The 144179-nt window shown below is 40.9% G+C and overlaps 1 protein-coding gene and 2 long non-coding RNA genes across 6 annotated transcripts; 2 read left to right on the top strand and 1 right to left on the bottom strand.

The window, feature by feature from the left end:
- Window positions 1-52390: 52390 nt before the first annotated feature.
- Window positions 52391-75529, bottom strand: LOC147357008 (uncharacterized). Of its 4 annotated transcripts, XM_086345426.1 has the most exons (16): window positions 73044-75529; window positions 72593-72617; window positions 70867-70937; window positions 70388-70412; window positions 68452-68522; window positions 68001-68025; window positions 66275-66345; window positions 65797-65821; window positions 63861-63931; window positions 63407-63431; window positions 60941-61008; window positions 60445-60469; window positions 59110-59166; window positions 54798-54880; window positions 54268-54378; window positions 52391-52663 (listed from the first exon to the last, which is right to left on the bottom strand). In XM_086345426.1, the coding sequence occupies exons 1-15, from the start codon at window positions 73134-73136 to the stop codon at window positions 54289-54291; spliced, it is 825 nt and encodes a 274-aa protein (XP_086201552.1). In that variant the 5' UTR covers window positions 73137-75529; the 3' UTR covers window positions 52391-52663; window positions 54268-54288. The 4 variants fall into 4 exon arrangements, with proteins under 4 accessions (XP_086201552.1, XP_086201553.1, XP_086201555.1 ...); XM_086345427.1 differs by lacking the exon at window positions 59110-59166; XM_086345429.1 differs by lacking the exons at window positions 63861-63931; window positions 65797-65821; window positions 66275-66345; window positions 68001-68025.
- Window positions 75530-125309: 49780 nt separating this feature from the next.
- On the top strand, window positions 125310-137612 carry LOC147357007 (uncharacterized). Its single transcript, XR_015143712.1, has 2 exons — window positions 125310-125437; window positions 137296-137612. It is a non-coding gene; the product is annotated as an uncharacterized LOC147357007 (long non-coding RNA).
- Window positions 137613-137728: 116 nt separating this feature from the next.
- LOC147357006 (uncharacterized) lies at window positions 137729-143890 on the top strand. Its single transcript, XR_015143711.1, has 3 exons — window positions 137729-137864; window positions 140879-140999; window positions 143753-143890. It is a non-coding gene; the product is annotated as an uncharacterized LOC147357006 (long non-coding RNA).
- Window positions 143891-144179: the final 289 nt, after the last annotated feature.

Here is a 144179-nt window from a genome sequence, read left to right as displayed (position 1 = left end):
AGATTAAGAAAAATTACCAATAACTTTTTGATTATTTTCTTTTTTAAAATGATAAATGGTATTTTATTGTTTTTAACAAATTGTGTACAATTTAGAAATACTTGCCAAGTACACCATTCTTGAACCTTTTCTTATAATTGTAAATATTTAGATCACTTCACTATATTCCATAATGGCATTTTAAAGTTTATTTTCCATAAAGGAACAACTGTGAAAAAGATCAAACAGTATCAGTTTTCTGTTTTATTGCCTTCCAAAGCAATTTGTGGAATTATATAACTAAAATTTTCACTTCTATTGCAAATGATCAATCACCTGAGACATATTAGAAACTCTTAATATGACAGACAAAAGAAGACACAATTGGCCAATGAAATGACCAAAGATTTATTGATCTTATTTTTTAACATCTTTATTTGCACAACAACAGATATAAATATTTGACTCTTTCATTAACTTTATACAATAAAGAATTATGGTCTTCCTAGTGGTCATGTACAGTTGTGAGAGCTGGACTGTAACAAAGGCAGAGGAAGCAGAGGTCAAATTGCCAACATCCATTTGATCTTTGATAAAGCAAGAGAGTTCCAGAAAAACATCTAGTTCTGCTTTATTGTCTATGTCAAAGCTTTTGACTTTGTGGATCACAATAAGCTGTGGAAAATTCTGAAAGACATGGGAACACCAGACCACCTGACTGGGCTCCAGAGAAATCTGTATGCAGGTCAAGAAGCAACAATTAGAGCCAGACTGGGAAGAACAGACTGGTTCCAAACTGGGAAAGGAGTACATCAAGGCTGTATATAGTCACTCTACTTATTTAACTTCTATGCAGAGTACATCATGTGACATGTTGGGATGGATGAAATGCAAGCTGGAATCAAGATTGCCGGGAGAAATATCAACAAGCTCAGATAAACAGATAACACCACCCTTATGGCAGAAAGCAAAGAACTAAAGAGTCTCTTGATGAAAGTGAAAGAGAAGAGTGGAAAAGCTGGCTTAAAGCTCACCATTCAGAAAATGAAGATCATGGCATCCAGTCCCATCACTTCATGGCAAATAGCTGGGGAAACAATGGAAACAGTGACAGACTTTATTTTCTTGGGCTCCAAAATCACTGCAGATGGTGATTGAAGCCATGAAATTAAAAGATGCTTGCTCCTTCAAAGAAAAGCTATGAGAAACCTAGACAGCATTTTAAAAAGCAGACATTACTTTGCCAACACAGGTCCATCTAGTCAAAGCTATGCTTTTTCCAGTAGTCATGTATGGATGTGAGAGCAGGACCATAAAGAAAACTGAGCGCCAAAAGACTAATGCTTTTGAACTGTGGTGTTGGAGAAGACTCTTGAGAATTCCTTGGACTGCAAGGAGATCCAACCAGGCCATCCTAAAATAAATCAGTCCTGAATATTCATTGGATGGAGTGATGCTGAAGCTGAAATTCTCATACTTTGGCCACCTGATACAAAGAAATGACTCATTTGAAAATACCCTGATGCTGGGAAACACTGAAAGCATGAGAAGAAGGGGACCACAGAGGATGAGACGGTTGGATGGCATCACTGACTCAACAGACATGAGTTTGAGCAAGCTCTGGGAGTTAGTGATGGACAGGGAAGCCTGGAGTGCTACAGTCCATGGGGTTGCAAACAGTCAGACATGACTGAGTGACTGAACTGAACTGAATGAGAAAGAGGGTAAGAGAAGTAGCAAGGTGTGTATCTGTGTGTGTGTGTTCTTAGTCTTTCCTAGTAATGGTGCTAACTTCTTTATCTGGGTTCTTTGATTTAATTAAAGAACTCTCCATGTTAGAAATGTTTATTTCTACTTTAATATGAAGATATAGTCTTCAAATTCTGCTTTGTTCTGCTTCCTAAACACGTCCTCTTACTACCTGCCAGAATGGTCATTCCGGAATACCAGTGAGGCCAGTGAGAAGTGCTAAAGAATGTCTTCAAGGCAGCATGTGGTAGATGGGGTGTGGGAATTAGCCTCAGAGTTATCTGGGTTTGAATCCCAGTGCTGCTACTAGTTAGCTAGATTAACACTTGTTCAGAGTTATACAAATACTCCAGATGCTCATTGGTTTCATTGTCTGTTAAATGAATGTAATAATTTCATGTACGTAAAGATGGGCTTCCCAGGGGATGCAGAGGTAAAGAATCTGCCTTTCATTGTAGAAGAGGCAAGAGACTCGGGTTCAGTCCCTGGGCTAGGAAGATCCCCTAGAGAAGGAAATAGAAGCCCACTCCAGTATTCTTTCCTGGAGAAATCCATGGACACAGGACCCTTGTGGGCTACACTCCAGGGGATCGCAAAGAGGTGGACACGACTGAGTGCATGTGTGCATGGGCACCCACACAAGTAAAAACTTAACTAGTCTAGAATCGCCAGATGTATTTAATATCAGTTCCTTTCTTCTGCCTACCTTTAATTAGAGACAATGGTGATCAAGTGCGGATTCAGCCGGCTTTGGGGAAATTGATGGAAGAAAAGAGCATGTGTGGGACTGTCCTGAGAGGTAAAGCTCCCTTGCTGGAGGAGAGTTGAGGTGTGTGGCCTGATCCTTTGCAGGGTTCCTGGCTCAAGGACTGAAAAGAACATAATGTAAGGAAGGAGTGAGAAAGAGGGAAAGGTCAGTAACAGACGTGTATCTATTAAAATAGATAAGTTAATGTAATTAAAATAATTCAGGGGAGATTTGAATCAGAACTGGTGGAGATGGAGGTGGGGAGGGTGGTCAGATTCTGAATGTTGATCTGCTGCTGCTGCTGCTAACTCGCCTCAGTCGTGTCCGACTCTGTGCGACCCCATAGACGGCAGCCCACCAGGTTCCCCCGTCGCTGGGATTCTCCAGGCAAGAACACTGGAGTGGGTTGCCATTTCCTTCTCCAATGCATCAAAGTGAAAAGTGAAAGTGAAGTCGCTCAGTCGTGTCCGATTCTTCGAGACCCCATGGACTGCCGCAGATGTTAAATGGGAAGGGGAAGAAAGTGAGGGATTAATCATGATTATCAGCTTTTTGTCAAGAAAAAACTGTAAGGAGTCTATGGGGTTATGAAGTGAGGCAAATTGGGGCAGAGAAAGATCTCTTCTCCTGAGTTGTTGGCACACTTCAATGTTACTTACAAGTTCCAGGCAGAATATTTGGGAGACCCAACAAAGTGATGTTTAAATATGAGACCAAAAATCCATTAATTGCTTATAAAAGATGAAGTCATTTTCATTTTTTATTTACTTACATTGTAATACTGTAAGAATTTCTAAGGGTGTTATTCATTTCAAAAATTTTCATTTAAAGATAAAATTAATATTCTAACAGACATATTCTTGAAAAATACTATTATCAGAACTAGAGGAAAGTAAAAATAAAATGATATTATTTGAATAATATTTTGTAAATGTTATGCAAATGAAATTTCTGTAGATGCCTTTGATTATTAACTTTTTCTCTTCTCATTTTCTGCCCTTATATTTATAACATGAACCACTGATGGGATTGAGTTTGTTGTTGCTTAGTTGCTAAGTTGTACCTGACTCTTTGCAACCCCATGGACTAGAGCCTCCAGGCTCCTCTGTCTGTGGGATTTCCCAGGCAAGAATACTGGGGCGGGTTGCCTTTTCCTTCTTCAGGAGGTCTTCCTGACCCAGAGATAAAACCCACATCTCCTGAATTGGCATGTTTCTTTACCTCTGAGTCACCAGGGAAGCCCTGGGAATGAGTTCAATGGAACTGGAAGTCCCAGGAAAAACATACTGAGAGAAAATAAGATTTATGGGTATGTACATCATTGTTTCTAGTTTATTTCACATGTTAGTCAATACAATCTGTTGTCATTATAAGGTATATAAATAGTTAAAGTAATTTAGATTCAAAGATGTTTTAGGATCTTGTCTTAGTTTACTAGGGCTGCCATCACAAAATACCACAGACAGAACATTATTCTCTCATGTTCTGGAGGCTAGGAGTTAAGATCAAGTTGGTTTTTCTTGAGAAGTCCGTCCTTGGCTTTGAGATGACTACCTTCTCACTGTGCTCTCTCATGGCTTTCTTTCTGTGTAGATACAGAATTAAGACTCCAACAGAAAAATGTAGGAGGACAAAATTAAGTTCATAACACTCCAATGGCTATTAAACAATAAAACTGGGATTTTCCTTCTCCCAGATCCACAATGCAAGTTGTGCACATGTAGTGTTTGACGTCAGACTGAGGCCTGAGACTAGAGATAGAGGTAGGAGCATACAGTGGGAAGGGAACAGGGGTCACTTGAAGAGTCTTATGTAATGGAGATATATAAATGCTGATACTTAAATTATTGCTTACTTTTCTTGGAGTCAAATTACTTGTAGGCCATTTAAAAATTTGTTTTTTGAATTAATATTTCATTTTTATTGAAGTATAGTTGATTTACAATGTTGTGTTAATTTCAGGTGTACAGCAAAGTTTATATATATATATATATGTATATATATATATATATCTCCATATGTATCTCTGGGCTTCCCTGGTGGCTCCGCAGTAAAGAATCTGTCTGCCAATGCAGGAGGTGAGGGTTCAAGCCCTGGGTGGGGAAAGTGCTCTGGAGATGGAAATGGCAAACTGATCCAATATTCTTGCCTGGGAAATCCCATGGACAGAGGAGCTTGGAGGACTGCAGTCCATGGGTTTATAAAGAATCGGACATGACTTAGCAACTAAACACACACACACACACACACACACCTCTATTTTTTTCAGATTCTTTTCTCTTAGAGGATATTGCAAAATATTGAGTATAATTCCTGGTGCTATACTGTAGGTCTTTGTCAGTTTTATATTTTATATATAGTATTGTGTACATTTTAATCCCAAACTCCTAATTTATTCCCCTTGCTTTTCCCCTTTGATAACCATAAATTTGTTTTCCATGTTTTTTGGTTTGTTTTGTTTTGTATGTAAATTTGTTTGTATCTCTTTTTATTTTTAAGAATCAACATATACACAATACCATACGATGTTTGTCTTTCTCTGTCTTACTTCACTTAGTATGATAATGTCTAGGTCCATCTATGTTGCTGCAAGTGGCATTATTTCATCCTTTTTTATGACTGAATAATATACCCTTGTATACATGTCCTACCTCTTCTTTATCCATTCCTCTTTTGATGGACATTTAGGTTGCTTCCATGTCTCAGTTGTTGTAAAAGTGTTGCACTGAACATCGTGGTGCCTGTATCTTTGTAAATTATGGTTTCCTCTGGATGTATGCCCAGGAGAGGTATTGCTGGGTCATATGGTTGCTCTATTTTTAGTTTTTTAAGAACCTCCTTACTGTTCTCCATGCTGGTTGTAGCAGTTTACATTCCCACCAACAGTTTAGAAGAGTTCTCTTTTCTCCACACCCTTTCCAGCCTTTATTATTTGTACATTTTTGGATAATGATTGGACTGGTGTGAAGTGGTATCTCACTATAGTTTTGATTTTCATTTCTCTAATAATTAGAAATGTTGGGCATCTTTTCATGTGTCTGTTGGCCATCTGTATGTCTGCTTCAGAGAAATGTGCATTTAGATCTTCTGCCCATTTTTGGATTGGGTTGTTGTTTTTATTTTTATTTTTTATATTAAACTTCATAAGCTGTTTTTATATTTTAGAGATTAATCCCTGGAGGTTAATCACATCATTCACAAATATTTTCCCCTGTTCTGTAGGTTGTCATTTCTTTGTTTTTGGTTTCCTTTGCTGAGCAGAACTTTTTAAGTTTAACTAGGTCCCATTTGTTTATTTCTATTACTCTAGGAGTCAAATTCATAAAGATATTGCCGTGATTTATATCAGAGGTTCTATGTATGTTTTCCTCTAGTTTTGTAGTATCCAGTCTTACATTTAGGCCTTTAATTCCTTTTGAGTTTATTTGTATGTGTGTGTGTTGTTATAAAATGTTTTAATTTCATTCTTTTACATGTAGTTATCTAGCTTCCCAGCATCATTTATTGAGGAGACTGTTTTTCTTCATTGTATATTCTTAACTCCTTTGTTGTAGATTAATTAACTGAATGTGCATGTGTTTATTTCTGGGCTCTCTATCTTGTTCCATTGGTCTGTATTTTCATGTTTGTACCTGTGTGTCATTTTTAAATTAAAATATAAATGCTTCTTGCAAAATCCCGAGTTAGTCTTCTGGGAAAAGGCAAAATATAGCAGTAGTGTAAAAGACTGCAAAATTGACCATCATCATCAAGCTATAGCAATGTTGTACTTCTCTTCAGTCATAAATATAAATCTTAAATATTTAGAGCAAACTTAAAAATTTGTAAGAGAATAAATGTTTACAAAAAATGCAAACTGTGCCTTGGAACCTCTGATATTCCAAACTTTCTTTTCTTTTTACATATTCATGATCCTATTTCTTATATCTATGAACACTGGATTCATTTTTCTGCTTTAACTTTTAAATAAAATGTGAAACTATTGACACTAAAGAGTATGAGATAAACACTGGCCTAAAAAAAAAAAAAAAAAAGCTGTTTGTGCATGTATGTGCATGTGTGTATTTCTGTGTTGAGTTAAACGATGCTTTCATTAGATGAAATGAGATCCAAAGAAAAAATTTGGTTTTATCCAGTAGATAAAATTAGGTACTTTGAGAGACAGGAGGCCTTTACTAAGTTGCTGATAGTATGGCAAGTGAACAATAACTTTTAATGCCTGCATTCAGTGGTCTTTTCCTCTTCAGGCGATATAAACACAGATTTAGATGTAGATATAGAAATGGTGAGATATACATGAATATTCTGACCTATCATAAGATGTACAAACCCACAGCAAACATTATCCTCAATGGTGAAAAATTGAAAGTGTTTCCTCTCAAGTCAGGAAAAAGACAAGGGTGCCCACTTTCACCATTACTATTCAACATAGTTTTGGAAGTTTTGGCCACAGCAATCAGAGCACACAAAAAAATAAAAGGAATCCAAATTGGAAAAGAAGAAGTAAAACTCTCACTATTTGCAGATAACATGATTCTCTACATAGAAAACGCTAAAGACTCCACCAGAAAATTACTAGAACTAATAAGTGACTATAGTAAAGTTGCAGGATATAAAATCAACACACAGAAATCCCTTGCATTCCTATACACTAATAATGAGAAAATAGAAAGAGAAATTAAGGAAACAATTCCATTCACCATTGCAACGAAAAGAATGAAATACTTAGGAATATATCTACCTAAAGAAACTAAAGACCTATATATAGAAAACTATAAAACACTGTTGGAAGAAATCAAAGAGGACACTAATAGATGGAGAAATATACCATGTTCCTGGATTGGAAGAATCAACATAGTGAAAATGAGTATACTACCCAAAGCAATTTATAGATTCAATGCAATCCCTATCAAGCTACCAACAGTATTCTTCACAGAGCTAGAACAAATAATTTCACAATTTGTATGGAAATACAAAAAAACCTCGAATAGCCAAAGTTATCTTGAGAAAGAAGAATGGAACTGGAGGAATCAACCTACCTGACTTCAGGCTCTACTACAGAGCCACAGTTATCAAGACAGTATGGTACTGGCACAAAGACAGAAATATAGATCAATGGAACAAAATAGAAAGCACAGAAATAAATCCACACACCTATGGACACCTTATTTTTGACAAAGGAGGCAAGAATATACAATGGATTAAAGACAATCTCTTTAACAAGTGGTGCTGGGAAATCTGGTCAACCACTTGTAAACGAATGAAACGAGAACACTTTCTAACACCATACACAAAAATAAACTCAAAATGGATTAAAGATCTCAACGTAAGACCAGAAACTATAAAACTCCTAGAGGAGAACATAGGCAAAGCACTCTCTGACATACATCACAGCAGGATCCTCTATGACCCACCTCCCAGAATACTGGAAATAAAAGCAAAAATAAACAAATGGGACCTAATTAACCTTAAAAGCTTCTGCACATCAATGGAAACTATAAGCAAGTTGAAAAGACAGGCTTCAGAATGGGAGAAAATAATAGCAAAAGAAGCAACAGACAAACAACTAATCTTAAAAATATACAAGCAACTCCTAGAGCTCAACTCCAGAAAAATAAATGACCCAATCAAAAAATGGGCCAAAGAACTCAACAGACATTTCTCCAAAGAAGACATACAGATGGCTAACAAACACATGAAAAGATGCTCAACATCACTCATTATCAGAGAAATGCAAATCAAAACCACTATGAGGTACCATTTCATGCCAGTCAGAATGCCTGTGATCCAAAAGTCTACAAGCAATAAATGCTGGAGTGGGTGTGGAGAAAAGGGAACCTTCTTACACTGTTGGTGGGAATGCAAACTAGTACAGCCACTATGGAGAACAGTGTGGAGATTCCTTAAAATACTGGAAATAGAACTGCCTTATGATCCAGCAATCCCACTGCTGGGCATACACACTGAGGAAACCAGAAGGGAAAGAGACACGTGTACCCCAGTGTGAACGTTGACATTCTAGGAATCAGTGAACTAAAATGGACTGGAATGGGTGAGTTTAACTCAGATGACCATTATATCTACTACTGTGGGCAGGAATCCCTTAGAAGAAATGGAGTAGCCATCATGGGCAACAAAAGAGTTCGAAATGCAGTACTTGGATGCAATCTCAAGAACACCAGAATGACCTCTGTTCGTTTCCAAGGCAAACCATTCAATATGACAGTAATCCAAGTCTATGCCCCGGAGAAGGCAATGGCAACCCACACCAGTACTCTTGCCTGGAAAATCCCATGGACGGAGGAGCCTGGTAGGCTGCCGTTTATGGGGTTGCACAGAGTCGGACATGACTGAGCGACTTAACAGCAGCAGCATGTATGTCTATGCCCCAACCAATAATGCTGAAGAAGCTGAAGTTGAATGGTTCTATGAAGACCTACAAGACCTTTTAGAACTAACACCCCAAAAGATGTCTTTTTCATTATAGGTGACTGGAATGCAAAAGTAGGAAGTCAAGAACACCTGGAGTAACAGGCAAATTTGGCCTTGGAATACAGAATGAAGCAGGGCAAAGGCTAATAGAGTTTTGCCAAGAGAAAGCACCAGTCATAGCAAACACCCTCTTCCAACAGCATGAGAAGACTCTACACATGGACATCACCATATGGTCAACACTGAAATCAGATTGATTATATTCTTTGGAGCCAAAGATGGAGAAGTTCTATACAGTCAGCAAAAACAAGACTAGGAGCTGACTGTGGCTCAGATCATGAACACCTTATTGCCAAATTCGACTGAAATTGAAGAAAGTAGGGAAAACTACTAGACCATTCAGGTATGACCTAAATCAAATCCCTGATGATTATACAGTGGAAGTGAGAAATAGATTTAACGGACTAGATCTGATAGATAGAGTGCCTGATGAACTATGGACGGAGGTTTGTGACATTGTACAGGAGACAGGGATCAAGACCATCCCCATGGAAAAGAAATGCAAAAAAGCAAAAATGGCTATCTGGGGAGGACTTACAAACAGCTGTGAAAAGAAGAGAAATGAAAAGCAAAAGAGAAAAGAAAAGATATAAGCAGCTGAATGCAGAGTTCCAAAGAATATCAAGGAGAGGTAAGAAAGCCTTCTTCAGCGATCAATGCAAAAAAATAGAGGAAAACAACAGAATGGGAAAGACTAGAGATCTCTTCAAGAAAATTAGAGATACCAAGGAAACATTTCATGCAAAGATGGGCCCGATAAAGGACAGAAATGGTATGGACCTAACAGAAGCAGAAGATATTAAGAAGAGTTGGCAAGAATACACAGAAGAACTATACAAAAAATATCTTCACGACCAAGATAATCACGATGGTGTGATCACTCACCTAGAGCCAGACATCCTGGAATGTAAAGTCAAGAGGGCCTTAGAAAGCATCACTACGAACAAAGCTAGTGGAGGTGATGGAATTCCAGTTGAGCTATTTCAAATCCTGAAAGATGATGCTGTGAAAGTGCTGCACTCAGTATGCCAGTGAATTTGGAAAACTCAGCAGTGGCCACAGGACTGGAAAAGGTCAGTTTTCATTCCAATCCCAAAGAAACGCAATGCCAAAGAATGCTCAAGCAACCACACAATGGCACTCATCTCACACAGTAGTAAAGTATGCTCAAAATTCTCCAAGCCAGGCTTCAGCAATATGTGAACCGTGAACTTCTAGATGTTCAACCTGGTTTTGCAAAAGGCAGAAGAACCACCAGAGATCAAATTGCCAACATGTGCTGGATCATGGAAAAAGCAAGAGAGTTCCAGAAATACATCTATTTCTGCATTATTGACCATGCAAAGCCTTTCACTGTGTGGATCACAATAAACTGTGGAAAATTCTGAAAGACATGGGAATACCAGACCACCTCAGCTGCCTCTTGAGAAACCTATATGCAGGTCAGGAAGCAACAGTTAGAACTGGACATGGAACAACAGACTGTTTCCAAATAGGAAAAGGAGTACGTCAAGGCTGTATATTGTCACCCTGTTTATTTAACTTCTATGCAGAGTACATCATGAGAAATGCTAGGCTGAAAGAAGCACAAGCTGGAATCAAGATTCCCGGGAGAAATATCAATAACCTCAGATATGCAGATGACACCACCCTTATGGTAGAAAGTGAAGAGGAACTAAAAAGCCTCTTGATGAAAGTGAAAGAGGAGAGTGAAAAAGTTGGCTTAAAGCTCCACATTCAGAAAACTTAAGAACATGGCATCTGGTCCCATCACTTCATGTGGGATAGCTGGGGAAACAGTGGAAACAGTGTCAGGCTTTATTTTATTGGGCTCCAAAATCACCGCAGATGGTGACTGCAGCCTTGAAATTAAAAAAGGCTTACTCCTGGGAAGGAAAGTTATGACCAACCTAGACAGCGTATTCAAAAGCAGAGACATTAGTTTGCCAACGAAGGCCTGTCTACTCAAATCTATGGTTTTTCCAGTGATCATGTATGGATGTAAGAGTGGGACAGTGAAGAAAGCTGAGTGCTGAAGAATTGATGCTTTTGAACTGTGGTGTTGGAGAAGACTCTTGAGAGTCCCTTGGACTGCAAGGAGATCCAACCAGTCCATTCTAAAGGAGATCAGCCCTGGGTGTTCTTTGGAAGGAATGATGCTAAATCTGAAAAAAACTCCAGTACTTTGGCTACCTCATAGGAAGAGTTGACTCATTGGAAAAGACTCTGATGCTGGGAGGGATTGGGGCAGGAGGAGAAGGGGATGACACTGGAAGAGATGGCTGTATGGCATCACCGACTCAATGGACGTGAGTTTGAGTGAACTCCGGGAATTGGTTGATGGACAAGGAGGCCTGGCATGCTGCCATTCATGGAGTTGCAAAGAGTCGGACATGAATGAGCAACTGAACTGAACTGAATTTAGATCTCCTGGACAAGGAAATGCAACCCACTCCACTAATTTTGCCTGGAGAGTCCCATGGATAGAGGAATCTGGAGGGCTAGAGTCCATAGGTTGGCAACGGGTTGGACACAAGTAAAGTGACTTAGCACAAACATGTTACCAGTTTGTTTACTATAATGATCGACTCTGAGAGTGGAACAAAATAATGGTTTCAGTGTGAAACCATCTTTAGAAGTGAAGGGAAATTTGTGTCAAAAATATTGAGCACCCTCTGGCTAAAACAATGGATCTAGAAGGTGTTCAGTTCAGTCACTAAGTCCTGTCTGTCTCTTTGTGACCCCATGGACTGCATCAGGCCAGGCCTCCCTGTCCATTACCAACTCCCAGAGTTTACTCAAACTCATGTCCATTGAGTCAGTGATGCCATCCACCATTCTCATCCTTTGTGGTCCTCTTCTTCTCCCACCTTCAGGGTCTCCCTTCCAGCATCAGGGTGTTTTCAAATATGTCAGTTCTTCCCATCAGGTGGCCAAAGTATTGGAGTTTCATCTTCAACATCAGTCCTTCCAATGAATATTCAGGACTGATTCCATTTAGGATGGACTGGTTGGATCTCCTTTCAGTCCAAGGGACTCTCAAGAGTCTTCTCCAACACCACAGTTCAAAAGCATTGATTCTTTGGCACTCAGCTTTCTTTATAGTCCAACTCTCATATCCATACATGACTACTGGAAAAACCATAGCCTTGACTAGGCGGACCTTTGTTGGCAAAGTAATGTCTTTGCTTTTTAATATGCTATCTAGTTTGCTCATAACTTTTCTTCCAAGGAATAAGTGTCTTTTAATTTCATGGCTGCAATCACCATCTGCAGTGATTTGGGAGCCGCCAAAAAATAAAGTCTGCCACGGTTTCCCCATTTATTTGCCATGAAGTGATGGGACCACAGATTCCATAATCTTCATTTTCTGAATGCTGAGTTTGAAGACAACTTTTTCACTCTCCTCTTTCACTTTTATCAAGAGGCTCTTTAGTTCTTCTTGGCTTTCTGCCATAAGGGTGATGTCATCTGCATATCTGAGGTTATTGAAATTTCTCCCACCAATCTTGATTCCAGCTTGTGCTTCATTCTGCCCAGCATTTTTCATGATGTACTCTGTGTATAAGTTAAATAAACAAGGTGACAACATAAAGCTGTGACGTACTCCTTTTCCTATTTGGAACCAATCTTTAGTTCCATGTCCAGTTCTAACTGTTCCTTCCTGACCTGCATACAGATTTCTCAAGAGGCAATCAGGTGGTCTGGTATCCCCATGTCTTTCAGAATTTTCCACAGTTTATGGTGATCCACAGAGTCAAAGGCATCAGTATAGTCAATAAAGCAGAAATATAATTTTTTCTGGAACTCTCTTGCTTTTTTGATGATCCAACAGATGTTGGCAATTTGATCTCTGGTTCCTCTGCCGTTTCTAAAACCAGTGATTTACATATAAAATTCCACGATTTGCATGTTAAAAGAGGGAGGATTTGGTGGAAACTATTAGGTAAGAAATTGATCTTCCTGAGTTTAGCGTTTTATCAGTTGATGCAATTAACTAACTTCTTTGTCTGCTGCTGCTGCTGCTGCTGCATTGCTTCAGTCGTGTCTGACTCTGTATGACCCCATAGACAGCAGCCCACCAGGCTCCCCCGTCCCTGGGATTCTCCCGGCAAGAACACTGGAATGGGTTACCATTTCCTTCTCCAAGGCATGAAAGTGAAAAGGGAAAGTGAATTCGCTCAGTGGTGGCAGACTCTTAGCGACCCCATGGACTGCAGCCTACCAGGCTCCTCCATCCATGGGATTTTCCAGGCAAGAGTACTGGAGTGTGTCACCATTGCCTTCTCCAGTTCCTAGTCTATGTGTGTATAAATATATACATACATCTCATAAGAATATATAAATACACGTTTTAAAATATATAATCAATATATGTAAGAAAATATACCATTTTTATATTGAAAAGGGGGAAATTAGTAAAGAACAATTATTGTTTAATTAAACTTATATAAAAGTATACCCTAAAAATGGTAAAGAACCTTCCTGCCAATTCTAGACTCATAAGAGACACAGGTTCAGTCCCTGGGTTGGGAAGATCACCTAGAGAAGGAAATGGCAACTCACTCCAGTATTGTTGCCTGGAAAGTCCCATGGACAGAGGAGCCTGGCAGGCTACAGTCCATGGGGTGATAAAGGGTGAGACACAACTGAGCCCATGATGGATGTTTACCCTAGGAAAAAGATAAATTTATATTTGTTTGGACATGTATATAAGAAAGAGAAATGTATCACTGGTAATGTAAGCACATAAGCATTTTTATTGTAAATTAATGTTTTAAACCCAATTTTGCATAAAACAATGCATTACTGCACACTGAGAGAGAATTCCAGATGATGAGAGAAGACCCCCTTAAGCATTTGGCTGAATACTGACCAGTATATGTGCCTGAGGTCAGGGAAAACCACTTGAAGGATTGGGTGTAACAGGGCAGAGCCTCAACACAAGGACAGTCATGTGTGTGTTCCCATCCCCCAGATTGGAAAATCTCAAAGTTTACAGGGTATTGTACATGGAGGGTTTTGCCACAGTAGTAGGAAATAATTAGTCTAAAGCAAAACACTTCAAAAGTTCCAAATAACAAGTCCTATTAACTAGATCCAGAGGATCAAAAGGAATTTCTTATAAACTAGATCCAGAGGATCGAAAGTTTCAAAGGAATTTTAATAAGTCTCAAAATTAAGTATGAGGATATTTGTAGAAGTCAGTATATATACTATCCACTATGTAAAATTTACAGTGTCAGAGAACCAGTGAAAAATTACCAAGCAAGTATTAGAAATAGTAAGCACTGACATTAAAAGAATTATTATATTGTTATTGCCTCTGTCCAAAAAGTAGATACAAAGAAGATTAAAAGTAATGCAAATCAGAGTCTCAGACTTCTAGAGATGAAAATTAAATGTCCAAGTTGAAAATAAATTGGATGTAACTAAAAATAAACTAAATATTGTAAGAAAAAATTAATGAAAGACATTACTTTGCCAACAAAGGTCCGTCTAGTCAAGGCTATGGTTTTTCCTGTGGTCTTGTATAGATGTGAGAGTTGGCCTGTGAAGAAGGCTGAGCACCGAGATGCTTTTGAACTGTGGTGTTGGAGAAGACTCTTGAGAGTCCCTTGCACTGCAAGGAGATCCAACCAGTCCATTCTGAAGGAGATCAGCCCTGGGATTTCTTTGGAAGGAATGATGCTAAAGCTGAAACTCCAGTACTTTGGCCACCTCATGTGAAGAGTTGACTCATTGGGAAAGACTCTGATGCTGGGAGGGATTGGGGGCAGGAGGAGAAGGGGACGCCAGAGGATGAGATGGGTGGATGGCATCACTGACTCAATGGATGTGAGTCTGAGTGAACTCCGGGAGTTGGTGATGGACAGGGAGGCCTGGTGTGCTGCGATTCACGGGGTCACAAAGAGTCGGACATGAGTGAGCGACTGAACTGAACTGATCTGAATTAAACTAAATATTGTAAGAAAAATTTAATAAACAATAGTGCATCCATGTGTGTTCTCACTCATGGCTGACTTTTTGGACCCCATGAATTGTAGCCTGCCAGGCTTCCTTGTCCTGGGATTCTCCAGGCAAGAATACTGGAGTGGGTTGTCATTTCCTCCTCCATAAGCAAAGGGGTACATAAACTTTACTATTTTCATACTAAGTAATAGAAGAGTACAAAGAATGAATGATTAACATATGCAACATGAACAAACCTCAAATATGCCTAAAGAAAGAAGATAGACAAAAAGGATATTTATGCGTAGTTGAACATATACAAAATTACAGAAAAATGCAAAATAATTCATGGTGACAACAGATCAGTTGTTGCCTGGCATTAGTGGAGTAGGTAAATATGTAAAGCATACATTAAAAAAGATCATGAGGAAACTTTTTGTCATAGAAAGTATAAATACTTACATGAGGAAAGTTTTTGTCAATAGAAAGTATAAATACTTTCATATATATAAATTCATAGGCTTTTCCTATGAATTACGTTAGGATTTTTCCTATTTCTTCAAACTTGTTTTCTAAAGACTTGAAATTACTGGTGTAATGTTCAAAGGAGCATTTTTACAGTTTACCACTTTAAAGACTTATATAACCTCATTTTTTATATAATGGCATTGATTTAATGGCAAGACTTGGAGTTCATCATTATTATCTATAACATTGCAGCCATATATGATTGAAAAAAATTTTTTCTTTGGGTCACTTACATATTTTCTGATCTTTAGAGCAGGGATTATAACTTCTGTTCATCCAGATTATCTCTTCAAAGACTCAGCACTCAGTCTAAGAACTGAATATGATGCTTACCTTCAGGTCACTTGCTTGACTCTGGTGACCATTCCTCTTTGCTGATCCTTTCAGGGGTAACCACTATCTTGAATTTTGCATTGAAAATTCATTTACCATTAATTTAAGCTTTTCCAAATGAACTGAGAAATTTTATATGATTTTTCTGTTTTTTTACATATCTCCTAGTGTTATATGTGTATGCTAAGTCACTTCAGTTGTATCTAACTCTTTGAAACCCTGTGGACTGTTGCCTGCCAGGCTCCTCTGTCCATGAGATTCTCCAAGCAAGAACACTGGTGTGGGTTGCTGTGCCCTCCTCCAGGGTATCTTCCCAACCCAGGTATTGAACCCATGTCTCATATCTCTTGCTTTGGCAGGTGGGTTCTGTACCACAAGCACCACCTGGGAAGCCCTGTTGTTACATGTGTAAAAACAACTTGGCAAATAACTAATAACTTAATATCTGCATTGTAGGGTGATGTTTTCAGTTTTATAAAATTGGATTGGGCCAAACTATCTTTCTAATCACTTGGACCTCCATCCATACCCAACAGAAAACGAATGAGTGTAACATTAGTAACTCTATTTCTCTGCTGTGTCTTAGTGTTGTCTGACTTGATTTGTTCCACCAATTTGCTAAGTGTAAAATGATAGCTCTCTGTATTTTCAGCCTGTACTTTCCTTATCACTAGTGATGCTAATCACTTTTTCATAAGGTCATGACCTTTTCAAATTTTCTTCTCTAAATCCTGGATCAAGTTTTCCCCCACATTTTTCTAATTTTAACGTTTAAAACCTTTGTTCCTGTAGGCTGGTACTAAGCCTTTGTCAGGTCTTCATTGGTGGCTCAGTGGTAAAGAATCTACCTTCAGTGCAGGAGACATGGGTTTGATCCTTGTGTTCAGAAGATCCCCCAGAGAAGGGAATGGAAACCCACTCCAGTATTATTGCCTGGGACATAGACAGATGAGCCTGGTGGGCTACAGTCCATGGGATTGCAAAAGAGTTAGACATGACTTAGTGACTAAACAACAACAAAAGCCTTTGTCAGTTTAGTGAATTCCAAATACATTCTCCCACTTAAGAGGTTCTCTTCCTCTTTTATTATAAAAAGGAAGACAACTGCTGCATGGCAAGAGGGCGCCAGAGATCTGCATGAGGTCACCTCCAGCCCCAAGCAAGGTATTGATTTAGGCTGAGGAAATAACCACCTCAATGGTGAGAGGAAATGGTACTTGGTCACATAAGGTTGGCAATAGTGTCTATCCCCAAGAGCCACGCTGGGAATCTTGTAATTCATTTGTCTTTGGGTAAACCCTGGAGAAGGAAATGGCTACCCATTCCAGTATCCTTGCCTGGAGAACTCCATGGCCTGGCAGGCTACAGTCCATGGGGGTGCAAAGAATCTGACATGACTGAATGACTAATAATTATACTACTTAGTGTAAGTAAGACATAGTGACTAAACAACAAAACAGGGTACTCAGAAGAGTCTGGTTTCAGCACTAGGGCATCCTTTTAGCTTTAAACTAAATCCTGCCTATAGTTCTGTGTGTGTGTTAGTTGCTGTCATGTCCAGCTCTTTGTAATCCCATGGACTGTAGCCTGCCAGGCTCCTCTGTCCATGGAATTTCCCAAGCAAGAATACTGCAGTAGATTGCCATTTCCTTCCCCAGGTGATCTTCCTTACCCAGGGATCGAACCCAGCTCTCCTGTATTGCAAGTAGATGCTTCACTGTGGAGTCACCAGGGAAGCCCATGATTCTGCAAAACCAATGTTAAAAGCAAAAACTGAAAGGTGAACACATCACATTTCCAAGAAAACCAACTACATTCCCATTAAAAAGCAAACAAACAAACAAAAAACCTTCCATTGGCATTTATGGGACACAGACAGATACAGTCTACAATACAGTGAAATTCACAAGGTCTGATGAAATAAAAACTCTTTTACATGTATAAAAGCTTAAGGAATTTGTAACCAGCAGACCTGCACTTCATGAAATCTTAAATAAATTGGTTCAGATGTAAAGTTAATATTAATTCTGTGGGTAAATACATAATACTATTTCTTCATTAAAAACCTTTTAACAAATATTAACTATTTGAATAACAGTGGTAACAATAAAATGTGAGGTTTCTAACCAAAGTAGGACTAAATGTGTGAAAGTAATGGCAAAATGACCAGGAAAAGAGACAGGGAGGTACATTATGGGAAGTTCCTTTTACTATATGTGAAGAGTAATATTACTTGAAGGCAAACAGTTATATGTTGAATATACATATTATTAAAGCAAAGCAACCACTAAGATAGCAAAACCCAAACTGACAGCTAATAAGCAAAAAAAAAAAAAAAAGGAAGATGAAGACAAAGTGGAATTGTAAAAAAGAAAAAACAAACTTTAATTCTAAAGGAGGCAGGAAAGGAGAAATGCACAGAGCAAAACAAAAAAAATAAATATAAAAACACAAAAATGAATGTATCCTATTTATTTTATTCATACAAACTTCTGGAAAATGCAAACCAACTGACAGTGATGAAAGCAGATCATTGATGTCCTGGGCAGGAAGGGAAAGGCAAGAATGAGGATTACCAAGGAGCACAGGAAACTTTGGAGGGTGATGGTATGGTCATATCTTGACTGTGATGTTGGTGTTTTATTTCTGTAGATGACCAACCTTGGCAGTGGTTATAATCACTTTAAGACAACGTTGTTGTTCAGTTGCTAAGTAGTGGCTGAATCTTTCACAACCACATGGACTGTAGCCCTTCAGGCTCCTCTGCCCATGGGATTTCCCAGGCAAGAATACTGGAGTGGGTTGCCATTTCCTTCTCCACAGGATCTTCCTGACCCAGGGATCAAACACACATCTCTTAGGTCTCCTGTGTTGGCAGGTCGATTCTTTACCACTAAGCCACTTAGGGATGCCCTTAAGCTTGTATAAAATACTGGAAAAGACAGTATCATGCATTAATCCTGAATAGTTATAGATCAGAATTTCCCTTTATAAAATCATTAATTATGCAGTATATTTAAATCACACTTTTTATTTTTATAATATATCCTAGTTATTGAACAAATGCCATGTTGTAATGAGCTTGTTGTATGATTAATACATATTTCTTGACCTAATAGCACACTTCATGGGAAATAGATGGGGAAACAGTGTCAGACTTTATGTTTTGAGGCTCCAAAATCACTGCAGATGGTGACTGCAGCCATGAAATTAAAAGATGCTTACTCCTTGGAAGGAAAGTTATGACCAACCTAGATAGCATATTCAAAAGCAGAGGCATTACTTTGCAACAAAGATCCATCTAGTAAAGGCTATGGTTTTTCCAGTGGTCATGGATTGATGTGAGAGTTGGACTGTGAAGAAGGCTGAGCGCCAAAGAATTAATGCTTTCGAACTATGGTGTTGGAGAAGACTCTTGAGAGTCCCTTGGACTGCAAGGAGATCCAACCAGTCCATTGTGAAGGAGATCAGCCTGGGATTTCTTTGGAAGGAATGATGCTAAAGCTGAAACTCCAGTACTTTGGCCACCTCATGTTAAGAGTTGACTCATTGGAAAAGACTCTGATGCTGGGAGGGATTGGGGGCAGGAGGAGAAGGGGACGCCAGAGGATGAGATGGCTGGATGGCATCACTGACTCGATGAATGTGAGTCTGAGTGAACTCGGGGAGTTGGTGATGGACAGGGAGGCCTGGCGTGCTGTGATTCATGGAGTTGCAAAGAGTTGGACACGACTGATTGTGCATAGCACACTTGCAAATAATGTATTATTTTTCTAATATTAAAAAATATAATTTGTATCTTATGTAATGAGTTTACACTATCTTCATTTATTACTTATATCATATTTTTTTAATTTAGTGCTAGACATAGAATTTTTAATAATTAAATAATCCTTTGATAAAAGAGGAATAAACATGTTTATTTATCATTAGATACTAGGTGTACATGACTTTAGATTAAAAAAAGAAGTGTAGTAAGAAAGACTTCAAGAAACTTGCTTTGTTTTCAGTGTTCCATACACATCAGGGACTCATGACTGCCTACGTTTTATCTCACTCTCTTTAGTGTGTGTCTTATATTTCTAGTGATACCAGAATGCCTGCTGAAGCTCCAGCCATCAATTTCAAATCCCAGGTGGCAGAAATAAGGAATAGGAAAGATATCTGCTTTTAAGGAGCATAAGCTATCTGTGTTTTATTTCATTGGTCAGAATAAACCCGTAGGGTGAAATGAGAGACTGGAAAATGTAATGCTTTATTGGGCATTTTATTGCCTCCCATAAGATCGGGATCTATTACTAAGAATAGGAAAATCAGTGTGTAAACCTACTGGTCTCTATCTCATTACACAGTTAAAATTATTTTTTTCCAGATATCATCTTTAAAGGCAACTTGTAATTTTTAGACCTGAGGTTAAGGTTATTAATTTGAGTTTTTTTTAATGTTATTTCATTGTGGTAGTAACTTTTAGTATTAGATCTGCCTTCTTAACAAATCTTTAAGTCTATCATACAACACTGTTGACAATAGGTACAGTGTTGTACAGAAGATCTCTAGAGCTTAAAGGTTTTAATAGCAAAGATAGAATAGATGTGCAGATAAAAGGTTACCAGATTTTAAACTAGAAGACAAAAGTCAGAGGCTCAAACTTAAGGAAAATGGAAGATAATTTTAACTTTATAATTTTAATGTTATTACTATTAGCATTAACCATATCCTTCGGTTGCATTATGTTGACTGGTTTACCAGTCTATAAATATTTATCTTCTTTTTAAAGTAATTTTAAAACACGTTGATGAAAATTTAATTTTCTATTGACTCAAAAATTTTCAAAGCCTTCGTGAAGGATCAGAAGCTAGTGGGTTTCTGCAGGGTGGAAATCATTTCTCATTTTTCTTGACATATCTAGAACCTATGAGTGCCTGAGTGCCTGATCCGTAATTTAGATGCCCATTAAATTCAAGTTGAAGAGACAATGTTTGAAAAAAGTGGTCTTACCAAAAATGCACATGGGCAAAATTATTTTTTGTTTTTCCTGAGAAAAGTGAATACTGTAAAAGTGACAAGTATAAGGAGGATAGAAAGGACAGTCATTACAGGTGTTAGTGCCTTTTTTATATAAGTATAAAACTGTGTATGCTTAAGATATAGAGATTGATGATTTGATAGATGTACACATTGTAAAAAGATCAATCAAGCCACATGTTTATCATCTCTACATAGTTACTTTTTAAAATGTGTGTATGTGTGTGTGTATGTGGAAAAGATTTAAGATCCTTTTAGAAAATGTCATATTTACAATTTAGTATGAACATTGGGCAGCATACCCTTAAGGTAGATCCCCAGAACTCATTGATCCTGTGTAAGTGAATCTCTGTACCTGCAAGGAGCATCTCCCCATTTCCTGCCAGCAAACACATTATGCTCTCAGTTTCAGTGAGTCTCTTTTAGATCCCATGTGTAAGTGAGCTGGCATCGTCTTTATCCTCTGGGGCTTATTTCACTTACCATAGTGAGTTCTGGGTTTCTCCATCTTGTTCCAAATGACAGGATTTCCCTCTTTCTAAGCTGGAAAAATGAAGTGCAGATACATCTTTGAGATTCGACTTTAATTTCATTTAGACATACACTTGATCTTTGAATAATGCAAATCTTAGGGACATCCACCCTCCCTCTAGTCAAAAATCCACATGAAATTCAAAATCTGGATCTCCTAATAAGCAGGTGATTCCCCCCAATTATTCAGGTTCCCCATGTGTGGATGCAACTGACCACAGACCTGATAGCCCTGGAGTATTTACTACTGAAAACATAATCCATGTGTAAGTTCAGTTCAGTTCAGTCACTCAGTTGTCTCTGATTCTTTGCAACCACATGGACTGCAGCATGCCAGGCCTCCCTGTCCATCATCAACTTCCTGAGTTTACTCAAACTCATGTCCATTGAATCGGTGATGCCATCCAACCATCTCATGCTCTGTCAGCCCCTTCTCTTCCTGCCTTCAATCTTTCCCAGCATCAGGGTCTTTTCAAAAGAGTCAGTTCTTCACATCACGTGGTCAAAGTATTGAAGACTCAGCTTCATCATTGATTCTTCCAATGAATATTCAGGACTGATTTCCTTTAGGATGGACTGGTTGAATCCCCTTGCAGTTCAAGGGACTCTCAAGAGTCTTCTCCAACACCACAGTTCAAAAGCATCAATTCTTCAGCACTCAGCTTTCTTCATAGTCCAACTCTGGAAAAAACTATAGCTTTGACTAGACGGACGTTTGTTGGCAAAGTAATATCTCTGCTTTTTAATATGCTGGCTAGGTTGGTCGTAACTTTTCTTCCAAGTAGTAAACATCTTTTAATTTCATGGTTGCAGTCACCATCTGCAGTGATTTTGGAGCCCCCCCCCACCCCCGAAAAATAATCTGCCACCATTTCCACTGTTTCCCCATCTATTTGCCATGAAGTGATGGGACCAAATGTCATGATCTTAGTTTTCTGAATGTCTTTAAAGTAACACATAACTCAACAAGCACATTTTTATACATTTTTGAGTTACAGTTGTCAAAATACAAACATATTGGACAAATACTGTGTATGTCAATATTTTGAGTTTTAATGTGACAAATAGGCTTGTTTAATGTTTGCACATAAGTAGTCAAGATGAGAAATCACTGTTTTATTTCTTTCTACAGTGTTACATTTAACACACTGTAGGAGGCAAACAATCAATTGTAAAAGCAATTATCCAAATTAATGCCCTTGCATAGTTTCCATAAAAATGCATAAAATGTTTGTACTTTGTTCCTATCATATTTATCTTGAATATATTTACTGTAATGTGGTTTTCTTTCTTGTTTCTAATAAAAATAGATTTTGCATTTTATATGTCTTCATTGCTTATATTTTTGTAGTGCTTTATACCTGTTGCATTTTACAAAATTAGTTTTCCACATTAAATTGTGCAGGAGGTGATGACGGATTCTAGATAGTTTGGGAAGTACTGAGCTTCATGAAAATTTCAGAAGACAAATAGAAAATCTTTTCAAATATAGTAAGGTATTTGGAGTGGTATTAGTATGTAGAAACTTAACCAGTGACTTAATCAATATTTGACTAACAAAAGAAAAAAGTATGAAGTTCAAGTTTTGAACTACTGTTGTTGAGTGAGACACTCAATTTTCTGGGAAATTCAGAAGACACAAGTTTGGAAAAGTCACGAGGAGCTAGCAAGATAGTTTATAAGTATTTTAAATGTTTGATAGGTCTTTTCTGTATTTACATCATAGTTAAAATTTTCAGCAATAACTGAAAAATCATGGCACCCTTTCCTTCCCCTGAGTTTGCACGACATGGGATCATAAAATGTCACTTAGCCTCAGGTGTTTCACTAGTTATCAAAAGAGAATTTCTTTCTGTTTCTCATACTCCACTGCCTCCCAGGAGTCCTGTGTATACTTTTAAAGATTTAGCCTGAAGATACATTTGAATGACATTGCATTTAAAATCATTATTATCTTGAAAAATACAAAATGCTTTTTTGGAGATCAAAATGTATTTTATGAACATAGGTGTCTACCAAGATGACAGTTTGCATGTCTCTCACATGTCTGAACTCCATCAGTGAAGTGTATCTCTAGCATGATATTTCAGATCATCTTCATTTCTCAGATGTACTTGGAGTGATGAATAACCAACAAATTAACAGGCAAATAAACATAGCTATTAACATATTTAAGAAATGAAACATACTAAGCTATCAGATTTTACAGGGATAGTTCTGACACCTTTGACTAAGTAAATCAATATATCTTATTGCTTATTTGTTCAATTTTCATGACGGCTTATGACTGTCATCTGTCACACTGTTCAGATATTTTGCATTTATTTGTATAATTATTTATATATATCTGTCTTCTCACTATACTGTATATACCTTATTTATTCCTTATTAGTAACTAGCATTCAGCCTGACAAAGATTAGGGGCTAAATAAATATGAGTAAATGAAAGATGGACTTTATTCAACATACAGTCTGACCAGAACAAAATGCTTGTTAATTACCGAGTTCCATTTGCTTGCCAGTAGCCTTCTGCCTGCTGCTACTGCTACTGCTAAGTCGCTTCAGTTGTGTCTGACTCTGTGCGACCCCATAGAGGGCAGCGCACCAGGCTCCCCGGTCTCTGAGATTGTCCAGGCAAGAATACTGGAGTGGATTGCCATTTCCTCCTCCAATGCATGAAAGTGAAAAGTGAAAGTGAAGTTGCTCAGTCCTGTCTGACTCGTAGCGACCCCATGGACTGCAGCCCACCAGGCTCCTCCGTCCATGGGATTTTCCAGGCAAGAGTACTGGAGTGGGGTGCCATTGCCTTCTCTGAGCCTTCTGCTTAGGGACACTAAAAAGATTTGAAATGCTGGTTGTTATTATTTTTAGGCATGGCTATTCAGTGATTCTATTATTAAAAGAAAATTAATTTTCTTCTCGTGCAAAAATGAAGTAACTAGCCCATTCTTAGAATGCATTTTGAATTTCCTAGAAGAAAATGCACTTTGAAATGCTCGTTTCTTCTTTCTACAGTTATTTGAAATATGGCAGAGAGGGTTTCTCTTTCAGAGAAGCCTCTTAACCATTCTACTCCAATCATTCTAGTAACCCAGGTCTCTAAAAGAATCTTCTCTGAGAGGCTCATTCCGTGCCACTAACCTGTGAACATCTGCTTTCCAGCAAATATCTGTGTTTTAGAGAACAGTGGAGCTTATCACTGTGATTTGTTTTCCTCCTTATGAAACTGATCAAAAGCATTTTTCATTCAAAATGTTATAAATAATCTTGTCTACCAGGGCTTCCCCTGGTGGTTCAGACAGTAAAGAATCCGCCCGCATTGCAGGAGACCTGGGTTCCATCCCTGGGTTGGGAAGATCCGCTGGAGAAGGGAAAGGCTCCATTGCTCTGACCTGGAGAATTCCATCAACTGTATAGTCCATGGGGTAGCAAAGAGTCGGACACGAGTGTGCGACTTTCACTTTTATATTGTTTTAACACTTTCATGCAAAATTATATCTGAGAGCATTTAACAGTTCTTGAAGACGAGCTCTGTCGCCCTGGCGGGCCGCCCTCCTGTCCCACGCGGCGGGGCAGCGCCGGCCTCAACCCAGGAGAGCGTTCGGGGAGCGCGCGGGCGGCTGGCCCCTGCCGCGCGGGCCGGCGGGCGACGGCGACGGGCGGCTCCGCGGTGTGGGGACCACACACCGCCCGCCCGTGCCCGGCCCCTTGTCCTCGCGCGGCGAAGGTCCCGCGCGGCGGCGCTGGCGGCGGGACACGGTGGGCCCTGCGCGAATTATAGGCGTTCCTTCTGAGGCTCCATGTTAAGCCTCTCCCGGACGCGCCCTCCCGGCTCCCCGTCCCCGAAAGCCGCACCCCGGGGCCCCAAGGAGCCGCGCTACCGGCCCGCACCCCGCGCTCCCGGCCCCGGGCCTCAGGCTGCGGCATCTCCAGCCCCCAGCCGCCGCCGGGACCGCGCGCCCGCGCCGCGGTCTGGTTCCGGAGCGGGGGCAGCCTCGGAAGGGTGAGGAAAGGGGCGCCGGCGGCGTCGGGGGGCTGCGGTGTCCGTGCTGGACTCCGGCCTCGGCTGAGTTTGGGGGAGAGCGAGCCTGCGCCCCGGGGGGCGGCGGGGTGGGGACCGGTGCATTTTGGTTACTAATTTTCTCTCAGGTTGAGGAGTCAAGAACTGAAAAGTAGATGGTTTTTTGGATTTGAGGATGTGGAAGATCCTATGATTCCTCATGTGAGTTAACTATTTGGACCTTAGTGTCCGACGACGAGTCTCTCAGCGTTTAACTTTGTTAATTATGGCTTTCTCTGTATAAATTTAGATTTTTTTCTCTCTGTAGGCAGATCTGTCAATGTTATTTTTAAAGTTCCTGGCCGGGATGTCATTCTGAGAAAACGCCTGTTCGCCTCAGCTGAACATAGATAGTTTCCCATCCTTTCCTCTGGTCTGAGTTTTGATTTGCTTCGGTGCTGGTTCTGACCTTTTGTCCCGCCTGTGAGAGCAGGGCTCCCAGCTCTTCGCGATTTCCATCTCCGGCTCTCTATTGAGATCCCTGCTCTGTTCCTGCTAGGTGGAGGTAGTGTCTGGGCTCTCCAAGCAGTCTCTGTTGACAGACCATGGTGGGAGGGACCCCTCCTTACCGTGGTGGGAGTGGGAGTTTCAGCTCCCCATTTTCTTATTAATAAGGTTTGAGAAATGTTCATTCATCCATAATATCTTTGGCCACCCACCAGGGGATACACCTTCAGTTGGCAAATTTAAAAAAGACATACTCTTTGCTCTCAAGCAGTTAAAAGGGTGTAACATCAGAAGTGGAAATGTGCATTTTTATAAACATTTATAAATGGTTGAAATGTGTACTAAAATTGTATGCATGATTATACTGCAAAACTACAAATATGTTCCTTAATGTTTAGTTAAAAATCAGCTGGGGAGCTTATATCACAAAAGAATAAAGGTAAATAAATCTGATAGGGTATAATTTAAAATTATATAATGCAATGTTGATTTTAGCGTTATTCATTTTAGTCTATTCATATTAAAAATTTTCATAAAGTATATATAAGTTTAACACATACTAAAAACCTATAATGATATTAAAAATTTGATTCATTATTCAACATTTTATTTTTGGAACACATTAATATAAAATTTGATGATTTAAGAAAATATAATCTTTATAAGGATTATAAAGAACAATTTACTAATAAAATGAAAATAAACATAACAATCAAGGGTCAGAATTAGAAATGATTTTATTGAAGTACAGATATGTTTGTTGAAAAAACGTCTTTCCGATTTCTTAGTTTAAACTTGTAAGAAGTAGACACTGTCACTAAAATCCATTAAAATAGTTTAGCTCCTTAGCCAGGATCTGTATTTCACTATATATTAGTTGCTGCTGCTGCTACTGCTGCTAAGTAGCTTCTGTCGCGTCCAACTCTGTGTGACCCCACAGACGGTAGCCCACCAGGCTCCCCCTTCCCTGGGATTCTCCAGGCAAGAACACTGAAGTGGGTTGCCATTTCCTCCTCCAATGCATGAAAGTGAAAAGTGAAAGTGAAGTTGCTCAGTCATGTCTGACTCTTAGCGACCCCATGGACTGCAGCCCACCAGGCTCCCCCATCCATGGGATTTAACAGGCAAGAGTACTGGAGTGGGGTGCCACTGCCTTCTCTGGTTATGATCATGAAAAACACATTTTCTAATTCAATAATTTTAAAGCTATTTGTCTCTTTACCACAAATGTGATGGCTAGTGGAAATTTTGGCTGAAAGTACCAATATGTTGCTCTTAAGTCTGCACTTAAACAAGAGCTGGAAACAGTTCAACCTCGCTTCAATTTATGCCATCTCCCTTCCTTCCCATTCCTATCACAAAGCAGTTTCACAGTTAAAGGGAGGATTAATATTGGTGTAAGTAGATAAATAGTTTGGATATAAGAAATCATGAACTGATGTGGTCCACTTATATATTTCCCCACCTCAAATTATGTTTCATTCAACCCCTGGCTTCAAATACACTGGTTGTTCATGGCCAAGGATTTTGAAGAAACAAAATGTGATGGCTTTAAAGGACTAAGCTTGCAAAGTACAAATAGTAATTTTTCCTCTATAAGAATCTTCAGTTAATTAAGGCCTAGATAAGAGATTGGAGTGAAAAAAAAAAAAAACTCATCATAAGGGAAATTATGTCACATTGTAACCCAAAGAAGATGGAAAACAGGATTAAAAAGTATAGCCATTCAACTTCTTAATCTTAGATTGGGCTTCCCTAGTGGCTCAGACTGTAAAGAATCTGCCTGCAATGTGGGAGACCCATGTTCCATCCCTGGGTTGGATCCCCTGGAAAAAGGAATGGTTACCCACTCCAGTATTCTTCCCTGGAGAAGTCCATGGATGGAGGAGCCTGATGGGCTAAAGTCCATGGGGTTGCAAAGAGTTGGACACCACGGAGTGATTATGAATAAATGTAAAAAGTCTAAGCTGTATTGGACAAGACTAGAGTTCAGTTGCTCAGCGGTGTCCAACTCTTTGAGACCCCATGGACTGCAGTGCACAAGGCTTTCCTATCCATCACCAACTCTCAGAGATTGCTCAAACCCATGTCCATCACCTTGGTGATGCCATCCAACCACCTCATCCTCTGTCCACCCTTTCTGTCTTCAATCTGTCACAGCATCAGGGTATTGTTCAGTGAGTCAGTTCTTCACATGGGGTGGCCAAAGTATTGGAGCTAAAGCTTCAGCATCAGTTCTTCCAATAAATATGCAAGATTCATTTGCTTTAGCATTGACTGGTCTGATCTCCTCGCAGTCCAAGGGACTCTCAAGAGTTTTCTCAAACACCACAGTTCAAAAGCATCAATTATTTGGCACTCAGCTATCTTTATGGTCCCAATTCTCACATCCATGCATGCCTACTAGAAAAACAATAGCATTGACTAGACTGACGTTTGTCGGCAAACTAATGTCTCTGCCTTTGAATACGCTGTCTAGGTTGAATCATAGCTTTTCTTCCAAGGAACAAGCTTCTTTTAATTTCATGGCTGCAGTTACCATCTGCAGTGATTTTGGAGCCCAAGAAAATAGTTTGTCACTGTTTTCATTCCTTCCCCAACTATTTGCCATGAAGTGATGGGACCAGATATGATGATCTTCGTTTTTTGAATGTTACACTTTAAGCCAGGTTTTTTACTCTCTTCTTTCACTTTCATCAAGAGGCTGTTTAGTTCCTTTTCACTTTCTGCCATAAGGGTGATGTCATCTGCATATCTGAGCTTATTGATATCTCTCCTGGCAATCTTGATTCCAGCTTTTGCTTCAGCAAGCTTGGCATTTTGCATGATGTACTCTGCATCAGTTCAGTTCAGTTCACTCGCTCAGTCATATCAGACTCTTTGGGACCCCATGGACTGCAGCATGCCAGGCCTCCCTGTCCATCACCAACTCCTACAGTTTACTCAAACTCAGGTCCATTGAGTCTATGATGCCATACAGCCATCTCATCCTCTGTCGTCCCCTTCTCCTGGCTTCAGTCTTTCCAAGCATCAGGGTCTTTTCAAATGAGTCAGTTCTTTGCATCAGTTGGCCAAAGTTTTGGAGTTTTAGCTTCAGCATCAGTCCGTGCAATTAATATTCAGGACTGATTTCCTTTAGTTAATTAAGCAGAGGGACAATAGGCAGCCTTGATGTACTCCTTTCCCAGTATCGAACCAGCCTGTTGTTCAATGTCTGGTTCTAAATGTTGTTTTTCCTGCATACAAATTTCTCTGGAGGCAGGTAAGGTGGTCTGGTAATCCCATGTCTTTTAAGAATTTTCCACAGTTTTTTGTGATCCACAGAGTCAAAGGGTTTGGTGTAGTCAATAAAGCAGAAGTAAATGTTTTCCTGGAACTCTCTTGCTTTTTCTATGATCCAGCAGATGTTGGCAATTTGCTCTCTAGTTCCTCTGCCTTTTCTAAATCCAGCTTGAACATCTGGAAGTTCACAGTTCACGTTCTGTTGAAGCCTTCTTGGAGAATTTTGAGTATTACTTTGCTAGCATGTGAAATGAGTGCAATTGTGTGGTAGTATGAACATTTTTGGCATTGCCTTTCTTTGGGAATTGGAAGGAAAACTGACATTTCCCAGTCCTTTGGCCACTGCTGAGTTTCCAATTTTGCTTACGTATTGAGTGCAGCACTTTCACAGCATCATCTTTTAGCATTTGGAATAGCTCAGCTGGAATCCCATTATCTCCACTAGCTTTGTTCCTAGTGATGCTTCCTAAGGCCCACTTGACTTCACACTCCAAGATGTCTGGCTCTAGGTGAGTGCTCACACCATTGTAGTTATCTGGGTCATGAAGATCTTTTTGTGTAGTTCTTTTGTGTATTCTTGCCACCTCTTCTTAATATCTTCTGCTTCTGTTAGGTCCATACCATTTCTGTCCTTTATTTTGCCCATCTTTGCCTGAAATGATCCCTTGGTATCTCTAATGTTATTGAAGAGTTCTCTAGTTCTTTCCCATTCTATTATCTCCTCTATTTCTTTGCATTGCTCACTGAGGAATGCTTTCTTATCTCTCCTTTCTATTCCTTGGAACTCTGCATTCAAATGGGCATTGCTTTCCTTTTCTCCTTTGCCTTTTGTTTCTCTTCTTTTCTCAGCTATTTCTAAGGCCTCCTCAGAGGCATTTCTGCATTTTTAAAAATGCCTTTTTTTTTTTTTTTTTTTTTTGCCTTTTTGCAACCATTTTGCCTTTTGCATTTCTTTTTCACAGGGATGGTCTTGATCACTGCCTCCTGTACAATGTCCCAAACCTCTATCCATATTTCTTCAGTCACTCTCAGATCTGGTCTCTTGAATCTATTTGTCACTTCCACTGTATACTTGTGAGGGATTTGATTTAGGTCGTAACTGAATGGCCTAGTGGTTTTCCCTCCCTTCAATTTATGTCTGCATTTTGTGAAAAAAGAGTTCATGAGCTGATCCACATTTAGCTCCTTTTCCTGTTTTTGCTAACAGTATAGAGCTTCTCCATCTTTGGCTGCAAAGACTAAAATCAGTCTGATTTTGGTATTGACGTTCTGGTGATGTCCATATGTAGAGTCATCTCTTGTGTTGTTAGAAGAGGGTGTTTGCTATGACCAGTGCATTCTTTTTGCAAAACTCTGTTACCTTTGCCCTGCTTCATTTTGTACTCCATGGCTATGTTTGCCTGTTACTCTAGGTATCTCTTGACTTTCTACTTTTGCATTCCAGTCTCCAATGATGAAAAGGACCACTTTTTTGGGTGTTAGTTCTAGAAGGTCTTGTAGATCTTCATAGAACTGTTCAATTTCAGCTTTCTCAGCATTACTGATTGGGGCATAGACTTGGATAACTGTGATATTGAGTGGCTTGCCTTGGAAAGGAACAGAGATCATTCTGTCATTTTTGAGATTGCACCTCAGTACTGCATTTTGGACTCTTGTTGACTATGAAGGCTACTCCATTTCTTCTGAGGGATTCTTGCCCACAGTAGTAGATATAATGGTCATCTGAATTAAATTCGCCCATTCCAGTTCATTTTAGTTCACTGATTCCTAAAATGTCGATGTTCACTCTTTCCATTTCCTGTTTGACCACTTCCAATTTACCTTGATTCATGGGACAAATATTCCAGGTTCCTTTGCAATGTTGTTCTTTGCAGTATCTGACTTTACTTCCATCATCAGTCACCTCCACAGCTGGGCTTTTTTTTTTTTTTTTTTTTTCTCTCTTTGACTGTTTCTCTTCATTCTTTCTGGAGTTATTACTCCACTCATCTCCAGTAGCATATTGTGTACCTACTGTCCTTGGAAGTTCATCTTTCAATGCCATGTCTTTTTGCCTTTCCATATTGTTCATGGGGTTCTCAAGGCAAGAATACTGGTTTGCCATTCCTTTCTCCAGCGAACCACATTTTGATGAACTCTCCACTATGACCCGTCCATCTTGGGTGGCTCTACATGGCTCATAGTTTCATTGAGTTAGACAAGGCTGTGGTCCATGTGATCAGTTTGGTTAGTTTTCTGTGACTGTGGTTTTCATTCTGTTTGCCCTCTGAGGGATAAGGATAAGAGGCTTGTGGAAGCTTCCCGATGGAAGAGACTGATTTTGGGGGAAACTGGGTCTTGTTCTTACGGGCGGGATCATGTTTAATCAGTCTTTAATCCAATTTTCTCTTGATTTGGGCTTCTTTGTTCTTTCCACGTTGCTTGGCCTGAGGCCAAACTATAGTAAGAGTAATGAAGATAATGGTGATTTCTTTCAAAAGGAGTTGTGCATGCACTGTTGTATTCAGTGCCCCTGACACTGCAGCAGGCCACTGTCGACCCATGCCTCCACCAGAGATTTTTGGTTACTCACAGGCAAGTCTGGCACAATCTCTTGTGGGGACGCTGTTCTTTTCTTCTGGCTTCTGGTGTGCACAAGATTTCCTTTGTGCTGTGCAAGAGTCTGTTTCCCCAGTCCAGTAGAAGTTCTGGAATCAAATCCCACTGGCCTCCAAAGTCAAATTCTCTGGGGTTCTCAGTACCTTTCCCAGACCCCAGGTTGGAAAATCTGATGTGGGTCCTAGAACTTTCTTAACAGTTCTAGAACACTTAGAGTGTTAATGTATTTGTTAAAATATAAGATTAACCCATATAAAATTTAAATATAATAAAACACATAGCATGTGTCTCTGGGAAGGAAGATGGTAATATTTATGTGTATATAATACTCTGTTCCAGCTTGTAACTCAGCCCACCCAGCATTTCTGTGATGTCTTCAGCATGTAGGTTGAACAGACAGGGTGACCACAGACAGCCGTGTGGTACTCCTTTCTCAGTCTTGAACCAGTCAGTTTCCCACACAGGGTTCTCACTGCTGTTTCTTGAACCACATTCAGGTTTCTCAGGAGACAGGTAAGATGGTCTGATATTCCCATCTCTCTAAGCACTTTACACAGTTTGTAATGATCCACACAGTCAAAGGCTTTAGTATAGTTGATGAAAAAGAGATTGATGTTTTTCTGACATCTGATTATAGAGAAAGATGTTTTACTTTCTCTATAATCCAGTGAATGCTGGCAGTTTGATCTCTAGTTCCTCTTCCTTTTCTAAACCCAGCTTGGACATCTGGAAGTTCTTGGTTCATATAATGCTGAAGCCTTGCATGCAGGATTTTAAGCTTGACCTTACTAGCATGGGAGATGAGAGCAACTGTCTGATGGCTGGCACATTCTTTGGTACTATCCTTCTTGGCAATTGTGATGAAGATTGACCTTTTCCAGTCCTGTGGCCACTGCTGGATCTTTCATATCTGCTGACATAAGGAATGTAAAACCTTGTTGGCATCATCCTTTAGGGGTTTGAATTGTTCTTCTGGAAGTTCATTACATCTACTAGCTTTGTTAACAGCAGTGCTTCTGAAGGCCCACTTGAACTCCAGAATGTCTGGCTCTAGGTCACTAACCACACCATCATAGTAATCTGGTTCATTAAGATCTTTTTAATACAGTTTTTCCATGTAATTTTTCCATCTTTATCTCTTCAGTGTCTACTAGGTTTTTATCCTTCATTGTGCCCATCTTTGGATATAATGGTCCCTTGATGTTTCCAATTTTCCTGAAGAGATCTCTAGTCTTTCCCCTTTTGTTGTTTCTTTTATTATTAAAACCTGTTCATTGAAGAAGGCCTTCTTGTCTCTGCTAGCTATTCTTTGAAACTCTGCATTTAATTGGATTTACCTTTCCCTCTTTCACTTGCTTTTCACTTCTCCATTCTTCTGATGTTTGTAAAGCCTCCTCAGATCACCACTTTGCCTTCTTGCTTTTCTTTTTCCTTGGGATAGTTTTGTTTTCTGCCTCCTGTACAGTATTACAAACCTCTGTCCATAGTTCTTCAGACACACAGTTAAGTAGATCTAATCCCTTGAATCTATTTATTACCTCTGTTGCGAATTCATACAGGATTTGATTTAAGTCATGCCTGACTAACCTAGTATTGTCCCCAGTTTTCTTTAGTTTAAGCCTGAATTTTTCTATGAACAGCTGATCTTCTGAGCCACAGTCAGCTCCGGCCCTTGTTTGTGCTCACTGTACAGTTTCTCCATCTTCAGCTACAAAGAATGTATCAGTTTGATTTTGGTATTGATCATTTGGTGATATCAATGTGTAAAGTCATCTCTTGTGTTGTTCAAAAAGGGTATTTGCTATGTCTAGTGCATTCTCTTGACAGAATTCAAGAGCTTCTTGATGAGCGTGACAGAGAGGAGTAGACGAGCCAGCTTAAGACTAAGTATTTAAGAAACTAAGATCATCGCATCTGGGCCCATTACTGCACAGCAAATAGAAGGGGAAAAGGTGGAAGTAGTGATAGATTTCCTCTTCCTGTGCTCTAAAATCACTGCAGATTGTGACTGCAGCCATGACATCATAAGATGATTGCTTCTTGGCAGGAAAGCAATGACAAACCTAGATTCTGTGTTGAATAGCAGACATTACTCTGCTGACACAGTCTGTATAGTCCAGGCTATGGTCTTCCCAGTGGTCACGTACAGTTGTGAGAGCTGGACCTTACGGAAGCCAGAACATCAACAAATTGATGCCTTTGAATTGTCGTGCTGGAAAACACCGGAAAGTCCCTTGAACAGCAAGATCAAACCAATCAATCTTATGGGAGATCAACCCTGAGTATTCACTCGAAGAACTGATGCTGAAGCTGAAGCTCCGGTGATTTGGTCATCTAATGCAAACATGACTTGTTGTAAAAGTCCTGGATGCTGCGGAAGATTGTGGGTAGAAGGAGAATAGGGCATCAGAGGATGAAATGCCTGGACGGCATCACGGATGCAATGAACATGAACTTGGGCAAACTCTGGGAGATGGTGAGGGACAGGGAGGCCTGTTGTGTTGCAGCCCATGGGGTTGCAAAGAGTTGGACACAGGTGGAAACAAATTCTATGCTAGTATATATATGTTTGTTTAAACATACATACATTTTCAGACATATTTAGATATATCTATTTACATATATGGAGAAGGCAATGGCACCCCATTCCAGTACTCTTGCCTGGAAAATCCCATGGACGGAGGAGCCTGGTAGGCTGCAGTCCATGGGATCGCTAAGATTCAGACACGACTGAGCGACTTCAATTTCTCTTTTCACTTTCATGCATTGGAGAAGGAAATGGCAACCCACTCCGGTGTTCTTGCCTGGAGAATCTCAGGGACGGAGGAGCCTGGTGGGCTGCCGTCTATGGGGTCACACAGAGTCGGACACGACCGAAGTGACTTAGCATAGCATAGCATTTACATATATATGCTACAGGTCATTCAAATATTGAAGTATTTGAATCTGCCAATCAGAATATTTGTGATTTTAGAATTGTCATTGGGTATTTTATTCTTTTTTTTTTAATTTATTTTTTATTTTATTTTTAAACTTTACAATATTGTATTAGTTTTGCCAAATATCGAAATGGATTCTCCACAGGTATACATGTGTTCCCCATCCTGAACCCTCCTCCCTCCTCCCTCCCCATACCATTCCTCTGGGTCGTCCCAGTGCACCAGCCCCAAGCATCCAGTATCGTGCATTGAACCTGAACTGGCAACTCGTTTCATACATGATATTATACGTGTTTCAATGCCGTTCTCCCAAATCTTCCCACCCTCTCCCTCTCCAACAGAGTCCATAAGACTGTTCTATACTTCAGTGTCTCTTTTGCTGTCTTGTACACAGGGTTATTGTTACCATCTTTCTAAATTCCATATATATTTTATTCTAAATATAAAGAACAAGCTCTTTTTTCCTATATTTAAGCCCTAAGAGACTATTTGAAAAATAGCTCAAGCTAATTAGTGATGACCCAAAAGTAGAGGAAAAAATAACTCTTGGACTATGTTGGTTACTGCAGCACCTCTGAAGGGCCCAGAGGCATTCATACAAAATATTTAGGACTGGAATTGTTTTGTTTTTGTTAGATTGTTTTAATGTGCCAGATCCCTTTAACACTTAGTACCTTACACAAATTGCAGTCACTTTTTGAAAGTGAAAAATAATGTTTTATTCTCAAATAACTTCACATCTTTTACTTGGTCTACTGACCATACCAGATAATGGGGGTGGAGGGTTCAATTCATTACTCTTAAGATTCAGAAAGCACTATGCTCAGGCACAATAAATAAGACCTATGACAAAGATGATGTATATTGCTTTACACTGTTCTTTAATAAAATATACTTTTATTATTGAAAATAGTATACATTACTAAAATATATTTTATCATTTAAAAAGTCTCTAATTATATATAAAAATGAGTATTTTGTTAGCCATAAAACAAATGACATAATGCTATTTGCAGCAACATGGACCTAGAGATTATTATATTAAGTCAGACATATGATGTCATATTAAGTCAAATGTTTGATGTCACTTGTATGCAAAATCTAAAATAATGGTACAAATGAACTTACTTACAGAACAAAAATAGGCTCAGATACTGAAAACAGGCTGATGGTTACCAAAGGGGTTAGCAGGGGCAGGGGGATAAATTAGGAGTTCAGGATTGACAGATACACACTACTCTAAATAAAATAGATAATCACGGACTTCCTGATGGGCCAGTGGTTAAGAATCTGTGCTTCCAATGCAGAGAACACGGTTCAATCTCTGGTCCAGAGAACTAAGATCCCACAGTGCTATGAGGTATAGCCAGAACAACAATAATGAAAGGCAAGCTTCAGAATGGTGTATGTAGAATTGAAAGGTTGTTGTTGAATCACGCGAAGACACCGGGATTCTTGGCCCCTGGAGGAGAAGAATTCAATCCAGGGCCAGAGACGAGGCTTGATTGCTCAGAGCTTTTGTGCAATAAAGTTTTATTAAAGTATAAAGGAGATAGAGAAAGCTTCTGACATAGGCATCAGAAGGGGGCAGAAAGAGTACCCTCTTGCTAGTGTTAACAATGAGGTTATATAATCCAAAGAATGTCTGGAGGGTGTAAAGACCTCATCAGACCTACTCCCATAATTTACATTTTAAGATAACACTGTCCTCAGGCAAGATACATCCTTGTAAAGACCAGGTCTACTCCCATAATTTTAAGATAACAGAAGGTTGAATCCAAAGACTGTCCTTAGGCAGGATACATTATTGTTATATAATCCTAAGGAATGTGGAGAAAGAAAAAAAGTTTGTCCTTTATTCCTCCTTGAGAATTCCAGACCCCTCTCTCCTTGGGGACCCCTAGACTCCCTATCAACCTGCCTAGGAAATGACTCTCTCAGAATGATATCATTGATTACAAAGGACCTACTGTGTAACATATAATGGAAAAGAATCTGAAAAGGAATATATATATTCAGATATATATATATATATCTGAATCACCTTATTGTATACCTGAAACTAACACAATATTGTAAATTATATATCACTTAAATTTTTTTTTCAAAGAGAAGAAACGTGTAATTTGTCAGCTAAAGCATTCACTTAGAAAATAGAAGTAAAACTGCTAATTTGTTACTAATTCATTTTTGTGCTTTAAGTTACTGTTCTCCTTTTCTCCTCTTTCCTCTTTTTCTTTTCACAGAAAGCAGTACTCACAATAAATCTTACCCAGACTTACAATTAAATAAAAGTATCAGAACATCTGGGTTTGTAATGTTCAAGCCAGGAGGTTAGCAAATTATTACATTCTGGCTTCTCTTTCTTCTTTACTACTGTTTTGAAGGTCAGGATATTACCGGGGGTGAGGGTTGAGAGGCTGAATTTATGATATAGATAAAACTGTTATCTGTTTGCATGGGAAAACTGAGGCAAAGAATGACTAAAACTCCCTCAGCCATAGATATTAGACTTTAAAATAACTGCACTTAGGTTATTAAAAGATTGGTTGCAATCATTTTCTTAAAACTTTGTGCATGCAAGTCTGAAGAGAAAATGGTGTAGTAGTAATGATAACAGTGTGTTGAACAATAGTGTAGATTTGTGCTTTTTAACACATTGCATATGTTTTAGCCCTCACCCTGAAGTCAAATCAATTTGAGTTTTGTAATGGGTGGAGTACAGTTATTAAAAATTTCCTTCTTATCCCCTGCCTTTTAGTATGAATACAAATAGTGGTTTAAAATGACATTCTTATCATCTATATTCTTGTGATCTGTAGAATTTTATTGGAAACAAGGGAGCAATACAACAACTGATTTGAATAACCAACCTGCTTCAGTGTGAAAAAAAATTAATGTGAAGTACTGGAGAAGTGGTGTTGAATATATGCTCCGTCTTTTGTAAGTTAACTAATTACACTGTTCAAAACTGTTTACAAACAGTTCAGTTGAGGTCAGTTCAATCGTTCAGTCATGTCTGACTCTGCGACCCCATGAATTGCAGCACGCCAGGCCTCCCTGTCCATCAACTGCCAGAGTTCACCTAAACTCCTGTCCATCGACTCGGTGATGCCATCTAGCGATCTCATCCTCTATCATCCCCTTCTCCTCCTGCCCCCAATCCCTCCCAGCATCAGAATCTTTTTCAATAAGTCAACTCTTTGCATGAGGTGGCCAAAGTATTGGAGTTTCACCTTTAGCATCAGTCCTTCCAAAGAACACCAAGGACGGATCTCCTTTAGAATGGATTGGTTGGATCTCCTTGCAGTCCAAGGGACTCTCAAGAGTCTTCTCCAATACCACAGTTCAAAAGCCTCAGTTCTTTGGTGCTCAGCATTCTTCACAGTCCAACTTTCACATCCATACATGACCACTGGAAAAACCATAACCTTGACTAGATGGACCTTTGTTGGCAAAGTAACGTCTCTGGTTTTTAATATGCTATCTAGGTTGGTCATAACTTTCCTTCCAAGGAGTAAGCATCTTTTAATTTCATGGCTGCAATCAGCATCTATAGTAATTTTCCCGCCCCAAAAAATAAAGTCTGACACTGTTTCCCCATTTATTTCCCATGAAGGGATGGGACTAGATGCCATGATCTTCGTTTTCTGAATGTGGCGCTTTAAGCCAACTTTTTCACTCTCCACATTCATGTTCATCAAGAGGCTTTTTAGTTCCTCTTCACTTTCTGCCATAAGGGTGGTGTCATCTGCATATCTGAGGTTATTGATATTTCTCCCGGCAATCTTGATTCCAGCTTGTGCTTCTTCCAGCCCAGTGTTTCTCATGATGTACTCTGCATAGAAGTTAAATAAGCAGGGTGACAATATACAGCCTTGACATACTCAGTTTCCTATTTGGAACCAGTCTGTTGTTCCATGTCCAGTTCTAACGGTTGCTTCCTGACCTGCATATAGGTTTCTCAAGAGGCAGGTCAGGTGGTCTGGTATTCCCATCTCTTTCAGAATTTTCCACAGTGTGATCCACACAGTCAAAGCCTTTGGCATAGTCAGTACAGCAGAAATAGATGTTTTTCTGGAACTCTCTTTCTTTTTCCATGATCCAGCGGATGTTGGCAATTTGATCTGTGCTCCCTCTGCCTTTTCTAACACCAGCTAAAACCTGAGGAAGTTCACACTTCCTGTATTGCTGAGGCCTGGCTTGGAGAATTTTAAGCATTACTTTACTAGTGTGTGAGATGAGTACAATTGTACGGTAGTTTGTGCATTCTTTGGCATTGCTTTTCTTTGAGATTGGAATGAAAACTGAATTTTTCTAGTCCCATGGCCACTGCTGAGTTTTCCAAATTTGCTGGCATATTGAGTGCAGCGCTTTCACAGCATCATCCTCCAGGATTTGAAAGAGCTCAACTAGAATTCCATTATCTCCACTAGCTTTGTTCGTAGTGATGCTTTCTAAGGCCCACTTGACTTCACATTCCAGGATGTCTGGCTCAAGGTAAGTGATTACACCATCGTGATTATCTGGGTCGTGAAGCTCTTTTTTGCACAGTTCTTCTGTTTATTCTTGCCACCTCTTCTTAATATCTTCTGCTTCTGTTAGGTCCATACCATTTCTGTCCTTTATTGTGCCCATCTTTGCATGAAATATTCCTTTGGTATCTCTGATTTGCTTGAAGCAATCTCTAGTCTTTCCCATTCTGTTGCTTTCCTCTATTTCTTTGCATTGATCACTGAGGAAGCCTTTCTTACCTCTTCTTGCTATTCTTTGGAACTCTGCTTTAAGAAGAGGTGGCAAGAATACCAGAAGAACTGTACAAAAAAGATCTTCATGACCAAGATAATTATGATGGTGTGATTACTCACCTAGAGTCAGACATCCTGGAATGTGAAGTAAAGTGGGCTTTAGAAAGCATCACTACAAACAAAGCTAGTGGAGGTGATGGAATTCCAGTTGAGCTCTTTCAAATTTTGAAAGATGATGCTGTAAAAGTGCTGCACTCAATATGCCAGCAAATTTGGAAAACTCAGCAGTGGCCTCCGGACTGGAAAAGGTCAGTTTTCATTCCAATCTCAAAAAAAGGCAATGCCAAAGAATGCTCAAACTACTGCACAATTGTACTCATCTCACACACTAGTAAAGTAATGCTCAAAATTCTCCAAGCCAGGCTTCAGCAATACATGAACCGTGAACTTCCTGATGTTCAAGCTGGTTTTAGAAAAGGCAGAGGAACCACAGACCAAATTGCCAACATCTGCTGGATCATGGAAAAAGAAAGAGAGTTCCAGAAAAACATCTATTTCTGCTGTACTGACTATGCCAAAGGCTTTGACTGTGTGGATCACAATACACTGTGGAAAATTCTGAAAGAGATGGGAATACCAGACCACCTGACCTGCCTCTTGAGAAACCTATATGCAGGTCAGGAAGCAACCGTTAGAACTGGACATGGAACAACAGACTGGTTCCAAATAGGAAACCGAGTATGTCAAGGCTGTATATTGTCACCCTACTTAATTAACTTATATGCAGAGTACAGCATGAGAAATGCAGGGCTGGAAGAAGTACAAGCTGGAATCAAGATTGCTGGGAGAATTATCAATAACCTCAGATATGCAGATGACACCACCCTTATGGCAGAAAGTGAAGAGGAACTAAAAAGCCTCTTGATGAACATGAATGTGGAGAGTGAAAAAGTTGGCTTAAAGCGCCACATTCAGAAAACGAAGATCATGACATCCGGTCCCATTCCTTCATGGGAGATTGATGGGGAAACAGTGTTAGACTTTATTTGGGCTCCAAAATACCTGCAGATGGTGATTGTAGCCATGAAAGTAAAAGACACTTCTTGGAAGGAAAGTTACAACCAACCTAGATAGCATATTCAAAAGCAGAGACATTACTTTGCCAACAATTCATCTAGTCGAGGCTGTGGTTTTTCCAGAGGTCATCTATGGATGCGAGATTTGGACGGTGAAGAAAGCTGAGCTCTGAAGAATTGATGCCTTTGAACTGTGATGTTATAGAAGACTCTTGAGAGTCCCTTGGACTGCAAGGAGATCTAACCAGTCCATTTCGAAGGAGATCAGTCCTGGGTGTTCTTTGGAAGGACTGATGCTAAAGCTGAAACTCCAATACTTTGGCCACCTAATGGGAAGAGTTGACTCATTGGAAAAAGCCTGATGCTGGGAGAGATTGGGGGCATGAAGAGAAGAGGACAACAGAAGATGAGATGGCATCATCCCTCTCGATGGATATGAGTTTGAGTGATCTCTGGTAGTTGGTGATGGACAGGGAGGGCTGGCATGCTGCATTCATAGGGTCACAAAGAGTTGAACATGACTGAGTGACTGAACTGAGTGAACTAATATTCCTTAGGTTTCAAAGGGCAGATCCAAACAGTTGCTGATAAGAGAAGGGAGGGGATATAAAAACAGAGGAGAAACAATCAAAAGGTGGTACAGCCTTAGGGCAAGATCTGGTTCTTACTCAAGGAAGACACATAACAATATCTTTGAGTTCTTCTGTGGAACTGGGAACCCCACCCAGGTGGAAGATGTTAACTTTAGGATGAGCACAAGATTCCTGGAACACCACCCTGTTGCCTTACCCCAAATTTTGCCTTCCTTTGCTGGGGACCAGTGATAACCATCTTGTAAGGTGTACTGTTTGGCCCCTGTTTCTTCTCTGACAGGGTCCGAGAGTTTTAGACTAAATTGCTGTTACTACAAGGATGGAATCCAGTTTCAGATACAGAATACCTCAACCTAGATCAGGTAGAGAGAGACTTTTACTCTGCTAGGCAGAACTACATGCATGAACATCAGGAAGAAGTTACAGAAGAAAGATACCTCTGTCCCAGTTCCCAAGAAGTCTCTCAGGGACAGTTGTTTGGGGAAGCTCACTGACTGAAATGACCTACCCTTCCCAGATACCAGAGTAACCATTTGCATGAATTGTTTTATGACAGGAGGTCCTGGTAAGGAACATGGAACTAATAAATGACCACCAACTGGAAGAGTCGGGGAAGGTCAAAAGGAGACACCACATGTCTGACGACCTCCCTGAATCATTCTCACTGGCAGCCATCTTGGCTTAGCAATGCATGCACAACAAGGAAGGACTCTGAGTCAGAATGATAGGTCAGTGACAACCTGGAAATTAATCCCATCACTGTAAATCTCAAGACTGGGAGCCATGTGGCAGAGCAGTTCTCCTGGGTTCCCTTACCCTACTGCTCTCCACCTGGGTACCCCTTCCCAATAAAATCTCTTGCTTTGTCAACACATGTATCTCCTCAGCCAGTTCATTTCTGAGTGTTAGCCAAGAGCCCCATTTGGGCCCTGGAAACAGAAGTCCTTCCTGCAACAGACGGACTGATGCTGAAGCTGAAGCTCAATACTTTGGCCACCTGATGGAAAGAGCTGACTCATTAAAAATGACCCTTATGACGGGAAAGATTGAAGGCAGGAGAAGAGTACGACAAAGGACAAGATGGTTGGATAGAATCACTAACTCAATGGACATGAGCTTGAGCAAGCTCCAGGAGATGGTGAAGGACAGGAAAGACTGGCGTGCTGCAGTCTGCAGTCCATGGGGTTACACAGAGTTGGACACGGCTGAGTGACTGAACAAAAACAACAAAACACACATAAGCAAAAACACACACACACCTCATAAATATTACCAAATTTATTAGTTTCATTCTATTAGATATATTTTTACTGCAAAATGTATCTAAATGGCTTGTGTCATTGAATACGGTGTCATCGAATACAGTGTAGTGGTAGTTCCAAGAGGTTGTCCTTATACAAATGCAGTAAAAGTGAATGAAAGTGTCAAATTTAGTGTGTGTGTATTTAACTCTTAATTTAAAAAAAAAGTCAAATGCTTAGTTTTGATGTTTAGTCATTAAGTCGTGTCTGACCCTTTTGCAGCCTCATGGACCATAGCCCACCAGGCTTCTCTGTCCATGGGATTTCCTGGGCAAGAATATGAAGTGGGTTGTCATTTCCTTCACTGGGGGATCTTCCCAACCCAGGGGGTCAAACCTGCCTCTCCTGTAATTGTAGGCAAATTCATTACCACTGAGCCACTAAAGGCTTATAGCAACCAAGTAAAAGCCTAATCAAGAAGGCAACTTAAAAATAGTTGAGGAGCTTTGAAGTGTTTTTACTTGCCTTTGTCCTACCTCTCTCCTGGCTCCAACATGGTCTTGAAATGACAACCAGTATTCCAATATGTCATTCTGGTCCCTGGCTCCAGAGGAAGCAAAGTCGAACTTATTCTCAAATAGGTATTTGTATTTGTTTTAGTCTAATGCCTACCTATAGGACTGACAAAAGCACTCGCCTCTGCTTCACCTGATCCAGAACTTCCTCAGGGCAGAAAAGTGGCTACACAGAGGGCATTTCTCAGAAAATGTGGAAGGCAAATGAAGAACCCACTGCTGCATAGAGCAAATGATTACAACTTGAGGAACAATAACAAACTGCTAGAAGCCTGAGAGGAAAATTTGTGAAGAAAGTGTCTTTGAAGAATTATGGCATTGAAAATCTCACATGAGTATTAGGGAATATAGAAATTTATGTGCATGCCCAGAGAAAAATTTTTGTTAAAAACAAACAAACCAAAGAACCTGAGACGACTCTAAACTGTTACCTCAGACTGATCTTTAGGCTCTGCACAAAGAGGAAGTAAAGACTGAGCAAGGTCGGTAACTGGCCAGCTAAGGATAAAGGAGTGTTGCAACAAAGAGCTGGTGTGCAAAGACTAAGAGAATTTTGGGTTCTGTTTTCATTGATAAGCATCCAAAGACATCATGCAACATCACCTAACCAAAAGAAGAAAGACTGCAGACCACACATATCAATGAATACATTCTTTACAAACATAGATTAGAAAACTCATTAAAAAACCAACCAAATAAAAGCAGAGAAAGCAACAACAAAAAATTTCAAGGTGGCAGAGGAATCTAATTTCCAGAATTAACAAGTCTAAAATTTTAAATGTTCAGGTTTCAACAAAAAATAATGAAACATGTAAAAAAAAAAAATGTATGCTCCACTCATAAGAAAATTAACCAAAATTGTCTCTGTGGAAGTATAGACATTGGACTTACTAGAAAAAGACTCTACTGTCTTATAGTCAAAGAGGTAAAGGAACTATGGACAAAACTAAAGGACATTATGCAAATAATGCCTCAGGAATGATAGATATCAATAAAGAGAAAAACTATAAAAAAGGAACCAAACAAGAATTCTGGAGTTGAAAAGTATAAAAGGTACAAAATGATTGTATCTCTCTCTCTACAAACACAGTAAAAGTAAACAAAAAAAAATCTGAATTGATTTTGCTTAACTCTTGAAAAAAGTCAAAGCTTATAGCAATCAATAAATATCAAATCAAGAAGGCAAGTTAAAAATAGTTGGAGAGCTTTGAACTATTTTTTATATTAAAAAAATCACTAGAGAATTTCAACAAGAGATTTAGGGAAAGCAAAAGTGTATATATATAAGAGAGATCAATTGCAGATATCCAGTCAGAGGAGCAGAAAGAAAAACTAATGGAGACAAAAAAAAAAAAAAAAAAAAAACCAGCATAAAAGGCTTGTAAGACATCATCAAACTTACTGATAATGCAGACTAGGAGTCCCAGTGGGAGAGGAACAAGTGACACAGTATGTGATGATACAATGGCTGAAAGCTTCCTAATTTGACGGAAGATACGATTTTACACAAATAGGATATTTAATGAACTCCAAGAAGAATGAATACAACAGTATCCACATTGAGACACATTATAATCAAACTGTCAAAAGACAAAGAGAGCACCCTGAAATCAAAAGGAGAGAGGGTACTTACCACAAACAAGTGGTTGACAACATTAAGTGTCAATTTCTTAGCAAAAATGATGGAGGCCAGAAAGTTGTGGGGTGGCATTCCTAAACTGCTAGATAATAGCAACAAAATAATCCACTGAATCCCATATCTGATTAGCAAAATTTCAAACTCAATAAGAAATTTAAGCAGTTTATAGCATATGGAACTATATTCAATATTTTCCAATAACCCACAATGAAAAATAATCTGAAAAAGAATATACATATATATATAGACACATATATGTAAACACACAACTGAAGCACTTTGCTGTAAACCTGTTTCTAACACAGAACTGTAAGTCAACTAAACTTCAATTTAAAAAAAAATCAAGGTAAACAAAAGTTCAAGGAATTTGTTGTTTGTAGACCTGCCCTGCTGCTGCTGCTGCTGCTAAGTCGCTTCAGTCGTGTCTGACTCTGTGCGACCCCATGGACTGCGGCCTACCAGGCTTCTCCGTCCCTGGGATTCTCCAGGCAAGAACACTGGAGTGGGTTGCCATTTCCTTCTCCAAGACCTGCCCTAGAAGAATGCAAAAAAAGGAGTCTTCCTGATGTAAACACAAGGACACCAGACAGCAACTTGAAGCCATACATCAAAATAAAGAAGACTGGTGGAGATAACTACATAACCAAATGCAAACTCAATTATTATAATATTTCTTGTCTAAAATCTCTCTCCTTGTCCCTGTATGATTTAAAGGACCAAGGCATAACATAGATATAAATTTATGTTAATGCATATATAATATATAAATATGTAATTTATGATGACAACAAAACATCAAGCCCTGTCTCCCATCATGATTGTGTTTGGATATAAGGGCTTTGAAGAGAGTAATTAAAAGTGAAATGAGGTCAAAAGCGGGGCCCTAATCTAACAACATTGATGTCCTTGTAAGAAGCAGAATGGACACCAGGAGCACACACAGAGAAAAGGCCATGTGCCAATACAGTAAAAAGGGTCTGCAAGCCAAGGAGAGAGGTCATACCAGAAATCAACTTTGCCAGCACCTTGATCTTGGATTTCCAGCCCCCAGAATTATGAGAAAATACAGCTGTCTTGTGGCTCAGCTGGTAAAGAATCCGCCTGCAGTGTGTGAGACCTGGGTTGGAACTCTGGGTTGGGAGGATCCCCTGGAGAAGGGAAAGGCTACCCATTCCAGTATTCTGGCCTGAAGAATTCCATGGACTTATGTCTATGGGGTCACAAAGAGTCAGACACGACTGAGCAACTTTTAATTTCACTTTTCACAATTCTCTTGTGTCAGTCAGTCTGTGGTATTTGTTATAGAAGCCTTAGCAGATAAGCACATGCATTCTGTCCTTAGTCCTAGTACGGGTAATATGTTCTTTTCTTTTTTTTTTTTTTTTTTTCATTTTTATTTATTTTTTTTTGCCTTTTTTTATTAATATTTTTATTTTTAAACTTTACATAATTGTATTAGTTTTGCCAAATATCAAAATGAATCCACCACAGGTATGCATGTGTTCCCCACCCTGAACCCTCCTCCCTCCTCCCTCCCCATACCATCCCTCTGGGTCATCCCAGTGCACTAGCCCCAAGCATCCAGTATCGTGCATCGAACCTGGACTGGCATCTCGTTTCATACATGATATATTACATGTTTCAATGCCATTCTCCCAAATCTTCCCACCCTCTCCCTCTCCCATAGAGTCCATAAGACTGTTCTATACATCAGTGTCTCTTTTGCTGTCTCGTACACAGGGTTATTGTTACCATCTTTCTAAATTCCATATATATGCGTTAGTATACTGTATTGGTGTTTTTCCTTCTGGCTTACTTCACTCTGTATAATAGGCTCCAGTTTCATCCACCTCATTAGAACTGATTCAAATGTTTTCTTTTTACTGGCTGAGTAATACTCCATTGTGTATATGTACCATAGCTTTCTTATCCATTCATCTGCTGATGGACATCTAGGTTGCTTCCATGTCCTGGCTATTATAATCTCATATATAACTTCTTTATTAATATAATTAAGAATTATTAAGAGGTTGATTGCCTTATTTAATTAAATGAAATTTTGTATAAAATCTTTTTCATGAAATTTTCAATCTGAATATACAGCTTTAACTTACTGGAATCACATACAGTATTAAGATAAAATTTATTCCTTTCTAAAGAAACCATCAATGTAGATCATAATTCTCTTATGGCCATCTGAAACATGCTTACTAATATTTTGTAAGACAATATATATATATATTCATTCATAAATACCACTTTAGTGCTCAGTCGCTTCAGTCATGTCTGACTCTTTGCGACCCTATAGGCTGTAGCCTGCAAGGCTCTTCTGTCCATGGGATTCTCCAGGCAAGAATGCTGGAGTGGATTGCCGTGCTGACTTCCAGCAGCTCTTCTGGACACAGGGATCGAACCTGTATCTCCAGCAATTATTTTGAAGTGATCCAGCTTAGAATCAAGATTGCTTAAACTTAGTGAAGACTGTATTTTTCCATGCTCAGTAGCTGTTTTATAAAATGAGAATTGTTATTTGTCATAGAAATAGGATATGCCTTACAAAATTAATTTGAACTTGACTAACTTCTAGAAGCCATTATTTGTTTTTTTTTAAATTTTTGATTTGATGACTATTTACTCTGAATACTGATTCATTAAGTTATTTGTGCTTCATTGGATTAATTTTATGAAATTCTGGCTCTGCTTCAGTATAATTTGTTTCAAGATTTTCAAATTCATTGAATTGCCACCACAATCTAGTCGTATATACACAAACGCATGCACACACACATGCACACATACATTTTAGCTATTCCATTTTAGTTACTATTTTTTTTTTACTCTTTTCATCTTTATTTAGATTTATCAGAAACCATTTCATCTTTTTTTAAAGCCATCAGTTCCTGAACTGTTTAATACATTTTGCGGATTCAATTTGCTTTGTTTTTGGTGTATTAATTTCCATCTATAAATCAACTACATTTATTTTAATCATTTGAAGTAAATCATTAGTTAAATTTAAAAAATTATTCTGTTTAATGTTTAACAAACTTGGTCTCTTCATCTCTGAGCATAGTTTTAGGTTTCAATTTTGATTTATTATTCATTCTATATAGTATTATCTAGGTTTTTTTATTACCTTATTATTGTGGTTTATTTTTATACTTTTATTATTAAATTGTTAGATTTTTAGTTATGTGCACATGTTTGTATATTTGATATGTATTAATGTAACTGAAAAATAATATTAATTGAACAATGTATTTTATCTATCTACTCGCTCAGTCATGTCTGACTCTTTGCGACCCCATGGCCTATACCCTACCAGGTTCCTCCATCCATGGGATTCTCCAGGCAAGAATACTGGAGTGGGTTGCCATTTGCTTCTCCAGGGGATCTTCCCGACCCAGGGATCAAACCCGGATCTCCCGCACTGCAGGCAGACACTTTACCCTCTGAGCCACCAGGGAAGCCCATGTATTTTATAGGAGCATTCAAGTTTTTTCACTAACCTAAAATATAAAATTACACAAACATATTCATAGATACTGACAACACCCACACATATTTTGTCTCTAATATTATTTGCTATTTTGGTAGCTAAATATTGCAAACAGTTGCCAGGGATCCATTTCTTTTCTGCAGACCATGTTTCAAGACATCACAGTAACAGAGGCTGAAGCAGTCTTAGGGTGGTTAGGGTATCTGGTAGCTAGAATTCTCAGCTTGTAGGCATTATTTCATGAAGTTAATGTGAGTTAAAGGAAAGACTCTTTTTCTACATTATTGCTATGTCTCTTGGCACCAACTATAGGCAAAAAATGTTAGATAGAATGCCTGTATTTTCTATATCCTGGATTTCTTTAAGTACATTTACACTTTCAAAAACTTCTAGAATACAATAAATATCAATGAAATATAACAAAATGTTTTTAAATGTGCCTTTAGACACAACCTAGTACACAAACAGGTATTCCTACCTTAATAGTCAACTCACCCCCAAATCAGCTCATAATCACATATGACAAGTTGCAAGAACTTAGTCTTTAGCAGCTAGTCACCAGTGAAGATCAAGAATACTGGAGTGGGTAGTTTCCCTTGTGGCTCGGATGGTAAAGATTCCACCTGCAATGCGGGAGACCTGGGTTTGATCCGTGGGTTGGGAAGATTCCCTGGACAAGGGAACAGCTACCCACTCCAGTATTCTGGCCTGGAGAATTCCATGGACAGGGGAGCCTGGCAGACTACAGTCCACGGGGCTGCTAAGAGTCAGACACAACTGAACAACTTTCCCATCACGTTGAGTCTAATATTCATTGATCAATCTGAACTATGCAAAATGAGTCATCTTGTCAAATCAGAAGAGTCCAGACTTGCAAGCTCAGTTTTGCATACAAGTGACCAAAGGAGAGACCATATAGTAACTCAGTACCATTTAAGATATTTACTACTGTGCCAAAGTTACATATTTTCATGTTATTTGAGATATTTATTACCATATCACAGTTATGTATTTTCATGTTAAAGAATGATAAGGGTCAAAGAAGTCCCAGGAATGCTCTATGCTGGGCGAAAGTGAAAGTGAAGTCGGTCAGTCATGTCTGACTCTTTGCGACCCCATGGACTGTAGCCTACCAGGCTCCTCAGTCCATGGGATTTTCCAGGCCAGAATGGGCCTGGAAAGTGGGTTGCCACTTCTATGCTGGGTAGTAAACTAAAATTAAGACCAACTTGGAAGGAGCCCAAGTCTTTAAACCACCACGTTTTTAAGGCTTATCAACACCAAGGGAAAGACCGTAGTGTGCCAATTTTATGCTCCACAAGTAGAAGACATTCCAATATGTCTCACAGCAAATTTTGAGAAGAGTTGCACAGAGCTCAAGTTGTAAAACAAAATCTGTCATTAGTGTCATTTAATAATCATGGATTTACTGCAATGAGGAATGATTGCCTATTTAAGCTGCTAGATAGGTTTTCTTACTCTTTGAATATTAATCAGAAAATTTCAACCTTTGCCCTTTCTATTACCTAAGCTACATCCAAGATAACATTAGCTAGTTTTTCTTTACTATGAGAGAGCATGTTATAATAAGTAATCAAGGAAAGCTTAAATGAATACTTGAAATTAGCATCATGCGTTAGAGAGGGGATAAGAATTCTTCCACAGTCTACCATGTATCATCTTACACAGTATCGATTGGTGAGGAAAATACATAAAAGCAAGATTTTCAATAGCGTTAATATAGAAAAGGGCTTCCCTTGTGGCTCAGCTGGTAAAGAATCTGCCTGTAAGGCGGGAGACCTGGGTTCCATTCCTGGGTTGGGACGATCTCTTGGAGAAGGGAAAGGTTACTTCCTCCAGTATCCTGGCCTGAAGAATTCCATGGAGTGCATAGTCCATGGGGATGCAAAGAGTTGGACACAACGGAGCAGCTTTCATTTCAAGGTTAAAGTGCTACACTCAATATGCCAAACAAATTTGGAAAATTCAGCTGTGGACACAGGACTGGAAAAGGTCAATTTTCATTCCAATCCCAAAGAAAGGAAATGCCAAAGAATGCTCAGACTACCACAAAATTGCACTCAGCTCACACACTAGTAAAGTAATGCTCAAAATTCTCCTAGCCAGGCTTCAACAGTACGTGAACTGTGAACTTCCAGATGTTCCAAGTGATTTAGAAAAGGCAGAGGAATCAGAGATCAAATTGCCAAAATCCGTTTAATCATTTAAAAACTAAGAGAGTTCCAGAAAAATATCTACTTCTGTTTTATTGACTATGTCAAAGCCTTTGATTCTGGTGGACCATAGCAAAGTCTGCAGAATTCTTAAGGAGATGGGAATACAACAACACCAGAACTGCCTCTTGAGAAATCTGTATGCAGGTCAGGAAGCAACAGTTAGAACTGGACAAGGAACAACAGACTGGTTCCAAATCAGGAAACGAGTACGTCAAAAGCTATATATTGTCACCCTGCTTATTTAACTTATATGCAAAGTACATCATGAGAAGCACTGGGCTGGCTGAAGCACAAGCTAGAATCAAGATTGCTGGGAGAAATATCAATAACCTCAGATATGCAGATGACACCACCCTTATGGCAGAAAGCAAAGAATAACTAAAGAGCCCCTTGATGAAAGTGAAAGAGGAGAGTGAAAAAAACGGTTTAAAGCTCAACATTCAGAAAACAAAGATCATGGCATCTGGTCCAATCACTTCATGCCAAACAGATGGGAAAACAATGGAAAGAGTGGCAGATTTTATTTTTGGGGGGGCTCCAAAATCACCACAGATGGTGACTGTAGCCATGAATTTAAGACACTTACTCCTTGGAAGAAAAGTTATGACCAAACTAGACAGCATATTAAAAAGCAGTGACATGTCTTTCTAGTCAAAGCTATGCTTTTTCCAGTAGTTATGAATGGATGTGAGATTTGGACCATAAAGAATGTTGAGCACCGAGGAGTGATGCTTTTGAACTGTGGTGTTGGAGAGGACTCTTGAGGGTCTCTTGGACTGAATGGAGATCGAACCAGTCCATCCTAAAGGAAATCAGCCCTGAATATTCATTGGAAGGACTGATGCTGAAGCTGAATCTCCAATACTTTGGCCACCTGATGGGAAGAACTGACTCACTGAAAAGACCCTGATGCTGGGCAAGACTGCAGGCAGGAGGACAAGGGGATGACAGAGAATGAGTTGGTTGGACGGCATCACCCACTCAATGGACATGAGTTTGAGTAAACTCCGGGAGTGGTGATGGACAGGGAGGCCTGGTGTGCTGCAGTCCATGGGGTCCCAAAGAACTGGACACAACTGAGTGACTGAACTGAAGTGAACTGAACTGAATTGTCAGTCTAAATAATTCAGTTATTTAGAAAATACCCACTTTAGACATTAGGGTGAATTGTTGGGTAATATCTTAGGTTATATCCTCTAAGTATGGAGTTTTCCCAAAAATTAAAAACAGAAATACCATATGATTGAGCAATTCCATTTATGGGTATTTTTTCAAAGTGTGTATCAAGAGATGAATGAATAAGCTGTGGTATGCATGGATTATTACTCAGCCAAAAAGAAGAATAAAATCTTGTCATTTGTGAGAACATGGATGGACCTAGAGGGTTTTATGCTAAGGAAAATAAGTCAGACAGAGTGACAAATACAGTATGATGTCACTTGAATGTGGAAACTGAAAATCAAAACCAGTGAACCAAAATAACTGAACAGTAATGTAGTCATTGAAACAGAGAACAAAGAAGTGATTTACAGGGAGGAGAGGGATGTGGTGATGAGAGAGCTGGGTGAGAGAGATTAAGACTTACAAACTTACCTTATAAAATAAATGAGTTTGGGAGACAAATGTACACCATGAGAATACAGTCAATGAGAATAGTCCTTTGGGCAGCTGGAATAAAAGAGCAGGAGAAATATAAGGGAATGACAACTAAAATGTAAAGAGCCTTTTTGGAGAGAAATCCTCTGTGTCAGAAGAAAAGAGAGAAACACGCTTAAGCTACAAATGGAGATCAATGATGGATCATGAACTTTTTACCCTGAAAGCAGACTGAGTTCTGAAAAATCCTGACATGCAAGTCTTGAAAGGGTAATATTGACCTCCTATGACTACTGGAATGAGCAGATATGAGAAAACAGAATTCTTAAAGACAATGACAGAAGGATAGATGTTAGAAATAAATTTGCAGTTTCTTAAACAACAAAGACTGAGTTGTGTGAAGGGGGAAATGATCCCAGTGGTAGACACTAAGGTGACTGGCTTAAGACAATTTCTTAAGTTCTACCTCTGTTGAGGGGGTTACTTTATACATATTTGTTTTTACAAAAAGTTATTTTGAAAGTAAATAGATAAAAACATTTAATGAAAAAACTGACTTATAAATATGGAACATATAGATATATACAGAACAAAAAGATAAAACTGTAGATAAAACTAATACTAAATCGACAGAGCAAAACAAATGAAGCTGTACTAAATGAGGACTCTCAGTAGAGAGGCAGTGAGGCCTCCCCTGATCTGGTCCAGATGAGGCTCCTGGTGCTGTGGGGGCTCCATCCCCTTTGGGGTCCAGGATGATGTCCAGGTCCAGGTCTTCAGGGATTCAGAGCAGAGCCTGCAACACCAACACAGGTGATGGAGTCCCTGGAAGATGCAGAGTCAGACAGAGGAGGGCTCCCTGGGGAGGGTGTGCAGGACCCAGAAGACTTCCCAGCATCTAGACTTGGCTTTGGAGCTCAGATCTGCAAGGCACTGGGTCTGTTTGCTGCTCTTTGCTGAGGGTGTTGTCTGTTAGTAAGGAGTGTCTAGAAATGTCCCCCAGGAGCAAGTACACCTGGGCATCTGGCTGGCAAACCTCAACTGATGGGTCCCCTGGATAGTGAGACTCAGGCAAAGGAACAGGGGACTTGGGATTCAGGATTGAAAGTTTGGGTCCCCCCTTCCCTCTAGGCCCTGGGAGGAGCAGGAGGTCAGATGACACAGAGGGTAGGAGAACCTGCCCACCCATCCTACACAGTACAACTGCTCCTGAGACCTGAGCATTGGAAATGGACAATCACCTGGAATCTCTGTTTTCCTGAATAATTATTTCTAAGCCCCAACCAAACTCTCCTGAGGTTTCTGCCTTTAAACTGTTTTTATATTATAAAAAGTACATTTTAACTGTTTAGCATATCGCAACATTGAAATTTGAGAGAAAACATTTCTTTTCAAACTATAATAAAACAAGATATGTTATTAATGACAGACTTGGGAACAAAATAAAAGGAACATGAGTAACTTGAATCCTGCCACTCATCCCAAGTGTGCGGCTCAGTCGCCTGAGTCATGTCTGAGTCTGCACAACCCTATGGATGATAGCTCACCAGGTTCCTCAGTCACTGGGATTCTTCACACAAGAACACTCGAGTGGGTTGCCATCTACTTCTCCAGTGGATCTTCCATTCCCAGGGATCAAACCCTTTTCTTGTGTCTCCTGCATTGGCAGGAGGGTTCTTTACCACTAGCACCACCATCCCAAGTGCACAAAGGACTAAATTGCTTTCTGATGTGTCTTCAGTTGGACACATACACAGAAAAATCTACAGAACCTCCAAATTCAGGTTGAGAGATGCTGCCCTGAGGTGACCTAGGACCCCAGGGTTCCAGATCCTGAGAAACCCCAGACTTGGGCACCCCCAGGCTGGCTGGGACCCTCAAGACCAGGGAGCACCCACAGGGATGCAGAGCTGCCAGGTGATGCCCTGCCTGCATGACCTCTGGGCACCTGTGTCTCCTTCACTCTGTTCCCAGAGCCCAGGACTGGGGAGGGCAGGGCCGCCCCAACCTCTCTCTGCAGCTGGTAATGGACTAGGGATTCCCCCTGCTGCCTTTAGCAGGGTTGGGAGGGCAGAGCTGGATCCTGCAGAGGGAGATGAGGAAACCCCCACGGGGAGATCTTTAAAGAGAGCTCTCACAGTGCCCCCCAGCCTCCCTGCAAATGTAAGAGCTGCCAGAGAAGCCAGTCCTGCAACCTCGGGGGCATCTCTGGATGGGACCTGTGCCCTGGGGAGACATGCTCAGGGCATCCTCCACTCGTCTGCACAGAGTGTTACCACCCTCTTGTCTCTACGTTTGTGGTAACCCTCAGAAGCAGACCCCATGGTTTCTGCTGGTGATTCTGAAGCACCAACAAGCGAATGGGGTCATGACAGAGACACAGGCCCTCGTCTGCCTCACCTTTCACCCCAGGTCCCACGTTCACTCTTGCTCTTCCAGGTCTTCCTCATCATCGCTGCTGACTTCTCCTGAAGCAGTCTTCAAAAAGATGACCAGAGATCTTTTTGGTATCTGGAAGGAAGAGATCAGTCAAGCAGGTCCAATCCCTCCCAGGGTAGGAAAGCAACCATATGGGGTAGCTCAGGGCAGTGCAGTCTTCATGGGGGCCCTTCAGCTGTGTGGGTCCAGACCTGCTGACTCCAGCCTCAACTCCTGCTCAGGCCACTCATGGTGACAAAGCCAGGTTCAAGGGTGCAGACATGAGGACAGGAGTAGGGAAATGCTCAGAAAATGGGGGAATAGGGCTTAAGATAGATTCATAGATTTTATATAAGCTCCTAGGTCCCCAAGTGCCTATAAGACACCAGGTCCTGCAGAAGGCTAATCAGAAAAAGAGGGAAAGAGGAGAAAGGGAAGGGCTGCAAAGAAGAGTCTATTGATCAGGATAAGAGAGAACATTTTTAAAAGATATGAAAGAAGAAATAAATGACCTCTATAGTCTTGCTCTCCTCCAAATCCTCAATATGCACCATGCAGTTTCTTGGTGTCTGAGGGCAGCACTCATCTGGAGTGGCTGTGGGAAAGCAAAGGGGAGATTTAGAGTCAGGATGTGACCAGGGGACCCTGTGCTCCTCACAACCAGGCCTTGGGACCCCTGGTGCCCTTGTCTCCAGGGACCTCCCAGGGCCTCAGTGTTTCACTTCTGCAATGAAAAAGTGGGTCTTTGACATCCAACATCCTGTTGCCACCCTCAGCTTGTCTACGAGTGACGAGGAATGACGCCATTTCCACATGTTCCTCCTCCAGGTGGTCACTGTCTCCATGCATCTCTGCCCATGACCTTGCTTGCCTCCTTCTCCCGCTGTTTCCCCTCTACTTCCTTCATCATTTCTCTCCTCTAGTCACTGTTCTTTTCCTTCCTCCTTGAGTCTCCACCAACCCTAGAGTTCTCCAACATGGAAATATTAGAAGGATGATGGGTGTATGGCCACAGTCTCTAATCAGTCCATTATTTAATTAAACAATCCATCACTCTCAGGAAGGGCCTGACATGGACATGAGAATCTTCTGAGTCCTAGGGGAGGGAAGGACAAAAAGTTCACATAACAGAGACTATCCTGTTGCCTGACGTGACCTCAGTGGCCTGGGAGATACTTAATGCTCTCAGCAACACCTTACGTTTCCCAGACCCTAAGAGAGGATAGAGGCAAACACTTTCAATTTCATTTAGCCAGAAACGGAAAAAAGAAATCCAAAAATATATATGGAACCCCTAAGGACTCCAAACAGACACAATAATCTGGAGAACTAATTTCAAATTTTCTCACCTCCTGATTTCAAAATACAGTACAAAGATATAGGGATCAAAGCTGTATGATAGTGACATAGGAACACATACATAGCCCTAAAGACCAGAACAAAGAGCCCCAAGTAAACTCATGGTTATAGGGTCAAATGAAATTCACCAAGTTTCTAAGACAAGAAAAGAGTGAAAGCATAGTCTCTTCAACAGTCAGTAGGATGAAAAGATAACCTACAGAAAAATTACAAACAATATATCAGAAAGGGAGATCATATTCAAAGTATATAAGAAAATACCACAACTCAAATGTAAAACAAGTAAAAACATGAAAGGTAAATAAACGAGTTGAGGAGTGTGCAAAGATTGTGATCAAAACCACCGAGAGCTTCTCTCTGGAGGGAGTATTGGGTTCTAAGATGAGCAGTCACCCCGAGTCCTGCTGCTCTGAGTCTCTGACCTAGGTTTGGTCAGTCCCAGAAGACCAGGTCAGTAGGGCTCCGAGAACATGTGTAAAGAAAGCCAGCAGCCCCTTCACAGTCTCTAGAATCTGCAGCCATGCTGGTCTCTAGGAACACATGGGCTGCTCTCACGTGGAAGCACCTTCAGCACAGCATCCTTGGGGAGGTGTGGTTCTGAGAGGAACTCCAGCAGACTCAGCCCAGGCAGGGACTCAGTAGCACGTGTGTTCTGACTCATTCAACCCTGAGAGCACCCTTTACATGAGGAATAAACAATGAGGACAAACATAAGGGCAGGCCACACGTCCTGAAAATGCACAGGGAGAGAGTTCATGTCTCACCCACAACCTGACACTCACTGCCAGAACTTGGTCTCCAGTGTCAAGTGACTATGAGACTTTTGTGCCACTAGGATATGGCCATCATAGGAGAATTTAAACATGAAGCCAAAGTCCTTCGTGTATACTACAATGCAGGTAATAACCAGAAGCCAAGGTTTCATATTTGGCAGGTGAAAGGGCAAGGAACAAGGAGTCTTGTGAGAAAGGATATTTCTAAATGGAAAAGCAAGAAGAAATGACTATAAGCACAACAGAATAAACTACATGGACACATAGCTCTATTATATTGTTAAAATACGAAAAGAACAAACTACAACTCTAGACATATTTCCTTCTTCTTCCTCAGTTTATATTCATCTCTGAAGAAGCAGGTGTAACTCAAATGGTCCAGGAACCCTCTCCCTCTAAATCCCACCTGAGAGTTGTTCCCTACCTGCATTCTCTTCCACATCATTGCTGCTAACGTTTTCCACAAAACAGTCTGTAGAAAGATAACCATGAGCAATAATACAGTTATTACACAAGTTGAGCTACCCATTTCTCCTCCTCCACTTGGCTCACACAGCATCTCCCTGGTCTTCCTTCCAGGCTTAGACCTTCCCTGTGCTTTGTGGAGTCAGAGCCCTTCAACAAGACGGTGATCACATTTGAACATATTCACATGAGAAAGAGGCTGAGAAAATTACCTTTTAACCTTCTACTTCTACAGGCCCAATAGAGCTCTTATATTGAAGCTTACGAAGCTGAAATGCCAATGCTTATGGACACTTTTGAAATATGGCTAGTGTGACCAAGCTATGTGTGCTTTCTGTGATTGTTTCAACATAATAAGTTAAGTATTGTTGAAATATGTTAATTATAGATAGGCAGCTCTAGCTAATGGCTACTACACTGGAAAGTTCAGCTCTAAGGGCTCCACAGACAAGGAAAAGGCAACTAATTGCCTGTTCTGTTTTTCATTTATTCCAGATGATATGATGGCCTGATAAGATCATTCATATGCAGGTAAATCTGGGGCTCTTGAACCCAGTCCAGGCACTGGGAGAGTGCTTGTGAACATCCCAATAGTGCTGGAGTGGTTAGCTGTTCCCATTTCCAGGGCATCTTCCCAGCGCAGGAATTGAACTCGGGTCTCCTACATTTCAGGCGGATTCTTTACCAGCTGAGCCACAAGTGAAGCTCGAGAATACTGGAGTGGGTAGACTATCCCTTCTCTAGCAGATAGCCCTGGCTCAGGAATCGAAACAGGATCTCCTGCAGGCAGATTCTTCAACAACTGAGCTACCAGTGAAGCCCTAGTAAGGTGAACACTCAGATTCAAAGAAAATTCTCAGGAGGGAGCTCATTTGTGGGTAGAGGTAAAGGGCATGGCCCAGCATTCGTGTACTACAAGTAACCAGAAAGTAGGTATGGAGGGAAGGGAGGAATATTCACTCTCTTCATGAGCCCATCTTTCCCATCCCTGATTCTAGAGGACCCAAGGAAGGCAGTGGAAAGGGTTTATTAGGACGTGAAAGTTTTGTGCACTGGAAACCATAGAACACTGTTAAAAGAAGAAGAGACAAGAAATCAGAATACCGTACCATATTCATAGACTGGAATATTTAGTGTTGTTGACCTTCCTATACTCCTAAAAGTGATTTACATATATATTGAAACCACTTACAAAATCCCATGTCATTTTAATAAAATGGAAAAAAAAAAAAAAATCTCCCAAACTACTGAACCCAGAAGAAACCCAAAGAACAAAAGCAGTCTTGAGAGCAAAGAACAACAATGGGGCCTTCAGGCTTCCTAAATTCAGAACAGGCAAGAATGCCACAGCAGTCAAAACTGTGTTCTACCTGCAACTAAATAGGCAGAGAGACCAATGAATCGTAAGGAGGGAATCTTGAATATACTGACCCCTGTGGCCAAATGATATTTGCAAAGGTTCTAAAATTATCAAGTGAAGAAAGGATCGTCTCCTCAAAAATCAATAGACAGGCAACCTATAGAATCAAAGAAGTATCTGCAAACTTTGTATCTGAATAAAGGGCCAATATCCAGAATATAAAAGCAACTGCTAAAACACAACTTCACAATAATATCAGGCAAATAACTGACTTTAAAACATGTTCAAAAGCTTCCATAGACATTTCTTCATAGAAGACATAGAAATGACCAATATACATAGGAAATATGCTTAGCATCACTAAGTAGCAAGTGGGGTACTTAGTGGAAATGGAAACCAAGTCAAAAGGAGATATCACCTTTCAGGAGGTGTATTATATGAAGAAAATAATAGATGTTGGCAAATATGTAGAGAAGTGGAACTTCCATGCCTGTTGGTAGGAATGATAAATGGCATAGCCATTATAGAACAGTTTGGAAGTCCCTCAAAAAATTATTAAGATTATCATAAGATCCAGCAATCATTTATTTGAGTTTATATCCAAAGGAGATAAAACTAGAATGTTCCAGGAGATACCTATAATCTCATACCCATTGTTGCATCGTACACAACAATCAAGATAGAAAAACTGCTCAGTGTCCAAGGGCAGATAAATCAAGAAAGAAAATGTGGTGCATACATACACTGGAATGTGATTGAGTCTTTAAAAATGAAGGCAATCCTGTCATTTGAAGCAAAGTGGGAAGCTATTGGTAAGGGCGAAATAAGCTAGTCGCAGGAGGACAAATACTGAACAATTCCACTTACCTGCCATATCGAAAGGAAAGTTCAGGGAAGCAGCGAATAAAAGGGTGGATCCAAGACCTGGGAAGAGGTTGACACAGGGAGTGTCTATCAATGGTTACAGGATTTTAGTGGCAGGATGGAAAAGTTCTAGAGATGTGCTAACCAACATGGTGCATTGAGTTAACAGGACAGATTGGACACTTCAAAGGGTAAGAGGCAAAGCTGGAATGAACTTCCTCCATTTGTGCCTGGAGCCTCCTCCTTTCTCAGATTCCTCTGAAACTAGGTGTTGCTCTTGGGTACCAGGGGCTCCCTGCAGAAGGAAGGAGCCTCCCCATTACTTGGGGCCTTGGATGAAGTGGGTGATTCATTCTGAGGCTCCAACAGAAAGAGTTTGAATGAGGGAAGTGGCAGAGTGGTGAATCATGAACAATCAAAATCCTACAAGACCTACTAAGTGATGAGATTTACTATTAAATGAAGGTGTGGTTGACCCAGTAAAGGGGATTCTGAAACACAGTTTTGCTCATTAAGAATCTTATAGGACTTCTATGGTGGCTCAGTGGTTAAGAATCTACCTGACAATGCAGGAGACAGGAGTTCAACCCCTGGTCTGAAAAGATTCCACATGCTGTGGAGCAACTAAACCATGTACCACAACTACTGAGCCCACGTGCCAAACTATGGAAGCCCAAGAGCCCTGGAAGCCATGCTCTGCAACAAAGAAGCCACTAGAGTGAGAGGCCTACACACCACAACTAGAGAGTTGCCCTTGCTCTCCATAAGTAGAAAGAAGCCTGGGCAGCAAGGAAGGCCAAGAACAGCCAATAAAAATTTTAATAAAAATTAAAAAGTATCCTGTAAACATCTTCCTCGGCAGTGATGGGATTTGTCTTCCTGGGAAAAGGATGTTCACTTGGTATAAAATCAATGGATACAGTGAATGTATATACTTTGTTTTCTTTTTATACACATAAACATTCATGGTACATTGTGATGGAAAATATTTTGGGGCTGACACCACTAACAGTGACGTTTAGGGTGACAGATATTTTGGAAAACACAACCCAAAAATTCAAACACACAAAGAATCACACTATTCATTATACATAAAAACACACCCAGTCCCATGGACACAAACCTACACTATTAACCATAATACAGCTTCTTCCGGGAACTACAGTAATCATCCACATTAATCTCTTGTAAATTACTTTCTATCACCAGGGCCCCTATACTCATTCCCAGCAGGAATTTGGAATCAGTTTGGCCTCTACACTAAAACCAGCAAGAAAGCCCCAACTTTCTCATCTACAAAGTTTTTTCTCCCAAAGGGAATGATTCTAGAATACATACCACTTTCACATCCTGAAAGGGCCACCTGCAAGTACAGAAGAGAAGATGCTATGAGGGTAAGATCACATAGATGCACAGTCTTTGGTTCATTGGGTGACAGTAGAAAACCTGATGAGGAGCAGTGTGGAGTCCAGGGAACCCAGCAAGATCAGCACACACATACTCAGGATGAAAGGCACGACCTGTGCCTGGAGGATGGAACTCCAAGTCCATTTAGGCTGGAAATTGCACAATTCTTTTCCTAGAAGAAATGTTGCTGCAGGAGAGAGAAATCTGTACTCTACAGAGTGTAATGGATGCTAAAAATTTTAGTATCTTGTGGACTGAGGAATCATGAGTTGGTAATAAGACTCTCGTCTACATTATTCCAACAAAGGGAACTGTCTCTAAATGAAACAAAAACCATCAGAGTCACAACTTAATTCTACTGAAAGAGAAATGAAACAATATTTCTATCTCATACAAAAACAAACAAACAAACAAAAAAACAGCTTGCCTTGGAGAAACACTGAGTCTCTTCTGTGTTGTCACATGGTAGGTTGACTGGCAGGTCCTCAGTGAAGTCTAGAGGGACACAGAGTAGCTGTTAGAACACTGGTGAAGCTGTTCAGGAATCATGCAGGGGGTTTTCTCTTTGTGTGGACACGGGGTGGTGTGTCCAGATGTGGGAGGTTATTAAGCATGAGGTGAACTTGTGTTCATCCATCCTCTTTGGAGGAGGAAGGAAAGTAAAGGAGAGGAAGAAGGAAATGAAAATAGTACTTTGGCTTTCTAACTAGAGGAACCTAATCAACATGAAATATTCAATCTAAAAAAAGGAAAGCTCTAAAATGTGTGTATTGTTCAATGAAAGAGACCCATGACTCCTCCTGCTTAATGTGAGGTCCTGCTAAATTACCACCGTCCCTTGATTTTTCCCAGATCACTCTTCTCCAGGATCTACAATTGCCGATATTCTAATCATCATGTTTTGTATGAGACTTTGTACTTGATTAAAAGTGATCTCTGTTAGGGAACTGAATTCAATATTGGGCAAAGTATGCTATTCTCTTAATTCACTAACCAATTTTCTTAAATGAAATCAAATATGCAGTATTTGGCAATACTGAGTTCCTACCATTTAATAAGAGCCACTATGAATGATATCATATTTTTCTATCAATATTTGTTTTCTATAGTGTGCATGTCCACTGAGTCAGTTCCTGTCCACATTCACAAGGGCAATATGTATAGTGGGAAAGTTGATTATAGAAAGCACAGTTTCTCCACCAGGTCTTCCTGGGGAGCTAGAGGGACACAGAGTTGCAGTCAGGACATGGGTGAGGATGCTTATCAATCTCTCAGTGTTTCTTTCTTCTTTTTTTTTTTTTCCTTTTATTTGAAGGGGACATAGGGTCGAGTGTATGCATGAGGGAGGATAGTAGCTATGGACCGAGCTGCTGTTGAATCATCCTTTTTGCTGGATGAAGGAGAGCAAAGGAGAGGAGAAGGAAAGAAATGAAACACAGTTTCTGCGTTTTGACTAGGGATAACCTGAATGATCGGGAAAAAAGTAACACTAAAATGCATGCCAGCTTTCAATGACAGAGACCCATGAACCTCCTGCTTATTTAGAGCATCTGTTAAATGGTCCCTGTCTTCTGGATTTTTTCTCAGGTCATCGCCTCCCCAGGATCCACATTTGTAGCTACTGAATTTAGAATGTTTTCTCTCAGACTTTGTTCTTGATTAAAAGCAAACTCTGTTAGAGGACTGAATTCAATCCTACCTTTCCAAATAGCTACTATTAACCATGTGATATTCTTTCCCAGTCTTCATTTTCCAAACAATGTTTGCATGTCCACTGAGTCAGTGGCTGTTCACTCACAGAAGTCATACATTTAGTGGGACAGTTCATTGTAGAGAGGAAACATAGGCTGAACGCTGACTTTGTCTAACCCAGGATTACAACAATGTTCAGGAGATTACAACAAAAGTAATGGTCATTAGACTAACTACCAAGTTCCACTGTGAGATCTATTTGACACCTTCCATTGACTGTGTGATACAGGGTCTAATCAATGTAAGGTTTATGGTTATGTCACCCAGTACAATGAAATGTTTCCCTGATAGGATCTGCTCTTGTTCTTGTTTAAGCAATCACACTAGCATCAACACATATGACCAACATTGTCTACACAGCCACACAACTCTCAAGATCTGAGAGCTGACCAGGAAGATGCGACCACATGGTGCCTTTTACCCTGATGACTGTGCCAAAGTTGGCTGTTAATCCACCTTTGTTTGCCCTGGGTTTCATGACAACTGAGCCCACCTTAAAATGAGTCTGGAACTCTGGAGCTGCTAGTACCTCCAAGCATGGACGTAGATGCAGGGACCCCTTTCTCCATGACTGAGGACCATGACTGAGCAATAAGTGCAGGTCAGGGGTCCAGAGCAGACACTGGGACCACCCATAGGTTCCCAGTTTGGCTTGTCCACTTAGGAGGTCAAGAGCTTGGGCTGTTTTTCTCAGCACCATCTCCATTTGAGGACAATGAATATTAACCAAACTTGAGGAATGGCTGAGTTGAGGGAAGAGTCAGATAATATATAGACAATGTCCAGTGGGGATGAGAAGTGTTGAGACAATTCACAGTTGACTTGTGTTGTGTAAGAGGGAAACATCGCCTGAGGAAACACACACACATAGAGCTTCAGAATGACAACATATGGGCCCACACATGGGCCCCAAATCTGATTCACAGAAACCCACAGTATCTAAATGATGTATCTGTTTCCAAGTACCATAGAACACAGACATCGTTCTTTTCTGGGAGATCAGTCTCTTCTCTGGACCCCCAGTCCTCACCCCCCATAGGAATCCAGCATCAGGGTGACTCTGCGAAGCTAGCTGGAAAGAGAGCCCCAAAATCATCAGCTAAATTGTTTCTCAAAAGAGGGACGGTCGCTCAGTATTTACCATGTTCATTGGCTGCTCCGGCTGCCTGTGATTAGAGAGAAGAGAACAGTGTGAGGGAGGCCAGCACCGTGTGTTCTCTGCAGTAATTTTTATGGTATCTGAGTTTTTGTTTTCCTCAGGTAACTAAACTCTTAAAAAAATCAATCGTTCCAAAAGAAAACAGAGAGGACCCTTGTTGAAAAGGCTGGGCTCTTTCACTTAAGATCTTTCAGTTTCCAGGAGGAAAAAATTCTACTGAGGAAAGTACCTACAGTAGTAATTGACGGTATTTTTTAGTGTCCTTTTGAATCAGGTCTCTGTTGGTAAGAGAATTAACGTCAATATTTCACCAGCAAGGAACTGCATACAGAAGTGCTAATAATATACATTGTCAGATTACTATAACTGTATTTCACTGAATGAAACATAAAGAAGTGAAGCAGCATCTATGTGAGACACAGACCGTTGAGCTTACCTCCAGGGGTCCGAGGGGCGATTCCTCAGCCCCGGCATGGGGCAGTTCCACCATGAGGTGCTCCTGGGGAACTAGAGGGAAACAGAAAGACATCAGGACTGAGGAGAGGCTGCTTCCAAAGATCTCAGGTTTCTTGTTTGTTTGTTTGATGGGACATGGGGTGGAATGTGTACATGAGAGAGGTTAGTAACTGGGGACTGAGCTGCTCTTGAACCCTCCTCTTTGCTGGATGAAGTACAACAAAGGAGACAAGCAGGAAGGCAATGAAAGAGAGTGCCTGCACTTAACTGGTGATAACCAAAGTAATGGGAAAAGCGAAACATTACAATGCTTGCCAGCTTTCAATGACAGAGACACATGGCCCTCCTGGCTGTTAGAGCTTCTGGGAAATCACACCTATCTTCTGGATTACTTCCTAGATCACTGCATCCTCAGAATCCACTGTTTCAGCTATTGTACTTACCAAGTCTGTGAGACTTTATTCTCGATTAAAAGTAAACTCTTGTTAGAGGACTAAAGTCAATACTACCTTTCCAAATAGCTTTTATTAATCATGTGATGTTATTTTCCAGGCTTGATTTTTCCAAACAATGTTTGCAAGTCCACTGAGTCAGTGGCGGTTCACACTCACAGAAGTCACACTTTTAGTGGGACAGTTCATTATGGAGAGGAAGCATGGGGTGAACCTGACTGTCTCTGACCCAGCTGTGTATGAGATTTACGACAAGAGTCATGGTCACTAGACTATCATGTTCCACTGTGAGCTTTATTTGACAATTTGCCTTGAGTGTGTACTACAGGGTTTAATCAATGTGAGGTTATGCTAATTACCCGGTACAATGAAATACACCTCTGATGATAATATGCTTTTGTCCTTGTGTATACAAAGATAGGAACACCAACACATAGGACTTACACTCTACAAAAGGCCACCCAACGCTCAGAATCTGTGACTTTACCAAGAGGATGTGAGTCCCGAGATTCTTTTCCCAATAATGACTGTGCCAAAATTGGCGTTAATCCACCTATGTTTACCCTGGGTTCTTTGACCACTGTGCCCACCTTATAATTATAATGACGGGCAGGATCTGGACCCCTGGGCCCGCTAGTACCTCCAAGGATGGATATAGATGCCAGGACCCCCTTTCCACATGACTGAGGATCACGTGGCTGACTGGTAGGAGCAGCTTACTCATTCAGAAGAGCCAAATTTGGATCAACCCTAGGTACTCAGTTTGGCTTTTCCAATAGGAGGTTAAGACTTTGGGCCATTTGTCCAATTGCCATCTTCACCTGAGGAAAATTAATATTAAGCTATGTTGGGGAATGGATTCCCTGATAGCTCAGTTGTTAAAGAATCCGGCTGCAATGCTGGAGACCTGTGTTTGATCCCTCGGTTTGGAAGATTCCCTGGAGAAGGGAAAGACTACCCACTCCAGGATTCTGGCCTGGAGAATTCCATGGACTCTAGTGCATGGGGATGCAAAGACTCGAATACACACTGAATGACTTTCACTTTCGCTTCTGAGGAAAGACTGAGTTGAGGAAAGAATCAGGTAATGTATGGCCAGTGTGCAGTGGTAGTGAGAAGTGTTTAGAAAGTTCACAGTTGACTAGTGCTGTGTAACAGGGATGCATCTCCAGAGGCAACGCACACAGACACAGAACTTCAGAATCACACCACTTGGGCTCACACATGGACCCCCAACCCTGATCCACCCAAACCCACAACATCTAAATGAGGTAGTTGCTTCCAGGTACCCTAGAACAAAGGCATCGTTCTTTCCTGGGAGATCAGTCTCTTCTCTGCACCCACAGCCCACACCCTAAATAGGAATCTAGCATCAGGGCCACTGTCCAACCAGAGCCAGTCAGAGAACCCCACCTTTATCAGTTGGATTGTCCCTCAGCAGAATGATGATCCCTGAATATTTACCGTGTTCACAGGCGTCCCCGGATTCCTGTGATTGCAGAGAAGAAAACAGAGTGAGTGTCTCAGCTTCTTGAGTTTTCTGCACTAAGTCTTCTGTTACCTGTTTTTTTGTCCTCAGGTAACTAGCACTCTTCATTTCAGTGGCTCCAAAATAAAACAGACAATCTTCTGTTGGGAAGACTGGTCTGTTTCACATAAGATCTCTCAGTTTTAATTTGACCAACGTTTACAAATTTTTTTCAAGAAAGAACACTTTCTGTTGAGCAAAGTACCTACAGTAATAAATGATGCTGTCTTATTGAAATGTCCTTTTGAATCTGGACTGTGTTAATAATAGATTTATCCTCTCTACTTTCCCAGCCAAGTATTTGCATGCCTCAGTGGTAACGTAAATTGTCAGATTACTATACCTGTATTCAACTAAAAGGAAAATAAAGCAGTGAAGCCGCAGCCTTGCCCCAGTTAAGAAAGGTGCACTTACGTCCACAGTCTTCAGAGCCTTGTCTTCAGCCCAGTCCCGGGGCAGCTCCACCACCATGTCCTCTTGAGGAACTGGAGGGACACAGAACAGCACAGGGACACAGGTAAGGTGCTCACTAACCTCTCAGGAGCCTTGTTCATTGGAGGGGCATGGGGTGGAGTGTGTGCATAAGGCATTAGTAACTATGCACTGAGTTGCTGTTGAGTCCTCCTCTTTGTTGTATAAATAAGAGCAAATCAGAGGAGCTGGAAATAACGAAACAAAACTTCTGTATTTTAACTAGTGATAACCTAACAGTTCGGGAAAAAAGAACCACTGAAATGCATGCCACCTTTCACTGACAGAGACTCATGAAACTCCTGCCTGTTTATATCTTCTGCAAAACCACCCCTATCCAGAAGGATTTCTTCCTAGATCACTGCCTCCCCAGGATTCAGTTTCAGCTGATGCACTTATTAAGTTTTCTGTGAGATTTTGTTCTTGATTAAAAGCAATCTCTGTTAGAGGACTGAATTCAACCCTACCTTGCCAAATAGCTATAATCTATCATGTGATGTTTCTTCCTAGTCTTCACTGTCCAAACAATATTTGCACGTCCACTGAGTCAGTGTTTGTTCACACTCCTTGAAGTCATACATTTAGTGGGACAGTTCATCATGGAGAGAAAGCATGGGGTAAACGTTGACCTTCTTGGACCCTGGTGTGCAGGAGGTTCACAACAAGAGTCAAGGTCACCAAGCAGAGTGTCAAGTTCCACTGTGAGATCTATATGACACCTTCCCTTGAAAGTGTGCTCCAGGGTTTAACCAATGTAAGGCTTATGGAAATGTCACCCAGTACAAAGAAATATCTCCCTGATGACAATCTTCTTTTGTTCTTGGTTAAGCAGTGACACTAGCACCAACAGATATGGCCTGGACTGTCAAAACAAGGGAACACAACTTTCAGATCTTTGAATTGACCAGGAGGACAGGAATCCCAAGGTGTGTTTCACAATAATGAGTGTGCCAATGTTGGCGATAATCCCCCTACGTTTGCCCTGTGTCCCATGACCACTGAGCCCATTTTACGATGATGGGCACAATCTGAACCTCTGGAGCTCTAGTACCTCCAAGCATAAACGGAGATGCAGGGACCCCCTTGCTCCATGACTGAGGATCCCATGGTTGAGTGATAAGTGCAGGTCAGGGGTCCAGAGCAGACACACTGGGACCACCCACAGGTTCCCAGTTTGGCTTGTCCACTTAGGAGGTCAAGAGCTTGGGCTGTTTTTCTCAGCACCATCTCCATTTGAGGACAATGAATATTAACCAAACTTGAGGAATGGCTGAGTTGAGGGAAGAGTCAGGTAATATATAGACAATGTCCAGTGGGGATGAGAAGTGTTGTGACAGTACACAGTTGACTTGTGCTGTGTAAGAGGGCAACATCGCCTGAGGAAACACATACACATAGAGCTTCAGAATCACAACACATGGGCCTACACATGGGCCCCCAAACCTGATTCACACAAACCCACAGTATCTAAATGATGTAGCTGTTTCCATGTACCATAGAACATAGACATTGTTCTTTTCTGGGAGATCAGTCTCTTCTCTGGACCCCCAGTCTTTACCCCCCATAGGAATCCAGCATCAGGGTGACTCTGAAAAGCTAGGTGGCAAAGGAGCCCCACAGTCATCAGCTAAATTGTTGCTCAGCAGAGGGACGGTCGCTCAATATTTACCATGTTCGTTGGCTGCTCCAGCTGCCTGTGATTAGAGAGAAGAGAACAGTGTGAGGGAGGCCAGCACCGTGTGTTCTCTGCAGTAAGTTTTATGTTATCTGAGTTTTTGTTTTCCTCAGGTAACTAAACTCTTAAAAAAATCAATCGTTCCAAAAGAAAACAGAGAGGACCCTTGTTGAAAAGGCTGGGCTCTTTCACTTAAGATCTTTCAGTTTCCAGGAGAAAAAATTTCTACTGAGGAAAGTACCTACAGTAGTAATTGACGGTATTTTTTAGTGTCCTTTTGAATCAGGTCTCTGTTGATAACAAAATTATGGTCAATATTTCACCAGCAAGGAATTGCATACATAAGTGCTAATATACATTGTCAGATTACTATAACTGTATTTCACTGAATGAAACATAAAGGAGTGAAGCAGCATCTATGTGAGACACAGAGAGTTGAGCTTACCTCCAGAGGTGGGAGAGCCGATTCCTCAGCCCCGGCCTGGGGCAGTTCCACCACGAGGTCCTCTTTGGGAACTAGAGGGAAACATATAGCCATCAGGACAGAGGAGAGGCTGCTTCCAAAGATCTCAGGTTTCTTGTTTGTTTGTTTGATGGGACATGGGGTGGAATGTGTACATGAGAGAGGTTAGTAACTGGGGACTGAGCTGCTCTTGAACCCTCCTCTTTGCTGGATGAAGTACAACAAAGGAGACAAGCAGGAAGGCAATGAAAGAGAGTGCCTGCACTTAACTGGTGATAACCAAAGTAATGGGAAAAGCGAAACATTACAATGCTTGCCAGCTTTCAATGACAGAGACACATGGCCCTCCTGGCTGTTAGAGCTTCTGGGAAATCACACCTATCTTCTGGATTACTTCCTAGATCACTGCATCCTCAGAATCCACTGTTTCAGCTATTGTACTTACCAAGTCTGTGAGACTTTATTCTCGATTAAAAGTAAACTCTTGTTAGAGGACTAAAGTCAATACTACCTTTCCAAATAGCTTTTATTAATCATGCGATGTTATTTTCCAGGCTTGATTTTTCCAAACAATGTTTGCAAGTCCACTGAGTCAGTGGCGGTTCACACTCACAGAAGTCACACTTTTAGTGGGACAGTTCATTATGGAGAGGAAGCATGGGGTGAACCTGACTGTCTCTGACCCAGCTGTGTATGAGATTTACGACAAGAGTCATGGTCACTAGACTATCATGTTCCACTGTGAGCTTTATTTGACAATTTGCCTTGAGTGTGTACTACAGGGTTTAATCAATGTGAGGTTATGCTAATTACCCGGTACAATGAAATACACCTCTGATGATAATATGCTTTTGTCCTTGTGTATACAAAGATAGGAACACCAACACATAGGACTTACACTCTACAAAAGGCCACCCAACGCTCAGAATCTGTGACTTTACCAAGAGGATGTGAGTCCCGAGATTCTTTTCCCAATAATGACTGTGCCAAAATTGGCGTTAATCCACCTATGTTTACCCTGGGTTCTTTGACCACTGTGCCCACCTTATAATTATAATGACGGGCAGGATCTGGACCCCTGGGCCTGCTAGTACCTCCAAGGATGGATATAGATGCCAGGACCCCCTTTCCACATGACTGAGGATCACGTGGCTGACTGGTAGGAGCAGCTTACTCATTCAGAAGAGCCAAATTTGGATCAACCCTAGGTACTCAGTTTGGCTTTTCCAATAGGAGGTTAAGACTTTGGGCCATTTGTCCAATTGCCATCTTCACCTGAGGAAAATTAATATTAAGCTATGTTGGGGAATGGATTCCCTGATAGCTCAGTTGTTAAAGAATCCGGCTGCAATGCTGGAGACCTGTGTTTGATCCCTCGGTTTGGAAGATTCCCTGGAGAAGGGAAAGACTACCCACTCCAGGATTCTGGCCTGGAGAATTCCATGGACTCTAGTGCATGGGGATGCAAAGACTCGAATACACACTGAATGACTTTCACTTTCGCTTCTGAGGAAAGACTGAGTTGAGGAAAGAATCAGGTAATGTATGGCCAGTGTGCAGTGGTAGTGAGAAGTGTTTAGAAAGTTCACAGTTGACTAGTGCTGTGTAACAGGGATGCATCTCCAGAGGCAACGCACACAGACACAGAACTTCAGAATCACACCACTTGGGCTCACACATGGACCCCCAACCCTGATCCACCCAAACCCACAACATCTAAATGAGGTAGTTGCTTCCAGGTACCCTAGAACAAAGGCATCGTTCTTTCCTGGGAGATCAGTCTCTTCTCTGCACCCACAGCCCACACCCTAAATAGGAATCTAGCATCAGGGCCACTGTCCAACCAGAGCCAGTCAGAGAACCCCACCTTTATCAGTTGGATTGTCCCTCAGCAGAATGATGATCCCTGAATATTTACCGTGTTCACAGGCGTCCCCGGATTCCTGTGATTGCAGAGAAGAAAACAGAGTGAGTGTCTCAGCTTCTTGAGTTTTCTGCACTAAGTCTTCTGTTACCTGTTTTTTTTGTCCTCAGGTAACTAGCACTCTTCATTTCAGTGGCTCCAAAATAAAACAGACAATCTTCTGTTGGGAAGACTGGTCTGTTTCACATAAGATCTCTCAGTTTTAATTTGACCAACGTTTACAAATTTTTTTCAAGAAAGAACACTTTCTGTTGAGCAAAGTACCTACAGTAATAAATGATGCTGTCTTATTGAAATGTCCTTTTGAATCTGGACTGTGTTAATAATAGATTTATCCTCTCTACTTTCCCAGCCAAGTATTTGCATGCCTCAGTGGTAATGTAAATTGTCAGATTACTATACCTGTATTCAACTAAAAGGAAAATAAAGCAGTGAAGCCGCAGCCTTGCCCCGGTTAAGAAAGGTGCACTTACGTCCACAGTCTTCAGAGCCTTGTCTTCAGCCCAGTCCCGGGGCAGCTCCACCACCATGTCCTCTTGAGGAACTGGAGGGACACAGAACAGCACAGGGACACAGGTAAGGTGCTCACTAACCTCTCAGGAGCCTTGTTCATTGGAGGGGCATGGGGTGGAGTGTGTGCATAAGGCATTAGTAACTATGCACTGAGTTGCTGTTGAGTCCTCCTCTTTGTTGTATAAATAAGAGCAAATCAGAGGAGCTGGAAATAACGAAACAAAACTTCTGTATTTTAACTAGTGATAACCTAACAGTTCGGGAAAAAAGAACCACTGAAATGCATGCCACCTTTCACTGACAGAGACTCATGAAACTCCTGCCTGTTTATATCTTCTGCAAAACCACCCCTATCCAGAAGGATTTCTTCCTAGATCACTGCCTCCCCAGGATTCAGTTTCAGCTGATGCACTTATTAAGTTTTCTGTGAGATTTTGTTCTTGATTAAAAGCAATCTCTGTTAGAGGACTGAATTCAACCCTACCTTGCCAAATAGCTATAATCTATCATGTGATGTTTCTTCCTAGTCTTCACTGTCCAAACAATATTTGCACGTCCACTGAGTCAGTGTTTGTTCACACTCATTGAAGTCATACATTTAGTGGGACAGTTCATCATAGAGAGAAAGCATGGGGTAAACGTTGACCTTCTTGGACCCTGGTGTGCAGGAGGTTCACAACAAGAGTCAAGGTCACCAAGCAGAGTGTCAAGTTCCACTGTGAGATCTATATGACACCTTCCCTTGAAAGTGTGCTACAGGGTTTAACCAATGTAAGGCTTATGGAAATGTCACCCAGTACAAAGAAATATCTCCCTGATGACAATCTTCTTTTGTTCTTGGTTAAGCAGTGACACTAGCACCAACAGATATGGCCTGGACTGTCAAAACAAGGGAACACAACTTTCAGATCTTTGAATTGACCAGGAGGACAGGAATCCCAAGGTGTGTTTCACAATAATGAGTGTGCCAATGTTGGCGATAATCCCCCTACGTTTGCCCTGTGTCCCATGACCACTGAGCCCATTTTACGATGATGGGCACAATCTGAACCTCTGGAGCTCTAGTACCTCCAAGCATAAACGGAGATGCAGGGACCCCCTTGCTCCATGACTGAGGATCCCATGGTTGAGTGATAAGTGCAGGTCAGGGGTCCAGAGCAGACACACTGGGACCACCCACAGGTTCCCAGTTTGGCTTGTCCACTTAGGAGGTCAAGAGCTTGGGCTGTTTTTCTCAGCACCATCTCCATTTGAGGACAATGAATATTAACCAAACTTGAGGAATGGCTGAGTTGAGGGAAGAGTCAGGTAATATATAGACAATGTCCAGTGGGGATGAGAAGTGTTGTGACAGTACACAGTTGACTTGTGCTGTGTAAGAGGGCAACATCGCCTGAGGAAACACATACACATAGAGCTTCAGAATCACAACACATGGGCCTACACATGGGCCCCCAAACCTGATTCACACAAACCCACAGTATCTAAATGATGTAGCTGTTTCCATGTACCATAGAACATAGACATTGTTCTTTTCTGGGAGATCAGTCTCTTCTCTGGACCCCCAGTCTTTACCCCCCATAGGAATCCAGCATCAGGGTGACTCTGAAAAGCTAGGTGGCAAAGGAGCCCCACAGTCATCAGCTAAATTGTTGCTCAGCAGAGGGACGGTCGCTCAATATTTACCATGTTCGTTGGCTGCTCCAGCTGCCTGTGATTAGAGAGAAGAGAACAGTGTGAGGGAGGCCAGCACCGTGTGTTCTCTGCAGTAAGTTTTATGTTATCTGAGTTTTTGTTTTCCTCAGGTAACTAAACTCTTAAAAAAATCAATCGTTCCAAAAGAAAACAGAGAGGACCCTTGTTGAAAAGGCTGGGCTCTTTCACTTAAGATCTTTCAGTTTCCAGGAGAAAAAATTTCTACTGAGGAAAGTACCTACAGTAGTAATTGACGGTATTTTTTAGTGTCCTTTTGAATCAGGTCTCTGTTGATAACAAAATTATGGTCAATATTTCACCAGCAAGGAATTGCATACATAAGTGCTAATATACATTGTCAGATTACTATAACTGTATTTCACTGAATGAAACATAAAGGAGTGAAGCAGCATCTATGTGAGACACAGAGAGTTGAGCTTACCTCCAGAGGTGGGAGAGCCGATTCCTCAGCCCCGGCCTGGGGCAGTTCCACCACGAGGTCCTCTTTGGGAACTAGAGGGAAACATATAGCCATCAGGACAGAGGAGAGGCTGCTTCCAAAGATCTCAGGTTTCTTGTTTGTTTGTTTGATGGGACATGGGGTGGAATGTGTACATGAGAGAGGTTAGTAACTGGGGACTGAGCTGCTCTTGAACCCTCCTCTTTGCTGGATGAAGTACAACAAAGGAGACAAGCAGGAAGGCAATGAAAGAGAGTGCCTGCACTTAACTGGTGATAACCAAAGTAATGGGAAAAGCGAAACATTACAATGCTTGCCAGCTTTCAATGACAGAGACACATGGCCCTCCTGGCTGTTAGAGCTTCTGGGAAATCACACCTATCTTCTGGATTACTTCCTAGATCACTGCATCCTCAGAATCCACTGTTTCAGCTATTGTACTTACCAAGTCTGTGAGACTTTATTCTCGATTAAAAGTAAACTCTTGTTAGAGGACTAAAGTCAATACTACCTTTCCAAATAGCTTTTATTAATCATGCGATGTTATTTTCCAGGCTTGATTTTTCCAAACAATGTTTGCAAGTCCACTGAGTCAGTGGCGGTTCACACTCACAGAAGTCACACTTTTAGTGGGACAGTTCATTATGGAGAGGAAGCATGGGGTGAACCTGACTGTCTCTGACCCAGCTGTGTATGAGATTTACGACAAGAGTCATGGTCACTAGACTATCATGTTCCACTGTGAGCTTTATTTGACAATTTGCCTTGAGTGTGTACTACAGGGTTTAATCAATGTGAGGTTATGCTAATTACCCGGTACAATGAAATACACCTCTGATGATAATATGCTTTTGTCCTTGTGTATACAAAGATAGGAACACCAACACATAGGACTTACACTCTACAAAAGGCCACCCAACGCTCAGAATCTGTGACTTTACCAAGAGGATGTGAGTCCCGAGATTCTTTTCCCAATAATGACTGTGCCAAAATTGGCGTTAATCCACCTATGTTTACCCTGGGTTCTTTGACCACTGTGCCCACCTTATAATTATAATGACGGGCAGGATCTGGACCCCTGGGCCTGCTAGTACCTCCAAGGATGGATATAGATGCCAGGACCCCCTTTCCACATGACTGAGGATCACGTGGCTGACTGGTAGGAGCAGCTTACTCATTCAGAAGAGCCAAATTTGGATCAACCCTAGGTACTCAGTTTGGCTTTTCCAATAGGAGGTTAAGACTTTGGGCCATTTGTCCAATTGCCATCTTCACCTGAGGAAAATTAATATTAAGCTATGTTGGGGAATGGATTCCCTGATAGCTCAGTTGTTAAAGAATCCGGCTGCAATGCTGGAGACCTGTGTTTGATCCCTCGGTTTGGAAGATTCCCTGGAGAAGGGAAAGACTACCCACTCCAGGATTCTGGCCTGGAGAATTCCATGGACTCTAGTGCATGGGGATGCAAAGACTCGAATACACACTGAATGACTTTCACTTTCGCTTCTGAGGAAAGACTGAGTTGAGGAAAGAATCAGGTAATGTATGGCCAGTGTGCAGTGGTAGTGAGAAGTGTTTAGAAAGTTCACAGTTGACTAGTGCTGTGTAACAGGGATGCATCTCCAGAGGCAACGCACACAGACACAGAACTTCAGAATCACACCACTTGGGCTCACACATGGACCCCCAACCCTGATCCACCCAAACCCACAACATCTAAATGAGGTAGTTGCTTCCAGGTACCCTAGAACAAAGGCATCGTTCTTTCCTGGGAGATCAGTCTCTTCTCTGCACCCACAGCCCACACCCTAAATAGGAATCTAGCATCAGGGCCACTGTCCAACCAGAGCCAGTCAGAGAACCCCACCTTTATCAGTTGGATTGTCCCTCAGCAGAATGATGATCCCTGAATATTTACCGTGTTCACAGGCATCCCCGGATTCCTGTGATTGCAGAGAAGAAAACAGAGTGAGTGTCTCAGCTTCTTGAGTTTTCTGCACTAAGTCTTCTGTTACCTGTTTTTTTTGTCCTCAGGTAACTAGCACTCTTCATTTCAGTGGCTCCAAAATAAAACAGACAATCTTCTGTTGGGAAGACTGGTCTGTTTCACATAAGATCTCTCAGTTTTAATTTGACCAACGTTTACAAATTTTTTTCAAGAAAGAACACTTTCTGTTGAGCAAAGTACCTACAGTAATAAATGATGCTGTCTTATTGAAATGTCCTTTTGAATCTGGACTGTGTTAATAATAGATTTATCCTCTCTACTTTCCCAGCCAAGTATTTGCATGCCTCAGTGGTAACGTAAATTGTCAGATTACTATACCTGTATTCAACTAAAAGGAAAATAAAGCAGTGAAGCCGCAGCCTTGCCCCGGTTAAGAAAGGTGCACTTACGTCCACAGTCTTCAGAGCCTTGTCTTCAGCCCAGTCCCGGGGCAGCTCCACCACCATGTCCTCTTGAGGAACTGGAGGGACACAGAACAGCACAGGGACACAGGTAAGGTGCTCACTAACCTCTCAGGAGCCTTGTTCATTGGAGGGGCATGGGGTGGAGTGTGTGCATAAGGCATTAGTAACTATGCACTGAGTTGCTGTTGAGTCCTCCTCTTTGTTGTATAAATAAGAGCAAATCAGAGGAGCTGGAAATAACGAAACAAAACTTCTGTATTTTAACTAGTGATAACCTAACAGTTCGGGAAAAAAGAACCACTGAAATGCATGCCACCTTTCACTGACAGAGACTCATGAAACTCCTGCCTGTTTATATCTTCTGCAAAACCACCCCTATCCAGAAGGATTTCTTCCTAGATCACTGCCTCCCCAGGATTCAGTTTCAGCTGATGCACTTATTAAGTTTTCTGTGAGATTTTGTTCTTGATTAAAAGCAATCTCTGTTAGAGGACTGAATTCAACCCTACCTTGCCAAATAGCTATAATCTATCATGTGATGTTTCTTCCTAGTCTTCACTGTCCAAACAATATTTGCACGTCCACTGAGTCAGTGTTTGTTCACACTCATTGAAGTCATACATTTAGTGGGACAGTTCATCATGGAGAGAAAGCATGGGGTAAACGTTGACCTTCTTGGACCCTGGTGTGCAGGAGGTTCACAACAAGAGTCAAGGTCACCAAGCAGAGTGTCAAGTTCCACTGTGAGATCTATATGACACCTTCCCTTGAAAGTGTGCTACAGGGTTTAACCAATGTAAGGCTTATGGAAATGTCACCCAGTATAAAGAAATATCTCCCTGATGACAATCTTCTTTTGTTCTTGGTTAAGCAGTGACACTAGCACCAACAGATATGGCCTGGACTGTCAAAACAAGGGAACACAACTTTCAGATCTTTGAATTGACCAGGAGGACAGGAATCCCAAGGTGTGTTTCACAATAATGAGTGTGCCAATGTTGGCGATAATCCCCCTACGTTTGCCCTGTGTCCCATGACCACTGAGCCCATTTTACGATGATGGGCACAATCTGAACCTCTGGAGCTCTAGTACCTCCAAGCATAAACGGAGATGCAGGGACCCCTTGCTCCATGACTGAGGATCCCATGGTTGAGTGATAAGTACAGGTCAGGGGTCCAGATCAGACACACTGGGACCACCCCGAGGTTTTCAGTTTACCCTTTCCACTTAGGAAGTCAGTAGCTTGGTCCATTTTTTCTCAGCACCATCTCCATTCCAGCAAAATGAATATTAACCAAACTTGAGTAATAATTGAGTTGAGGAAAGAATTAAGTAATCTATAGCCAGTGCACAGTGTGATCAGAAGTGTTTAGAAAGTTCACAGTTGACTTATGCTCTATAAGAGGGGGACAGCTCCTGAGGAAACACACACAGACAGCTTGAGAATCACACTGCATGGGCTCACACATCGGACCCAAACACACGCATCTAAATGATGTAGTTGTTTCCACCTACCATAGACCACAGACATTTTCTTTCTGGGAAATCAATCTCTTATCTGTACCCCCTCCCTTCACCCCCTTTAGGAATTCAGCATCAGGGCAACTCTCCAAACAGAGCTGGCAAGAGATTGCCACCTTCATCAACTAGATTATTTTCATCAGAGGGATGATCCCTGAATAATTACCATGTTCACTGGCTTGCTCACGTGCCTGCAATTAGAAAGAAGAAAACAGTGTGAGTGTGTCAGTGTCTTGAGTACTGTGCATTCAGGTCTTTTGTTCTCTTTTTCTTGTCAGAAAACCGAATGGGAATGTGCTGTTCAGTCCGTAGCCCCAAAAGAACAATAGAGGACACCTGTGGGAAAGGCTGGCGCTCCTCCTGGAAGAGCACTCCAGCTCATTTTCAGCAGTAATTAAAACTTTCATTTCAGGAAGGAACAGTTTCTGCTGAGGAAACTGCTCCCGATTCCAGTTTTTAATTTATGTTGTCATTTTTGAAAAACATCCTTTTGAATAAGTTATCTGCTGGGAGAAATTCATCCATCAAATTAAAAACTGTTTCTATGAACTGTCTGGAATAATTTGAACCTTTATCTGAATTCAGCTAGAAAATAAAGTTATGAAGCAACACTTTTATCTCAGATGAATAGGAGGCACTTACTATGGAGTTGGGCAGAGCCTCTCCCTCCAACGGTGAAATGGATAGCCCCTCAAGATGGTTCTCAGGGAGCTCTAGGAAGACATAGAGGAATTGTCAGGACATCTCTGATGCTGATCGGGAAGACCTTGTTAATGTGGACACATCGGGGGAGTGTGTGGATGTGGGTGGTTAATAAGTGTTGGCTGAAATCTGCTGGACAACCTTTCTCATGGGTGGAGGAAGGCAAAGGAGATGAATGTTTCAGAAATGAGTCAGAGAGCCTTAAGCTTTCTGGCTAAGGGGAACCTGATCGCCCTGAAACTCGGTCTGAGAGAGGGAAGCACTAAAAATCACACTAGGCTTCAATAGTCATGTACAGTTGTGAGACTTGGACCATTAAGAAGGCTGAGTGCCAAAGAATTAATGCTAATTAATGCTTTAGAATAGTGGTGCTGAAGAGACTCTTGTGAGTTCCTCGGACAGCAAGGAGATCAAACCAGTTAATCATAATCAATCATGAATATTCATTGGAAGGACTGATGCTGAAACTTCAATACTTTGGCCGCCTGATGTAAAGAACAGGCTCACTCAAAAAGCCCCTGATGCTGGGAAAGACTGAGGGCAGGAGGAAAAGAAGGGGCCACAGAGGATGAGATGTCTGGATAGCATTTTTGACTCAATGGACATGAATTTGAGCAAACTCAGGAAGATAGTGAAAGACAGGGAAGCCTGGTGTGCTTCTGTCCATGGGCTCACAGACATAACTTAGCGACTGAGCATTGTCATAAAAAATACATTGTATTTATTCTTTTCATAATTTTTAAGAATTAAAAAGTTCCATCAGTTCAGTTCAGTTGCTCAGTCGCGTCCGACTATTTGTGACCCCATGAATCACAGCACACCAGGCCTCCCTGTCCATCACCAAATCCCAGAGTCCACCCAAGCCCATGTTCATTGAGTCGGTGATGCCATCCAACCGTCTCATCTTCTGTCATCCACATCTCCTCCTGCCCTCAATCTTTCCCAGCATCAGGGTCTTTTCAAATGACTCAGCTCTTCACATCAGGTGGCCAAAGTATTGGAGTTTCTGCTTCAACATCAGTACTTTCAATGAACATTGAGGACTGATCTCTTTTAGGTTGGAATGGTTGGATCTCCTTGCAGTTCAAGGGACTCTCAAGAGTCTTCTCCAACAGTGCAGTTCAAAAACATCAATTCTTTGGTGCTCAGCTTTCTTTATAGTTCAACTATCATATCCATACATTACTACTGGAAAAACCATATCCTTGACTAGATGGACCTTTGTTGACAAAGTAATGTCTCTGCTTTTTAATATGCTGTCTAGGTTGGTCATAACTTTCATTCCAAGGAGTAAGTGTCTTTTAATTTCATGGCTGCAATCACCATCTGCAGTGATTATGAAGCCCAGAAAAATAAAGTTAGCCACTGTTTCCCCATCTATTTGCCATGAAGTGCTGGGACCAGATGCCATGATCTTAGCTTTCTGAATGTTGAGCCTTAAGCCAACTTCTTCACTCTCCTCTTTCACTTTCCTCAAGAGGCTCTTTAGTTCTTCTTCAGTTTCTGCCATAAGGGTGGTCTCATCTGCATATCTGAGGTTATTGATATTTCTCCTGGCAATTTGATTTTTCTGTATTCACAGTTTAGTGTACCTATCAACATCATCTACATCTTTTTCATCAGATCCAATAGAACCTCTGTACCCATTAAGTCATAATCCACCTTCTCCATTGCCTCCTCGCTTTGGTAACTTCTATTTCCAACTTCCATGAGTTAGCCTATTCTGTGTACCTTAAACCAGTGGAATCATACAATATTTGTCTTTCTGTGCCTGCCTTATTTCACTAACTATAATAAATGTTTGTGTTAATCATCCATCCATTTTATAGCATATTTCAATCCTTAATTCATTTTTATGGCGGGATAGTATTCCATTCTGAGTACATACCACATTTCATTTATCCATTGATCACATGATGGTCTTTGGGTTGTTTCTAGTATTTAAGTACTAATAATACACTGTGAACATTTAGTGTGTAGATTTCTGTATGGTGCTATAATTTAAATGTGCATATTTAAAATATCACTGAATATAACAATACAAAGTGTGAATGTTAGGTGAACTAACAATGTTAGACTTTGAATTACTAAAAATATATTTTCTCACTAATTGTAAAAAATGTAGCACACATATGTTATTTGTGAGTAGAATTTGATAGCTGAAACTGAAGTGATATGATATTGGAATTTTCTGTATAATCCATACAACTTTTATGTCAATGTAATCCTGCTTTATATAAAGTCTAATGATTTAAAGAAATCTTGAAACATGACTTCAGGGGGGAACACATCACAGCTAGTGTTAAAAAATTAGCTAATGTCCAAACCGTAGCTAGAGACCATCGTCATTTTTAAGCATGAACCAAATGTTGAATTTAGAATGCATCTTTCCTTTCATAGTTAAAGCAGTACCAACTGATATAGTTTCAATTTGAACACATGAAATAAAAGAACATTGCTTAATATTTCTGGTTTTTTTTTTCTTAAATATGAGGCCCTGAACATACTACAATAATCATTCTTGAATGAACTTAATGAGAAAATTTCCACAGTACCTTCAGTCGAGTCACTTATAGGGTGCACCCTATTATGTGGCCAACAACAAACTCTCTTCATCCAGCTGGTTCTTGATGTTCTTGACACTTGAGGGGTGTCGCTTCTCGCCTTCTGACTGAGACATCCTGTGAAATGCATTATAATGGTGAGAGCTGTTGACATGTTGCCGGCAGAGGACCACCCAGGAACTAATAATAATTGACCCATAATTCAATCCTCTGGTCCCCTTCCTCACCAGATGCCTAGCAAGGCCTCCTGAATCCAAGGTGGACTTAGGAAGATCTGCAGTTTGAGGTGCACTGGAAACATCCAACAGACTGGCTGTGTGTGCAAATATCTCTATTTAACTGAGACCTAGAAGCTCAGCAAAACATGGTGACCATGGCTGATGGACTGGATTCAAATCACATTTAGGAGAAGCAGGTACTTGGGAAAGACATATGGATCCCTCTTTGCCTCAGTTCCCTGTCCTGAGTTGGAGAAAGGTTAACATGGCCTATTTTTAGTATTATGAGGCCAAGAATGATTAAGTACAGGTAAAATATTAGAAAAATAAAGGAGGGACTTCCTGGGCAGTCCAGTGGGTAAGAATCTGCCTCTCAACGCAAGGGACAGGGTTTGATTTCTGACCAGCAAACTCCGGTCCCACATGCCTCTGAACAGTTAAGCCTACATGTTGCAACTACCGAGGTCAAGCACCACAAGCAGAGAGTCAGTGCCCTGCAACGAAAGAGCTGCACAATGTGATGAAGATTCCACGTGCCACAAATAAGACCCGATGCAGCCAAATAAATAAATGCTAGACAGACAAATAAATAAATAAATATAAAAGTAAAGGACTGGTGCTTCATAATTTCTCTGTAAGTGTTCAACCTTGAATGATGGCAAGAATAAGATGGACCTTCAGTAGTGGTTGAAAGCAGAGAGGGCGTTTTGATGGCTCCAATAAGTGCGGATGGAAGCTTATTCTTCAGCTTTTTCACCAAAACAAGTTTTTAGAGTGCATGGAGAGTATCTATTATCACCTCTTCGGACACCCAGCCCTGTACAAGAGGAAGGGTGGACAAAGTGTGGGCTGTAATTCATATGTTACATTAGATGGTGTTGAAATTTAGAGAGATGAAGTGATTTTCCAAGGGTCACACAATAATAAATAGTGGATCTGGGACAGGATTGTACATGGTTCCCTGAGGACACAGATGCCTGCACCCCTGAGACCTGTGCTAAAACCCCTTAACCAGGACCTCAACCCTACCTCCATTTCAAATTATTCTGTCCCTAGTTTTCTGGGGATGAGAGCAGATGCCCTGAAGAAGATGCCTCAGCCTTAAAAAGAGCTCAAATCCTCCTTCTACCACTCGTCTCTATATCTCAGTTCCTGATCCCAAATACAAGTTTCTTCTGAGCAAAGCACCTCAGAAAGACCACAAGATTCCAAGTCTGTCCATCCTCCAAAGCTTCTTCACACACTCAACCATCTCACAAGCAGCCTTCCCAAAGCCCAGTTCACCTTGCTAAGTGACCAGTGGTCTGTTTGGCCAACAAGTTGGCTCAGAGCTCAGAACCTTCTAAACCAAAGGCCACACGATGGCTCTACCAAGAATTAGCTTCCCTTTAACTTGACCAAGTCTGGATGAGCAGGTAATGTGAGTTAACTGGGGAGGTGGCCATCTGTGCTGGCCTTTGGTATCTTAATTAAGTCTGAGATGCTCAGTCTCACAGCTGATCTGAACTCTTATTTGAGCAGCCTGGACCAAGTGCTAGTTAAGAATGGGCAGGAATTCAACCTTTCCCCACTAAAATTCTGACTCTATCAACTTCTCATCATGCTCTAGACCCTGGAGTGGAAGACAACAGAGCCCCATATTCTTTTTGAAAATCATCTCCATCCTCACAGCCTGGAGACTCTAACCCTAGATACTCCTTGAGGATCAACAGACAGGCTCTCCTTCCCTTAGTGACCAAATGTTCATCCTACCAACCCAACAGCACTATGCCATCTCACTAAACTCCTTGGCAACAGCCAAACAATGATCCAGCCCACATCCACCCATGGGAATCCCACCAGTAAATCCCAGTTTCTTTCCTTTTTAAGTCTCACGATTTACACTGCTAGTGTTTGTAGATTTGGGCAGCAGCATTTGAGAACAGTTCAGATGTAATTCCCTTTACTATAATGTCAGATGTTGGGGAGACATCATGGTTCTCCTCTGTTAGTTCTTTCCATCTGTTCTCTGGTAAGAGTGTGTACAAAACTGGCATTGGGAAATTGGAAATTTAGGAAGATATTTAAGGCAGCCAGATGACAGCAGAATCAAAACATAATTTAAGGAATAATACAAAACTATAAGATACAGTTATAACTCTGTAGATAAATTAGAGTGATGGAAAAGAAAAATAATAAGATGAGGAAAATTCATCAGTAAAGGTTAACCAGCCCATTTGAAGGAACAGTGTTCATATGATCAGTGGGAACCTACCTCCCAAACAGTTCAGGTTACCCATTTCTCTTTGCCACCATACATGAAGCTCTCAGCTCGCAAACACACTGAATGCGGAATGTGTATCACCACATTACCATGGCGACCACACATCACAGAACCTTCAGAATTAACTGAACTCTGCACAGGATGAGTCCAACTGCCTCTGTCCAACTGCTACTGTCATTCTATGGACAAGTTTGGCTTTTCAGAGTAAACATTTTATTTCAAAAATTGAATCTCAGGCTCACACATTCCTCTCTGATTATGAAAATAATTTATATGAATGAAAATGTTCTGTCCCCAAGTATAGCTGATAGTGAACATTTCGGGACGAGGAGGGACAAATCTAACACATTGAGAATAAAAACAGATTCTATTATTGATTAGAATATCATCTTGGTACTGATCACAAGTTTGTGCTCCTAACACACAGTGAGGAGAGAAAGCCTTCCTGCAGGGCCACACAAGGAGAAAAGACAAAAAAAGCTGAGCACCCAGAAAACTTTTAGCAAAGTGCTTTTCTAGGAAAGCTGAGGGAGTGGCCTGGTTACTTCTGGGGTCAGAATCTTTGTTCTTGATGTCAGGGCATGGTCAGGTCACCATGTTCTTGTGGTGGTGGTGGTGGTTTAGTCACTGAGTCAAGTCCGACTCTTGCGGCCCCATGGACTGTAGCCTGCCGGGCTCCTCCATGGGATTCTCTAGGCCAGAATACTGGAGTGGGTTGCCATTTCCTTCTCCAGGGGACCTTCCCAACCCATGAATCAAACCCTGGTCCCCTGCACTGCAGACAGGTTCTTTACCGATGGAGCTAAGAGGGAAGCCCTAATGTTGCTGTAAACCTCCCCACAAAACAAACGCTACTCTCAGTTCTGACAAGAAAGCATCAGGTCTCAGGCACCACCCTCTACCTCTGGGGTTCAGGCCCAGGCCAGGAGGAGGGGTCCTGGGCATGCAGGGTATCCGGCACCCAGCCGGGGTCCTATGTCCAATGCTCGGCCCTAGATGAGGGGGCGGGTCTCAGTGGGCAGCACCTCAGAGCCAAGTCCCAGACCCCATCCAACTTCCATCTCTCTCGGTGCCTGGCGCCCAGGACCCATCCGGGCCTCAGGCTGTTCATATAAGCTGCAGAGACACACTTGTAGCAATTTCCAACTAGGTTAATCTTTAGTTCACAACAATTACTCTCTTTGAGAGAGGTCCCAACTACAGAGGCGAGCCTGAAATGATGTGTAAGATCCTTGCACACCAACCTAACCTCCTGCCACCTCCTGGGGGTGGACAACTGATCAGTGCTGGACCAAGTGTGAAACGTGAATGGAGAACAGGAGCTGGGAAACTCTTCCCTTAGTAGCCAGGGTCATATCCTCCAGCTGCCCAGGGCTCTGGGGACCATGCCCAGATCGTCCTCTGCAGCTTATAGGTCATGGAGGCAGGGACTGGGGAGAGGTGCATTGCTTTGTGTTGGGAAGAACCCCTGGAGAAGGGAAAGGCTACCCAATCCAGCATTCTGGCCTGGAGAATGCCATGGACTGTATAGTCCGTGGGATAGCAAAGAGTCAGACACGACTGAGTGACTTTCACTTTCACTTCAGCAGCTTTGTGGCCTGGATCTGGCCTGTGGGCACCCATGGCAAGGGCTCTGGGACTCTGTGGGACACAGTCTCCAAATTGTCCTGGGCCCCTATCTCACCCGCCTGCCCTGAGGCCTGAGGGCCTGGATAGCGCATGGAGAAGGCCTCTGTCCCGGACTCATCAAACTCTGGCGAGGACTGCTGACAGGTATCCTGTTGGTGGAGCATGACCTCTAACCCTAGTCTAAGGGTCCCACTGAAGGTCTTACAATATTGACTGTGTGCCCACCCCACCCCTAGTACAGTCTCCTCCACCCATTTCTACTCTTTCCCAGTCCCCAGACTTCCCTAGAAGAAACAAAGCCTAAGATTTAATCTTATAAACAAAATTAAGTTTCATACCTAATGTATCTACTTGTACTCTTTATTTGGACCCCAGTAAATTCTTCTCACAAAAATGAACGTTTTTGTCGTGTGTTGCAAGCATGTTTTCAGTTTATCACTATCTTTAATTTTTATTTGTTTTTGTCTGTGCTAGGTCTTCCTTGTCATGCTTGGCTTCTCTCTAGCTGTCCTGAGTAGGGACTTCTCTCTTGTTGTGGAGCACAGGCTCTAGGTGCACAGGCTTCAGAAGCTGTAATTCATAGGCTCTAGAGCCCTGGGTCAGTAGCTGTGGTGCACAGGCTAGTTGCTCAGCGGCATGTGGGATCTTCCCAGACCAGGGACCAGATCCATGTTCCCTGCACTGGCAGGCAGATTCTGAACCCCTGGGCCACAAAGGAAGTCCCATCACTGTCTTTTTATTATGGTTACTTTTACTTATATCATGAAGACATTTATTTTCAAAAACATCAGTAATTTAAATATTTTTGTTATTTTGGTTGTGAGAAGGTAAAGGGGAATGATGTTATAACTAATATTTTTATTAAGGGCCAAGTACTCCTTTAAAAATATTTTAATAAATAGGAAAATAACAGCAGGTGTTTAAAGACAACTTTTTTATTAAACAATTCTAAATATTTCTAAAGATGTTTGTCAAAATGGACTAATTAATTTTTTAGGGTAATGATAGAAAATTTCCCCCAGAAATGATATAGAGTAGAAATATCCTGATATAGTCATAAATGGAACTGAGTGTTTTGTAAAGCACATGTGATAATTTATGTCTCAAAAACCTTAAAACATTTTGGAAGTGATAATGATGGTATATCAATGATTCAGTCATTTTAATAAATTTCATTTACAATGTGTCTATTCATCAGATAATGAACTTGCAGTTGTTTTCTGAGACAAGAGGGGCGTGTTCAATTAATGTTAGTTAAAGAACTTTAAAAGAATTTGTGATTACATTTGTTATGTCCTATTAATGATTTCAATGGTGGAGAATTCACTGAGTTTTAATACAGCTCCAATTTGCCAAGTATATTTGTATTTCTTTGACCAAGCAACATATTGGACTTTTTGAAAGTTTTCCTATAGCTGATTCAAGAACTATTTATAAAAGTTGGTGAATATTTATAATAATTAAACAGGATAAATTATGTAAAACAAGGAAATGGGACCAACTTAGAGAATATCACTCTGTTAAGTGCATAGTGCCTTGAACATCCTAACTAAATTCTGCTGACTCTAAGTAGTGTGAGCTATTCTTGTTATGGACTAAACCCCTGTGTCCCCACATAAATTTATATGTTGAAACCCTAACCTCCAGTGAGATGGTCCCAGGAGGTGGAGCCTTTGGGAGCTAATAACATCATGAGGGTGGAGTCCCCATGATATTACCATCTTTCTAAAAAGAGAAATAGAGCTCATCCTTTCTCTCTTTCTGCCACATGAAGATAAATGAGAAGGTGGCAAAATCTAAGGAAGACACATTCACCAGAACCTGACCTTGCTGAATCCTGACCTCGACTCTCAACCTTTAGACTATGAGAAACAAATAATTATTGTATAAGCACCCTCATCCAAGGTATTCTGTTACTGCACCCCTAACTGACTGAAGCACATATCATTATGGATTTTGAGAGTAAGATTTTTCTTTAGCTATTTAGTTAATAGACAGGAGCCACAGATCCTCCCAAATACACTGCATTGGAAAGAGTTAAATAGGCAAGGAAAACTTTATTCAAGACATTGTGATAAAGGTCAAGACTATTGCAAGGAGAAAGATTGAACTCAACTCCCCTGAAACAAGTGACTGGGGATAGGGGGATTTGTAAACACTGAGTGAGCTAATGAGAACATAACACAGGCCCTCAGCCTCAAGGTTCCCATATGTGCTTAGTCATTGGCACTTGTGGAAATGAAGCTTCCACGTTTCCACACAGACTGGGACAAAGGGACCCATTTTTCAGATGATCACTTTTGGGAAGGCGGGCTCACAGGTTCTCGAGAAAGACATTCCTGGGTTGTAAAATGTTCACAGATCATCATGGTAGAGAAGGAACTCACACACCTTCTAAAGTAGATGGTCAAAGAATAAGGAGATAAAGAAAAAGTGTCTGGAATAAATTGGGAGATTGGGATTTATATTTACACACTGTTACATACAAAGTAGACAACTAATAAGGCTCTACTCTACAACACAGGGGACTCTCTTCAATACTCTATGTGCTGTGCTTAGTCAATCAGTCGTGCCCAAATCTTTGTGACCCCATTGACTGTAATCCATCAGGTTCCTCTGTCAATACTCTATAATTGATATATATATATGTATAAAGAATCGAAAATGAGTGTATATATGTAACTGATTCACTGTGGTGTGCAGCAGAAACTAACACAACATTGTAAAGCAACTGTACTCCAAGACAAATTAGTTTTTAAAAATGTCTGAAGTTTATACAAACTGTGGGGACTGTTAAAGCCCTTTTCGTAAAGCCCTAGTTCTTGCTTTTTTACTCTTGATAGAAAGGGAAAAATAAACAAAAGAAAATCTGTTGATCTGGTAGACATGCACTGCTAATCATTTTACATTGTGGTTTATTCATGAAGAACCTCTGAATAAACAAAACAGTAAAAATAATCCCTCAGCATTCTTGATAATACCTTTTTATTAATACATACTTTACAATTGTACATTTTAATGAAGGACAAATATGATAATTACAACAAATCAAATCTTTTGGATGTTTTGCTCAATGATATTAGAGAATATATTATAATGACTAATCTTGTAATGGTAACAGTGTGAGGGGCTAGAAGTCATCCCAGACTGCTATCAGTTTGGGATCCCCCTGAGACACCCAGACCCCTGAACACATACAGACATGTGCTTATTCCTATTTGCAAGTGTATTAGCCAGGGCAAAATTGATGAGAACTTATTAAAATACAGTTTCTTCTTGTTGTTCAGTCACTAAGTCACGTTGGACTCTTTGTGACTCCATGGACTGCAGCATGCGAGGTTTCCTAGTCCTTCACTGATTATTGTATTTGTATCATAATTAAATCCATTAATGAGCACCTGGCATCACTTATTTCTCATTGAAAATATTTCCTGTATAATACAGTCTGCTGGATATGAGTGTAATTAAATAAGTCTTGATCTTACTTTTAAATCTAAAACCATCACTGTGTGTCACTGCTGTTGTTGTTCAGTCAGTAAATCATGTCCAGTTCTTCACAACCCCATGGACTGCAGTATGCCCGACTTCCCTGTCCTTCACTATTTCCTGGACTTTGCTCAAATTCATGTCCATTGAGTCAGTGATGCTAACTAACTACCTCTAACTACCTCATCCTTTGCTGCCCTCTTCTCCTTTTGTCTTCAGTCTTTACCAGCATCAGGGACTTTTCCAATGAGTCTGATCTTCAAAACAGGTGGATAAAATATTGGCACTTCAACTTCAGTCATTCCAATGAGTATTTGACGTTGATTTCCTTTAAGAGTGACTGGCTTGATCCCCTTGCAGTCAAACGGACTCTCAAGTGTCTATTCCAACACCACGGCTCAAAAGCATCAGTTCTTTGGCACTCAGCCGTCTTTACAGTCCAACTCCTCCATTTGTACAACTACTGGCACAACCATGTGACCTAGGACCTTTGTCAGCAAGGTGATGTCTCTGCTTTTTAATATGCTGTCTAGGTTGGTCATAACTTTCCTTCCATGGAGTAAGTGTCTTTTAATTTCATGGCTGCAATCACCATCTGCAGTGATTTTGGAGACCCCAAAATAAAGTCAGCCACTGCTTCCACTGTTTCCCCATCTACTTGCCATGAAGTTGAAAGGCTGTTGCTGAACGATGCAAAGACCTCTGGATTCTTGGTCTCCGGAGGAGAAGAATTCAATCCGGGGCCAGAGACGAGGCTTGACTGCTCAGAGCTTTTGTGGAATAAAGTTTTATTAAAGTATATAGGAGATAGAGAAAGCTTCTGACATAGGCGTCAGAAGGGGGCAGAAAGAGTACCCCCTTGCTAGTGTTAGCCATGGAGTTATATACTCTCTAATTAGTTATTACAGTGAATCAAAAGAATGTCTGGAGGTTGTAAAGACCTCACTAGACCTACTCCCATAATTTACACCTTAAGATAAGAGGATTAGCCAGAAGCTTTTTTTCCAGAGACTGTCCTCAAGCAGGATACATTATTGTTATATAATCCTAAGGAATGTAGAAGGACACAAAAGTTTGTCCTTTCTTCCTCATTGAGAATTCCAGACCCCTCTCTCCTTGGGGACATCTGGACTTCTTATCAACCTGCCTAGGAAATGACTCTCTCAAAATGATGGGACCGGATGCCATGATCTTCATTTTCTGAATGTTGAGCTTTAAGCCAAATTTTTCACTCTCCTCTTTCACTTTCATCAAGAGGCTCTTTAGTTCTTCACTTTCTGACGTAAGGGTGGTGTCACCTGCATATCTGAGGTTACTCTTATTTCTCCCGGCAATCTTGATTCTAGCTTGTGCTTCCTCCAGCCCAGCATTTCTCATGATATGCTTTGCATATAAGTTAAATAACCAGGGTGACAATATACAACCTCGACGTACTCTTTTTCCCATTTGGAACCAGCCTGTTGTTCCATGTCCAGTTCTCACTGTTGCTTCCTGACATGCATACAGGTTTCTCAAGAGGCAGATCAGGTGGTCTGGTATTCCCATCTCTTTCAGAATTTCCCAGTTTATTGTGATCCACACATTCAAAGGCTTTGGCATAGTCAATAAAGCAGACATAGATTTTTTTTTTTTTAACTCTCTTGCTTTTTGGATGATCAGCGGATGTTGGCAGTTTGATCTCTGATTCCTCTGCCTTTTCTAAAAGCAGGTTGAACATCTGGAAGTTCACAGTTCATGTAATGCTAAAGGCTCACTTGGAGAATTTTGAGCATTACAGAGTGAAGTAAGTCAGAAAGAGAAAAAACAAGTGTTGCATATATAAGGGATATAGAAAATGGTACTAATGTATGTCTTTGCAAGGCAGGAATAGAGATTCAGGCATAGAGAACAGACTTCTGGACACAGTGGGTGCAGGAGAAGATAGTATGAACTGAGAGAATAGCATTGAAATATATTCATTACCATATGTAAAATAGATAGCTAATGTTAACTTTATGTATAACACTGCTGCTGCTGCTAAGTCGCTTCAGTCATGTCCGACTCTGTGCGACCCCATAGACGGCAGCCCACCAGGCTCCCCTGTCCCTGGGATTCTCCAGGCAAGAACACTGGAGTGGGTTGCCATTTCCTTCTCCAATGCATGAAAGTGAAAAGCGAAAGTGAAGTCGTGTCCTACTCTAGTGACCCCATGGACTGCAGCCCTCTAAGCTCCTCCGTCCATGGGATTTTCCAGGCAAGCGTACTGGAGTGGGGTGCCATTACCTTCTCCATGTATAACACAAGGAGCACAAACTGGTGCTCTTTGATAACCTAGATGGGTGGCATTGGATGGGAGGTGGGAGGAGGATTTAGGAAGGAGGGGATGTATGTATACTTATGGCTGATTTATGTTGATGTATGGCAGAAACCAACACAACACTGTAACACAATTATCCTCCAAATAAAAATGAATAATTTTTTTTAAAGTCCCTTTTAAAATTGACTGAAAAAATATACTTAGGAATAAACCTGACTAAGGAGGCAAAAGAACTATATGCTGCCAAATATTAACCATGGATAAAGGAAATTGAAGATGATTCAAAAAAATGGAAAGATACCCATGATATTTGATTGGAAGAATTAATATTGTTATAATGCCCACACTACAGAAGGCAATCCACAGGTTTAATGCAATCTCTGTCAAGGCAACTATGACATTTTTCACAGAACTGAAACAAATATCCCAAAATTTATTTGGAAACATACAAATAAACAAAAACAACTGCAAAAGCAATCCTAGGGTAAATGATCAAAGCAGGAGCCATAACCTTCACAGACTTCAGACAATGCTACAGAACTATGGTAATCAGGACAGAATGGTATTGGCACAAAAATAGACATGTGGATCAATGGAATAGAAATAACCCACATATCTATGGTCTATTAATCTTCAACAAAGGAGGCAAGAATACACAATGGAGAAGAGATAGTATCATCCACAAGTGGTGTTGGGAAAGCTGGAAAGTCACATGTAAATTGATGAAGTTAGTGTACACCCTCACACCATACACAAAAGTAAACTAAAAATGGCTTAAAGTTTTAAATATAAGACATGACATGATAGAACTAGAAGAGAATATAGTAAAACATTCTCTGACATAAATCACAGCAATATTTTCATAGATCAGTCTCCCAAGGCAATAGATATAAAAGCAAAAATAAAAAAGGAACATAATCAAACTCATAAGCTTTTCCACAGCAAGGGAAATCAGAAACAAAATGAAAAACAATCTACGGAATGGGAGGAAACATTTGCAAATGGTGTGAATAACAAAGGATTAATCTCCAAAATATACAAACAGCTCATACAACTCAATAACAAAAAAAAAAAACAAAGAATGCAATAAAAAACTGAGCAGAAGACCTAAATAAACATCTTTCCAAAGAAAACATAGAGATGGCTCATAAGCATATAAAATGATGTTCAACATCACTAACAATGAGAAATTCAAGTCAAAACTACAACGATGTACCACCTCACAATAGTCAGAATGGTTATCATTAAAATGTCAATAACAAATGCTAGAGAGGGCATGAAAAAAATGGGACACCCCCCACCTCATACTGTTAATGGGACTATAAATTTGTGAAACCATTATGGAATAGAGTAGTTACATTAAAAACTGAAAATAGAACTATTATGTTGCTATTGTTCATTTACTTAGTCATGTCCAACTCTTTGCCACCCCTTGGACTATAGCACTCCAGAGTTCCTTGTTCTTCACTATCTCCCAGAGTTTGCTCAAACTCATGTTCATTGAGTCGATGATGCCATCAAACCATCTCATCCTCTGTTATCCCCTTCTCTTCCTGCCTTCAATCTTTGCCAGCATCGAGGTCTTTCCAAATCAGTCAGTTCTTCAAATCAGGTGGCCAAATTATTGAAGCTTCAGCATAAGTCCTTCCAATGAATATTCAGAGTTGATTGACTGGTTTGATCTCCAAACTGTTCAAGGGACTCTCAAGAGTCTTCTCCAACACCACAGTTCAAAAGCATCAACACTGTGGTGCTCAGCCTTCTTTACAGTAGAACTCTCACATCCACACATGAATACTGGAAAACCATAGCCTTCACTATTTGGAGGTTGGTTGGTAATGTGATGTCTCTGCTTTTCAATACACTGTCTAGGTTTGTTATAGCTTTTCTTTCAATGAACAAGTGTCTTAATTTCATGGCTAAAGTCACTGTCTGCAGTCATTTTGGAGCCCTCCAAAAAGAAGAGACATTACTTTACCAACAAAGTTTTATCTAATCAAGACTATGGTTTTTCCGGTGGTCATGTATGGATGTGAGAGTTGCACTGTGAAGAAAGCTGAGTGCTGAATAATTGATGCTTTTGAACTGTGGTGTTGGAGAAGACTCTTGAGAGTCCCTTGGACTGCAAGGAGATCCAGCCAGTCCATTCTAAAGGAGATCAGCTCTGGGTGTTCTTTGGAAGGAATGATGCTGAAGCTGAAACTCCAGTACTTTGGCCACATCATGTGAAGGGTTGACTCATTGGAAAATACTCTGATGCTGGGAGGGACTGGGGGAAGGAGGAAAAGGGGACGACAGACGATGAGATGACTGGATGGCATCACTGACTTGATGGACTTGAGTGTGAGTGAACTCCGGGAGTTGGTGATGCACAGGGAAGCCTGGTGTGCTGCGATTCATAGGGTTGCAAAGGGTCGGACATGAGTGAGTGACTGAACTGAACTGAAAATAAAGTCTCATTGCTTCCATTGTTTCCCCATCTATTTCTTATGGAGTGATAGGACCGGATGACATTCAGTTCAGTTCAGTTTAGATACTCAGTCATGTCCAACTCTTTGCTACCCCATGGACTGCAGCACACCAGGCCTCCCTGTTCATCATCAACTCCCAGAGTTTAGTCAAACTCATGCCCATTTAGTCAGTGATGCCATCCAACCATCTCATCTTCAGTCGACCCCTTCTCCTCCCGCCCTCAGTCTTTCCCAGCATCAGGGTCTTTTCAAATGAGTCAGCTCTTCACATCAGATGGCCAAAGTACTGGAGTTTCAGCTTCAACATCAGTCCTTCCAATGAATATTCAGGACTGATTTCTTTTAGGATGGACTGGTTGGATCTCCTTAAACTCCAAGGGACTCTCAAGAGTCTTCTCCAACACCACAGTTCAAAAGCATCAATTCTTCAGTGCTCAGCTTTCCTTAGAGTCAAACTCTCACATCCATACATGACTACTAGAAAAACCATAGCCTTGACTAGATGGACCTTTGTTGGCAAAGTATTATCTCTGCTTTTTAAAATGCTGTCTAGGTTGCTCATTATCTTAATGATATCAGATTCCATTATCTTAATTTCTTCAATACTGAAGTTTAAGCTAGCATTTTTTTTTTACTCTCCTCTTTCACATGTAGTTCCTTTTTGCTTTCTGTCATGACATTGGTGTTGCAGTAGAAATTACTAGGCAGTCAGTGTAAAACTCTGAAACCTCAGGCTTGTTTTCAGTAAACATCCTGCTCCACTGTCCTGGATTCCTGGAATGTGTCTTTAGTCTGATCAATTATCAGCACTCAGATCCAAAGAAGAGCAGCAATTAAATTCTGTTCCATATGCTTGAGGGAAAAACAATGGTGATCATTAATCTTAAGACCATACATTTGGCCCATGGTAAAATGGACAGAGGGCATGAAAAAGGGCAGTGACTTAATCCAAGGATCAAAAGAAGTCATAAAGATGATGTTAAGTATCTTGACCTTTAAAGTGAATGTTTAGAAATAATGTGATTTAAAGGGTATAAAAACCTCCTTGGGGTGATTCTTTACCCCCTCTCTATGCTGAGTGTCTATGCTGAGAGCTTTGCAATTTCCTCCTCTTTAATAAATCTTATTCAGTTACTACCATGTGCTTTTGCATGTTCATGAACTCCATTCTCTGGCTGCGTGGACAAGAACTCGGATTCCTGTCTCATCTTTTGGGGGCTCGTCTGGAAATCCTGAATGCCTACTCAAGGTAAGCACAGACACTCATTCTCAAATCTGTCATTCACTTCTCATTACCTAATCTAGCTGCACGGTCTCTTGAGCCACTCTATTACACAACCCTGCACGAGTTCCAAAGGCAGACAGTGTTAGTAGACAGTGGCCTTGGGTCTCGGTATTAGCCAGCAGATTGACCTGGGGTGCTGAGCAAAATCTCTGCTAGGCTGCTGCCTCAGTGAGAACCGCAGGACATCTACCATTTCTCTTTCCTAACATTTAGAGGTTTTGAGATTTTTCACTTAAGGTAGGATCATTTTGGAGTGTGTGTAAATACTAATAACCTTGTGCACTACATAGCTTGCTTTAGGGGAACTCCAGTTCAGGCACACCCAATGTTCAAGAGCACAGCAAGTCCACCAACTTAGGCTCTCACTCTATATCTGTCTCTAGGTGGAAAGGAAGATGGAGACAGGAAGAAGACAACAGTCTAGGGTAACCGGATAATGATGCTCCAGACCAGGTGCACTCCAGAGTTGAGGGAAGCATACTTTATTGGTGTTTCTTTGCTCCCACAGTGCAAGGTGGGGACACCCTCTATCAGAAGAATCAGAGAAAAGACGAAGAGCACTGGACGCTGGTCTTTTGTCTTTCAGATGGGAGCCACCTCTTCTTGCCTGACACCCAGCTCAAAGCAGATGCCTTTGGCAAGTATACTGAAGAACTAGAAGAAGTTTGACCCTTAGACCTTGTTAAAGAAGTGTATGATCTTTTTCTGCACCAAGGCATAGCCTCAATAGGACCTATCTGATGGTGAAAAATGACCCCGTGAGGGCTCATTTGATTATAATACCATCCTCCAACTAGACCTCTTTTGTAGACCAGAAGGAAAATGGTCAGAAGTGTCATATATACAGATTTTGTCTTGAGAGAGACAACCCTCTTATCCAGGAGTTGTGGGCTTGCTACTTCCATGCTGCCTATAACTTCCTCCAAGTCCTCAGGTCCAAACTGTCGCCCTTAACCAGAGCTGCCCAAACCTAGCCTGCAGGAGCCTCCACAATCTCTGGTAATGCCTTGGGTACCAGCAGCAGCTCCTACCCCAGTGGCTCCTAACCCAACACTGGTGATCTCTAGGCTGTATCCTCCCCTCCTTCCATTACAAGAAGCTCCTAATGGGGACTTGGGAGCCACAGGAGTCCATGTTTCTTTCCCCCTTCGAGATTTAAGGCAAATTAAATTAGACCTAGGAAGCTTTACTGAAGATCCTGACAATTATATAAGTGTTTTCCAGGGTCTAAACCAGTCTTTGAAATGGCACGGAAAGATATTATGCTAATCCTGACTAACGCCCTTACTGACAATGAAAGAAGTAGTAATTAAAAATGCCCCAGGGATGGGGTGATGAATGGTATGCTATTGGCATGCAGGGGAGATGTGACAGTGAGTCAGCATGGTTACCTACCGGGCTCCAGGCAGTGCCCATAGCCGATCCTAACTGGGCACATGACAAAGACAGTGATGACTGGAAGAGAGTTCACTTTATCACTAGCATTAAGGAGGGCTTAAAAAAATCACGGGCTACTCCAAACTATCTGGAGTGACTCAGGAAAAGGAGGAAATTCACACAGCTTTTCTCGAAAGGCTCAGGGAGGCACTGAGAAAGCACACTAATTTGCATCCAGATGCCTCAAACTTATTCTTAAAGACAAATTTATTAGTCAGTCTGTTCCAGATATTCAGAGGAAAGTCCAAAAACTGGCCTTTGGCCCCCATATAGATTTAGAGGGCCTCGTTTAAGGAAAGAAATATTGCTCAAAATAGTCTGGAGTCAAAACTCCCTCCCAGGTCCTCCTCACCATTCTATGCAAAACAAAGAACTCTGACCTGAAGGAAAAAAATGGACAATAAGGTTGATCACACCCAGCTCCTAGCTGGTCCCAGCTGGTCTCCAGAATTCCTTGCCCCAGCCGTTTATGAAATAAGTACTCCGAACACTTCCCTGGCTTCCCTGTGGCTCAGACAGTAAAGTGTCTGCCTACAATGCAGGAGACCTGGGTTCAATCCCTGGGTCGGGAAGATCTCCTGGAGAAGGAAATGGCAACCCACTCCAGTATTCTTGCCTGGAAAATCCCATGGACAGAGGAGCCTGGTAGGGCTACAGTCCATGGGGTCACAAAGAGTTGGACATGACTGAGAGACTTCACTCACTCCAAACAACCTTGGAGAAGAACAGGCCCCCTTAACAGTAGATGTCCACATATATGCCTATATATACTTACTCTTTTCTTGGGTTAGTGCAGCAGCTCACTAATCTGATGCTGCCCCTTCTTGCCTCATTAAAGGTGAATCCGTTCCGTTAAGTGCCGGTCTCCTTCTTTTTCTGAACCTCGCCTCCTCTGACTCCCTTACCCTACACTGGTAAGAGCTGCCACATCAGTACTCCTAAACAGAAATCAGGAAGAACCTAAAGAAAAAGAGAATAGAGATAAGAGAAAGGCCGAAGCTCTCATTATGGCCCTACAGGGAGTTAACTTTAGGGCTACAAATGTGGGAGGACACAAGCAAAAACCTGGAGTCTGTTTTTGTTGTGGCAAGAATGGACACTTTAAGGGACAATGCCCCCAAGGCAAGCAGAGGCCACCACCAAGGCCCTGCCCCACTTGCAAGGGAGATCACTGGAAGAGTAATATCCCCAGGGACGTAGGTTTCAGGGGTCAGAAACTCAGACACAAGATCAAGATTCACGGGGCCCAGGGCTTCCCACTTTGGCTTCTGTCCTCATTACCACACAGGAGCCTCAGGTGACTCTAACTAGAGCAGGCCATCCTGTTAAATTCCTACTGGATACCGGAGCCACTTTCTCAACCCTCCTGTGTAATCCGGGTCCTCCTTCTACTAAGTCAGCTACTAAAGGTGGCATTTCTGGAAAGCCAATTACAAAATTCTTTACACAACAGTTGAGTTGTAACCGGGATTCTCTTCTTTTTTCTCATGTGTATATGTGCATGTGCTCAGTCGTGTCCACCTCTTGGACTCTATGACCCCTTGGACTGCAGCCCGCCAGACTCCTCTGTCCAAGGGATTTTCCAGGCAAGAATACAGGGGGGGGTTGCCATTTCCTCCTCCAGGGCATCTCCCCCACTCAGGGATCGAACTTGCATCTTTGCAACTGCCTGCATTAGCAGGCTGATTCTTTTCTACTGCACCACCTGGGTATCCCAAGTGAGCACAGGGCGCCTGGTGTGCAGGCGTGGGGTGAAGGGCAGTGGCAGCAAAACTCCACGAGGTGAAGAAGCGGGAGGGCGATCACCCGAGGCCAGGTGATCCGCTCCTCCCATGGGGAGGCCGAAGGATCCCCCACGCTCCATCCACGAGGGACGCAGCATCCTTCCCCAAAGTTCTGATGGGGAGACCCTCCTCGAGGGCCCGGTGGGCCGGAAGTGGGGCTACGGACACCAGCCGGGCACATCAGGGACAGCCGTGGCACCCTCACTTCCACCCCCCCCCCAGGGGTGGTGGTACAGGCATGGCACTCCACTCCAGTACTCTTGCCTGGAAAACCCCATGGACGGAGGAGCCTGGTAGGCTGCAGTCCATGGGGTCCCTAAGAGTTGGACACAACTGAGCAATTTCCCTTTCACTTTTCACTTTCATGCATTGGAGAAGGAAATGGCAACCCACTCCAGTGTTCTTGCCTGGAGAATCCCAGGGACGGGGGAGCCTGGTGGGCTGCCGTCTATGGGGTCGCACAGAGTCAGACTCGACTGAAGTGACTTAGCAGCAGCAAGCCGGTGACCTGCGCACACTTGGACGAGGGCACCGCAGGGGGTGTCTCGCCGGGGGCTCAGGCGCTCTTCCTGGTCCAGCACGCGACAACATCAGCAGACAGAAGGAGGCAAAGGGCAATGGAGACTGGGGAAGGCAGGCCAGGGAAGCGAAACGCACCAGGGCGCAGCCCCAGGGATCAGAGGACAGGACGGACGAGGCACCAATGAAGTGCTGCCACGTAGGCCCACGTGGCATAGACATGGCAGAGGCATAGAACCAACAGTGGAGGTGGGGTGGCCGCCAGCTAATGCGAGGGGCCCGGAAGTCATTCTGAATGACCCGGAAGCGAAGCTGCTTCTGCCTCAGGACACGGAATCTCACCGCAAGAAGCCTCCAGCGCAGGAGCGGTCCCCTGGCACCCAGGATGTCTATTGACCTTCCTGGCCCCCATGGAGCCCCCGGATCGGGGCTTGCGCCCACCACCGCCAACACCCAGAGCCACAAATGGCCCAGGAGAGCACTTTCCCGCCGTGTACCGGTGCCTCTACGGCCCTCACATGCAACTTGCTGTGCCCAGCTTCCCTCCTCGGGGACCGAGGGCACTTCTGTGCCCGGAGACACCACCAGCCATGGAGGCCAGGGAAGGACACCACATGAGGCAAGACCGGTTAGGTCCTAAACAGGGTAAGGGGGCACTGGGCGGTCACCTGTGTCGGGTGGGCCGGGAGCGGGGAAAAGCTGGAAGTGACGGGGAAGAGCAACAAACACGCACAGGGAGGGCCGGGGGACAGGAGCACGTGCGCTGTCTGGTGATCAGAAAGACTGAGTCACGGCCGGCCACCTAGTTTTCAAGTAGGAATATTGCTATTTTTAAACAAAAACACGTCCACACCTGTTAAAGGATTTTGAGAGGCAGGTTGGAACCGCTCACCCTTATATATACTATCAGCTGACTGAGTAGAATGATTTGAATTTGTTTCATGAATATAAAGATATTTTGCTGCTTTGTTTTCCTAACGTATACTACAGATTTACACTCCAAATAGTAACAGAGATGAATTTCAGGTGTTTAATACATTCATCACCTTTTGGTAATTTTTTTTCTTTTTTGTTTTATTCATCCTGTTGAGTATGTAATGGGTCCTAATTTTCTTAAATACATATTTTTCCTGATGACTAATGGTATTATGCAAGTAAGCTTTTGGGTCATCACGTTCTTTTGCCAACTTTTGTTGGGTTATTTGCCTTATTAGTACATTAAACTTCTTTATAATTGGGACCATGAGTCTTTTCTTAGAATAATATATATTTCAAATAACTTTATTCATACTTTGTTCTGTGTATTTACTCAGAAAATGCATTTGGTAAGCAGAAGTTCTTATTCATAATATATTTCAGTTCCTTATATTTTCCTGTGTAGTTATTACTTTTCAAATCCTGGATAAGAAAAAATTCCTACTCCAAAATTTTGAAAATGTTTCCTTATGCTTTATCTTCTAAGAGACAATTCTATTATTGTTTGCACTTATATCTAAAATCTATCTAGAATATATTTATGTGTTTAGTGTGAGGTTGCTGTTGTTTAGTCACTAAGTCCAACTCTTTGTGACCCCATGGACTATAGCCCTCCAACCTCCTCTGTCCATGTAATTTTCCAGGCAAGAATACTGGAATGGGTTGCCATTTCCTCCTCCAAGGGATCTTCCCAACCCAGAAATAGAACCTGTGTCCCCTGTCTCCTGCTTGGCAGGTGGATCATTACCACTGAGCCACCTGGGAAGCCCTTAGTATGAGGTAGGTGGTTACATTATTATTATTTTTCCTGTGTACTTATTTAAACAAACTCATTCAATTTCTTAAAAATAGTACAATTTCCTCTCACTTCACTGCAGTGGAACATTTCTTACACATAACATAACTTTGTAAAGTATTAATGTATCTTTGTCTGGCTTCTGTTTTACTGGCCATTTTTTTTCTTCCTATTTTTACACTAATGCTTCACAATCTTATTTACCAGTGGTTTATAAGAGCCTTGATATCTGGTGGTAAATGATGATGATACCAGCAATTGATGTGCCGGGCTCCTCTGTCCCTGGGATTCTCCATGCAAGAACACTGGAGTGGGTTGCCATTTCCTTCTCTAATGCATGAAAGTGAAAAGTGAAAGTGAAGTCGCTCAGTAGTGTCTGACTCTTAGCCACCCCATGGCCTGCAACCTACTAGGCTCCTCCATCCATGGGATTTTCCAGGCAAGAGTCCTGGAGTGGGGTGCCATTGCCTTCTCCAAAATTGTGTTTACTAATCTTTATAATAAAGAAACTACTTAATCAGATGGTTGTATTGATGGCTATGATGATGTATGTTAATATTTTGAAAAATACAATATTCTTTGAAAATGTATGTATGTATATACACTCTTGAGAGTCCCTTGAACTCTCAAGATCTTGAGAGCTCAAGGAGATCCAACTAATCCATCCTAAAGGAAATCAGTCCTGAATATTCTTTGGAAGGACTGATGCTGAGGCTGAAGCTCTAATACTTTGGCCACCTGATGCGGAGCACCGACTAATTGGAAAAGGCCCTGATATTGGGAAGGATGGAAAGCAGGAGGAGAAGGGGACAAAAGAGGATGATATGGTAGGATGGCATCACTGACTCAATGGACATGCGTTTGAGCAAGCTCCAGGAGTTGGTCATGGACAAGGAAGCCTCATGTGCTGCACTCCATGGGATTACAAGGAGTTAGACATGACAGATGGAGAAGACAATGGCACCCCACTCCAGTACTCTTGCCTGGAAAATCCCATGGATGGAGGAGCCTGGTAGGCTGCAGTCCATGGGGTCGCTAAGAGTCTGACACAACCGAGCGACTTCACTTTCACTTTTTGTGAAAGACACTCAGTCGTGTCTGACTCTTTGCGACCCCATGAACTGCAGCATGCTAGGCCTCCCTGTCCATCATCAACTGCCAGAGTTTACCCAAACTCATGTCCATTACACAGGCCTCTAGGGCTTCCCAGGTTGTTCAATGGTAAAGAATCAGCCTGCCAAGCAGGCTGACCTGCTTCAGTCTGTGGGTTGGGAAGATCCCTGGAGAAGGAAATGGTAACCCTCCTCAGTCTTCTTGCCTGGGAAATCTCATGGACATAGAAACCTAGGAGGCTATAGTCCATGGGATCACCAGTGAGTTGGACATGACTTAATGACAAAACAAGGAACGGAAGGGTCCTCTAATCTCCCCAAAAGAGGGAGAAGGGGTGGAAGAGAGATGGGAGGTAAGCAGGTTGACAGGAGTCTATCAAAGTTACAACTCATTCTCAGGGCCTTCTTTCCCAATCCAAACTATAAATTTCAAGTCAATGAACATTTGAAATTACATTATAATATTGCTATTCTCATGATTAAAATGGAGAACTTAAATTCAGATAGATGTGTTTTCTGCATTTCCAAGAAATTAGAGACTCTGAGCATGCCCACAGGAGACGTTCTTTGGCCTAAAACCTATAGCATGATTCCAGAAGAGTACAAGGGATAAGTTTTGTGGTTGCTGCTGTTGTTTGCCACTGAATTACATTGACTTCCACTCTCCCAGTTCTGTGCAAAATAAACCATTGCCATCCTCTAACCTAACCAAATTAGACAATGTATTCCCGATTCCAGCTTTAAGGGTCTCTTTCCTGGAATCACTTCTGTAGCATATGATTTCTATTTTGTCTCTTTTTATCCTTAATTTTTCAAGAAAACAAATTATTATATATTTGGTCATATTAATTATCATATAACTTAACATCCATGTAGTTGTGTCATTTTTCTTCTCATTACTCCTTCAAATATAAATTTAAATGTAAATATTTATGGGGTAACTCTTCTGAAGAAGAAAGTGTATGAGAAACATATATATATATATATATGTATATATATTCACACACACACACACACATACATATATATATACAGATGTGTAAAGTGAAAGAAAGAAAGTGAAGTCACTCAGTCGTGTCCAACTCTTTGCGACCATATAGACTGTAGCCTACCAGGTTTCACCATCCATGGGATTTTCCAGGCAAGAATACAGGAGTGGGTTGCTATTTCCTTCTCCAGGAGATCTTCCCAACCGAGGCATTGAACCCAGGTCGCCCGCATTGCAGGCAGAAGCTTTATCGTCTGAGCCACCAGGGATAGACAGATGTGTATATATATGTGTATATTCACACACACAAATATATGAATTATCCCCTCATATTTGAAGGTGATCTAGTTGATAAAAATTTTGATCCTAGCATTCTTTTTTTGTGATTTTTTAAAAAGTTTCATTGGAATGTGGTTGCTTTTCAATGCTGTGTTAGTTTGTAATGTATAGCAATGTGAATCAGCATACTTATATATACATCCCCTCCCTTTTGTACTTCCTTGTTATTCAGCTCATCACAGAGCATTAAGTAGAGTTCCCTTTGCTGTAACATTCTCATTAGTGATGTTTTTAAAATACATAAAATATTGCATTATATAACTACTGAGCAGTCTGATGGCTAGCCTGATCCTTGTCAGAGTCTCAGATGCAGTCCTTGGGAATATCAGCCTGTTGTGTAAATTTGTGGGTGGGGAAACAGTTGCAGGCAAGACCCTAACTTGTACATATCTTTTCTAGTTTATGTACAAATGAGTGCCCAATTTAAAAGACAGCTACATGATGTCGTGAAACTGATAAAGATCATTTTTAATTACTTCCATGTCCAGCTTCCCCAAAGGGCAATTCCACTGATGGGACTGGAGATATACTGAATTCATGGTGACTTAGAAGGAAAAGAAGAAGAAAGATGAATGTCCACAGATGTGTGGTTAGTTTAAACCAGTATTCATCTCTTCTGATAATGACCTGTGAACACATAGGCTAGGTGTCAAATCTTGTGAAAGAAAAAGATCACAATTAACCTGGGGAACCAGAGAGAAATAAGAGGTCAATGGAAGCATTCCACACTATTCTATTTAATGCATATTCAGTATTCACTGCAACACTGATGCTAATTTTTCCGACCTAAGAGATTCTTTTGTGAACATTTTTGTATTTAAGCGTTTATATAAAAGCAATTCTAGGGTATATACCTGGAAGTGGAGTTTTGGGATCATGTACAAGGGCATCTTAAACTTTCTCAGATATTAGCCAAATGTAATCTACAGTACCGTAAAATATTTCTATTTATATGCCAGCAGTGTGTTAGAGTTTCCTTTACATTTTTATAAAAGAATAATTTTTTAGACTATTTTAAATCCATATTAAATAGGTGTATAGTAGTATCATTGTCTGGAGAAGGCAATGGCAACCCACTCCAGTGTTCTTGCCTGGAGAATCCCAGGGACGGTGGAGCCTGGTGGGCTGCCGTCTATGGGGTTGCACAGAGTCGGACAGGACTGAAGTGACTTAGCAGCAGCAGCAGCAGTATCATTGTCCTTGTTGTTCAGTCGCTCAGTTGTGTCTGACTTTTTGCAACCCCATGGACTGCAGCACACCAGGCTTCCCTGTCCTTCACCATCTCCTGTAGCTTACTAAAACTCACGTCCATTGAGTTGATGATACCATCCAACCATCTCGTCCTCTGTTGTCCCCTTCTATTCCTGCTTTCAAACTTTCCCAGGATCAGGGTCTTTTCTAAGGAGTCAGCTCTTCACATCATGTGGCCAAAGTATCGGAGCTTCAGCTTCAGCGTCAGTCCTCCAATGAATATTCAGGACTGATTTCCTTTAGGATTGACTGACTTGATATTCTTGAAGTCTTCTCCAGTGCCACAGTTCAAAAACATCAATTCTTCAGCACTCAGCCTTAAAAATTAGTATTTTAGACTATTTTAAATCCATATTATAGGTGGACAACGGTATCATATAATCTTTTAATTTGAATATTCCTGATCGTCAATGCGATTGATTATTCTTTTATTTGTTTTCTGACTATTTTGATTATTCTTCTGCAGATTACCTGCCAATCCAAATTTTGCATCAGTTATGCTCTTGGTCTTTTCCCTTTTTGTGTGTGCACATTTAATGTGTATCTTTGAGCCTAACATTGGTGATTTAGTTACATTGCATATTTGTCATAGTATTTAAGGTCAGTTCTTTAAAAATAAATTCTTTTCTTCTGTGTGTGTGCTTAGTCACTCAGTCGAGTCTGACTCTTTGTGACCCCATGGACTGTAGCCTGCCGGGGTCCTCTGTCTATGGGGATTCTCCAAGCAAGAATACTGGAGTGGGTTGCGATGCCCTGCTCCAGGGGATCTTCCCAAACCAGGGATTGAACCCAGGTCTCCCGCACTGCAGGCAGATTCTTTACCATCTGAGCCACCAGGGAAACCAGTGTTATTTTATATTTTAAATGTATAGTAGATGGATTCCCCCTTTGTACTTCTCTCTTTTTGATTGGAATTATGTTTATTTTGGAGATTATTTAGGAAAAATAATTTCTATTAGTGATATTGTTACTGTAGCACTTATCACCTTTATTTTTGCATGAGCACATTTTTGTTTTAAACTTCAGAGTTACTTCTGAGCAATTTAAAAGTGGTTTGTTAATATTTTATGTGTTATATTATTCTTACGATTTTTCATTTTCTGATCACTTTTTTGAGTTTTTATATTCAGAATTTATAGAGAACTAACTTGGCATGTTTATTTAATTAATTTATTTAATAAATCTTTTTATTCCTTAACACAATCTATCTATCTATCTATCTATCTATAACCTTTTGGCCATACTAAGTGGCATGTGGAATTTTAGTTACCCAATGAGAGATCGAACCTGTGCTGCTTCAGTGGAAGCTGAGAGACCTAACCACTGGATCTCCAGGGAAATCCCTAACACCTGGCATGTTTTGAATTTGCTTATTTATTTAATTGATTTATTTTTAAAGAAGGATATTTGCTTTTCAGAATTTGTTGGTTTCTGCCAAACATCAACATGAATCAGCTATAGGTATACATATGTCCTTTCCCTCTTGAACCTCCCTCCCATCTCCCTCCCCAAACCACCCCTCTAGGTTGATACAGAGCCCCTTTTTGAGTTCCCTGAGCCATACAGCAAACTATCTATTTTACACATGGTAATGTAAGTTTCCATGTTACTCTCTCAATATATCCCACCCTCTCCCTCCTCCCTTCTCCCCATTTCCATAAGTCTGTTCTCTATGTCTGTGTCTGCATTGCTGCTCTGAAAATAACTCCATCAGTACCATCTTTCTAGATTCCATATATATGTGTTCAGTTCAGTTCAGTCGCTCAACAGTGTCCGACTCTTTGCGACCCCATGAATTGCAGCACGCCAGGCCTCCCTGTCTATCACCAACTCCCGGAGTTCATTCAAACTCATGTCCATCAAATCGGTGATGTCATCCAGCCATCTTATCCTCTGTGGTCCCTTTCTCCTCCTGCCCCCAATACCTTCCAGCATGAGAGTCTTTTCCAATGAGTCAACTCTTCGCATGAGGTGGCCAAAGTACTGGAGTTTCATCTTTAGCATCATTCCTTCCAAAGAACACCCAGGACTGATATCTTTTAGAATGGACTGGTTGGATCTCCTTGCAGTCCGAGGGACTCTCAAGAGTCTTCTCCAACACCACAGTTCAAAAGCATCAATTCTTCGGTGCTCAGCTTTCTTCACAGTCCAACTCTCACATCCATACATGACCACTGGAAAAACCATAGCTTTGAGTAGATGAACCTTTGTTGGCAAAGTACTGTCTCTGCTTTTGAATATGCTATCTAGGTTGGTCATAACTTTTCTTCCAAGGAGTAAGCGTCTTTTAAATTCGTGGCTGCAATCACCATCTGCAGTGATTTTGGAGCCCCCCAAAATAAAGTCTGACACTATTTCCACTGTTTCCCCATCTGTTTCCCATGAACTGATGGGACCAGATGCCATGATCTTTGTTTTCTGAATGTTAAGCTTTAAGCCAACTTTTTCACTCTCCTATTTCACTTTCATCAAGAGGCTTTTTAGTTCCTCTTCACTTTCTGCCATAAGGGTGATGTCATCTGCATATCTGAGGTTATTGATATTTCTCCCGGCAATCTTGATTCCAGCTTGTGCTTCTTCCAGCCCAGCATTTCTCATGATGTACTGTGTATATAAGTTAAATAAGCAGGGTGACAGCCTTGACGTACTCCTTTTCCTCTTTGGAACCAGTCTGTTGTTCCATGTCCAGTTCTAACTGTGGCTTCCTCACCTGCATATAGGTTTCTCAAGAGGCAGGTCAGATGGCCTGGTATTCCCATCTCTTTCAGAATTTTCCACTGTTTATTGTGATCCACACAATGTTAGGATACCATGTTTATCTTTCTCTTTCTGACTTGCTTCACTCTGTAATAGGCTCTAGGTTTATTCATCTTATTAGAAGGGAGTCAAGTGTTCCTTTTATGATGGAATAATCTTCCATTTTATATATGTACCACAGCTTCTTTATCTATTCATCTGTCCATAGACATCTAGATTGCTTCCATGTTCTAGCTGTTGTAAATAGTACTCTAATAAACAGTGGGGTACATGTGTCTTTTTCAATTTTTCTAACCTGGCATGTTTTTAATAAGCTTAATTTGTGGTAAATAATAACTATAAAATAATTAATAAAATGTATTCAGAGTTTGTTTCTTTTTACAGTCCATTTTTAACTCTGATGCTATATTGAAGCATAGTTAGAAAATGAACATTTACCAGTAATTTCAAGAACTACAAAAGTATTATTAGTACTGAATCTAGATGTCTGATCTAGTGTAGTTTAATTTCTCTCTATTTTATTCCATAGTTTATTACTCATTTAGATATAAGTTATGCTTTCAGATGTAATTTTGAACATCATTTTCAGACTTATTTCAAGACTTTGAAATGTTGCTCTTTACAGATTAATTTTATCAGAAATCAATGTTTAGCTGTCAACTTCATTGGGATTTGCAAGATTGCATTTCTTATTGTTTTGTTTTAACTTTTGTTGAGAGTTCATTTTCAGCAAGAGCTTTTGGATTTTTTTTTCTCTTTTCTTCTGTTTGGTATTTTTAAATTAATTAGCTCATAAGGAATTCCAGCCTTAAGACATGTTTGAGAGAGTGATTGCTAAGTCACACAGTCGTGTCCAACCCTTAGTGTCCCCATGAACTGTGCCCACCAGGCTGCTCTGTCCATGGAATTTTCCAGGCAAGAGTACTGGAGTGGGCTGACATTTCCTCCTCCAGGGGATCTTCCCAATCCAGGGAGATATGTTTAGTAGTGCTTACTTATTTTCCCTTCTTTTATTCACTGATAGGTGTGGAAATACTGACTTCGAGTATTAAATTAACCTGAGGTCCCCATAATCCTAACAATAAATTAGCATACCAACCAAGAAGGAGTAATACTCATGTGATAGACAAATTCCCTGTTCTCGGATTTATTTCATATATGAACCCAACTGTCCTTTTTAGCTTTCTTCATGTTTATAGTTGCTCTGATTTTAAATAAAGGTCAACATCAAAGCTAGAAATAACTTTCTGTACTGTGTCAGTTGTTTGGGCTGAGTTTCAAAACTGCTTCAGAATCCAGTAGAAAAAGCAATTTTCAATTATTGGAAATAAGTACAATATACTTTGACAATATAATAGGTAGCCTAAACTGTATACAAAGGGTCATTCTATGACATATTGCCTTCAAATTTATGATTTTGAGGAACCATTGAGAATTTTTATGCAGCATTAATGACATTTTAATCTATGCTGATTTATTTAGATTAGAAAATGTTATGTTTTCTAGTTTTGTGGATAACTTCTCAATAGCATTGCTTGTGTAATCATATGTACTAGTATATATAGTATATCAGCAACTTCATTTTTTAGTTTGAACTGTTTCTGTTACATATATTTTCTTTCTTTTTTTTCTTTTGGAAAAATTACAGTGACATAAAAATTAATTTACTTAAATTTACAAAATGCGTTATAGGAACCAGAAAACTGGTGCCTCTCACTTTGGCCTGTACAGACAGGGCTGGAGATTGAAATGCTATGAGGAACTGATATTCTTTGGGAAGATTCAGCTTAAGCTTTTATCTGTCATTAGTGTTTATGTGATAAGTGTATTCAGCTATTCATGAGTTCTGATGTTTGTTCCACAGTAAGAACTACCTAGTCAAATACCTTACCTTTATGACTAAGAAAAACAAGGATCAGACTCGTGACATTTGTTACAAACTGTCACAAGTTGGAATGCATTCTTAAGATGATAAAAATTTATAAGTAAATGGATACAGTTCTTTGACATTAAGCATTGTAAAACTGTAAACTTAAGCTTAAACTGTAAAATTTCTACATTAACAGTTAAAAAGTATATTCAAGTTTAAGAACTGTGTTATAATGTTAACCTGATTATTTCTTACATAATACAGTGGCCTGTAGTTGGATTACTCTCATCAGATAATTCAGTTTTAAGAAAACATAATTTAGCAATGGACTGGAATATATAATGGCTGCTTGTATGTACTATTCTGCGTGAGTGCATGCTGTGTGTTTGATTGTGACACCAAGGACTGCAGCCCTCCAGGCTCCTCTGTCCGTGGATGTTTCCAGCAAGAATACTGAAGTGAGTTACCACTTCCTCCTCCAGGGGATCTTCCTGACCTAGGGATCAAACCCAATTCTCCTGTGTCTCTTGCATTGGCAGGCAGATTCTTTACCACTGACCCACCTGAGAACTTCATTCATTACTTGCAACAGTGCTGATCTACGCAAAACAAATTACACACCCTCATTATCCTAAACTAATGTCAGCCATGACGTCTCTGGAATAACAACGTTTAACTTTCTTAGGGAAATTAGGTGTGACAGCAATGCAGATTTCCCTTACCAAGCAATAAATAATAGCTTGTTTTATTTTGGTTAGGCTGTGTGACTTCAAAAAACAAAAGTTAAAAATATTCCATAAAATGATTATTTTCTACATTATATAGATGTTCTAAAATAAAAGTTTTAGTCAGTACTTTTTATGCATATCAAAAGATGGAATGTAAACGAAATTTCCACTTGAAAGTGGAAGATTAACTATATTAATTTAGATCCACAAAATTTGTTATCTAAGGGTGAATGAGTGTTATCCAATTTTTATGTTTCTTTCTATAAAAATGAGATTTCTTGTTTTAAAATCGTCTGCTCTTGGATATGTGCCTTACTCCTTTTCATAGAATTAATGTGGTTTGCATCACTTTTCAGACAGGACTCTTGGTGTCTCTTTCTTTCATCTGGACTGGTGTGAGTCCATACCTTTTGTAAGGTCTGCATAGACACAGGACTCTTATAGAAAAGTACACTCTAGTTAGCTCTGTAGAGAAAACAAGTCTCTAGTTAGCTCTGTAGAGAAAAACAAGTCATGTTCTTTCTGTTCTTCTTGGTCACATTTCTGTCTTATATCAGAAAGTTTGGGTTCATATTTGATCAAAAGAAGTGATATTTATTATGTCTTATCGGTTACTTTATTTTTTACTGTAAAAGTACATTTAATTATACTTAACAAAGTTACTTGCTCACCTATTTTCTGTATTGAAATCTAATTCTGTAATTTCTTTTGTATATTTTCCCTTGTGTACAAGAATAATAATAATTACATTTACACTCATTAGATGTAGCAACTAGTTTAAACACACACACATAATTTATTCTTCACAACAGTTTTATGAAATAGATGTTATGTCTCAGATTAGGAAGACAAGATAGGAAAAGGATGACTAACCACTCCTAGGATACAGACCAAGTAAATGGTAAACTAAAGATTCATACCCAAACAGCCTAATTTCAGAGTTCATATCTTTTAAAATTTATTTTATATCTCACATAGCATTTTTACTACTTTCTTCATTACAATTGTATATAACATAAAACAAAGTAATTGTTCCAAACAACTGACAATGTACTCCAGTTTAGTTCAGTTCATTTGCACAGTCATGTCTGACTCTTTGTGACCCCATCGACGGCAGCTTGCCAGGCTTCCCTGTCCATCACCACCTCCCGGAGCTTGCTCAAGCTCATGTCCATCGAGTCGGTGATGGCAGTGGCACTGAACAACCTCTCTATCTACCAGTAATGCTTCGAGCTCCATTAGATCTGCTGACCCATGGGACTTAAGTGGCAGAGCAGTTGCAGCTGGTGCCCCTGGGCTTCCAGTCTGCTGCAGTCTTCCTGTCTGTCTGCTACCTATAGACATTAAGCTTCAGCTCGGTGCTGAATATTCTCTGACTCATAATGAGTATTGATTGTACATGTGAGTAGAAATAGGATGTTTAAATCATTTTGCATCTTCTTCTTATTATTATTTATTTTTCTATGCCTGTTCATCATGAGGCAAGATATTCTGACCTACCAAGGCACAAAGTCAGGCATGTGTGACAGTGCTCCATTATCAAATGGAAGTGGGAATGAAGGAGACAGGGCTTGAGCAGGGCTGAGGGAAAAGTAGCTTGTGTGAAGGAGGTAGCTCACATCTCCATGGCTCCAACTCATATATCACATTCTTGAGCCCAATAAAGACAGTACTGTGGGATATAAAGAGACCACCCAAAGCTGACAGCTGTGGCCACGTAGTTTCTGTCTGGGGGTACCTCTAAAGGACAGGGCTGAATGGAGACTCGACCAGGAGACTTGTAACAGAGCACAGCCAAGAGCAGACCTCAGCACAGCTGTACCTGTGAGCTATTACTCTGCACCTTGTTACCAGGCAGCAAGTCCTGTTCAGCCATTTTCAATGGGCTCCTCCCCCCAAGGAAGCAACTGTCAGTGAGTGACCATTAGTGGGGACAACCAGGCAAGGTCAGCAGAGCAGGGCTTGTCACATGGACAGTGAGGTAAGAGTCAATCCTGGCCTCCCCTCCAGGGTGCTCCAGTTCATCCAGCCTCAGACCAATGGTGATCTGGGGACCCAGGGGATATATGGGGGTCTGTGTCCTGTTGACCTCCAGAGCCCTCACTGCGGCCTCTACTGGCCGCACCCAGGCCTTGAGGAGGCAGTGACCCTCTCCCCGCCTCTGCCACCTTCTGGCTGCACCATCTGCCCTGGATGCCATCTCCAAGACCTGCTCCCACACCCCCCACATGGCTGGCCTGAGGAGCCTGAGGGCCAGTTGCATTTGGCGCCTGGCTCCCTCAGCAATGACAGCTGAGGAGGGTCTGAGGACCCAGCGCTGAGGGCGCTGCCAGCTGAGCTCTGACTCTGCCAGGACTGGACCCTGGAGGATAAGTCATGCCTCAGGACCTGCCCTTTCTTGTCAGAACAGAAACTAACGAGTGTTAGCTTTCGTTATTTACGGGAACAGTTACCTGACCATGACCTGGCCTCCAGATCTAGAGCTCTGACACCAAGATGTTTAAACACCTCACCATGCTCCTGCCTCAGCTTTCTAGGAAAGGGCTTCACTGAGGGCTTTCAGGCAGTTTGAGGTTTTTAAGGCATGAGCCACTCCTGTCCTTGCAGGGCCCTCAGTACATCTTTCTGGGCTCCACACCCTGACCTTCTGTTCTTGTTTAGCCTCCCTGTAAGTTGGGCATAGGGACTTGTTTTTCAGTAAAAGGCAGAGCTTCAGTCAGGGTAATTGCCTGTTTGCTTTTGCCTATAAGGCGAAATGCCAAATGACCAGCTCGATACCAATTCATGAAATGTGGCCAGTGGTTTGGTGGAATGATCATGGGCACAATTGTAAGATTCATGGAAAAAGAGTCTTGAAGATGGTCTGTAGGTAGATGTCTTTGGAAACAGGAAAGGAAGATATTTGTGTTCCATGTGAATTAGTAAAAAGAAAACCAACCAACCAAACAAAACAAGAGGTACTTTAGCAATCAAGTGACTAAGACGGCTTCTACTATGAATGTCTGTGAGCATCCTGCTCAGCCACCTCTGTCTTTGCTCAATGACTCATGAACAAAGCAGTCCTGGTGACAAGGATGGGATCAGCATGAGCTTAGCAATGCTGAATTCCACCCCCAAGGCTGGCCTGGCTGTTGACTCTGTTGAGTGTCCTTATCCCAACAATGGAGACTGACCCTGAGTTCTCTGAGGTGATCAGCCAGCTACCTGGTGGCAAGCTGACTACATTAAATCCCTTTCTTTATCGAATTGGTTAACATCTTGCTTTTCCTGGAAAATACACTTGCTCAGAAAATGAATTTGCCTTCCTTGTCCACAGTGCTTCCCCCCAGACTACCATGACTGCTATATCCACCGTCATGGTTTCCCACACAGCTTTGCTTCTGAAGTAAATCGTGCAGAATTCCCTTGCTAGTGTGTTTCTACATCAGGTAGGCTGTAAGAGCTACACTCCTGTGAAACTTCAAGGAGGCTTTGAAATAACTGTTTTATAGTGCACATACACACACATCTCCTAATGACCTAGTTACACACTCATCTTTTCACTGCTCTGTAGGAATTTTGAAGCTGCAGTGAAATTGATTTAATGAATCAGGCCTAAGCAGTCAGTTTTATTAAAAGATATATCATCTTGGGTGGGCCAAATTTAATTAATCAAAAGGCCTTTAAAAGAGGGTGTGTGCGTGTTAGTCCCTAAGACGTGTCTGAGTCTTTTGTGACCCCATGAATGAAAGCCCACCAGGCTCCTCTGTTCATGGGGTTTCCCAGCCAAGAATCCTGAAGCAGATTGCTATTTCCTTTTCTAGGGGATCTTCCTGACGCAGGGATCAACCCAGGTCTCCTGCATTAACAGGCGGCTTCCTTAGCATTGAGCCACATTGGAAATTCTGTTAAAAAAGGATAGATCCTTTTTATATCCAAAGATTCCAGGCTTCATTTCATATAGTTTCCAGTCATGATTTTTAGCTCCTGGCTATATGCCTTGCCAAAGTTCTCTTCTTTAATCAGCCACCAGGAATGGGTGAACCAATCCCTTGCAATAAGTATTGCTTCTTTTATTGAATTTCTGTGCACAAAAGTAATTCATGTTATTAGAGATTATTTCTAACACAAGAAGCACTTTTGTTAATTACATTTCTTTATTTTTGATTATAATTTTTATAACTGATGGACCAATGTTGTCACCTGATTATTAAGTAAGCACCATAATTTATGTTATGCATCACTCTTCCTTTTGTACAGCTTTGTGGGTTTTGACAAATGCATCATGCCATGTGTCCACCATTGTAATATTGTATAGATAGTTTTAGGACCCTAAAGACCCCTGGGCTGCACTTATTCTTCCCTCTCTCTCCTCCCCTTCCACCAAACTCTTCCACCAAACTTCTGGCAATCCCTGATCTTTTCAACACCTGTAGAGCTTTGCCTTTTCCAGAATGTCATAGAAGTGAAAGCATCCCTTTTTATTCAGGATTTTGAGAATGACTTCTCTCACTTAGTAATAGCTCTTTAAACCTTCTCCATTTCTTTCAAGGCTCAGTTACTCATTCCTTTACTTACCAAATAATAATCTATTGTATGAATGCATCACAGTTTATTCACTTACTGAAGGACAACTTGATTACTTCTAATTTTTGGCAATTATGAATAAAGTTGCTCTGAACATCTGTGTGGAAGCTTTCATGTTTTCAGTGCATTTGGATAATTAACTAGGAGTGTGATTGCTGTATTACATGATAGGTAGCCTATATTTAGCTTCATAAGAAGCCCATAAAGTGCTTGTACCATTTTACATTCCAACAACAGTTAATAAATTGAGTTCCTGTTGCTCTGTATCTTCACCAATATATGGGATTTTCTGTTTATTGGAGTTTAGCCACTCTGATAATTGTCATAGTGGTATCTGCTTTTAAAAGAAATGAATTTATCATTCGTTCTTACTTTACTTTAGACCTTATTTTTGTATTTAGTATTGTAGCTATAGTGTAGTACCTGAAAACTTTAATCCTAGAACCTGGCTTCTTAGGTTCAAATTCTAACTCTACCTTTTACTCCTTGGTGACATTAGGTTAGCTGTTTAACATGTGTTTCAGTAACTTTATGGGTTTCCACTGTAAAGAGCTCAGATGCTAAAGAATCCACCTGCAGTGTACAAGACCTGGGTTTGTACCCTGGATCTGGAAGATCCCCTGGAGAAGGGAATGGCAACCCACTCCAGTGTTCTTTGGTGAATCCAGTATACAGAGGTTTTAGTCCATGGGGTCAGCAAAGAGTTGGACAGCAATAAGTGACTTTCACTTTTTTCAGTAGCCTTAATAATAAGATATACCTCACAGAGTTGTTACAATAATTAGGCTTAGATTATTCTGGAACATATAAATAGCAATGAGTATCTGGCCTGTACTAAACTCTTTTATTATTTAATTGTATAAAATAACTTCATTTTTTGTTAAGAGGAAGCCATTTAGAATGTAAATAATTCCAAATATAGACAGAATATTGGTAATTATATTAATTTTAATTGTAAGGAAAACTTTCACATAATGATAACATTCCTCCATTGCTGCAGTATTACCATATACAGCTATCACTACACTATTTAAATTGTAATTCAGTAACTTCACAGTTGTAGGTCCCCCCACTACTTTGTAATTTTGTTTGATCATGGCTTTGACTTGATGAAACTGAGTTCAATATAATAAATGAAATTGCAAGTTCAAGGTTTTGATCCTGTATTTATTGTTAAATTCTAGTAATCAGAATCCAACAACACATTATAAAGATCATACTCCATGACCAAGTGGGCTTTATCCCAGGGATGCAAGGATTCTTCACTATCTGCAAATCAATCAATATAATACACCACATTAACAAATTGAAAAATAAAAGCCATATGATTATTTTAATAGATGCAGAGAAAGCCTTTGATAAAATTTAACATCCATTTATGATAAAAACTCTCCAGAAAGCAGGAATAGAAGGAACATACCTCAACATAATAAAAGCTATATATGACAAACCCACAGCAAACATCCTCAATGGTGAAAAATTGAAAGCCTTTCCCCTAAGGTCAGGAAAAAGACAAGGTTGCCCACTCTCACCACTACTATTCAACATAGTTTTGGAAGTTTTGGCCACAGCAATCAGAGCAGAAAAAGAAATAAAAGGAATCCAAATTGGAAAAGAAGAAGTAAAACTCTCACTATTTGCAGATGACATGATCCTCTACATAGGAAACCCTAAAGACTCCACCAGAAAATTACTAGAGCTAGTCAATGAATATAGTAAAGTTGCAGGATATAAAATCAACACACAGAAATCCCTTGCATTCCTATGCACTAATAATGAGAAAATAGAGAAATTAAGGAAACAATTCCATTCACCATTGCAATGAAAAGAATAAAATACTTAGGAATATATCTACATAAAGAAACTAAAGACCTATGTATAGAAAACTATAAAACACTGATGAAAGAAAGCAAAGAGGAAACTAGTAGATGGAGAAATATACCATGCTCATGGATCGGAAGAATCAATATAGTGAAATGAGTATACTACCCAAAGCAATCTATAGATTCAATGCAATCCCTATCAAGCTACCAACGGTATTTTTCACAGAGCTAGAACAAATAATTTCACAATTTGTATGGAAATACAAAAAACCTCGAATAGCCAAAGCAATCTTGAGAAAGAAGAATGGAAGTGGAGGAATCAACCTGCCTGACTTCAGGCTCTACAACAAAGCCACAGTCATCAAGACAGTATGGTACTGGCAAAAAGACAGAAATATAGATCAATGGAACAAAATAGAAAGCCCAGAGATAAACCCACACACCTATGGACACCTTATCTTTGACAAAGGAGGCAAGAATATACAGTGGAGAAAAGACAGTCTCTTTAACAAGTGGTGCTGGGAAAACTGGTCAACCACTTGTAAAATAATGAAACTGGAACACTTTCTAACACCATACACAAAAAAATAAACTCAAAATGGATTAAAGATCTAAACATAAGACCAGAAACTATAAAAATCTTAGAGGAGAACATAAGCAAAGTGCTCTCTGACATACATCACAACAGGATCCTCTATGACCCACCTCTCAGAATATTGGAAATAAAAGCAAAAATAAATGGGATCTAATTAAATTTAAAGCTTCTGCACGACAAAAGAAACTATAAGCAAGGTGAAAAGACAGCCTTCAGAATGGGAGAAAATAATAGCAAATGAAGCAACTGACAAACAACTAATCTCAAAAATATACAAGCAACTCCTTCAGCTCAATTCCAGAAAAATAAACGACCCAATCAAAAAATGGGCCAAAGAACTAAATAGACATTTCTGCAAAGAAGACATACAGATGGCTAACAAACACATGAATAGATGCTCAACATCACTCATTATTAGAGAAATGCAAAGCAAAACTACAATGAGGTACCATTTCAATCCAGTCAGAATGGCTGTGATCCAAAAGTCTACAAGCAGTCAATGCTGGAGAGGGTGTGGAGAAAAAGGAACCCTCTTACACTGTTGGTGGGAATGCAAACTAGTACAGCCACTATGGAGAACAGTGTGGAGATACCTTAAAAAACTGGAAATAGAATTGCCATATGACCCAGCAATCCCATTGCTGGGCATACACACTGAAGAAACCAGAATTGAAAGAAGACACGTGTACCCCAATGTACATTGCAGCACTGTTTATAATAGCCAAGATATGGAAGCAACCTAGATGTACATCAGCAGATGAATAGATAAGAAAGCTGTGGTATATATACACAATGAAGTATTACTCAGCCATTAAAAAGAATATATTTGAATCAGTTCTAATGAGATGGATGAAACTGGAGCCTATTACACAGAGTGAAGTAAGCCAGAAAGAAAAACACCAATACAGTATACTAAAGCATATATATGGAATTTAGAAACATGGTAATGACAACCCTGTATGCAAGACAGCAAAAGAGACACTGATGTATAGAACAGTGTTTTGAACTCTGTGGGAGAGGGAGGGGGGGATGATTTGGGAGAATGGCATTAAAACATGTATAATATCATATAAGAAATGAATCGCCAGTCCAGGTTCGATTTAGGATACAGGAAGCTTGGGGCTGGTGCACTGGGATGACCCAGAGGGATGGGATGGGAAGGGAGGTGGGAGGGGGGTTCAGGATGGGGAACACGTGTACACCCGTGGCAGATGCATGTTGATGTATGGCAAAACCAATACAATATTGTAGTAAAAAATAAACAGGTTAAGTTAAAAAAAAATTAAAAATACCAATCAGTGAGGCAGAAAAACAACGAGAAGATGGTTCCCAAGATGCTAGTGAAATAATATTCTCATAAAAAAGTAAAGTATATATTTTAAAATGCATACAAAATGTTGAATATGTATGAAACCAAATGTTAACAGTAGATTTAATGCAGGGGATGTGTCAGTGATTTAATTTGGGGTTTTTTGTTTCTATTTGCCAAAAATGTGCAATAAATTCACAATACTATTGTAATATGAAATGAGAAATATAAAAATAGTTTTGTAAAGATCAGACCCTTTATTGATCTTTTGTAAAATCGTTGCATGATACAGGATGCTTGGGGCTGGTGCACCTGGGATGACCCAGAGGAATGGTATGGGGAGGGAGATGGGAGGGGGGGCTCAGGATGGGGAACACGTGTATACCCATGGCAGATTCATGTTGATGTATGGCAAAACCAATACAATATTGTAAAATAATTGTCCTCCAATTAAATTAAAATATAAAAAAAAAAATTCAATAAAATGAATTCTTAAAATTTCCACTCTCTCTGGAAGATGCCATAGCTAAGCACCTTAATTTCAATATATAAGAAGATTGTTATTGGTACTCTGATTCATCTACCACAACTGAATAGCCTGTGGCCTGACCCTAAGAGGGCACAAAGTTCAGAGACTTAATTATTACAAAAGTATGTCTTCTGTTTTAATTTTCTAATGGAGAGTAACTCTAAGACCCTTATGCAGGGAACTGACTTATGTTTCATGGCCTTGAAAAATGTTGCCACCTCAGTTAAATTAAGGGTCTACAGCTTTGACCATTTTGGGAGAACTGTCAGTAGTTATATGTCGTAAATGTGGCCATTTTCATATGAGCATTGTTAAGACATTACAGGACTTCCTCAGTGGTCCAATGGTTAGGACTCTGAACTTTCACTGCCCAGGCCCAGGATTCAATCCTTGGTCAAGCAACTAAGACCCTGCAAGCCACAAGGTGTGGCAAAAAAAAAAAAAATAAATAAAAAAATAACCCCACCTCCCTTCTGAAACATTGTTAAACCTCAGAACTAAGTTGTGCTTGTCCCAGACATCATATTTAGGAGTTTTTCCATCACATCAAAATTTTCATTTACACTACCAAATTTTAGAGCTAATGGATTTTGTACTATATACATATTTACTACATATATAGGTTTACTATATATAAGTATCATAAATGCTTAACTTTTTCATAGAATTTGTCCTGTGAATTTTTAGCCTTATCATGACACTGAGTAATGCTGTGTGTCTTCAATAATGTTATTTTTGGTTGTGGAATGTGGGGCATAATTTTTCTCCCACATTCAAGAGATAACCCCTTATAAACTCTCCGTTCCTAAAATGTTTTAATGAACAGAGGATATTTTTCAATTCCTATGCAATTAGATTTTATAGAATAGTTATATTTTTCATATTGGTATTTTATAAATCTGGGGAATTTCCAACTATTCTGAGGAATACCTTTGGAAAAAAACAAAACAAAAAATCAAATAATACTTCCCTGTACTACTTTGGGTTCTTATCTTGGCAGTGAAAAGCACATTTCTAAGAAAAGTTAATTTCAACAACAGTAATATCTTTAAGGTAAATATTTCCCTTATACTTGCCTATCATACAACCATACAAAAACTAGATAGATTAAAAAAAAAGTCAGAATTTTTTATCTGATTGGTCAGAGCCAAAGGACCAGTGATTCTTTTTTAATATTAAATTAATATATAAAATAGAGTGAAACATTCTTTTGTAGTTTGTAAGTCAACGCCATCTCATAAATGATATTATATTTATCATATTAAATTTTATTTTTTATGATACACTTTCCAGTTTATTTAATCTTTAAATTTATTTACTTTAATTGGAGGCTAATTAACTTTCCAATATTGTAGTGATTTTGTCATACATTGACATGAATCAGCCATAGGTTTACATGTGTTCCCCATCCTGAACCCCCCCTCCCACTTCCCTCCCCATCCCATCCCTCTGGGTCATCCCAGTGCACCAGCCCTGAACACCCTGTCTCATGCATAGACCTGGACTGGTGGTCTATTTCACATACAATAATATACATGTTGCAGTGCTATTCTCTCAGATCATCCCACTCTCACCTTCTCCCACAGAGTCCAAAAGACTGTTCTATACATCTGTGTCTGTTTTGCTGTCTCGCATATAGGGTTATCATTACCATCTTTCTAAATTCCATATGTATGCATTAGTATACTGTATTGGTGTTTTTCATTCTGGCTGACTTCACTCTGTATAATAGGCTCCAGTTTCATCCACCTCATTAGGACTGATTCCAATGTATTCTTTTTAATGGCTGAGTAATATTCCATTGTGTACATGTACCACTGCTTTTTTATCCACTCGTCTGCTGATGGACATCTGGTTTGCTTCAATGTCCTGGCTATTATAAACAGTGCTGCGATGAACATTGGGGTACACATGTCTCTTTCAATTCTGATTTTCTTGATGTGTATGCCCAGCAGTGGGATTGCTGGGTCATATGGCAATTCTATTTCCAGTTTTTTAAGGAATCTCCACGCTGCTCTCCATAGTGGTATACTAGTTTGTATTCCCACCAACAGTCTAAGAGGGTTGCTTTTTCTCCACACCCTTTCCAGCATTTATTGTCTGTAGATTTCTGGATAGCAGCCACTCTGACCAGCATGAGATGGTACTTCATTGTGGTTTTGATTTGCATTTTTCTGATAATGAGTGATGTTGAGCATCCTTTCATGTGTTTGTTAGTCATCTGTGTGTCTTCTTTGGAGAACTGTTTAGTTCTTTGGCCGATTTTTTGATTGGGTCATTTATTTTTCTGGAATTGAGCTGAAGGAGTTGCTTGTATATTTTTGAGATTAATTGTCAGTTGCTTTGTTTGCTATTATTTTCTCCCATTCTGAAGTCTGTCTTTCCACTTTGTTTATAGGTTCCTTCATTGTACAAAAGCTTTTAAGTTTAATTAGGTCCCATTTGTTTATTTTTGCTTTTATTTCCATTAGTCTGGGAGGTGGGTCATAGAGGATCCTGCTATGATTTATGTTGGAGAGTGTTTTGCCTGTGTTTTCCTCTAGTTTCTGGTCTTAACGTTTAGATCTTTAATCCATTTTGAGTTTATTTTTGTGTATGGTGTTAGAAAGTGTTCTAGTTTCATCCTTTTACAAGTGGTTGACCAGTTTTCCCAGCACCACTTGTTAAAAAGAGATTGTCTTTTGTCCATTGTATATTCTTGCCTCTTTTGTCAAAAATAAGGTTTCCATATGTGCGTGGATTTATCTCTGGACTTTCTATTTTGTTCCATTGATCTATATTTCTGTTAAATTTTCAAACCCTTTTTTCAAACAATATTGAAAACAGATTAAGAAAAATTACCAACACCTTTTTGGATATTTTCTTTTTTTAAAAGATAGCGAAAGGTGGTTTTTTTTTTTTTTTAATAAATTGTGTACAATTTAGAAATACTTTTCATATGCACTATTCTTGGACATTTTCTTACAATGGTAAATATTCAGAGCACTTCACGATATTCCACAATGACATTTTTAAGTTTATTTTCCATTCTATTCTGATCTATTGTGTATATCTGTTTTTGTGCACATTAAGGAAAATGTCAAAGCGGTTTAGTAGTACATTTTCATTGCAAAAGGTAAGCTTCCATAAAGGAACGACTGTGAAAAAGATCAAACAGTGTCAATTTTCTGTTTTATTGCCCTCTAAAGCAACTTGTGGGCTTAAATAATTGCAATTTTGACCTCTATTGCAAATGATCAGTCAGCAGAGACATATTAAAAACTCTTAATATAACTGACAAAAGAAGATATAATTGGGCAACAAAATGGCCAGAGATTGATCTTAGTTTTTAAAATCTTTATTTGCTCAATGACAGATATAAGTCTTGGGGATGAACTCGGCAGGCAGAGAAGATGTCTAAAGCAAAGGCGCCCCTGTGTGGATGTGCCTGCCAGGAACAGTGAGGAAGTCAAGGAAGTGGACATAAACTGAGGTGTTAGGTGGTGAATTTGGAGAAGTCAACAAGAACATGGATGGCCTAACCTGAATTACTCTGTGTGTGTGTGTGTTTAGATCTGTTTAATCAGAAAGGGGTTAGGAAAAGTAGCAAGGTATATATCTGTGTGTGATCTTATTCTTCCCTACTAACAGTGCTAAGGAGAAGGCAATGGCAACCCACTCCAGTACTCTTGCCTGGGAAATCCCATGGACGGAGGAGCCTGGTAGGCTACAGTCCATGGGGTCGCGAAGGATCCGACATGACTGAGCGACTTCACTTTCACTTTTCACTTTCATGCACTGTAGAAGAAAATGGCAACCCACTTCAATATTGTTGGCTGGAGAATCCCAGGGACGGCAGCCTGGTGGGCTGCCGTCTATGGGATCGCACAGAGTTGGGCACGACTGACATGACTTAGCAACAGCAGCTTAGCAGCAGTAGCTTAGCAGCAGTAACAGTGCTAAATTCTTTATCTGATTCTTGGAGTTGCCTGAGAGCTCAGTTGGTAAAGAAACCACCAGCAATGCAGGAGACCCCAGTTGCATTCCTGGGTTGGGAAGATCTGCTGGAGAAGGGATAGGCTACCCACCCCTGTATTCTTGGACTTCCCTTGTGGCCCATTTGGTAAAGAATCTGCCTGCAATGTGGGAAACGTGGGTTCAATCCCTGGGTTGGGAACATCCCCTGGTGAAGGGAAAGGCTACACACTCCAGTATTCTGGCCTAGAGAATTCCATGGTCTGTATAGTCCATAGGGTGACAAAGAGTCTGACATCAATGAGCCACTTTCACTTTCACTTTTGATTTCATTAAAGAACTCTCTGTGTTAGAAATTTTATTTCTCTTTTACATGTGAAGATATGGTCTTCAGATTCTTTTTTTTTTCTGCTTCCTAAACACCTCCTCTTACTACCTGCCAAAACAGTCTTTCTAGGATCCCAGGGAGGCCAATGAGAAGTGCTAAAGAATGCCTTCAAGGCAGCATGATGCAGATAGGGTGTGGAAATTGGCCCCAGATTTATCTGGGTTTGAATCCCAGTGTCGCTGCTAGTTAGCTAAATTGACACTTATTCACAGAGCTATACAAGTAGTTCAGATAATCATTGGTTTCATTGTCTATGAAATGAGTGTAATAATTTCATGTATGTAAAGATGGGCTTCTCAGATGGTACAGAGGTAAAGAATCTGCCTTTCAATGTAGAAGCAAGAGACTCAAGTTCAGCCCCTGGGCTGGGAAGATCCCCTGGAGAAGGAAATAACTGCCCACTCCAGTATTCTTGCCTGGAGAAGTCCAGGGACAGAAGAGCCTTGTGGGCTACACTCCATGGGACCGCAAAGAGGTGGACCCTACGGGCACACACACAATTAAAAAGGGAGCTAGCCTAGAATCACCAGATGTAGGTAATATCAGTTCCTTTCTTCTCCCTACCTTTAATTAGAGATAATGGGGATTGGGGAAATGGATGGAGAAAAAGAGCATGTGTGGGACTGCTCTGTGAGGCAAAGCCCCCTTGCTGGAGGAGAGTTGAGGTGTGTGGTCTGATCCTTTTTATGGTTTGTGGTTCAAGGACTTAAAAGAACTAATGCAAGGGGAGATTTGATTCAGAATTGGTGGAGGTGGAGGTGGGGTGGGTAGTCTGAAGGTTGAACTAGCAGATGTGAAATGGGAAGTGAAAGAAAGTTGAGGGATTAATCATGATTATCAGCTTTTTGTCAAGAAAACACTATAAGGAGTCGATGGGACTCTGAAGTGAGGCAGATTGCAGGAGAAAAAGATCCCTTCTCTTGAGTTGCTGGCACACTTGAATATGACTCACAAGTTCCAGGCAGAAGATTTGGGAGCCCCAACACATTGGCATTTAAATAGGAAACCAAAATGCATTAATTGCTTATACAACAAGATGAAGTCATTTTCATTTTCTATTTACTTACATTGTGATACTGTAAGAATTTCTAAGGGTGTTATTCATTTCAAAATTTTTCATTTCAACAAAAACAATAATATTCTAACAGACATATTCATGAAGAATAGTATTACCAGAATGAGAGGAAAGTAAAAATAAAACAAGAAATTATTTGAGTAATATTTTGTAAATTTTATGCAAGCCAACTTTCTCTAAATGCCTTGGACTATTAACTTTTTCTCTTCTCATTTTCTTTGCCCTTATAAGTATAAGATGAACCTTGACGGGATTGAGTTTGCTGTTTAGGTGCAAAGATGTGTCTGACTCTTTGCGATCCCATGGACTGTAGCCCACCAGGCCTCTCTGTTCATGGGATATTCCAGGCAAGAATACTGGGGTGGGTTGTCTTTTCCTTCTCCAGGGGATCTTCCCAACCCAGGGATCAAAATCACATCTCCTGATTTGGCAGGTGGTTTCTTTACCTCTGAGTCACCAGGGAAACCCTGAGAATGAGTTCAATGAGTAGTTCATTGGAATTGGAAGTCACAGGAAAAACATACAAAGAGAAAATAAAATTCATAGGTATGTAAACCTTTGTCTCTAGATTATTTCACTTGTTAGTCAATGCATTGTAATTATAAGCTGTATAAATAAAGTAATTTAGATTCAAAGATATTTTAGAGTCTTGTCTTAGTTTACTAGGACTGCCATCACAAAATACCACAGACCCGGTTGTTTAAAAGACCGAACACTATTCTCTCATGTTCTGGAGGCTGGGATTTAAGGTCGAGTTGGATTTTCTTGAGCAGTCCATCCTTGACTTTGAGATGACTGCCTTCTCCTTGGGTTCTCTCATGGTTTTCTCTCTGTGTAGATACAGAATTAAGACTGCAACAGAAAAGTGTCGGATGATAATATTAAGTTCAGAACACTCGCATGGCTATTCAACAATAAAACTGGGATTTTCCTTCTCCCAGACTCCACAATGCAAGCTGTGCACGTGTAGTGTTTGACATCAGAGTGAGGCCTGAGACTAGAGATAGAGGTAGGAGCATATAGTGGGAAGGGAGCAGGGGTCACTTGAACAGTCTTATGTAATGGAGATATATAAATGCTGATACTGAAATTATTGCTTACTTTGCTTTGAGTCAAATTACCTGTAGGCCATTTAAAAGTGTGTTTATTTTTTGAACTAATATTTAACTTTTATTGAAGTATAGTTGATTTGCAATGTTGTATTAATTTCAGGTATACAGCAAAGTGATTCAGTTTCATATGTACTTATATATCTTCATACGTATCTGTGGGCTTCCTTGGGCTTTCCTTCTGAAGTAAAGAATCTGCCTGCCAATGCAGGAGATGAGGATTCAAGTCCTGGGTGGGGAAGGTGCCCTGGAGAAAGAAATGATAACCACTGGTAACCACTTGTTTGGTCTCTCTCTCTATGAGCCTGCTTCTCTTTTTTGTTACATTCACTAGTTTGTTGTGTTGCTGATATTCCACACATAAGGGATATCATTCAGTATCTGTCTTTCTCTGATTTATTTCACTGAGCATAATACCTTCCAAGTCTATCCATGTTGCTACAAATGGCCTATTTTAATTCTTATGAATGAGTAGTATTCTATTTGGAGAAGGCAGTGGCACCCCACTCCAGTACTCTTGCCTGGAGAATCCCATGGACAGAGGAGCCTGGTAGGCTGCAGTCCATGGGGTCACTAGGAGTCGGACACGACTGAGCGACTTCACTTTCACTTTTCACTTTCATGCATTGGAGAAGGAAATGGCAACCCACTCCAGTGTTCTTGCCTGGAGAATCCCGGGGATGGGGGAGCCTGGTGGGCTGCCGTCTATGGGGTCGCACAGAGTCGGACACAACTGAAGCGACTTAGCAGCAGCAGCAGCAGCAGCAGTATTCTATTGTATGTCTGTGAATATATATATGTGTGTGTGTATATATATATATATACACACATATGTGAATATATACACACACACACATAACATCTTCTTTATCCATTCACTGGCTGCTGGATACTTAGGTTACTTTCATATCTTGGCAGCTGTGAATAATACTGCTTTGAACAGTGGGCTTCATGTACGTTTTTGAACTAGTGGTTTTGGTTTTCTTCAAATATATACTCAGGAGTAGAACTGCTAGATCATATGGTAGCTCTATATTTATTTTGTTGACGAACCTTTATACTGTTTTCTGTAGTGTCTGTTGCAATTTACATACCCACCAACAGTGTGGGAGGATTCACTTTTCTCAGTATCCTCACCAACATTTGTTTTTTGTATACCTCATTGTTTGTTTTTTTAATCTGCATTTCCCTGATGATTAATGATGCTGAGCATCCTTTCATGTGTTGCTATTATTTTTAAACTGATATGTACAGGTATAAATCTTAACACCTATGCAATTTCTTTTATGTTTCACCCACTTAGATGTGAGTCTAGGCCCTTTCCTTTAACAAGAGTTGATACAGAGTAATGAGGGCTTACTTATCACTGACAGATGTCCTGGAAACAACACTATGTAATGTCCACAGTTAAGCCTGAAACGGCCATGAGCCACTCAGGTCAACCTCCTGCTGGAGCCATTTACCACCCACAATGAGCTCTGTGGTTCTGCCTTCTAGGAGGAAGCCCAGGCCTCGTGGGGAGGCTTCCTGAAGCTCTGCCAGCAAGCCCAGCTTCAGCTGCAGACGTGGCAGTGACGTCACCTCCAGTGGAGTCCAGCTCCTAGTGTAGTATCAACCCCAACTGGTGAGTCTCCTCTCCTGAGATCCCAACATCCTAGAGCAGAAATAGCCATCCCCAGTGCACCCTGTCTGAATTCCTCACCTTGGGACCAAAGTGGGTGTCACGTGCCATGACATGGGGCTTAGTTTATAAAAATATTTTATATTAAAAGCATCGAGAATAACACACTTTTGGAAAATTCACAAGTTACAACAGAATGTATATTAAAATCTCTTTCCTTCCTTCTGTATTCTGTAGCCTTCTAGATGCTGTCTCTGGAAGTACTGTTATTTTTTCCAGACTTATTAATGGAACTATCAGATAGTGCTGACACTCTGACGTACATGTTTCTAAGAGTTGTACCTACATTTACTCATTTGCTCTTCGTTCACCATGAGTTCTCAGGTGGTAACTAGAAGGGAAATCTGCTTCATTCTGATTTCCTTCTAAAATTGGGTGTCTGAACTGCTGTCCTTTATTTCTTTTTGAATTATATTCCTCCAATATATTTGAAAATACAGTCCCTAGGGATTTGCCTGGCAGTCTAGTGGTTAGGATTCCAAAGTAAGGGGAGTGGGTTCTGGGTTCAGTCTTTAGTCAGGAACTAAGATCCCACATGCCTGGGAGCCAAAAATCCTAAAACATAAAAACTAAGCAATATTGTAACAAATTTAATACATACTTTTAAAATACTATTAAAAAATAGATTCCCTAATTCTTTTTTTAATTTTTATTCCTCAGTTTCCTTATTTATATATACACACACACAAACACACATACACACATTTTCCATCAAGCTGGGAAGCACTAAAATTGTTCATTTCAGTTCAGTTCATTCACTCAGTCATGTTCGACTCTTCGTGACCCCATGAATTGCAGCACGCCAAGCCTCCCTGTCCATCACCAACTCCCAGAGTTCACTCAGACTCACTTCCATCGAGTCAGTGATGCCATCCAGGCATCTCATCCTCTGGCATCCCCTTCTTCTCCTGCCCCCAATCCCTCCCAGCATCAGAGTCTTTTCCATTGAGTCAACTCTTCCCATGAAGTAGCCAAAGTACAGGAGTTTCAGCTTTAGTATCATTCCTTCCAAAGAAATCCCAGGGCTGATCTCCTTCAGAATGGACTGGTTGGATCTCCTTGCAGTCCAAGGGACTCTCAAGAGTCTTCTCCAACACCACAGTTCAAAAGCATCAATTCTTCGGTGCTCAGCTTTCCTCACAGTCCACACTTGGTTCATATCTCAGTTGGGTAATCCTTTTAAATAATTTGACACCATCTTAATTATTGTTTTACTTCATCAAGGACGCACTTAATCTGTTAGTTCAGATATTTGGAGGTGAGGTGAGTTGAGTCAGCAATGAAGGGCTTCCCTGGTGGCTCACACAATAAATAATCTACCTTCAATGCAAGAGACACAGGTTCAATCCCTGGGTTGGGAAGACCCCTGGAGAGGGGAATGGCTACCCACTCCAGTATTCTTGCCTGGAGAATCCCATGGACAGAGAGACTGGCTGGCTACAGTCCACTGAGATGCAAAGAGCCCAACGTGATTGTGTTACTAACACTTTCATTCTTTTTTTTTTTTTCCAGTAACGATAAGGCTTTGTACTATACCTGGCCTTCCCAGATGGCTCAGTGGTAAAGAATCTGCCTGCCAGTGCAAGAGACATGAGTTCCATCCCTGGGTTGGGATGATCCCCTGGAAACGAAATGGCAACCCACTCCAGTATTCTTGCCTTGAAAATCCCATGGACAGAGGAACCTGGTGGGCTACCAGCCATGGGGTTCCAAAGAATCAGATGTTATTGAACACAGAGGTACACACACAATACGGGATTCCATGCCTTGGGCATGGAATTTATTTGTTTTAAATGCGGCAACTTTTAATGGGGTAGTTTGTTTTAAATGGGGCAGCTTTTGGAGAAGGAAATGGCAACCCACTCCAGTATTCTTGCCTGGAATATCCCATGGACAGAGGAGCCTGGTAGGCTACAGTCCATGTGGTCGCAAAGAGTTGGACATGACTGAGTGACTTCATTTTCACTTTTTCATCTTTCTCTTAAAGTTTTCACTTCTGTGTTTTAGGGGGCTGGTCACTTATCATTCTGTAGCCACTGTTCATGACCATGAGATTGGGGATTGATTAGGTGTTGAATTGTGACCCAGAACACACATTTAATCCTAGAGTTTTGGGTGGTCTAAAATTCTTCATGTAGAAAAACAATACACTTTTCACCTAACCTACAGCTGAAAACACAGTGAATTGTTTTTTGTTACTTGTTCAGTGAATAGCCAGGCTTTACACACAATAACAGATAAATTGTTAAATGAATTGGCAGAGATTGAGAGATAAGTAAGTCTGTACATGTAGATGTATCTGGAGAAAAGGAAGTAATATATGTAGAGGAGAGAAGGATTTACATAATTTGATAAGTATATGTATTTTACAGTAAGAATATGACATTTTGCAATTGAATTTCAATTAATGCTTTTTATTTCAACTGGAACATATTTTGAATTATTTGATCTAGAAATATCTGGTTACTTAGAAATTTTAGAAATGAATAGAAATGATATATATACAGGAATACATTTTCTTGTCAACATGTTAGCCCTGTTCTTCTTCACCCTGAGACGTTCACAAACAACTGTATTTGGGGGGCAGGCCTTTTTCTCTCATATACATTATTTTCTTAATCAGAGAGGAATCCATGAACCTAGGATTCCTTAGTTGAAAAAAAAATATTTACTTTGAAAAGCCCAGTTTGTCCATAGAAACAGAGTTTCTGGACAGTAGCAGTTGGACTCATCCTGTGCAGAGTCCAGTTCACTCTGAAAGTTCTGTGATGAATCGTCTCCACTGTAATGTGATAATGCACATTCTGCACCAGGTGTCGCTTTGTGAGCTGAGAGGTTCACATATGGTGTCAAGTGAGAAGAGCTCACCTTCAACCTTGAGACTGAAAATGGGCAACCTGAACTGTTGTTCTGGAGGGAGGTTCCTACTGATCCTCTGTAGGCTGTTTCTTCAAATGGGCTGGTCAACTATTACTGACTTGTTTTTCCTTTTTTTTTTTAACATAAATTTATTTTAATTGGAGGTTAATTACTTTACAATGTTGTATTGGTTTTGCCATACATCAACTCATTTTTTTTTCATTTCCATCACTTTACAGAGATATAAATGTATTTTATAGTTTGTTTTATTCCTTAATTTATATTTTTTGGTTCTGCTGTCAAATGGCCACCTTAAATATCTTCCTAAATTAGAAAAATGTACAATTTCCTTGTGATAGTTTTGTACACACTCTTCCATAAAAACAAAAATGGAAAGAACAGAAGCAGGAGAACCATGAGGTCTCCCCAACATTGGACATTGCACAATAAGGGAATTGCAGCTCAACAGACAGGAGGGTCATGGGTCTCTATCATTGAAAGCTGACACGCATTTTAGTGTTTCTTTTCCTCATCTGTTAGGTTATCACTGGTTAATATGCAGAAGCTGTAGCTCATTTCTTTCCTGCTCCTCTCCTTTGCTTTCCTTCATCCAGCAAAGAGAATGATTCAGTGGTAGCTCAGTCCATAATTACTAACCTCCCACATGCATACGCTCCACCTTGTGTCCCCATCAAAAAAAAAAAAAAGAAAAAATAGAACACTGAGGGATTGGTGAGCAGCCTCACCAGTGTCCTGACAGCTACTCTGTGTCTCACTACTTCCCCAGGAGGATCTGCTGGAGGAACCCCCCCGGGGCTGGAATGAGGAACAGGGACTGAGTACCCTGAAGGTATGGTCACCTCTGTTTATCTGAAATAAGGCCGTTGCTTCACTTCTTTTATTTTATTCAGTCGAATACAATTATAGTAGTCTGACAATGTACATTATCACTGATGCATACAGTTTACTTGGTTGCTAGAATATTTAAGGTATATCAATTGTCAACACAGAGCTGATTCCAAAGGACATTTTAAAACGAAAGCATCAGTTACTACTGTATAACAGTAGGTACTTTCCTCAGCAGAAATTTTTCCTCTTGGAAAAGAATTTTGTAATTGTTGTTCAAATGGAAACAGAGATCTTACATGAAATAGGCCACCCTTTTTAACACGGGAGCCTTTCTGTTTTCTTTTGAGGCCATTGACTTAAGGAGTTTTAGTTTTCTGAGAAGAAAAATCAGAAGAGAAGACTTAGTGCAGAGAATAAAAGATGCTGACACCCTCACACTTTTTTTCTCATCTCTCATCACAGGTTTATGAAACAGCCAAAGAGATTTCTTCATATTCAGGGATATACATCCCTCTGCTCAGATACAATCTAATTGGTGAAGGTGGGGCCCTTTGCTGCATCAATTTGAGGAGGAGCCCTGATTTTTGGTTCTTACAGGTGGTGAGACCTAGAGATTGACCTCCCAGAAAAAAGTACTGGCCCAGTTCTGGTGTCTCCAGAAGCAACTGCATCATTTAGATGGTGTGGGATTGTGTGAAGGAGGGTGTTTGGAGGTGAGCATGTGTTGAAACCACATAGTATCACTGTGAATCTGCCTGTCTGTGTATATCCTCAGAAAAAAAGAGGGACATGTGCCCTCTTCAGCCTCACCTTTTCATGCCATGCCCTTCATTCACACTTGCTCATCCAGGTCTTCATCATCATCAATGACATCCCCAAAGTGAAAGTGAAAGTGAAGTAGCTCAGTTGTGTCCAACTCTTTGGACCCCATGGACTGTAGCAAACCAGGCTCCTCCATCCATGGGATTCTCCAGGCAAGAATACTGAAGTGGGTTGCCATTTCCTTCTCCAGGGGATCTTCCCAACCCAGGGATCAAACCGAGGTCTCCCAAATTGCATGCAGATGCTTTAACCTCGAGGCACCAGGAAAGAACAATGACATCTCCAAAAGCATTCCTCAAAAAGATTAACAGAGAGTTTTCTGACATCTAGAAGGAAGAGATCAGTCGGGCAGGTCCAAGCCCTTCCAGGGCAGGAAAGCAACCATATGCGGTAGCCCAGGGCAGTGCAGACTTTATGGGGCCCATTGAGCTGTGTGGGTCCAGACCTACTGACTCCAGCCTCAACTCCTGCTCAGGCCACTCACGGTGACAAAGCCAGATTCAAGGGTGCCAACCTGAGGTCAGGAGTGAGGACGATGCTAAGAAAGTGGGGGAAGAGGGCTGCAGACAGATTTCATATATTTTATATAAGGTCCCAGGAACCCAGTTGCCTATAAGAGACCTAGTCCTGCAGAATGATAATCATAAAAAGATGGAAAGAGGAGATGGGAATAGGTTACAAGGAAGAGTCTGTGGATCAGAAAAAAAGAAAAGAAAAAAAAAAAAAAAAACGAGATATGAAAGAAGAAATAAATGATTTCCATATTCTTGCTCTTCTTCTCTAATTCTTCGTTATCTGCCATACTGTTTTCTGGTGTTGGTGGGCAGCAGTCATGTGGAGTGGCTGTGAGAAAGTAAAAGGGCAATTTAGAGTCAGGATGTGACCAGGGGACCCTGTGCTCCTCAGAGCCTGGACTTGGGCCCCTGGTGTCCTTGTCTCCAGGGTCCTCCCAGGACCTCAGTGTTTTATGCTTCAGTGAAAAAGTGGGTCTCTGACCTCCAAAATCCTGTTGCCACCCTCAACTTGTCTACATGTGACCAGGAATGAGGCTGTGCCTCCTCCAAGTGCTCACTGTCTCCATGAGTCTCTGCCCACGACCTTGTGAGAGAGTCATTTCCTAGGCAGTTTGATAAGAAGTCTGGGTGTCCCCAAGGAGAGAGGGATCTGGAATTCTCAAGGAAGAAAAAGGACAAGTTTTTTTTCCCTCTTTCCCTCTACATTCCTTATATAACAATAATGTGTCCTGCTTGAGGACAGTCTCTGGAAAAAACCTTTTGGCTAATCCTGTTATCTTAAAATGTAAATTATGGGAGTAGGTCTAGTGAGGTCTTTACAACTTCCAGGCATTCTTTTGATTCCCTGTCGTAACTAATTGGAGAGTATATAACTCCATTGCTAACACTAGCAAGGGGGTACTCTTTCTGCCCCCTTCTGATGTCTATGTCAGAAGCTTTTTCTATCCCTTTTAAACTTTTATAGACTCTATTGCACAAAAGCTCTGAGTGATCAAGCCTCATCTCTGGCCCTGGATTGAATTCTCAACTGGAGGCCAAGAATCCTGGTGTCTTTTCGTGGAAGGTTACTCTAATTTCACCCCGGGTGGCATCAGAGGCAAGCAAAGTTTAATGGTGAAGAGCTGGACGTCAGTCAGGGATGCCATCAGGTCTATCCCTGGTGCATCCCCACTCAATCTCGGCGGTAGAACCTGGAGGGATGAGTACGGTGCCTTCAACAGTAAGGGACCGACTAAGTCTGACCAGGAAAGAAAAGCTTTGGTGTAAAGTCTGTCTACATCCCCATCTAGAGCAGGGAGGGACGCCTCTGGTAGAAAGATGGCGCTGGTCACTTTTTTCTCTCTTACAGATGGGAGTTAACAATTCCAGCCTCACTCCTTTGAACTGTATCCTGAAAAAATAGGATAGATTTGATTCCCAGGGCTTAAAGAAGACACACCTGTTCTTCCTATGTGATACTGCATGACCACGGTAGCCACTGGAGAACAGCAAATGGTGGCCAATTGGAGGGTCTCTTAAGTAGAATACTGTTTTACAATTAGACCGGTTCTGTAGAAAACAAGGGTAATGGGTAGAAGTAGCATATGTGTTGCCCTTTTTCTCTCTTTGAAATATGCCAGACTTGTGTCCTAAGGGTATGGGTTTGGGTGTGACTCCTTTAGCTCCCTCCTATCCTCCTACTTTGCTAGATGAGATGGAGGACAGGAGACAAAGAGATCAAGAAAATCAGGTTTCTCCAGTCTATCCCTGGGATCATATGCACAGAGCAGCCAGAGAGACTGAGGAACAGCCACACAAGCAGTTGCTCTTCATGAAGCACTCACTAGGAAAAATAATCAGTCTATGCAAGTTAATAAGCCTTTTTCTTACCAAGAAATACCAAGAATCAAGGGGACTATTTAGAGGACCCAGAAAAATATATTAGAGCTTTTAAAGGTGTTACTCTGCTTTATGACCTTACTTGGAAGGATGTGATGTATATCTTGGAACAAACACTGACTCCTGACTCAGAGTCAAATTTTGGGAAAAGCTGTTGCTTATGGAGATGAATGGCTTGGTAATGAATCAGTAGGGGAGAGGGAGGACAAGATAGCCACCCTCCCCACTGGGAATCAGGCAGTCCCAACTATAGAACCAGATTGGGACTACAACATAGCTAAAGGAAGATGGGATCAGAGTCATTTTGTCAGGTGTATTTTGAAGGACTCAAGCAGGCGTGTCCTAAGCCTTTAAACTGTGGCAAATTGGCAAACATAGAACAGTAGGAGAAGGAAGCTCCTGGTAAATTCCTAGATAAACTGAGAGAAGCCCTTCACAGATTCACTAAGATTGATCCCAAAAGTGAAGAGGGAAAAGTGATGTTAAAAGATAGATTTCTCACTTAGTTGGCTCCAGATATCCACCATAAGCTATTAAAATGGGTGTGTGGACCAAATCAGTCTTTAGATAATGTGTTAAAACTGGCTCAGACAGTCTATTATGGTAGGGAATATTAGGAATAGAAAGAAAGGCAGAAAAAGGAACAGGTGGAAGCCCTCATAATGGCTGTAAGAACCATCCTGAAACAGCCTGAGAAAAATGCGCAGAGGGACCCAGGTGAAAAGGGAGGGGCTTGCTATTACTGAGGAAAGGAGGGGCACCTCAGTTGGGATTGCCTTCAGGCATCTAAGCTGCCCCCTGCTCCATGTCCGATCTGCAAAGGACCACACTGAAAGAGAGACTGCCCCCAGATGCGTAGGTTTCAGGGGTCGGACTCTCAAGACAATCAGGACTGAAGTTGCCCATGCAGTCCCCACACAAGCTCCCGTCCTAATTACACCTGAGGAACCCTGGGTATTAATAACTTTGGGGGGCCAATCCGTCGATTTCCTTTTAGACACTGGGGCAGCTTACTCTGTGTTTACTGAAGCCCCTGGCCCACTTTCTTCCCAATCCGCTTCCATAATGGGACTGTCTGGATGAGCCAAAAGGTATTATTTCACTTGTTCTTTAAGCTATAATTGAGACTGTGCTATTTTCACACGAGTTTCTGATCATGCCAGGTCTCCCTCACTGCATTTGGGGAGGGATATACAGAGCAAGGTCCATGCTTCTGTTTTCATGAATATGGAGCCCTCCCTTTCTCTCCCTTTAATTGAACAAAATGTAAATCCTAGAGTGTGGGCTGATGGAAAATCAGTGGGTCGAGCACAAACTGCTGTTCCTGTAGTTGCCAAGCTCAAAGACCTGCACTTATTTCCACATAAGAAGTAGTATGCACTGAAACTTGAGGTTAAAGAAGGGTTAAAACCCATCACTGAAAATTTAAAGGAGCAGGGACTATTAATTCCCTGTAACAGTCCATGCAACACTCCTATTTTGGGTATAAAGAAATCAAATGGTAAATGAAGACGTTCAAGATTTAATAATAAATTTGAGGCTGTAGTTCTTTACACCCCATGGTGCCTAATCCTTATACTCTATTGTCTGAAATGCCTGAATGAGCCAAATATTTCTCAGTAATTGATTTGAAAGATGCTTTCTATTCAGTGCCTTTGGCAGAGGAAAGTCAATTTCTATTTGCCTTTGAAGACCCTACGCAGCCAGCTTCTCAGTTGACCCGGACAGTTTTGCCCCAGGGATTTTGTGACAGTCCTCACTTATTTGGACAAAGTTTGTCACGGGATCTTCAACACTTTAATAGCTGTGAAGCGGTGGTGTTACAATATGTAGATGATATTCTGCTCTGTGCTGAGACAGAGGAAGCTTGTTCACGAGCCTCAGGAGCTTTCTTAAACTTCCTGGCAGGCGGCGGTTGCAAGGCATCAATAGAAAAGGCTCAGCTTTGTCAAGAATCTGTTAGATAGCTGGGCCTAATCATATCAGAAGGGACTAGGGCCATAGGTCCCTAGAGAATTAAACCTATACTAAATCATCCCCTACCTATGACTTTAAGACAACTGAGAGGATTTTGAGGAATCACAGGCTACAGTTGCATTAGGATTCCAGGTTATGGGGAACTTGCCGGGCCTTTATATAAACTTATAGCTGAAACTCAGCAAGCTCAAACCGACAAACTGGTTTGGTCTCCAGATACTCAAAAGGCTTTTAAAGTTCTTCATACTGCTCTCCTGCAAGCTCCCGCTTTGAGTTTGTCCACAGGATCAGAATTTAATTTGTTTATCACTGAAAGAAAAGGTATGGCCTTGGGAGTTTTGACACAACTCCGAGGGCCTCACCAGTAACCTAGTGTTTATCTAAGCAGAGAATTAGATGTAATTTCACGCGGGTGGCCCATTGCCTAAGAGTAATTGGGGCATCGACCTGAAGCTTTAAAAATAATTAATAATTAATGGACGAAACCTTATTGTATTGACTTCTCATGATGTGAGTGGAATCTTAAATTCTAAGGTTAATATTTGGATGATGGACAGAGGCTTCTTAAATATCAGTCATTGTTGTTACAAGGACCAGTAACTAAGCTTACATTCTACATATATATATATACATATATATATATATACATATATATATATATATACATATATACAATATATACTCCCTCTACTTTGGTGCCCTTACAAGGTATGGAATCCTGTACTGTGTCTGTTTGGTCACCAAGTTTCTCAGAGCTCAGAACCTTCTAAACCAAAGGCTACATGATGGCTGTACAAGGAATTAGCTTCCCTTCTACTGACCAAGTCTGGATGAGCAGTTAATGTGAGTTAACTGGGGAGGTGGCCATCTGTGCTGGGCTTTGGTGGCTTAATTACGTCTGTGATGCTCAAAGTCTCACAGCTGATCTGAACACTTATTTGAGCAGCTTGGACCTGGCACTATGTAAGAATGGGCAGGAGTTTAAGTCTGCCCTCACTAAAATTCTGACTCTTATCAACTCCTTATCATGCTCTAGACCCTGTAGTGGAAGACAGTAGAGCCCCAAATTCTTTTTGAAAATCATCTCCATACTCACAACCTGGAGACCACAACCCAAGATTGTTCTTGAGGATCAGCAGAGAGACCCTCCTTCCCTCAGTGACCAAATGTTTGTCCTACTAACCTGACAGCATTGCCCCATCTCACCAAACTCCCTGGCAACAGCCAAACAGTGATCTTGTCCACATCAACCCATAGAAATCCCACAAGTAAATCCCAGGTTTTTTCCTTTTTAAAAGTCTCTGGATTTACACTGCTAGTACCTGTAGATTTGGGAAGCTACATTTAGAAGTGTTGAGCTGTAATTCCCTTTTCCTATAATGTCCATTGTAGGGGAGACCTCACGGTTTTCCTGCTTCACGTCTTTCCATTTGTTCTCTGGTAGGACGTGTACAAAACTGGCACTGGGAAATTGTACATTCTTCTAAATTTAGGAAGATAATTAAGGCAGTCACCAGATAGAAGAGTCAAAATATAACAAGGAATAAAAAAACTATAAGACATATTTATAACTCTGCAGATAAATTAGAGTGATGGAAAAGGAAAAAAAAAAAAAAGATGAGGAAAATTCATTAGTAAAAGTTAACCAGCCCATTTGAAGGAACAACCTTCAGAGGATCAGTGAGGACTTACCTCCAGAACAACAGTTCAGATTACCCATTTTCAAACTTTCAAGGTTGAAGGTGAGCCCTTCTCACTTGACACCTTACATGAACCTCTCTCAGCTCACTAACTGGCACTTGGTACAGAATGCAAAATGTGCATTACCACATTACCATGGCAATGATACACCACAGAACTTTCAGAGTGAACTGGACTCTGGACAAGGTGAATCCAATGGGTACTGTCCAGAAAGTATGTTTCTATGGTCAAGTTTGGCTTTTCAGAGCAAGCATTTTATTTTAAAAACTGAATCTCAGGCTCACACATTCCTCTCTGATTCAGAAAATAATTTATATGAGAGAAAATGACCTGCCCCCAAGTTGTTGATAGCATTTCAGGTTGAAGCGGGACGAAGCTAACACATTGAGAATAAAAAGATATTCTATTCTTGATTAGAATATCATCTTGGTACTGATCACAAGTGTGTGTTCCTAACACACAGTGAAGCCAAGCAGTACCAAACCTTCAGGAGCCTGGAGCAGAGAAAGCCTTACTTCAGGTCCAAACAAGGAGAAAGGACAAACAAAAAAACCTGAGCTCCCAGAAAGCTTTCAGCAAAGCCCTTTTCTAGGGAAGCTGAAGAAGTGGCCTGGTTACTTCTGGGGTCAGAGACTTTGTTCTTGAGGTCAGGTCATGGTCAGGTCATGATGTTCCTGCAAAGCAAATGCTACGCTCAGTTCTGACAAGACAGGGTCAGGTCCCAAGGCACCACCTTCTACCTCCCAGGTCCAGGCCCAGGCGAGGAGGAGGGGTCCTGGGCGGGCAGGTTATCCTTCTCGGGTTCAGGAGGGCATCCATCCAGCACCCAGTCTGCGTCCTCCCACCAGTGCACGGCCCTGGCTGAGGAGGCAGGTCTCAGCTGGCAGCAGTTGCAGAGCCAGGTCCCAGACCCCACCCAACCAACTAAATTACTGTTATTACAAGGGTGAATGCTGGTTTCAGGCAAAAAATACCTTGACTTAGATCAGGTAGAGAGAGACTTCTGCTCTGCTAGGCAGGCATACGCCCATGCGCAGCAGGAAGAAGTTATAGAAGAAAGAGATCTGCGCCCCAATTCCCAAGAAGTAACTTGAGTATGAAGTCTCTCAGGGAGGAGTTGTTAGGGGAGGCACACTGATTGAAACCGCCCACCCTGGCCAGGGACCACAGTAACCAATTGCATGAGTTGTTTTACGACAGGAGGTCCTGCTAAGGAACAAGGAACTAATAAGCCACCACCAACTGGAAGAGTTCGGGAAAGGTCAAAAGGAGACACGACATGTCCGACCACCTCCTAGAATCCTTCTCTCTGGCATCCATCTTGGTTGAACAAGGCGTGCACCACCAGGAAGGACTCTGAGTCAGAATGATTGGCTAAGGACAACCCGGAAACTAATCCCGTCACCATAAAACCCAAGACTGCAAGCCATGTGGCAGAGCTGTTCTCCTGGGGTCCTTTACCCTACTACTCTCCACCGGGGTGCCCTTTCCCAATAAAATATCTTGCTTTGTCAGCACGTATGTCTCCTTGGACAATTCATTTCCGAGTGTTAGATGAGAGCCCAGTTTCGAGCCCTGGAAGGAGTCCCCCTTCCTGCAACAAATGGCGAGTCTGGCGGGGACTCTTCTTCACTGCAACTGACATCCTGACCACTTGGGGGTACTCAGGGACCAGCTTGCCTGCCAATGGACCAGACCCAGCAGCCGCAACTGGGACCTTTTTGTCCCTGGTCTCCTGATGAGGACAACTGACCAGAGTGCCACGACCGGTAAAGAACAAGAGACTTTATTGACCTCTCTCCCCTTTTCTCTCTCTCTCTACTCTCCTTAACCCTTCCTATCCTTCCCCTTTTTACTAGTCCCCCGGTCCTGGACACAGGAATGTGATGATCGAAGGGCCTCAGCCTGAGCTGAGGATTGGAGACTGATCACCTCCTCTTGGCAGAGAAGTTGAATTCTGGTTCCGTTCTGGTCTGATTTCTGGTAGGGCCGAGTTCCAGTCCTCCCTTCTCTGGAGGCCCAGGCCTGGGTGTCTGCAGGTGGCAGGAGATGTCTGTAAGGCCACCCCTTTTGCCCCCCTCTCCTGCCTCCTCCCCCTTCTTTCAACCTGGCTTCCTTTCCTTCCTTTGAAATCTTTGAAGACCTGAGATATTTTCCTTTACTCTGTTCGCACTTGGATCTGAAGTTCTGTGTCTGTATAGGAGGTTTTCTGAGAGACTGTTTTCTTGTATTTAAGGGAGTGTCTGATGAGGACTGCCAGGTTTATATGTGTGTGTTTTAACTTTGTGTTCTGTGTTGTGATTTTTATGGCCATTTTTCTTTGTTTGGCCACCATTTGGTTTAGACCTGCTGCAATTTTGTTAGAACTTGATTTTATTTCCCTGTGCCTTGAGACCAGGGCTCTGGCTCTGTTCTCGGGAACACTTATCTAGACCATCTTTAACTCCTGAGACTGAGGAAAAAAGGGGAAAAGACTTTAAAAGTATTATCTATTCCAACTGTTTTTTATAAACTAGTAAACTTTATATTGTAATATCCAATTCATGACTAAGCATAGAAAATAAAGCTAGATCTTGCATTGTGTCTGTCTAAATATGTCTTGGCATGTCTTTGTCTCTGGATAGTATTTGTGAGGTTAATTTGTAAATGAGCTGTATTTAATTGGCTTAAAGAAAAGTAAGTCCTTACAAATCAAATAATTCTAAATTAAACAATAAATTCTAGTTTCATGTGAAGTGGGAAATATTCAGTATTAAATACCTGATATTAATGTTTGTTTCTTGACCTGTCTAATATAAACATGTCTTAGAGTAATTAACATTAAGTAGAATATTTTCACTGTACCTAGTAAGCTAAATATTGTATCTGTTACAAGTTTGTCAATAGGGAAATTACCTCTAGTGAAGAAACTTCTAAAAAAAATGTAAATGAGATATGAGCTTTTGGATAAACTCTATTAGGAATAATTATTCTTTAGAAATATCTGTTTAAAATATTCTCTCCAGATGGGCATAACTTGAATTTCTAAGGGTTGTGCTAAACGAAGTGTTGAAAGTCTATTGAATAGTTAGATCATTTCCAAATAAAATAAGATTTTGAAGCATTTACTACTAAACACTAATTTTGTTTTACAGAGAAACAAAGAGATTCGGAGCTATAAATGAATAATGTTTGGTGCCATCCTAAAATGTTCTAAGAAAGCAAGGGTTTTAGAGACTATCACTGGTATTTATGCTGGCCAATCTATAAAATGCTAATATGAAAGTTAGTTCTTGGTTGCTAAAGAAAAGTAGGAAGTGTGTTTTCAGTAAAAAAAAAAAAGAATGAAAAAATGCTAAAAAGAGTTATGCATGACCAAGATTTTCTAAAATTGGATTACAATTAGTTAGATAAATGGGTTTTGTTATGAATGACACAAGCATAAGAAAACTGGTTAGAGCCAACTAGGTCCAAGATGGCGGAGCTGACTTTCACTAGACCTTGAGCCTTGGTATTTATGCCCACTGTGACATATCAGCAAGCTAAATGATACACCCAGCAACATTGACTAAATCTGACCAAATGTTCTAAACCTTTTTAATGGATCTTTTCAATAAAACTTACTAAATCGAATTCTTTTGAAGTTCCTTTGACCTCTAGCTAACTTTGGGGTGCTTCAGAGGGCCCCTGAAACATCCCAAAGAGAGATATTAAACTGTGTTTATTTGGTTGGTTAAATTACATGAAAGAGATTATCAAATGAGTAATAAATCCACTCATGTTACAATGTATGGTAAAATTACTGATACAGAGATCCTAGAAATTATATCTGTTCTTAACATTCTTAGGGCTTCCCTGGTAGCTCAACGGTTAAAGCGCCTGCCCACAATGCGGGAGACCTGGGTTCGATCCCTGGGTTGGGAAGATCCCCTGGAGAAGGAAATGGCAATCCACTCCAGTATTCTTGCCTGGAGAATCCCATGGACAGAGGAGCCTGGTGGGCTACAGTTCACGGGGTCGCAAAGAGTCGGACACTACTGAGCAACTTCACTTCACTTTAACATCCTTATATGTCCTGGTATTCTAATGGAAAACCTGATGACTTCACAAAAGTTAACAAAAGGACTGAATGAACTAGCGAATATGCTTATAACTTTTATGGTTTGTATCTGAAAAATTACGGGTTTGAATCTTACATTTTCTGGGAGTAGGGAAAATCTTCCTCTCAAACTAATTATGACAATACTTCGGTAAAATTATATATTATAAGCCAAACAGTTATATTTTCTCTCTATCTGACTCCTCCAGAAATTGGAAACTCTTAGGTTTCCAGTTTATCAAATGAGTTAGGAAGATTATCTCACTAAAAGGTACAAAAATCTCAAGGAACTTTTGAGACCTTAAAAAGGGAAGAATTCACCTAGATTTGTTAGGCAAAATCTGTGATAAGCCTTTGGTGTGAGTTTCCCAGCCCTGTTTTATTTTGAAAGTTCAGTCTGAGACTCTATAAATGTTTCAGCAAAATAAAAAGTCTGTGATCAATCATGGTTATATAAATCATCAGACCAAAATTAGTGGGAACAGACCTATTTTGCAAACAAACTAGCCTTAATTTGGTTATATATGATAAAAATGAGGGTAATTTTAGGGAGAAAAAGATGTTTCAATATATGCTAAATCCAAGTTTGTTAAAGGAGGTCTGCATCTAGTAAGATTCATTTCTTGGATAGTTCTTTGCTGTTATGTGATATTAATGTAAAATTTAATTGAATTTGTAAAGAACACCCTAAGTTTGTTTCTGAAGCTTATCTCAGTAATCTACATTTGGATGAAGATCAGATGCCTCAATGACCTGCATCAAGAACTGGAAAAAGACATAATTTAAGGGACTGTCTCCAACCTGGATGGAAGGACGTTTTTATCAGGTACTCTTAACTGGCTCATGCACGAAACTGAAGGGAAATTAACTTTTAGATTAATTCCCACTTCCAAAGGCCCTTACACTAGATTGGTCTATAGAGAAGACAGCTGACCTGATCTCACCTTAAAATGATGCTCAAACAGGAGAAACTACATGATCGTTTATAATGTTTTCTTGACTTCTTAGACCTCTGCATATAAATCAAATGCTTTTCTATCATAGACCTAATCCTATGCTAGTTTTAGAAATCAATCCAATTGTTGGGTGTGTGGCCAATTACCTGTATCTAGTTCTGGATTACCTTGGTAAATTACTACAAGGCTCTAACTGGTTGGCCCTGAGAAAATTTACTTAGAAAAAAAAAAAAATTATCGTCATATTCAGGTCACTGTGATATTACTAGATGGGATCCCCTCACCAGGTCAATTAATAATGCCTGCTCTGACTTTGGCCATAAATTTGTGCTTTCTTCTATCACTCAAACTCAATCAGAGCAACAAGCAAAGTTTCAGCAAAGGAGGAAAACATCTCCCACAATTATGGGATGGATTTGTATAGATAACTCCAGGTTATGGTAATTTAAGTTTAAAGTCTCCTCTATGTTGGAAACAATTAAATCATACTAAGGTTAATCAGTCTAGTAATACTAGAAAACTGGCCTATGTGCCTTATAGACAGTGCCAATATATAATTTCCCTGGAAGATAAAGATTCGTACAGAGTAGACTAAGTCAGATGACCTGGGATATACTGGGCTACATCTAATGGAAGCTCTTAAGTCTTACTTGTGACTTTACTAATACTGCTGGCTATGTTATTTGTATTTCACAATTTTAATTGTGTTTTACACAATTAAACAAAAAATAGCTGTTTTACAAAATTGCTGTTTCTTACACTGCTAAATGTGTGACTGAGGCGTCTGATAAAATAATATATAGTTCCATATGAGATTGATGATGGTAACAGTGTAACTCTAGATATGGGAAGAGGCAACAAGAGGGAATGTTGTTCTGGACCAAGAGGCTAGTAAGACAGGTGGTCCAGAGAATTTTGGATACTGTTTTATGGCCTAGTCCAGTAACAGCACATTGAGTGGCCTGTCAACAAAATCTTTGCCAAACCTGAGAATGGACATTCTCAGCACCATGGGATAAAATGGTGAAGAAATGCACCCCTCAGAATCATGGTCAAGTTTATGAGCAATGGGGGCTCTGCCAACTGAAAACTGACACTTGCCATCTACATCTACAAAGATTAAATCATGGCCACTGCCACTGCTGACCTTCAATTGCCCTGAAAGGAGTTCAGGATGAAAATCAGGAATGAGGCACTCTGTGCTCTGGGGAAAAACTGGCAGAACAGGCCTTCAGATAGATCTTTTCAAGAAAAGACTTTATGAGTCCCAAATCTTACATCTTTTCATACCTAGAGAAACACCGACATCGTTAACAGTGAAATCTGCTTTGGCTATTAAGGAAAGATTTACAATTAAAAGTCCAAATAGAGCAGCTACAGTTCAGACATCTTGGGGAATAACTAGGTGATGCTATGGGTGTACTTTCAGATTAGACCTTGTCTTGCTAAACACTTGAGATTTCTGAGGCATGTCCAGCTTGGATGCCACCATTCTCAAAACAATGTATGCTGGAAGCTAGTAACTGCAACCTTACTTTTTATAAAACTAGGAAACTGGCTACCTGGCTACATGTCTCCCTGAAGTGCCAGGTTCAGACTGGGTTTCAGGCCTATACTTCTAAAAAGAAATGAGATTTATTTTGTCTACTAAATTCCAGTTATCACTCCTCCAACTACTTCTAATTGGGTCTGTTGCACCAAAATAGCAGACCAAGGGATTGAGATTTTAATCGTACAAGACTGAGATCTAGAACTTGGAACTCAGGAATACTTCCAAGTCGGTGTCTATTCTCCAGGCTGAGGCAGTCCTATGCCCCATTTTCACAGGAAGTTATCACAATCATGGCTGCCTTGTTCCCTAAATTAAAACTGAGCAGAACTCTGTGGGGCTCTGGAGTACAGATCTGTTCTGTGTTCTCCATTTCTTGTCTGTAGGATATAGGCTTCATTCAGCCTCCTTGACCTTCCCTGAGCTCCAAAGGGTGGATTCAAATGATTGCTCATCAGGGAAGGGAGGGGATACAGAAACAGGAGAAACAATCAAATGGTGGTACAGCCTCCAGACAGGGTCCTGGTTCCTACTCAAAGAAATAAGCATAACAATGTCTTTGAGTTCTTCTACAGAACTAGAGCCCCAAACTAGGTGGAGGATGATAACTTCAGACTAAACACAAGATTCCTGGGGCACAGCTCTTTTGCCTCACCAGCAATCAATCAAAAAAAAAAAAAAAAAAGTCACAAATCCTGTAGCCCTCACCCCAAATGTTGCCTCCTGTTTCTGGGGACCAGTGATTACCATCCTGTTAGGTCTCCTATTTCATCTCTGAGAGGAGCCAACAGTTTCAAACTAAATTGCTGTTATTACAAGGGTGAATGCTGGTTTCAGGCAAAAAATACCTTGGCTTTGATCAGGTAGAGAGAGACTTCTGCTCTGCTAGGCAGGCCTACACCCATGCACAGCAGGAAGAAATTACAGAAGAAAGAGACCTCGGCCCCAATTCCCACGAAGTATCTTGAGTATGACGCTTCTCAGTGGGGAGCTGTTAGGGTAAGCACACTGATTGAAACCGCCCACCCTAGCTAGGCCCCACAGTAACCATTTGCATGAATTGTTTTACGACAGGAGGTCCTGCTAAGGAACATGGAACTAATAAGCCACCACCAACTGGAAAAGCTCGGGAAAGGTCAAAAGGAGACACACATGCCTGACCACTTCCCAGAATCCTACTCTCTTGCATCCATCTTGGCTTAACAAGGTGTGTACCACCAGGAAGGACTCTGAGTCAGAATGATTGGCCAAGGGCAACCTGGAAACTAATCCCATCGCCATAAAACCAAATAACACCTAAGACAGCAATCATGTGTGAGAGCTGTTCTGAGGTCCCTTACACTATTGCCTTCCACCTGGGTGCCCTTTCCCAATAAAATCTCTTGCTTTGTCAGCACGTGTGTCTCCTCAGACTATTCACTTCTGAGTATTAGACAACAGCTCAGTTTTGGGCCCTGGAAGGGGTCCCCTTCCTGCAACACCCCACTGTGGATAGCAGGTG

The sequence above is a fragment of the Bos grunniens genome, chromosome 16, assembly GCF_055505025.1.
Source record: "Bos grunniens cultivar Pamir isolate PY7600 chromosome 16, Bosgru_T2T1.0, whole genome shotgun sequence".
In the NCBI taxonomy this organism is placed as follows: Eukaryota; Metazoa; Chordata; class Mammalia; order Artiodactyla; family Bovidae; genus Bos; species Bos grunniens.
This window is presented reverse-complemented; position numbering and strand designations above follow the sequence as displayed.

Excerpts from the sequence above, each read along its gene's own strand:
- LOC147357008 (XM_086345426.1), bottom strand. The coding sequence starts at position 73,136 with ATGGCTATATGTTTCCCTCTAGTTCCCAAAGAGGACCTCGTGGTGGAA. Across the intron at positions 66,346-68,000 it reads TGGAGCAGCCAACGAACATG|TTCCTCAAGAGGACATGGTG; the intron begins GTAAATATTGAG and ends GTGTCCCTCCAG. Across the intron at positions 61,009-63,406 it reads CGGAGCAGCCAATGAACATG|ACTTCACTGAGGACCTGCCA; the intron begins GTAAATACTGAG and ends GTGTCCCTCTAG.